Consider the following 130102-nt stretch of genomic DNA (forward strand, 5'->3'; position numbering starts at 1 on the left):
TTCAGTGCAGAGAAAGACTAAAGTTGGCTTCAACTATGGCTGGATGGCACTGGAAATCAGGGTGGATGCTGTCCACAGATGGTGGCAGAGCCACGGGTGCCCTGCCATCCTCCCCTTTCTGCTCCCCGCTGGTCCCCACCTCTCTGTGCTGCCAAGGGACTGACTGTCCCCTGCCCTGAAGGTTCTGTGGTGACACCAGCCTCAGCAAGAGCTGCTGCAATGCCAAGTGGCAGACCAACGTCCTTGCTAGGCACATACAAACTTAAAAATGTTCCTTCTAGCATTGGCAAATAGGGAATCCATGCATCGTCAGCTTAATCATGTAGCTATTCTCAAAATGACCTTAAAAGTAGTGATGTCTTACACTTCTGGCTGGAAGAACCAGCACCCACCATGGGAACAAACAAGCTCTAGCCTGCAGCAGCAGAGCAGAGGGAAGCAGGGGTCTCCTGCTGAGCAGCCCTTTACCACACACACCAGAACATTGCCATACACACCACCACTGCAAATGTGTCATTAAACCCTGTAGTTGAACCCCTGATGTGGAAGAGGTTTGAATGCAATGTAGCCAGGGGTGGTGGAAGGGGCTGGAATCAGGCACTTGTTTCATCCCTTAACCCGCTGAGCTGTTGCTTCACTTCCATCTTACCTGCTGTTCTGGACCAAAGAGTGTCCAGTGCAACCTCCATGGCACACAACAACCAGTTGTGACTCAGGGACCCCCCGTTCCAGGCAAAGCTGTGCCGATGGGGGCTGCAGCCCCGGGGAGCACCCAGCCTGGCACCCAACAGGGCAGAGCAGGGTGGGAGAGAGCCCAATGACCACCGGTCTTGGCTGATGGATCTGATGGGTCCATCTGATGCCTCCTAGAGGAGGCAACGGATGCAGTGGTTCCTGTTCAGAAACTGCTCAGCTTCAGGGGCTGCGCTTTGGGGTTTTTAGTTGGCAGCTCAAGCATAACAAATGAAACAAGGTTATATTTAGAGCTATGAATAATTCTGCATTATGAATGAAAGAACATGTCATGCGAGACCAACACAGAAAGGCACTCTCTATGTGAAAGAACTTTTCTCCACTTGGGTGTTGGATTTCCTTTGGGAAGCAGGACTGTTATTCATTTTTGCATGATTCATCCGTATGCAAAAAAAAACCTCTATAAAGGTAAAACCCTCTTATTCTCATACATAGATAATGAGGAAAAAAGTTATAAATACCTAATGATATTTAGATATTTCATATGTTCATGGCTTAGAAGTTCTTGGTTCTAATTTTCTCCTTCCAGCCCTATCTCAGTCTGTTTTCCCTGGAGTATAGGGACTGTACTTGGAAAGCATGAATGTACTTAATAAGATGTCAGCTAAAAAATATTGCTCAGGATTACTAGGTAAGGTTGCTTAATTGGTGTATCAAAACCGAAGAATTGAAAAGAGAGGTATGATGAATTAATTTACTCAAAAATGTTTTATGTAGTAAAATTAAGTTATGGCCCATCAGGAGAAAGATGTAAGGAAAGATTACAAAATGCTTGGCTATGTAAATTCTAAGTTGTCTGTAATCGCTTCCCATGCTAGAAGATGTATTTCAGGATTTCTCCTAGCTATAGAAATGTAGGAATGGCATCAAGCCACAAATTCCAGCATCTGACTTGCAGTGCTCAGCTCCCAGAGGGATAATACGTTCTAGAAAACACCGAATGTAAATGATGTTCCCATGCTGCCTGTGCAGATCTTGTACCCAGCCTTGCCCAAGTCACTGGTGCAGCTCTGACCTTTCAGCCTTAAAAGATGGTGTCTGATTTCCCTTAGTGAAAACACAAAGCTTTGAAGAATATCTCACCATGCCCCATTTTTCTAGTTTTCATTTTTCATGCTCATGGTATTCTCATGCATAGCATAGACAGGGTGGCATCATCCCTGTCCAGACCTCAGGGACCACCACGGCTGCATCTGTCAGCATCTTGGGCTGGAGCTGCAGGGCTCTGATCATCTGCCACTGCTGCAGGATGCTTGCAGTCACTGAACCTGGGTCTGGCCCTGCCACACCAGCTCACCAACTAGCAAACACTTTGAAACATCTCTTTTCACCTTTTATTTCAGACCTGCTCAATCCATTTTCCATCTGTTTGGATGGAACATACACGTGTCAGGCCCCCCACACGCCTATCCTTGGAGTTAAAATAGTGCATCCCCACTATTTTGGATACAGAAGGAAAAGAGCAGGATGAAAAAGCATGGCCGGAGTGTGTTAAAACTGTCTGTGGAGGCCATGTCAGAGCTGTAGTGTTAACCCTTGCAGACATAAGACAAAGCCTGCAGCAAGAGCAGACAACCAAGTGCTAGCTGCTTCTTGCAAATTACTGGGAGGCCACAAATGGGTTACCGCTCATCAGCTAATTAGCTGAAATGCTAATTAGGAGCACATGTCCCCATTTAAAATCAGGCCATGGTGTAGGCTGGATCAGCTGGGCTTTATTTGGGCACAGTTCTTGGTGTTGGCATGGGGTACAAGTAGGTGTGTGGTGTCTGTGGGGAGGTGGAAATGGGCTTTGGGAAGGGGCTTGTGTGGCTGGAGGTGGTGTCAGTTCTGCTTGGTGTGGTCTTGGACCTGGTGAGTGGTGACCAATGCAAGTCTCTGCAGCTAGCCTGGTCCCGTGGGACTTGTCTGTCTTGAGCAGGGCTCCCTGGCCCTGTGGCAGCTGCTTTCTATATAGTGAAGGGATGGTGTTTTACATAAAGCTGAATGGAAGTGCGTCTGGCTGAGGGTTTGTGTTTGCTTGGGTGATAATGAAAGTGCTGTGAGCCTTAGATCCATGTGAGGAGGTGACCCCATAGTAGCAGGGTGCTGTGCATATGCAGTTCACTTCTGCATTTGAAGATCTACTTTTGTGGCTCTTCCAGCTTGCCTAATGTTTGAGATAAAACCCTTCCAATGGTTTTCTGTTATTAAAAGAATGCTGTGTGCCTCACTAGTACTTGGAAGTGCTCAGGAAACTGAACCAACCTCATGTGAGAAGTTGTGATAGAGCTAAGAGAGGCTTATGGTGTAGCTTTATGTATGACTTATTTTTGGCACTGAGTTTGCAGACCTGCTTCACAACTCCATTAATTGTATATATATATATTTTTTTTAGTGATTTGTATTGTCTTGAGCATAATTGGAGCTCTGCTGCAAACTGAGTTAACTCAGCTAATAATGCTCTACCTTTGCAGAGGGCTTGGCAGGTTGGATGGGAGATGAGGTCTGAGCAATGCTGTTGTCTGAGGGTGCTGGTGGAGGTGCAAGGTGAGAGCAAATAACTTCTTGAGCTATGGTGAAATCCCTTGTCTCTTGTCCTCTGGAGGCAGGGCTGGGAATGGATTTCTAGCATGTGCTGCCTACTGGAGTGTTTGTGCTGCCTTTGCTACAAGTCTGAGAAAAGCTACAGGAGACATAAAACTGAACTGAACTTCTCAGCTTTGTGAGGGTGTAAGTTTTGGGGGTGATTTTGTTTTGGGTTTGTTTTTTGTTTTGTTTTTGGAGGGGTTATTATTATTTAAAAATAGAAGGAGAGATTGTAAATGTTTTTTCTTAATGTGTTCAAGTACCTGGGCATGAAATACCTGTATATCTCAAGTTGCACCAGTCTTACAAGAGCTTAAATGTATTTAGCCTTCTTTCCTTCCAAACCATGTTCAAGGCTTTGTTCTCCCTAGAAACTCTTAATCAAAGCAGGCTTAAAAGCAAGAGCAGCATGACTATGGGTGCAGTTCTGCTTCTGCAGCTTGAGGAGCTGCCAGTAGTGTGCTGGGTCCCTTGTCATTTTACAAACAGCTGAATTACCACTGAGATGCTTGAGCAGGATGACAAGAAGCCCTGCTTTCTTAAAAAGTCTCTGCAGCATTAAGGAAATCTGTGTAACTGCTTCTGATAGAAATTCAGGTTTGAACCCCAAGCCTGCAAACAGGCAGGCTTGGGAGTGACTTGATTGAGGGTGTGCCCCAGTTCTGGGAGGCGCAGATGGAGACCTGTGACATAGAGCAGCTGCTGGAGGGGAGGTTATCCTGGTGCCCTTCCTGCCCCATGGGCCCTTTGGCTGCAGGATTTGCTACTTGTTTAGTTTTCTCAGATCCTGATTGGAGTTAAATTATTCACATAGATGTGCCTGTGGAACCCTATGGCAGCCTGGATGGCTTTTCCTCTGTTCTCTGGACCAGAAGTGTGCCTGTGAACGGTCTGTTTCCAAAACCTTGAGTAGTTCCAACCTGTGGTACCAGATAAATCCATCTGTTCATATAAATTCCCAAACCTGTATTGAAGAATTGCTTAATCTTCACACATATAGCTCTTTAAAAAAAAAAAAAAAAAAAAAAAACCACCACAAAAAAACCCCCCACCTTATTATTTTGTAGCATATGGAATCATTCCAGTCAAAAATAGCTTGTCTAGAATATTTGCTGAAATTTCCAGGTATAAGTGGAAAACATAATTACCAGCTTCATGTAAAAATGAAAACACTGTTTAGGCTAGAGGAGATTCAATCTGTTGAAGTACATTTCAATCTCCATCTGATGCTAAATAGCTATCTGCATTGCAGATAAAGCTGTATTTGCATGCAGACCTGGATGTTGTCATCTCTTTCTGCAATTGTTTTGATTTGAGGCCCTTTGTATAAACTCATTAGCTGTTTAGAATATCTTAGTCTGTAAGTATCTCTCTGGAGACAATATTCAAGATATCTTGAGGACCTCTGATTATTTCATACAAGTGTTTTTCCTGCTTTGAGGGCACTTACAGTCTTGGTCACCTTGATTTAACCTAAAATGAATACAGTCAGTGTAACTTAGTTGGGAGGGGGAAGAAGGAGATTGATTGTAACTTTAATTTCCCAGCAATGCAAATATAGTTGAATATTCCTTAGGACTTTGAATAAAAGTGCTTTGAATAGTTTACAGGCTTTAAAAACAAATAGAACGCCCTTCCTTCATCTCTAAGTAAAATCCTAAGCTTTCCATCCTGTGTGCTCCATCATTTATTATATCTAAGAGTCCAGAATCTAATTGGATTGTAATTACTCTAGCCCAGAAGTACTTTAACCCTTTACTGTTAAGGCAGGCTACTTCTGAGATAGCAATATATATGTATGATATCAAGGATTTTTCTGAATACTAACATGGGCGTTATCCTGTGATTTCTCTAATTCTCTAGCAGTATTTGGCCCCTTGATCTTAAGATGTACTTACAAGAACAGAGATTTAGGTTTTGGATAAACCTCCATTTCTAAAATGAATGACTAAAGTGTATTCTGTGTAATTTAATTCATGGCTGATTTACACCACTTTCCCTACTATTTGGATTTACATGCTAATAGGACTTTTAAAAAAATAGTCATGCATGTAGACCAGAGGCCTAAATACTAAAGGAATCTTCTGGGTTTTTGGGTTTGGTTAATGTGGCTGTTGAGAAAATAATTTAAATACATAAAGTATTTTAAATAGTTAAGTAATAGTTAAAATAACTATATCAGTGTTAAGTGATCCACATCCTTTCTTGTTTAGCAATTTAACTTATTTCTGTGATTTAGGTTACTTAGAGTAACAAAATGGGCAGATCATTAATTTAGCCAGTATTGAGGTTTGATAACAACACTGGGTAAACTATTCTTGTACATGTCTTGGGTCTTAAAATGGTCTGTAAACTACTTAATGTCTATTTTTAAATGCGTACCTGCATATATTCACCCTCTTTTCAGGTTCAGTGCTCTTCACACCAGTTACAGAAATAAATATAAGCTGGATTGCATGTTTTCATGTTGAAGTTATTTTTTAGTAATTTGGTGTGAATATCCTGGGATCTTGCCATGGATTCTTTCTGACTTGTCTGAGCTGCTGCTTCAGACGGAGAGCTTCTCTGTTGGTGACCAAGAGAGGAGCTGTTTTGCCTCACTTGGCATCTTCTCCAGGTGTCAATGTTGTTAGGAGACAAAAGGAATAAGGTTATCCTCTTCATGTTCAAATTCCCTGTAAGCAGCTTCTATAATGAGATTTTTCTTTACCTTGTCTTTCCTAGTTATTAACTAGGAAATTAACTAGTGATTAACTCTGGACGATGAATCTTGCTTACAAATACTTGCAGCGCTAGGTTGGCTCCTGGATTTTGTACTATACTATGGCATATTACAAACAACAAAGGCATGGAGCATGTAAACAACTGTTGCTGCGGAGTGTTAGTAATTAGATTAGTCTGGGAAATGCAGGAAGGGCCTGCATTCATAAGCAAGTAGTTCTTCAGCAGAGTATTTAGGAGTCTATTTGTTAGAACAGCCCTTTGATTCAGAGGATGATGATTCCTGGTGAATATCTTCTGTACAAATGGGAGCAGTGCTGGAGCAAACATGATAGCTTGTTAGTACCAGAAGGGATTAAAGCAAGTGTGGGGTTAATTGCAGTGAAACCCTCTTGTAGTGAGCTCCACCAGTAGTGAGAGCACAGGGGGATGGAGGAATCTGAGTGAGCTCTGGGACTGATTTTGTGGGAGCTGCCTCTAACCTAAGCCTGAAATTAGCCATGCATGTTAAGTCTCCCTTTTCGGTACTTGGGATGATACATGGATTGCCGTCTAGTCACTTAAACGACGATGAAATGCCTTTTCTACTAATGGATTTTCTTCTTTGTTATGTATGTATTAATGTGAAAAATGTTGCTTTGTGATGTTTTGACATGCATGGGTCTGAGCGGGAACTGCAGATCTTAGGAACTTATTTTAGTCCTGTGCAGGCGGCTGATTTTTTGGCAATAAAAATCAGCTCATTGACTGTTTCAATAACAACAAAAGCAACCAAGCAAAACCCCTTAGGATCACCCATCTTGGGCAGGACCCCTGGGGTAGTTGATTTGACCTCTGTCAAGGCCAGGCCAGCAGGACAAGGCTGCTCAGTGCCTTCTCCCTTTTCCAAATGATGGACCTTCTGTCCTGGCTTTTGGCCTCTTCCTTCACAAAGTTGTTTTTCCCTAATACCTAACCAGTCTCACATGCCCAGGTTTTTCTGCTTCCCCTTGCCATGCACCTCAGGAGGGGTCTGGCCCTGTCTTCCCCTCTAGCAGCAGAGGGCATGGCGAAGCACTTATGGCTGCTCTCTGACCATGAAACCATCATGGTGGGGTTGGACTGCTGAAGAAATGCAGCTGAACGTTGTATTAACTTCTTTAATACAATCTGTAAATGTACATTGATCCCTCCATTTTCATGTCTTTGGAAAATTTTTGCCTGTGCTCCCTTTAATCAAAAAAATCATCAACGAACATGAAATAATTGTTCAAAAGTTAGTACAGTTCAACTGTTGGAAAATCTGCATTAATGCAAAGTGGTTTATTTCTTTATTTTTAAACTTGGTGAAAAACCTTCCTGTGATCTGTGCTAAGCCATGAGGTGTTTTTTTTTGTTAGCTGCTTTTAATTTAGATTTGGTTTCACTTCCAGCTGAATTATTCTGTACTTTTGAAAATGCTTTCCTGAAAGCTATCACCAGCATCTTTTCCCCTGTGGTAGGTCTCTCTTCTTCTACAGGTGCGGGTCCTTATCTGGAAGGTGAGATGAGAGGATGCAGTGTTGCCTTGTATGTGTGTCCCTGGATTTCAGCTGCAGCTAGTGTGCAGCACTGGGGCTTCTTCCAGCTCCAGAGCTGGGCTTCCTGCTGCAGTTACATGCCCACAATGTTTTCAGTTTCACATTTCTTCCACTTCTGCTCCTATCTTGATGCTATATTTTTCCATGCATGGCAAAAGGTAGTATCTGAGCTCTGCACCACTTCCATTTTACACTGAGCATATAAAGCTGGGTAAAAAAGCAGCGAGCATGGGAAGCTCAAAACAGCTTGGCATCTCTCTTCAGAAGGACTTGGTTAAAATACCAAGAAACTTGATGTAGTCTGCTATTATTTGCCCCATTTATAGTCAGTTTGCCATTTAAAAAATGAAAGTAATAGACTAGTAGTTATTGGCTGAAGCTAATAGACCTTATAAAGGAAATTGTAATTTTTGCAGGATGTAAAGGGCTGTTATTCTTTAGCTTAAGACCAGCTAGTTGCAACTAATGAACTATATCCCACATAATGTGCAAGATGAACTCTTAGTACCCCTATATAGAGAGCTTTGGTTAATCTTCTAATCTTCTCATTATTAAAGGAATAAAATTATTCCTAATAGCATGTAATTTTGTGGTCAAGCAGATAATTATCTTTCTTGCATAAAACAGTGACAATCTTCTTTCGTGTAAATCAGCATGTGCAGTTATTGACTTCAAGTCCAGATTGCAACTCACTCCCTTAACGCTAAACCAAAGCTCCATGAACTGGGCTTCTCCAGTTCTGACTGCTGGTGCTCTTGGTTAAGCTTGTCTGACCAGCCTCAGTTCTAGCTTTATTTAGGCTATTCCTGATGGTCCCAACCCTTCTTCCTCTGTTTATTCTTTTCTAAGTAGTCATCTCCTCCTAGACACAAAATCTTTAAGAAATATATGATTAAGGTCTTTAATATAAATGGTTGTAATAGCTTTTTCCTGACAAAATCCACAGAAATTGCTCATAATCAGAGCTCTGACACTTAGTCCACTGAATCGTGTTTAGATGCCTAAAGCCTCAAGTGTTATGGAAAATCTTAGAAGTACATGAATATACTACTGAAATACAGAATAAATATTGGCTCTTTCTAAGCAAAGAGGAGGAGGTGGAGCAAGGAAGTGACTGATCAAACAAATACCACCAGCAGCAAGCTTTTTAGACTGAGAACCAAACAAGTGCCAGATGGGAGGAGACAGACATGGTACACCAACGTGCTGTGGGACATGGACTTCTGGAAAAATTCTGCAGCTTCCCAGTAACTTTGTATGGGCTAGACACAAAGCACTTGCTTTAGAAAACTGGTGATGGGCTAGATTTATGTAAAACGGCTTGAATTTCAGCCTGAAATAGCTGAAAATCAGGTCCTGAAGTACTTTGCTGCTTGCTGCATACAGACTGCAAAGGTAGTTAATGATAGCTAAGTATGTGCCATGTGTGGTATGTGTTTGTTCTTCACACCTACGTATGAGCTGGGGGGCAAGGGTGGAGGCACCAGTTGGGCCTTGGTTTAGGGAATATAGTAAAAGGCTGCTAGTTTGGGGAGTGGGCATGGAACAGAAGCTGCTAGATTAATTCAACCTAGTTGCAGTTGCAGAGCAAAAGGTCATACCTGCTGCCGTGAGGGTGGGAGATGTTCCCAGACCTGCATTTCATTTCATCGCGTACAACTTGGGACTCCCTTCTCCAGGATTTTAGCTGCAGTGCACCTTTGCTGTGGTGGATCAGGACCTGAAAAGTCAGACTGCCCTTCCCAAGAGCAACCCCTATGTGTCACAAAAAGCCAGGTTCTCTTCCTATGTTCTGTGCTAATTCAGTATACAGGGAAAAAAGGCAAATAGCTGATTTGTAGTGCTCCTTCCAGCTGAAAGCAGCTTTCTGTGGGTGCAGACATTGTGCTTGTTGAGGACCTGTGCAGCCTCCAGCTGATGCCTATTCCCTGCTGCTGAGTAAGGGCTGGGGAAAGAAAGGCTAGCCCTCCTTTGCAGGAGCTGCCTAGAGCAGGAAAGGATGTGGGAAGGAAACACTTCATCTCAAAATTCAGCCATCTCCTGAATAAACAGTGATCTCAAAGGTGGTATATCTGAAATCAGCAGTAGAATAGACCCCAACACTTACTGGGATGGGCATGCCACCGCTTCTGCGTGTCTCTGCAGTTTTGCCTTTTCCTGATTTCAAACTGGCTTTAAAAGCTCATGGTACTCATAAGATGCTGAAGATGTACTTCTCCTTCCTTGTACTGTGTGGTTTGGTCGCATTTGACCTAATTGGCTCAGTTTTAGTTAGGCAACTGCTGACTTTATCCTTATTGAATTCTTATGCTGCATATAAATAAGAAATGAGTTGCTAATAATAGCCACTTTCTTTGCTTAATTAAGGTATTTCATTTAATGACTGCTGAGTGTTTTTCTCCTTCCTGGTTTGTTTTTTAACACCTTGTCTTAATGATTATATAGTTTGAGGGATTACACTTAGGAGAAGAAAGAACTTTCTTGTACCAATTAAAGAGTGTCTCTGGAGACCATGCCATGAGTGGCAACATACTAGGTGGCAACATACTAGGCAACATACGGGGACTCTTCCTATTAATGAGTTGCATATGCATCCAATGAGTTATTCAGGAAACATACTGGAAAACATGGGCAATAAAATGAATGCAGTTGATTACAGTAAATATGACTTCCTAGGGCAGCTCCCCCTTCCTCAGAAAACAGTCTAGCAAAGGACAGAGATGCTGCTTTTATGAATAAATCGAATGGAGGACCACAGAAGGAAAACTAGCACCTTAAATTAAGGAATTTTGTCAGTGAAACAGTGTAGAGTATTGCCTAACATCTTTAAACAGCCTTTCTCATGAACAACGGGTACACCGTTGCATAGGTCTGCTGTTTTTTTTAATTCCCTTTAAAAACTTGTTTAAAAAAAATACAGCTGCTTTAGAAATAGGGAGCTTTAAGGTAACAATTTTATAAATCTTAGAACATAAAGGAATAAAGGCATGATTTGGGGGGTGGGGGGAAGTATTTGCAATAAAACTTGCAAGTGAAGCAGTTATTGTCCCATGGCTAGAAGAGGTGCAGCTACTTCCCATGGCTTCTGCCATGCAGCTTCAACCTCCTGGTAACATCCATTATCATCTTTAATTATACTATTTCCACAAGCAATGCGTTCTCACAGCAGAAACATTGAGAAGACTTTCAATAATACTGTCTAGTCTTCATATTTCAAAATATCTAATTATGGTTTAATTTGACCTCTGATAATCTCTGGTTAGTTTGTTAGGTGTGCACTGGGAAAACTGTTATAAAATGTATAATGAGAGAGGTTATTTGCTTGCTTCTCTCTCTCTCTCCCTGAATTAATAAAATCATGAATTGATTTTATGAAGATGCTGCCAGGGTTCAACACAGGTGATCTGGAAAAGGCTCAGAGGGAACATATTCAACCTCTCCTGTCTGCTTATAGTAACACAGCCTGCTTTCCTCCCCTTTATTGGAAAATGCTGTCTAGCTCTGGTAATGTATGAACACAGAAAAAGTTGAAGTTACAATGAACTATAGCACGTTGAGATTTTTTGGAATAAATGTGAAGTCTACTTCTAGGTGGTTTTCAGTGCACTTTTTATAAAAAATTCAGTCTCCCACCAGAACCTTTTTATGGACTGCTATCTGTATATGCACTTGCATGTGCAAACTTAAATACATGTACAGCCCTAGGTTTGGGTGTAGGTTTCTGCAAAGAGGCATTTCAGTCATTGCAAGGAAGAATGGAGGTTTCTCTAACTGCCTTTTCCTGCTTTCCTCCCTCTTCAGGAGACTTTTTTTATTACTTTTAATAGCAAAATAAAACCCAAGAAAAGCTACTTCAAAAATCTCAGTCAATCTTCAGTTTTGAAGTAGGAGTTGTTATAGGCATTGTTGCTGCTCTCAGGATGTTTTTCATAAAATCTGTTGCACCTTGTATTCCCTCTGTGCCACTGCGGTACTAGTTTGGCAAACTCCTGAGCTAAGATTTAAGGCTGATTTTTACTAACTACACTGTTTCCTCGGGGTGTTGGCAGCCAAGTTTGTGAGTGGCAACCTCCAGAACTGCTCTTTAAAGAGTAGCAGATATGAACTTATTTTCTCTGCCTACAGGATTAAAGTCTTTTGTCTAAAAATAAAAACAATAATAAACAGAATTTTGGACAAACATTAACTGAGAAATAACCACAGCAAATTACCAGCTTGCAAATTCCATAGCAGTTCCCCCTTAGCAGAATAACTCCTGCAGTTTGAAGTGGCAAAACTTCACCAGTGCTTGCTGTTGTGCTGCCTTTTGAATAAGGTAATACTTGGTTATATTAGAGTAATATAGTTGTCGTGGTTTAAGCCCAGCCGGTAACTCAGAACCACACAGCTGCTTGCTCATTCCCCTCCTTCTTCCTCCCCCCAGTCCCAGAGGGATGGGGTGGAGAATCAGAAGAACGTAACTCCCATGGGTTGAGATAAGAGCAGTCCAGTAACTAAGGTATAATACAAAACTACTACTGCTACCACCAATAACAATAATGATAAGGGGAATAACAAAGGGAGAGGATGCAATTACTCACCACCCACTGACCAGTACTCAGCCCGACCCAAGCAGCGATCTGGGCCTTCTGGGTAACTCCCCTCAGTTTATATACTGGGCATGACGTGCTGTGGTATGGAATACCCCTTTGGCTAGTTTGGGTCAGATGTCCTGTCTCTGCTTCCTCCCAGCTTCCCCTCCTCCCTGGCAGACCATGAGACTGAGAAAGTCCTTGATCGGAGTAAACATTACTTAGCATTAAAAAACATTAAAAACATCCGTGTGTTATCAGCGTTGTTCCCAGGCTGAAAGTCAAAAACAGAGCACTGCACCAGCTACTAAGAAGGGGAAAAGTGACTGCTCTAGCTGAACCCAGGACAATAGTGTACAACGTGTAATTACATCCAGCATTGTAGGTTCGAGGTGGAGGGAGAAATATTTGCCACAATACCATTTTCCATAAAATTTCAAGGCTTCTTGTGGTTTGAAAGAAATATTCAGTGCCAGGCTTTTCTGCATTTCTAATGCAAAAACATTGGTTAAATTCCAACCTAATTCCACCCACAACAATGCTCAGAAGGCTTTAACCCATGGGCAGGTCATGAATTCTGCCCCCCTCCGTCTCTGCACATCTCTAATACTGGCAGTGTTTCAGTTGTGTGGGTTTTGGGTTTGGGTATTTTTGTTGGGGGGTTTTTTGGTTGGTTTTTTTTTTTTGGGAGGGTGGGGGGGATGATGTTCATAAATGAGGTTTTTTTAATTATCCATTAGAGTGCCATCTGTCCAAAGCCAGTCTAGGTGGGATGTCTGCCCATTTGTCACTTCTCCCCCATGGATTTGAGCTGGAATAAAGTACAACCTGATTTGATGGTACTTAGTGCTGAGAAACAACCATTTCCAAGCGTGGTGAATTTGAAGGAAAAAAATTGTTCAGGGATCAGGGATGCCCTGCAGGTCCATGGCCACAGGGTGTGGCTGCCTTTGTGGGGCTGCAGCCTCTGTGCCTGCTGAGCTGCTTGCTAATGTGAAGTTTTCGCCTCTGATATTTCTCCTGTGGTGAAAAGAGCTATTCCTATCTCCCAACAGTCCTAATGCCAAACTTTACATTTTGCCTGACAAAGCCTGGTGATTAGGGGACTTGTTTGGGAGAGTTGGTCCCTTTCGGTTATCTCTAATTGCAGCAGGGAAGCAATCGCGATGACCAAAATATCTCTTTCCCAGTCTGATAATACTGCTGGGCAGTCACTCTCTGAAGAAGTGACTCATCTCTGTGTTGGAAGAATAGGTCTATAATGATTTCCTGTATCAAATTGCCAACATTAACTTTTATAGAAATGTGTTATTAAGAATAACCGAATATAAGGATTTTTTCCTAGATAATACGAATACCTGAATCCTTCCTGTAGGGAAGAATATCTACTAAGAAGTCTTCCCTTGGTCTTTGAACTGCCTGGAGAGAGTACTTAAGCTTGTGTGTGTTCCCCTCTTAAATTTATTTCTGAGTCTTAAGTTCACCAATTACTTGCTTTATATTACTATTTTCTATAGAACCATAGACTCGTTTATGTTGGAAAAGGCCTTGAAGGTGGGTGTGAGTGGAGCCTAGCCCAGTATAACATGTGATGCTGTAGCACACTCACTTTGATCTTGGCAGGCACATCCCTATGTGATGCACAAGGAGCCTGGGGACCACTGAGTGCAAACACCTTCTGGCCCTGCACCCGGAAATACCTGCATAAGCAGGCAGACTCCTGGCAGCCAGAGCCCTGCAGGTGGACAGCCCTTTTCTTGCCTTTCTTTTTTTTCCAACCTGCTTCACAGTGTGCAACTTCACTAACAAAAGGCTATTAATTAAACGTTGCTGTGTCAGATGGAGCAGAGCAGCTCTGGGCTGGTGTGGCTGGGGAGCCTCTGCGCAGCCACAGACTGGCTCTTGGCTGGCCAGGTGGTGACTAGACCACAGGGGGTGAAAGCAAAGCCACCCACACGTTTTAAAGACACGTTTGCAGATGAGGGAATAATATGGAATATAGAGCAAGCGTGCAGTATTCCTGTCTGATAGCACTGCTATGTTCAGATGGATGTTACTGGAAGCTATACCAGCATAATTTTGAAGGGCAATGGTGTTTTGACATTCTTGGGCTTATTCTAATGTTGTGTTCCTGAACTGGTTTGAATGCATTAATTTTTGTTTGGTCCCTGCTCTTCAGGATTTGCATCTGACTCTAGCTGCAGAAAGCCCCAGGGGGCCAAAGAGTCCCCAGAACTGCACCCGTGAGCTTGTTGTGGTACAGCTGTATGTGCTCCTGGGACTAGCTGGAAAGCTGAGGCTGGCCCCAGAGAAAATCTGGCCCAGCTTTGAATTTATTTCTTTCTTTCCTGTGGGATTGTACTTAGCGTTTCAGACTTGTCCTATAGATCTGAGCGAGTTATTTGTTTTTCAGCGTAAGAATAAAATGCTTTTTTAAGAGAACATATCATCAGCAACTTTATTTTCTTATTACAGAAGTTTCATCAAATCAGAATCATTTAGATTTGAAAACACCTCTTAAGAGTCCAATCCTTAACCCAGCGCTGCCAAGTCCACCAATGATAATTTGCCACTTTGCTACATTCATATTTCACCTCTTTTCACCTTCTGAGCATTTGCTTCTTTGGGATTATGTTCTCACAAAAGGGAATTTGACCACCTGTTGCTGATCCTGAATTTGATACAGAAATACTCTTATGGAAAACAAAGCCCCCAGGAAAATAAAGCAGCAATTTTTAGCCTCCTTCAAATTGGTGTAATTTAGCATCTGGATCAGGGGCAGAGCTTCTAGTGGCAAACAAATATTGTAATTAAAGCATAAAGATTAGACACTTTAGTTTTGAAAATATAATTATTACAATAATTATGTAAATAATAAAATGAATTAAGAAATTGCTCCCAATCCTAAAGTCCTCAGAAAGTGAGCTATAAAACATGGCACTGCAGCAGGTAACTACAGCTAAGCCTAGCAAAGCTTGCTTTCCACCTATCTTGATTTATTTTTCAAGACAAAGCATGTAGCCATCTTGTCTGTGCCCATGCCTTCCTGGGACCTAGCAATGCAACACCCCAAGAATCATGGCAAAAAGGAGAAGCATCCCAGTGCAGATAGCCCCAGCATGCTATTTCCAATGGGACAGGAAGGGCCATAGTTAATTTTTTTGAAACTTATTTATCTTAAGAAATGAAAGGGCTGCAGTGACATTTCAAGGGCATCTGCATAACAAGGGCATTGCATCTCCCTTTACTGAATGGAAGGGAATGGGCAGTGGGGAAGTGACATGGTATCACTACAGCCTTTTTATTTCTTAAATAAGTTAAAAAAACCCTAAACATGGCCCTGCCTGTCCCATTGGAAATGGCATGCTGGGGCTGTCTGCACTGGGAGGCGAGGGTCCTGTGAAGCCCTTGGAAGCTCTGTGCTGGAGAGGGGCAGGACAGTAAGTCAAAAGAACAGTAGAGTGTTTCTTGTTCTTTCTCTTCCTAGTAGGTAAATTGAAGGTGTATCTGTATTTTAAGTGTTATTCTGACACCCTTTTCCCTCATCCAGGGCCTAAACGACTGTAGAAGTTATAATTGCTGTCATTTTTCTCTCATTTGTTAGAGGATGGAGTGACTTCTACAGGTAGACTATGCTTCTTCAGTTGAGAAAATGACAGAAAAGGCACCTGAAATGAGCATGCACAATATAAAAAATAGCCAGTGTCACAAAGAAGACAATAGTATGAGAAATAAGAGACATAAAATTCATATGAAGCAAAAGGAAGAATAGGTTCTTTCATCCTCTGTAATGAGGTTGTGAAAATCATTGCCCCAGCAAATCTGTTTGAAAGCCAAATTTTTTAAAATTATTTCAACTAAATAAAAAGCAGACAAACTGAGGCTGCAGCCTCAGTATTCAAGCTTCTAGTAAAGCTCTTGGGACAATGGTAGGAAAACAAGAAGGTTAATATTTGGGAAGGGCAGGTGGAAAGTAAACCTTTAGTTGACTTTGTATACAGATGGGAGCAAAAACTGTGGCATTTGACTTGATCCTAACTTTTCATATATTTTCTCAAAGGCAAAACTAGGGTGGAAATATGTTCCACAGTGTTTTAACAGCTTTCAGCAAAGGCAAATAACTAACCTCTAAATAAAGCATAGATAAACTCGTTGGGATGGCACAGTGTGGTTGGTGTCACTTGAACTGATACTGGAGGCCTAGAGGATCCCTTTGGGGAGCCCTCCACAATGGCGGCAGATGGCATGGCAGGGAAGAAACAGGTAAGTACTGAGATCCCCTTAAAGGACCTATGTAAGGAGCTAGTAAAGTTTTACTTTACTAGCACACCTGTGTAATTTCAATACATGGCCTGCATCTTGAATAAGAGGTATGATTACTGATAACTCCAGTGTTTTTAGAGCTGTTCATTCTCCTGCCCCAGTGCATTGTGTTTTCACACACAAGGTCTCATCCTGCCTGTCACCCAAAGGTGATGGTGGTGATTCCCAGACCCAGAGGCTGTCCTCAGGGCTCGCCACAGGGATGGCCTGGGAGCTGTTGCATGGCTGCTGAAGGCTGAGGATCACTTAGCTTTTGCTAAATGTTTTGACTATGCAAACTTGACCATTGATTTTTGTAATACTGCCCCAGCCCTGCCATGTTTTAATCCATAGTGCTCAGGCCTGCTGCAGTGACAAGCCAGAGGAAGCAGAAATCCCTGCCATATAAATGTCATTGCAGTCAGGGTCCCTAGACGTCATTTGGACTAGGTGTTTCAAGAACAGCTTTCCAAGCAATAAACTGGAATCTAGTGAAGTGCACAGATACAGGAATTGAATCCCATGCAAAATATACCCCTGCATAAACAAGCACAATTCAGCACAGTGCTCCATATTAATGGAACATTAAACCTTATCCTTATTATGTAAGGTGGTTTCTATGGCAACAGGCCAGGATTGCTAGGACCAGGTGTGTCCCTGCTGTGTGCACCGATGGCAGGAATCCTGGTCCATTCCTTTCCACATTTAAACAGGCAGCAAGTTGCAGTTGGTGCAAGGGGTGCTGATAAACTTGAAGCTTCTCTTACATGCTCTGCCCCTGAACTAATTAGTGAGTGCTATATGCATGATGGGCAGTAAGTACAAAACTATTATTTTATTGTCTGTTACAGAAATAGTATTTAATGAGGGGTTGGGGGTGTAACACCACCACAATGACGCTGCCTGCTGTTCTAAGTGCATTGTGCCTCTTTTTTTTAACAATAATAATATGGAATATGTATACAACAACTTTTCCTTTTTAAAACTTGGCAACAGAAAAAAACTTCCCTACTTTCTGTAGCTTTTGAAATACGCTTTAATTATGATTGCTGAAGTACTACATATAAAATACAGCACATCTGTAACAAGAAATTATAGATGTGGAGTCATGCTTAGATAAATCACTGTTCCCCTTTCTCAAAGGCCTGAAGAACATGCATGGTGTATAACTATAACGGCTTTTCCCTGTGGTGGATTCTTTATGGTCTTGAGATGGAATGTGAATTATCTGCAAATATCTAATGAGCCTCAGCCTGTGACCTGAAAAAAACCCAGGGCAAATAAATCTTTCCAAAATAGCATGATTTAAGTGCCTTCTGGAGTTAGGGAGTTTTCACACAGCTGGCAAATTTTAAAGTGTGTCCATATACACCTGAGCTTCCGTGCCAGTTTTTAGCTCAAATTATTCATGCTATCTGAAATGTGGCTTGAGTACTGAAGCTGGAGCTTGGTGGTGGGTTTTTTTGGGTAAAGGTATTTCTGTTAGTGATCATGGTCAGTGCTACTCTCCGGTGCAGTTAAACCTATTCCAGTCCCTTGGCTGTAGTAATGGTGAAGCTGATCCTCAACTGTGGGGGCAGCTGTCTCCCATCCTGTGGGACACAAGGAGCAGCAGAAGGGTGGATGTGGAACATGGTGCCCTGCTCTGCCTGAAGAGGCAGGATTCCAATGGCAAAGCCACTAGGTTATGCAACCTCTTTACAAACAACTATTCACTAATTACTTATCTTTAAGCTCAGTGGATTACAATTACCCAGTGTATTTAATGCTGCACATTGTCCTGATGCCTTGACCCCCTTTCCTCTTGTTACAAACCCTTCAGTGAATCAAGACAGACTTGTCTCTATAGAAACAGACTCTGGGGTTTTCTGCAGTCATTTAAGTGTTTCATTTAATAAATGTTCTGAAGTTCAAAGGCAGGGGAAAATGTAATGAGGAGTAGAGAATGATCAGTTATGAAGATCTCAAATCTATGAATTATGGGAATGTTTTACCCTAATGGAGGGGGGGAAAGGGGAAGAAAAATGACAGCAAGTTATATATATTTCATCAACATTTTAATATACATGAAAGAATGCAAGTATTTAAATGACTCCTCAACCAACAGTGGCCATCTGAAATAACCAGAGTTTAATGGAAAATAAATACAAATTTAAGAGTATCAGTCTGATAGATTTATCTCCCTGCTGTCAGTGTTTTACCCTCTCTGAAGACAGTAATTCAATGTTTCTTTGGTTAAATCTTCTACTCTGTATAATACCTTATGTGGTTTGGAGTACTACAAGTACTACATTTCAGTTTAGAATAATCTTTTTCTAATGCATACTTTTTAACAAGTCATAGAAATTCTAATAAATGCTTGTACAGTCTATACTTGCAAAATACCCTGAAAAAAAGAATTTAAGGCACTGTTCTAGCTATGACATTAGCAAGTGCTGTGTGGGCAGTTGTTTTACAGAAACAGTACCACTTTCTTTCATAGCATGATGAAAAGTGAAATAAAAAAATGTGACGTTTTCACTCCTGCAAATTACTAATTTTAAAAAGTCTTTGCATGCTACATTGTCTTCTGCAGGAAGCAAGGTCTTCTCATCAAAAGACTTTGTTAATGACGATAATGTCTAAAATAAACCAGGTGATAAATATTTAAAGCATTCATTTAAAGTTCACTCTAGAACGTAATCTCGCCTTACAGGTTTGCTGTATGGTCTGTTTTATTTGGAGTTATATAAATGCCTTGCTGTCACTGCATCTTCAGTAAGAGGCAGGTCCCATCCAAAATACCTTGTGGTAGCAGAAACCCTTCATATTTCTTGGGGTAGGAAATAAAGCAGATGTTTCTCTTTCATTTTGGCTCTACCGGTCTCTGTGAGGAGCTGGTGCTGCCTTTCACTGTTCAGTGACCATGCCAGCCTCTGTGCCTGCTGACTATCTTGTCCTGATGTCCCTCTTTCTCAAAATGCTTCTGGGGAGGTGAAATAAAATTAACAACAACAAAATCCCTGTATTGATAAGAGTAAACTGGGAAAGTAAACATTCCAATTAGAAATGTGGGGGGAAAAAAACCCCTCAACCTATTGCTTCTGAGTTGGTTTGGTTTTTGTGTTTTGTTTAGTTTTTTTTTTTTCCCTTTTCTCCCTACAGATTTCTATAAAAGTCTAAAGACAATTCAGAAAATACTAAACCAAAAAACTCCAAAGCCTTCCTGACCTTGTAGGGCTCTGAGCAGCATGTACGCAGCAGTCTGAAAGTACTTGGACTGAGCTATTTCTGAAATTACTATTATTACTCCGGGGCTGTGAGCTGATGATGTGACCATCAAAGCCTGTCTGGGGAGTCTTAAGGGCCCCTTTCGCACCAATCTGCCTCCCCTGCCAGCGCCAGCCCATGGGAGCTGCAGACTGTTGTGGTCTAGCCAGCACCTTTGACTGGCTTTGGCCACCTCACTCCCTCCTGAAAGTCATAATTTCTCTCTGAAAAATGAGCTCATAGAGAATGCACTCTAAGTCATGACATGAAATTTCTTCTAGAAAATGCATGTGTCCGTCAGAACAATTTACCAAAAGAAAACTACCTTTGCTATCAAACGTTTATCTGTAGTTTAGTCCTGAAATTATCTAGCTTGTAGCCATTGCATTGCCTTGTTCTTGTCTGCAAAACTGAAGAGCCTTTCTGCTCTTTGCCTTCCCTTGGATGAAATCTAGGAGGCTTTCACAACAAAGATGGTTTTTCTAAGCTTAGAAATCATTCTGGTAGCTTCCTTCTGACACCCTTTTAGATACATCATCTTTTGCTATAAGCCAAAAATCTTGCAAACTATTCCACTTAAAAAAATCTGATCTCACTCTCTATAAATGGGTGCTATAATCCTGTTTTACTTTGTAACCTCTTTGAGACTTGCTTAGACTTTGTGATGCAAACCTGCTGAGGCATAGCCCATAACTGCTTCTATCTGGTGTTGAATGTGCCGGGGTTCTGTAATTTTACATACATTAGCTTTATATTTTACCACAAAAGTAGTTGCTAATTGTTAATACTGCCAGTTTTTCTCTCTGATCACTGCCAAACTCCAGTGGATTAGACTTTCCACCAATACCACACTGAGATTTCTACAGTGCTGGTCTAATTTCCATGACAGCTCTAGCTCAGCAACAAGTCCTCACTATAAAATCTTCTTTCCTCTCAGCTGGCACTCAATTTCTGTTTGACACTTACAGGCTCTGTTAAAATTTGCAAATTGCCTTCCCTGAGAGAAATGAGTTTTGTTTGTATGCTTCTAATAGAGCTTGAAATGATAAGTAAATAGGCTTTGGCCGCATACATTATCACCTTTTAATATTCCAGGCATTCACATATAATAGCTTCTTAAAATTATTTCAATTAGATATAATTTGTGCAACTGTAGCAGACAAAGTAGATGCAAATGACCAATAAACCAGAAGATTTAAGTTCATCCTTTGAAGTGAAGGATCTCATGGAGCTGAGTTCTTCAATGATCCATTACTTGTAGAAGGAAAAAGATGAGTGGTTAATGTCAGCTTTACTCCTCATGGCTCCTTAGGGAAAGGAAATAGGTAAAGAAAAAAAAGATAAAATCTTCTAATAGGCTTGTTTAGTAATTATTATTTCTACCAAAATGTATAGACTCTTCCTGAAAATTTGGATTCTCCTGTATCTTGTAAATAAAAATAGGGAATAATATATATTAATGTGCCCTATAAATGAGGGGAAATAAAAGTCACAACAGAGATCTTTGCACTTGGTAGTGAGAAGTCCAAAATGTACATTGAGGTTTAAATATTTGTTGCAGATGTAAGTCAGGACACTTGAGTTCCCAAAGGAGGCTATAACAGGCCACATGCAGGAAACTCCAGCTCATGAAGTATCTATGACAAAATCTTAATTAACTCTTGAACTTTCTAGGTAAAAAACCTGCTTTTAGCAATAAACCTCTTAAAACTTGTTTTTACTGAGGAATTGTGCTGAAGTTCCCTTGTGACATTTGGCCACACTGGGGACAGTGACAAGCTTGATGCCAGTTCTACCCTGAGAACTGAAGTAATTAAGACCATCCTGAGGAAATGGTAGAAAGAAACCTTTCAACTCAAAAAAGTTCCTATGTTTTGGGGTTTTTTTAACAAACGTATTCTATTCTAGCCAACAAGTTCAATTCCCAGTTATACCTTCACACTCCAGATATGACTCACATAAACCCCACGATTAACTCCTCACTCTGCTCAAGCCCTGCATTCCTGCCCCAGGTCAAAAGCTGTTAAAGAGAGAAATCTCTAAAGGAAATGCCTGGTGGAAGCACACAGAAAAGTGGTGAAAGTGAGCCAGGTTTCTAATGGCTCCCTTGAGGTCAAGCCTGTTTCTGGTGGGTAAGAAACAAATCCTTGAGAAGCTTTGTTAAACTAAAATTTTGGAGCATAAGCTGTTTGGCTCTCTGTCCACTGCATATCAGTTCTGCTGGCTGTCTGCTGTACTTGAAGTCTGACTGCTCAAACATGGGTGGAAAGAAGGAAGAGGCTGGGGAGATAGTGGGGAAATCAGAGATGCTGAGCACCTGAGACCACAGACCAAAGGTCACTGCTGAGGAGCCTTTCTCAACATTTGCCACCATGACTAAACCAGAAGGTATTGAAGTACTGATGTGATGATGGTGCAACAACCATAGGTGAATCTGACTGACGCTGTTCCTGTCCCGTCACCTAAATCATTAACTAAGCTTGCTCTGATGGCTTTCTGGTAATACTAAAAATATTTTGCTTTCTCAAAGAAATTCCAGTGCTGTGTTTGCTGAAGCTTTACTGAAAACTAATGAGCACACCAGCGGGGAGCTGCTGTTTTGTCAGTTGGATGTATCATTCTTCTGCAAAGCCCAGTGCTGGTGTGGCAAGCTGGAGTGGCACAATGTAAAATAGCAGTTTAGGCTTATTTCGGGCATGGTTTTGTCATACTTTATCTGCCAAAACAGCTTGGATGGGTTTGCAGGGGGCTGGTGTTGGAGGTTTGTCAAGGGCTAAGTGCAGCTGCTGCCTTGTAAGCAAGGTTGTATATCGTGAAGTGAAGGAAAAACAGCTCCAGAGATGGGAACATAAAGCTACCAGGGCTGCTTTCTCAGGCACACATCATTAAAGCTATTATGCAGTGACGGTGCTGAATGTTTACTCCAGGCGTGAAGTTCCCCCCTGCAACCCCACTGGTGCAGCCCAGGGCCTCCTCTCCCACTGGTATCCACCTAGGAAAACATTTTCAGGGTTCATTCAGGAGTTTTATTTTCCCTAATCCACAAATAAAGGCTTTCTAGACTCTTCTAAAGATTATGCTCAAATTTCAGCATGAAACTTGCTGCAAGGAATATCATCTTGTACCTGTACAGGTTTCCATGTAGGAACTTTATACTAATTTTTCCTCCGTTAAAATAAGAAGTTTAAGCTGTGAGAAGAATAGAAGGAATTAGGCACAATTATTTTAACTTTTCAGCCCTAAGTGGTCATGTTTCAGGATACTCATCAGTGTTGCATGGTTGTATTTTGACACAGTGAAGTGGAATTTTATACTTTTAAATGCACCACCACTGGTTACCTCACTATGTTTTTTTTCTTCAGTTATAACTTTTAAAGGGCACCTTATTTTCCTGGAAGTAACTCATGCTCTGACCACAGTGAAAGTTTTTATGTGACACTGATTGTGAAATGCTTTCGTTGCTTGTAAATCGCAACAATATTGAAAGCATTAAAGCATGTAAGAAAAGAGGAAATTTAAACACGTAACAAAAAGGGGGAAGGGGAATGTCTCAGAGGGGTCTCCTCCTGCTTGAAAGCACCTAATTCCTTTGGATTCACTATTAGAGTAAAACTAATGCCCTTGTGCAAAGTTAAAATCTGCATCTATGTGAACTTTCACTTCCCTAGGTTGGCAGCTGTGTGTGGATTTGAGATTTAGGGCTTGCTTCCACCTGATGTCTGCAGTCATACCTCAACTTCTCCAATGAAAAATGCAGAAGGGCCAAACTGCAAAGGGAGCTTTTCAGTGGTTTTCAGAGGGAAAGGTGGTAAAGGCAGTAAGGTCATTTCTTATGCTGAATGGATATGCAAAAGCAGATTCCTGAACTGCATATCTAATGGTAATGGAAAGAAAGTCTTTTCAGCAGAAATATGGCTTCTTCCTTCCTGTGGTAATCATTGGGTGCAATTAGTATCTATTCTGATCAATACTGGATATGCCTAGGGATATTCAGAGATTTAAGTTAAACAGCTTGTACTATAGCTGAACCATATACTCCATTTCATTAGCACACTGCTGCGTCCTTACCAGGAAATACTTTGTCCCCGTATGTTTGAATGTAAAACTATATAAATGTTTCCTTGTAACATAGGACTGCATGCCAGCCTGACTGCCAAGGATGGACTTTACCTCCTTCTGAGCCTTGTAGAGTAAAATGTCAAAACCAAGTTTTCATTATTTAACTGATATACAAAATGAAGTCATGATCTTGTTACAGTCAGTGGCCAGTGTGTTCCCTGGCAACAAGTCTGAAGCTCTTCCTTACTGATGTTTCTTGCAGTGATTTTTGAGGAGTAGAGTTGCTGCTGGCACACAATGGGCTGCTGGGGAAGGTGCCCCGCTCTGAGGCCAGCTCCACTGCCTTCCAGTAAACCTGTTCCATGGCTTCAGACCTGTCTCTGTCTCTAGCATGAGATATAATCCATTTAAGTAATGCCAGGTATTTATCTCTCAGCCTAATCATGTGAATCTGCAGATAACCCATTTAAAATCTGGGGAGGAATTAAACAGACCTTTTCTGGTCGAGCACCTGTCTCTCTTGCAGAAGCAGCGCCTTGGGCTCACACTGAGCTAGTTGCAGTGTCTGGCTGTGCCACCACACCTGGTAGTCTCCCTGGGTGTGCCATCTTCCCAGCAAGAGCAAGGGGCTGGCCACAATCTGGGATGGTGTTTTGGTGGGAATGTGAAGGAGAATGATGAAAAGGCAGTTCAAAGCTAGGAACAGTATTAAGGTGTAATAGTGTAACAATGTCCTCTGCTCATAAGCTGTGTTGTACGGAGCTGACCTCTCAGTCAGGAGTACAGTAGTCTGCATTTTGCAGTAATTCATTTCAAAAGCTGTTAACCAAACCTGAAATAAAGCCTGTCTCTCTTGATGCCTGCATGAAGCGTTAAAATCTTGCTCAACTCCCAGTTACTGCCCTCCTTGCTCTCAGCAGTTTTGGCAGCTGCATCTGTGCCCCTTGAGGATGTCTGCCTGTGTGGTTTCTGCACAACGGATGTATCCAGCCATAGTCTCCATATCAGACCATCTATTCATGCTCCTCCGAACCATCTATCCTCACCATCCAGCCTCCTTGGGAGAAGCCTGGCGCTAACCTCTCTGCACTTTCTACCGCTTTCATTCCTAATTAACCAGCATGAAATTTTAAAGAGAAAATTTCTGTCTCCCGCTGCCTGAGCAGCATCTGCACTGGCACAGACGGTTCCACCCACTTGGCCCCGTTCGGCTCCTTTCAAGTTGTGGCAAAGTTTCTAAGGGGTTTATAGTAACAAACTCTGTGATGAGTTTTGGAAGGTCAGACAGAGGGGAGAAAACAAGGAAAGGGGCTGCACAGGCTTTTCCTCCTAGCCCACTGGCCATGGGCAAATCCCACTGCGGGTCCCTTTGCCTGCTCCTGCCTGCTACCTTCTCCTTCTTCTCCACTGCATTTTGGGGACCAGGAAAGAAAATTTTGAACTTCATCATTTCGCTTGCATGCTTCCAGAATTTGAATCCTCATTAAAACATGTATATACTTAGAGGGAAAGCAGTCATCAGACTTTCCATTTATACCATAGGAATGACTATAAATAAATAACATAACTCAGCTGTTTTGGGGAGATCTGGGGATTGTCTTTGATTTTTATTGGAAGGTCTAAAAAAGAAAAAAGTGCAAATGCAAATTAAAGTTTTGAAAGATTTTCTATGCAAAATGGAATAATTTTTACCTTTCCTTAAAATTGTCTGAATGTTGGCCACCTTCAATAACAGGGGAAATGGATGCACTGTTTCTGGTAGTTTTGGCTCTGCTGGCTGGGAGCTGGCTGATGTTGGGGTGGTTTCTCCAAGAACACAGCCCTGCTGCTTCACTGCTGCAAGAACTTTTGTGTTTGAAACCTTTGTGATTCCCAGCAGTATATTTCGTAGTAGAATTAATTTGAAAAGAAAAGGAGTGTCCATGTAGTCTTTAACTGTCAACATGAAGAATAGAATAATTTGTGTTGGAAAAGACCTTTTAGAACACCGAGTCCAACTGTTAATGCAGCACAGCCGAGTCCACCACTAAACCATGTCCCTAAAATACTTCTTTACATGGAGACATTCAACATAGAGTTGGTGCAGACTGAGCAAAGGCTGGCTGTAGGGCTAGTGGGGTCTTCTGTGTCCCCCTGAACTCAGGGGAGCTTTAGGTTTGCGGACAGCATGAGCATCTGCAGTGTGAGTTGGCATTTGCATTGAGGGACAGTCCCGTCAGCCACTTCTGTCCCTGTGAGTCAAGATTTTATTGTAAATAAATGTAAATTAGGCCAGTGCAATGTTAGCCCTGAGCTATGCTTGTAAAACAGTTCTAGTCTCTTTTTTTTATTCCCTATGAAATAATAATGGTATAAAAGAACTCTGTAAAACATGCTTTAGACTTCTCAAAAAATCAAATGTGACCAGTGCAGTAAATGGGCTGTACTTTTATGTGGCCTCTAGTTTGTTATCTGCTCCCTGCAGTAACCAGGAAGCCATGGCTCTTAGTATTCTGGTTTGCTAATGAATTTTACTGAGAGGACATGGTTGATGAGTCCATCTCCCTGTGTCTTACCATGTCCTAATGCAGTCCTCTAAAGCCACTTTAACAGGAATATTTTTGTGCAAGAGAGATATTGAACCAAAAAGGAGAAAACTCCAAAGTAAATTTTATATAAATATATTCAGGAGCGGCTTCATTATTTTGTTATTTTGTGTCAGTAAATTTTGAGGGCAGAAAACAAATAATAAAGTTCTCGATGTTTTGAATTCTTGATTACGCTCTTTCAGGAGGAAGGGCTTTTTATGGGAGCAGACTGTTGGAAATGGCATAATCAAAAAAAGGAAAAATAATGTGAGAGAAAGCTATCATAACTAACTTAAAATAAGAGGTAGGGTGTAAGAGCTGCAGTGTGCTCTGGGGAAATTTGAAGGTGTGCATTGAATGGAAATCAGAAGATTCTTTGAAAATTTAAAGTCCTTTGCTGTTGCTTATTTGGAGAATATGAATAATGCAATCTTCAGAGTCCTTTTTGCAAATGACAAAATACGTTGAGTGAAGGAAAGGGAGAAACCATGTACATACCCTTGCATAAACACCAGCAAGAAGGCACCAGTAGATTGCAGCATAAACACGAGGGACAGCCTGAGGACCCTCCTTGGCTATGGAGCCACCTCCCATTCAGGTCATCCCTCTGGTGCCCTGAGCACACTCAGCTCAGCAGCACCGGGTGTTTAAGGCTTTCTTAGAGGGGGAAAAAAAAAAAAGCATTTTGTGTATACATGCAATACTTGAATTGCAAATACATTTCCACTCCTGCTTTCTTGCAGGTCCCTGTACGGTGATGTCTTCTCTCACCAGCTCACCTCTCCTTTTCGTGGGCAGTGGCTGGTGTTCACTGCCCCATGCTGCAACACTGTGCCCTGGGGTTTCCTCATTCCACGGAAGTCTCAAAGTCATTTTTTGGGTTGGTGCTTTGGGGTAGGCAGCCCTGGGACCTGATTTGCCGCTCCAGCACTGGGTCCCAAGTGGTGTTTGGGGTGCAGCCAGCACCCCGTTTATCCATCCGTCATCCTAATTGTAACCTCGAAGCGCAAGAGATGTTTGGCACAACTCATCCCTGATGCGATCCCTTTTTAATTTTCCCTTTATTCCATACCTTTTCTCCCTTCTTCAGTTCATCAGTTGAATCCTTTTTCCATTTGTTTTGCCCCCATCTCGTTCATGCAGTTCTTTACCCTGATCACAGCACTACAATAGCAACAGTCCACTTTCCTGGGATTTAATGTGAAATAATGCAGAGACCAGACTCTCACTTTAATCTTAAACTCTTTGATCTGGGTTAGATGTAGTGCTACAATTTAATGAGTTTCAGTATATGCCATGTCCCTTTTTGTTTCAGTAAATAATGTATTTCAGAGTATATATAACAGGAATTGTTACCAGCAGATATAAGACCCATTGTGTGGCCTTCACTCACACAAGTTTCTTTAAAGTAAAGTGAATTTTTGTTCAAGTGAGGACTTCAGATTTCATCTACAAAACATCAGGCTTGAATTTTATCTCTTTTCCAAATGAGTACATACTTCAGGAAGAACAGGAGCCATCTGCTCCTGTTGTGAGGATTTCCATGTGATAAGCTAACAAAGCAATGTGTGATTTAAAAAATATTACTAACTTTTCTTACTGTCTGGTGGCATCGCCTGTGCTGTGCACTACCAGGAAACCAGCAATAGCTCCCTTTTAGTCCTGATCTCTCTCAGTGCCAGGTAAGCTTGGCTTGATCATGACACACTCCAAGGAAGTAGATTATATACATTTTTATCTGTAAATGCAATTGAGGATGCTCAGGGTTAGGGCAGCAATACTGCTAGGGAGAAAAAGGAAAGAAAAGAAAGAAAACCTGACCCCAGAGCTGATCCACTCTGGGCAGCATAGGGGAGGGCTCTCGCAATGAGGTGGGAATATAATTTTTAAAGGAATGATTGTCTATGTTCCTGCATTTTTATGTGACGAGGTGCTTGCAGATGCTGTGTGGTATGGCTGTCTTCAACACAACACTTATATGTTCAGCAAACACAATAAAGGTTTATTTAAAATACAGCAATGCCACTTTTGTCCAAACAGATCAATTTAATGGTTATTTAGTGGAAATAAATTCAATCTGGCACAACGGAAACAGCAGCAGGAGAATCTAAATATAGCAGCAGCAGCAGGCCCTGGTGTATCATTTTTTTCCAACTGCCATATTGTTTTTTAATAGGGCAAGAGATGCTGTCAGTGCTTAAAGAAGCTGGATTGCTCTCAGAGCCTCCCACCAGCACCAGCTGCTACACTATGCTTGGCATGTCCAGAGAGTTGAGGTTGAACAGGCCTGGTAAGAAAACAGTAACTTAATGGCTGTATTACACGGACATTATGTCCCAGGGGAATATATCATCCTAAATGCATTTAGGGTTGTAGGAAGCAACCTAGATGATATAGAGGATAAAGGAAACCTGCATAAAGTGAAATGATCAAGTAGTTGAATAAAGGAAGGACATTCTTCAATGCTAGATTTTATTTTATTTATAGTTCACTTGCTATAAATACATTAATAATTTAGGGATGCTTTGGGTAAGCAAAGCAAATAAGAGGGGGCTGTCTGAGAAGCACATGCCTATGGCTGGTGGATACTAGCGGCTGGTGGAGCTGCACATCCCTGGACTTCCCCAGCTCTGCTGTCCTCTGACAGTCATGTGGCAGCATCCTCAGCTCAGCTTACGCCTCCCAGGTGATAGATGGCTTTTCCTGTGGTATACGTCATGGAACAGATGTTTTCCTGCTTTTTTCCCTTGCAAGGGATGTTCTGCACACAGAGAACCAGGCAGCAGGATGGTGCTGGGGGAACTAGGCCATCTCCTGCATTGGGTCCTTGCTTTTTGGAGTCAGAGTTCTTTCTATAAAATGCTTAAACTGTGTCTAATGCTCCAAACTGCTGCAGAAGCATTTGCCAGGAGCAAACTGCCTGTGGTGTTGCTGCTGGTAGCTCTGTCTCAGTGATGCTCAGGGACAAGAAGCACCAGTGGTTTTCTAAGTAGTTCAGGCAATTGTGTTGATCAAATTTGTTCCTGTCTGAGGGCACAAACTCCTCCTTGTTCCCTGCCTCTGCCCCAGACCTGCTTGGAGCCCAAGTCCATAAGGGAAAGAGAGCTGCAAAATAAAAAACACAATTTCTTCCCTTCTGAGCACCCCAGCCTGCCCAGAAGCACTTGGTCTGTAGGTGCAGCAGAGCCCCTAAAAGGCAGCAGTTCCAGACCATAAAGCTAAATTATTTTTGTATTATCATAACAGTTACCTGTTGGAAGAAGAATTCTCCCTTCTTTGTGAAGGACAGATTTTATTTCTGCCAAAACATTTGCAGCTCAATGAACAGAATTAATCTATAATTTGGCAGTTAATGTGTCCACAAGCTCTCATGAAAGAAAAAAAGAAGCTTATTAAACTTAATCGGGTTTTAGGTTTTCATTATTTCTGCCCTAATGAACACAGGAAACCATACTGCAGAAATACAAAGGCTCAGCATGCTTTTGAGGGGAGGGCTCTGCCACTCCGGAATGAGGTGTTAAAAATGTGTGACTTGGGTGGTTTCCCCTTAGTGACTTCTTGTTATTGAATTATTGGAGTCAGCTCAGTACAACCCCTTCACCATTTCTGCTATGCGCATACACATACACACCGAAACATGTATATATACGGTTTTATATATATAAAAAAATATGCTTGACATCAGTAAACCGAATATATTTTATATGTATTGTATATAATTATAATGTTAGTAATACATATATGTAAGCTGATGCTATTTACTAGCATTGCTCCTTTCCCAAGTAGCTGTTGATATTCAGGACTTTGCTAATTAGTTTCACAGTCAGAGCTGAAATTAATGACGCAGAGTCAGATATTTTAAATTCTCTCTCTTTTGCTGTTGTTGGTTTTTTCCCCCCTAGACATTGGATTTGTTGCTCTTAGGTGACATATTGGGCATGGTGCCAGAGCTCTGTTGCACGGCACATGAGCAGCTTTTCATGGGTGCTGGGCAGTCCTGGCAGCAGGCAGGGGTCACAGAGATACTGCTGGAGGAGTGCCTGCTCTGTGCCAGGGGGTATGTGATGGGCTGTTCTAATGGAGAAGAGCCCTTCCTGAAAAGAGTGGAAAAACTACTATTGTGCCCCTTTTTTTTTTTCTTTTTATGTTATTTGCAACCAATGAATACTTTTGAAAGCAATCTTTTCATCGCATCTCTCCTGAATGGACTCAGTGCTGGGTACCGATCACCCATTGCCACAGCAGTGCTCAGCATCTGGTCCAGGCCTAAGGTACTAGAGGACCTGCTGTGTCTCCATGTGCAGCTGTGACCCATGGCTCCCTGCACCAGCCCAGGAGCCCACACTCTGTCTTTCACATTTTAGAACATTTATTTTTTTTTCATTCTCTACTTCCTGTAGTATAAAATCTTACTGTGCCAATGTATACATTTGGAGTCACTTCTAAAACTGACCCCCTGAAGCATAGACAAACACTGTTGTCTTAGTGATAGCCATGATTTCTAGGTCTCAGTCACCCACACGGAGTCACAGAATAGGGATGCTCGGGGTCTCAGGTTCTGCAGATCTTTTCTCTCCCTCCTGCACTGATGTACCTTCCCATCTGGGGTCTTTGCTTGCTGAGTAAATTGCTAGTGAACACCTTGTTCCAGATTGTTCCTCTCTTAGTGTAGCTCATATCCCTTTGAAATACAATGATACAACAATAAAAGACCACTTTTGTCTCATGCATGAAATCATCATTTAAATGCCAAAAGGTTTTCGTAAAGAATTTGGCTCATACATGTGAAGTACTGGTGGAAAATGCATGTAATTAAAAAGTTTTAGAAATTCATATGGAAATTTGAAGGTACAGTCTGTAGCAAGTACATAAAATTCTTTCAGTGGAAGGATGTGGGAAATGTGTGATGCTCCTGTTTGCTGGGTGGGCCGGGCTCTTACAGCCAAGGTTAGATCAAGGGATAGCTGGTTTCAACACTTGCGGCTTTTTAGGTATCTTGGGTACCAAATTTAACAGCGTATTTACCAGCTGTTGTAATTTCTACACTTGTGCCTCATTAAATCACTTTTCTGCTAACAAAAAGCAAGGGGAATATGTGTTAGCCCCATGCTTTTTGGAGACAATTTACTGAGGGATGTTAGGTAGCTGCCAATGGTATTAATAATGGCTTCCTCTGACAGAGAAATGAAATTAATCATGTACAGTAATAGCAAAGGATTGCAGGAATTGTAATGGGTTTGTGAGATTCCTGCAATTTTCTTGAAACATTTCTTTATCATACACTGCTCTGAAATTACTGTGCATTTGAAACAATATTATCAAACATCTTTTTTTGCTCAGTCATGCATTAACAGCTAAAATATACCTTTCAGATGAAGGGTAGCAAAATCAGCCTTGCAGAACTTGAAATACCCTTTCTGTGGCACCTTTGCTGGTATGTTCTACTTAGCAACTGGGAAAAGTTCATTTTATTTCTGTAAGTAGTCACCCTATGGGGAAAGAAAGCAAACAAACTGCATCCATCTCTGGAGCCCCAACATAAGGATGTGGACCTGATGAAGCCAGTACAAAGGAGGCCACAAAGATGCTCTGGGGGTTGGAGCACCTCTCCTATAGAGACAGGCTGAGAGAGCTGGGCTTGTTCAGCCTGGAGAAGAGGAGGCTCTGGGGAGACCTTATAGTAGCCTTTTGGTGCCTAAAGGAGCCAACAAGAAAGCTGGAGAGGAACTTTTGATAAGGGCAGGTAGGGATAGGACAAGGGGGAATGGCTTTAAACTGGCAGAAGGGAGATTTACATTAGAAGTGAGGAAGAAGTTCTTCCCTGTGAGGGTGGTGAGTAGGTGTGAGGGTAGTGGAAGGTGTCCCTGCCCATGGCAGGGGATTGGATGATCTTTAAGGTCCTGTCCAACGCAAGTTGTTCTATGAAGCCTGGGGGAATGCCAAGCTTCAAAGTGCCCCAAGAGGGTGCAGAGCACACTGCCTCCCTCCCCTGCCATCCCCATGCCTCTCTGGTTATTGCATGGTGCTGAGTCCTGGGTGCTCCCAGCACCCTCAGCTGCTGTGCAGGTATACATTATTCTGAATGTCCTTGTGTGCATGACCAAACTGCTGTACCCATCCACAGCAGAGGCCATCCTCAGCAGCTTTATTTAAGCAATAATCAAGGAATACCACAAGGTTTCTTTAAATTGGAAAATGGAAACCATTTTTTTTACTAATGTTTGTAAATACCTCTGTTCTGCACACTGCTCCTGCGTCCCAGAGATTCTGCCTTGTTCTCCTTTTCCTGTCTCAGTGGGCATTTTGTATATGCAAGGCAAGTCAATGCAGCAACTAGGAACTCCTTTATTGAAAATATATTTTGGTGAATGTTTTTAACTGAAAGGAAAAGAAATAGGTTGAATTAATATTATCCCTTTTTTTTTTTTTTTTTTAGGAAGAACCTTTATAATGCAAGTACTAAGCCTGAGGCTTTTGCCAACATTAAAAATTATTTGTTCTTCCAGGAGTTTTAATCAGGTAAAACATATACAGAAATGGTGAAATATGGTTCTGAGGAAAAGCCTTTTGTGTAGAGTAGTTCGATAGCTGCATTTCATACCATGTGCCTGAAGCCTATAAGATACCCTCCAAGTTTCTCTCTAGAAATCCAGCAGAACTATCTGCCCATGGGAGGCACAGCGTTCAAACTTAAATCAAAACCTTCAGAAAAGAAGACTTGAAAATTGTTTCAAAAAGCACAGCTTTTTTTTTCTCCACATTCTTTGTGTACATACACATTTCAGACAGTTGCACACCTCTTCCATTGTGGTGACAGGGTATAAAATCCCTCTGCAGTTATGGCAAGATCTACCCAAATGCTGCAAATGCATCACACTGAACTCTTCTGAGGTGCAACATGTCCCCCAGCATCCTCAAAATGCCAGGGGATGCTGCAGGTTATGTCTGCTGCCTCTCTGCAGTTCAGACATTTGCCATGGCCATTTTATTTTATTTATTGTTTTGTCATATTTATGGCACTTGCATATAAGATTTACCCAGAAAAATTATCATCTATGTCAGCTCAAGGTTTATACATGTACATAGCATAGCTTTGGTGTGTATTACAGAGGAAGTTTATCTAATGGTTCCCTGCAGGCACACTTTGGCTAGATTTTGTTTTGCTTTCTGTTCTTCCCGGTGAAGCGTGGCAATTGCTTGGTGCCTGGCCATTGCCATGCTTCTCCAAACAGCAGAGTGGGTTAGTTGGCAGGGAGAAACCACTTAGTCCTGGATGCTTACCCAGCCCACTAACAGGGCAGGGCTGCGTTATTTCACTACAAGGACAGGCAGATAACCTATTAGTCTTTGAACGTAATGGAATATTCTATAATTAATTATGTTAATGCGTGTTTGTGAAGGCTAAATGCAGTGCTGAGAGACTAGTCTGCCTTGGTTCACTACTCAACAGAGAGCGAGAAACTACTCCAGCTGGCAACTGAGACAGAAATCTAACTTATGAGCCCTGAGCCTGTGCCTGCTACACTCTTGCCTCCCCATCTCCCATGGCCGCAGAGGGAGTCTGGGGAAATTAAACTCTTTTCCTTTTTTTTAAATTTTTTTTTCTCTTTTTTCCCCCTTAAATCTCCCTCTCTATTTGTTCAGATATTCTGTTCTTTTAGTTTATTCTGTCTGCCAAGTGTGACAAATTGGTCATATTTTACAAACTCAAATGAGAATTTTATGGGTGAAATGTACTCAGGAATACCACTACACTTTGTTTTGTATTTGAGTTTAATTTTCAGAATACTCTTTTTTTTTTTTTTTTAATAAATACCTGAAAAACTAATGCAAGCAGGAGGAAGCAGGAAGTGCCTGTGTCCTTGCCAGTGCTTACAGAAACAGCTGGAATTCTGAGTGCTGCTATGCCAGGATCTTCTTTAGGCCTCTCAAAGCTGAGGGAGGGAAGAGAAAAATCACCAGTGGGCAAAAGCCCATGGGGGCAGCAATGGCTTCTCTCCTTCTTGAAAGAGGTGTGAAGGTTTTTTGCTATTTATAACCCTAATTAATGCCTGGCAATGGAGACACTTGTTTCTGCCTCTTCTCTCTTCCTCCCCTCCATCACCTCCTGCAGTTTGCGTCTCTACCCACAATGGAGTTAATTACAAGGGGCTGGAGGGATGAAGCATTGCCAGGGAACTGCTGAGAAATCGGACCTGTCCGCCTTGTACCTGTGACGCTTTGCTCTCCTAGCTAATTATAAAAAGGTGTTCTCATTTTGACAGTGGCATATGGGTGGATGTGGCACATAGAACTTCATAACTCATGTGTTTCTTCTTTATTTTGCTGAGCAACTGTAGTATGACCTTTCAGAAAAGCAAAGATTTTCCCCTGAAAGTCAATAATTGGCGAGATTTCATTTTCATTTGTCTAGTAAGTTATTTAGTATCTTCCCTTGGATAATCTGTATCTCCTGGCAGTGCCTCGATGGGGTTTTCTTCTCTCCAGGACTAGACTAGGGATTGAATCCCCACCCAGACTGGAGTGATCCTCGTCTCCCACCTTCTATTTCTTCTTTCCTGAAATTATCCTCATTTTTCCCATACTGCTTGGCTGTGTGCTAACCCCCCAATGCAGCCAGACTCAGGGAAGTAGTCCACAGCAGGACTGGTGTTTTATGTTTTCTGTAGCTTAGGAGCTACATTGGGCCCCCAAATAATTGCACTGATATACTTTTCCAGTAGAATCAGCCATTTCAGGCTGAAATCCTCTATGTTTATGCAGATGGCCTCCTGGATTTACACTGGCAGATTCTTTCTGATCACAGTGTTATATTGTGCATATATATATGTATGAATAAAGTGTGTATATATATGTAAGTATATAGATGTATTTTTTATATATGTAAAACTATATATAAGGGCTTGCTAATCTCCATGTGCCTCCCAGCATTTTATTTCTTTGTGCTGGTGGTTTTATTTACATTTTTATATCTTGACCTGTGATATACTGAACTCACTAACACTATTTCAGCAGGGCCTAATGAAAAGATCGTTAAGTGTAAGGTTGTTGCCATTACAGGATTTCAGCTGCTATCAGCATTGTGGTGATAATTCAAATCATGGACAAATCCCTTTATGTAAGCTTATTATTACTCCAATTAATACTACTTTGCGGGAGAGTTTGTTTCCAATAAATTAAAGAGTGATTAAAAATACTACATTGGGAGGATGTAGCAAGATGGTTTAGTGAAAAATTCATTTCTCCAGGTGGCTTTTCCTTGGCACGAAGCTGTGAGCTTACTGAATATGTCTGCCTGCCGAAGGGCTGGACCCAGCTGCTCAGCAAAGGGGGTTGGCACAATACTGGGCTCAGCCCTCAGGTCCCATGAGCCTTCGGTGCTGCTTGGCATCACCCCTCCAGCCTCACTCAGTACTGCTGAGACGTGTTGGGTGACTCTAAACCCTCTTGAGTTTTGTTTTCTGGTGTATGGTCAGTGCTGTGGTTCAGTCCAAAGCGAAAAGTGAGCACTCAATGTGCGGATCACACAGAGAAGAGGAGCCCTGACATCTCCCTACTTCTGGTGCATCCTGTTTGGACTCGACATTGTGTGTGACATAGCATGGGCCTCTGAAGTGGCTCCAGTGAGTAAAATGAGATGGCTGGGAGTTTTGTGGGAGGTGTTTAGAGCTGCGACATGAGCACAGAGTCCCCGAAAACTGTGCCACTCGACAGTGACAACAGAGCAATAACTATCTAGGTGTGCATGCAATATGCAGGTAGAAGGGTATTAATGACTCATTAATTAAGCCTGGAAAGGTTATTCCATCTGCGCAAATTTCTCTCAAATGAGACATTTCATTTTTACTGCAATGTAGAGAATAAAAGCTTGCATTCTTCTACTTCTGTTTATTTGAAAGGTATAAAAAATTGTGATCAAGGCTAAGAGGTTGCCTGGAAAACAACCAAATTTTGTTGGTAAGTACATGGTTCAATGAGCTGTCCTCCAGGCGTACAGTCAAAGCAAAAGGGATATAATCTACACATTTACATCCTGTGGATGCTCAGACTGAAACCTGCTCCTGCTTAACATTGTTTAGCTATTGCAGTGGTTTCACTGCAGACAGTCAAGGCCTAAGATATTTTAATGTAAGTACCTGAAATCTCTTTGCTATTAATTCTGAAATGAGTAGGATTTCTGTAGCTTACCACCTGTGAAGTTTGGATTCATGGTGCTTGCATCTCTCTGAGAGATGCCGAAGATCCCCTGGGGCTCTGCCACTCTATAGGAAAGCCACAGAAGAGAGAGCCCTGCTGCGGCCAGCTCAGGTCACCCTGGCTTACTGGGGCTGTGCCTGTGAGTGCTGGCTATGAGCTGCTGCTTGGAGAACTGGGTGAAATACAGATGCTGCAGACTGTGGGCTTGGCTGCATGTGCGCTCTGCCACGGAGCAGGGCTGGAAATGCAGCCGCAGCACGGAGGAGTTTAGCCACAGCTCCCTGCAAAGAGGCTAATACAACACCAAACAGCAGAGCTAGTTCAGAATGAAAAAGGAAGGGTGTTGAAGGGAGATGTGGCACATAACATCAATAGTGACTAGAAATCCCATTTTAGATTATTGCCTTTCTCAGCCTGAATTGGCAGTGACATACCTGCAACAGATACCTAGCTCTTGGCGAAATTTTAGAATTTAAAACTGGAGGTGCTGCTTCTTCATAAAATCTCATAGGAATTATTGTGGTTCATAAAAATCCATTTTGTTTGCTGTTCTTGATCACATACATAGTTTTTCTGGAATATAACATTTGCGTGTTCTAAATATACTGACTTCTAAACTGGTGACAAAAAGAGAATTTCATAGATTATGGTCTTGATTGGTGGTTGACCCTGGTGAGCTTCGGACAGAATTCTTTTGTCTTCTTTCTTTTTTTTTCTTTTTAATTGCTCAATGTCTGATTTCTTCTATGGCTGAAGTGAACTGAATATCACCCAAAGCAAATGCATGCATATGCCACATCTCTCGCTGCTGAAGCTGGATGAATCTAGCACCAAAACCTTGGCTTCTGCAGCCAACTGAAGTCCATTATCTTTTTTTTTTTTTTTTTACAATTTTTAGCTATTCCATTATTAACCCTGAATCCTCAAAGACAGGCCAGGAGGCTGTGGCCTGGGCTGTACTGGGTTGGGGGTCCTGGCCATGTTCTGTCACTGCATGCACATCTGTAGGATGGAGCAGTGACACAGTGAGGGCAGTGGCACAACACTCAAATACAGTCCAGTCCCAGTGAAACTAGGGATGTTGCTCCTCCAATTAACATTTAAAATTCAGAATAATGAATAAAGCTTTAGAAACTTCATTTATAACCTTAAACTTTACATTTTCTAAACTTTATAAAGCTTTAGAAGCCTCTTTTTCAGTGCTCCTATCTCATCCATCCTCCAGAGCAATGGTCCCTCAGCAGGACCAGGGACCACTAGCCAGCTCATGGCATGACTGCTGCCTGGACTGAAAAGCTGTGGCAGCTTTACTCTTTCCTAAAGGATTCCTTGTTGTTTCTTTAAGGTGAATAGTACTGCAAAATCTACCAGAAAGAGGTTTTTCTTAAATATAATTGTAGACATATGGAAAATATGTTTTTTAATATAGCAATATTAATAGGGTTTTGCTCTCTTTCTATGCATAACCCATAACTATAGACTGATGCCTGCACAGATGCCCAGTTGGTATGTGCAGACAAAATATAAATATATTTCAAAACTTCTGGGGGTCTTCCTAAGGAAATGTAACTGACCTTTAAGATGTAGGACTTTGTGGTCTTTACATTCGTATAGTTGCTTTTTAAAATTTTAATTAACAGATTAGAAAGTAATGTGATTAATAATGCCAAAATAAAATAGTCTTAGATGAACACAGGGTATTTGAAGCGTGCTATTTTTAGATCTTTAAAAAATGCATCTTACAAAACAATTAACATTGTTTTCATGTATGCGTTACAATTAAGCAACTTTTTCCTAATTGTATAATACATGTTTCTTGGTAGGGTTCACAGCCTGGTATGTAAAAGCAAGGTTCCCTAAAATATCCAGTGTGTCATTTATGAATATACAAGAACATCCTTGCTCCTAGGGTGAGTTTGCACGGTAGTAAATCAGATTAATCTTCATCCAACCAGTCTTGGGGTATTTTTGTTTTCTTTTGAATCAGCAAAGTTTTGTTCTCCTCATTTCTGGTCTGATATGCAATAAGGTGTAATAATACACGTTAGGATCGGCATTAACTGCCTGCATGCCAAGGCCAACCATGAGCTGGGCGTTAGAGGATGATATGCATGGTGGGACAGACAGAGCAACCAGTGGATTTCCACTGAGTGTTGTCCCAGCCCTGGGCCAGTTGGGTTACAACAGGGTGACATTCTTTGGGGTCTGCGAGCACCAGGCTTGGTCCTGCTGGAAGTCTTCTGAGAGCACTGGGGGATGGAGAGCTGCAGAAAGTTGTGCTGCTGCATCCCCAGACTGGTCCTCTCCCCACTCAGGGCAAAAGCAGAGAACTGCAGCACAGCAGCTTTACCTGTTGCATTCCAGAGTAGGGAAAAAGTTCTAGGCCACAAAGATGATAGCCTCAAAACCAGCTCCCTTACACTAGCTAAGAGCAAAGTTTTCAATTTAGCCAGTACTGGTTTATGCAACTAATTATAAAACTAACCTACAAAATAGCTAGCACATTATTCACCCATGGAAAACCTAAGTCTTCTTGGCTTAAGTGTTTTCCCAGTGCCATCAGGATATTTTCCTTTGGCTCTGCTTCTCCACAGGGTTTTCCTGTGCAGTTCTGCAGTGCCCTGATTTTCAGGACCCTTCCAAAAGCTGCTCATGGGGCCAAATATTGCGAGCCAGGTTATTACGATTTCTGTTTCTTTCAGTCCTCCTCTGTAAGTCTATTGAGGACTGCATGCACAGTATATAGATATAGTATATAGTATAGGTACAGTATACACCATATATAGTGTATCTTGTACGGCCCAAATCATTTTGGTAAATAAATTTGAAGTGTCTTTCATGTTGCCATCCCCTAAAACGTTGTTAAAAAGGCTGACCTGCCATTTTCAAGGATGGGGTTAAGGAATGGAAAAATAAAAGACTAAAGAAAAGCCAGCAAACCTCCTCACCCCAAGCCTCCCACCAAACCAGTGCTTAATGCTGACTGCACGTCAGACAGGAAGGCCGGTGCTCTGCCAGCTGGGCAGGCTCGACAGTGACATCAAGGATTTCTAATGACAACAATGCAAAAAACCAAAATCCCCAGCGAGATAGTGAGGTGGGAGTCAGAACGATTGTGCTGCAGTGACACTGCTCTTGCTGCAGCAGGATCCTTACAGACACTCGTGGGACCTGGAAATCCAACCCCCAAATGAACCTGGCCATAATTCAGAGATGCTTGGGTGTGCTGAGAAAACAAAAACAGTTTGATGATTTTTTACAGCTGTAGCAAATCCTTAATAAAAGGATTTCATTATAAAAATATCTCGATTCACAGGAAAATGGGGATGATTAGCATGCTCAGAGTGCACCCCCAACTGCTGTTTTGGAGGAATGGTTACAGAAAAATCATTCCTTAATCCTCATCTCCCCTGGAAACCCCAGGAAGCTCTTTCTTCCTGGATACCTGTGGGACCAGGGCGGGTAATCTCCTTTTTATTTCCACTCGAGGGTGAATAATTAATTTCAAAACACAAAATGAAAAACTCCAGGGATAAAAAGGGGAGCTGTTACCATGGCACCACAGGATGGGCTGGCTCCATCCATTCCCACGCTGGGGCAGCTTGTCTTAGCAGCGATTCAAGGCCAGGAGGCAGCTCAGGGTTCCAGGTGGCAAAGAACAAGCCCTGCCTGCCCACTGCAGGGGGTTCCCTGAGACCGGCGTGCCCACCAAGTGCTGCAGGACACGGGCCTGAAGGCTGCTCACCTTGTGGCTGGGTGATGATGTCCCTGAACCCAGTGTGGTACCTGGCATGGCTGGGTTGGTGCTGGGGGGAATGCAGCTCTGGCCAGTGTCTTACAGCACACATGAGCTGCAATGCAGTCAGCAGCCCTCTCCCAGTTACACAGCTCAAAAAAAATCTAAAATTAAGCCCTAAATGCCACTGCAAGGTCTGACATTTGAATTTCTCTCCTTTCCCTTCAGCTTTGCACCAGTCGAAGGCTGGTGCCTAATTGCTGTGCTCCATGCTGTAGCATGTGATATGTCAAGGGCAGGGTGCCAGTACTGTGAGAGGATAAATTCACACCCATAAATAAGGGATGTGTGCTAAAATTCTGTACTATTAATAAAGTACATTATAGCAGTCTCTTAAATGCTGTAGTGTGTAGGTTGCACATACATAGCTAACAAATCATGTTCCTATTTTTCCATAAGCACATGTACTGTGCTTATTGCTCCTCCACTATGCCTTTTAAATAATCCATCTGGTCTATTAGCATTTCTACTAATTAATGTCAACTCTAATCACAGCCACCTACATAAAACCACAAAATACTGGGAAAAGCACTTTTACAAGCAGCGACAACATTTCAAATTGGCTGGGCTGTGCATAGCAATACACCTGACAGAAGTTTTTATTGAGAGCAGAAAAAAAACTGGAAAATACACATAGTGTTTCATCAAATATGATGACATTAGATTTGATAAGATATGAGGAAGGAGTTCTTCACTGTGAGGGTGGTGAGGCACTGACACAGGTTGCCCAGAGAAGCTGTGGCTGCCCCATCCCTGGCAGTGTTCAAGGCCAGGTTGGACCGGGCTTTGAGCAACCTGGTCTAGTGGAAGGCGTCCCTGCATGTGGCGGGGGTGGGTAGAACTAAAAGATCTTTAAGGTCCCTTCCAACCTGAACTATGCTGAGATTCTAAATGAAATACTTGCTACCACTTTCCTCAGATGACGGGAGAGGATGAAAGTAAGAAAACTGGACAAGGGTTTTTAGGGAGTCTAACAAGGATTCATGAGTATTTGTTTATTAAACATTGTCATTTTCCCAGATATAGCCTATATTCCTGCCCTGAATATTTAATTTATACATGATAATGTTAACTTACTTAGAAGATCTTGGCAAAATATTTGTGAGAAATACCTATAAAGGGATGAAAAATGTCACCTATGGATTTGAAGCCTGGAAAGGATCTCGGTGAGCATGTGCCAAAAATGCTGCCAACATCTCTGCACTGAGCCCAGATCTGCTGCTGTTAAGAATAGATAGATAGTCTTAATTTTAATACTTGCTGCTAATTTACAATTGTTATTAACACCTAAACTTTCCAAAATAAAATGCTTCATTAGACAGTTAAACTTTAAACATTAAATTTCACCTTTTAAAGCCTGGCTAGATGTTACACATCCCAAGAAACCTATACCTCATGTTTGCTGTATGTGCGATCTTCAGCAAGTATAACTTTGATGAGAAATACCATATCTGAAGTGGAGAAATTCCTCCAGCATGCTGCCTTTGTTTGCTGCTTTGCTTTGGCTTTTGGCTTTAACTGATAGAGTTCATCTTTGTACCTAACTCCAGGTAAGCACAAACACTTCACACCAAAGTAGTGAGCTCTTATGCTCTGTAAAATCATAGTTTTCCAGTCAGTCCATGACTTTAGTGCTTCAGGGACTGAGTAGTCACACAGTGCACTGTTCAATTATTTATTTCTTATTTCTACAAGTGAGACAAGCAGTAAGCTAGCATTTGGAAGTGTAACACATTTAAATATTTCAATTCTACCTCAATCCAAAGGGCAATTCTCCTGAGTGCTGTGCTGAGGTTTCTCCTATCAGGGAAGAGGTATCTAAATATGCATTTGAAATATTAAAGATTTAGGAGAGGCATGATGATACCCGCTGTGGTTGCCAGTTGTGATGTGAATCATAAGAGGATAGGAGAATAATCATTCTGGTTTTATTCCAGCAAAACTTGCATTCCAGGATTTTAGATAACGTTAAGAACAACTTCAGTTCCTAGTGGTGTTTACAGGTGTATAAGGATTTTATTAGTGTTTCCATTTTAAAATCTAATGACTCCACATACAGTGTAGAAAACTCCTGGTGAGTGCGGGGCTCCCACCAGCAGTTCTGGCCTTTACCTATTGATTGTGGGAGCCAAATTTGGAAATGGCAGATTTCAGATAAGGATAAAAGGGGAATACTTTAGAAAACACATCTCTTTTTTTTATTAATTCCCCTCCCTCCCCTCCTCCCCCCCAACATTACAGCTTTTAAAACTTATGTCTGCATCAGACCCCTTTTTTATTACTGAGTAGGGTATCTGGATTTTCCAGTTTCTGGTCTGCCCATGGCAATAGGATGTTTCTGGCTCTAAAAGACCAAAATTCAAAACCATCTTTTTCCTTTTTCCTTTTTTTTTTTTTTTTTTTCCCTCTTATAGTAATTCCTGGCATCAGGAAGGTGATTATTATTAACTGTGCTGGTATTATTAACTTTCATATGCAGTTTTAGCACAGTGATTTTTCATGGCCTCAGCCTGTGATAGTGTCCATAAGTCTCAGTTGATATCTAAGGAGAATTAGATGCTGTATTTTTACTGTTGATATTGGAGACCTTGCAGAAAACAGGCAGCTGAAGGCAGCCAGGACCACAACACATTTGCTCCAATCTATCTCCATAGAAACGGATAATCCACAAATGGTCCATTTCCACAAAACCGGTTTACAAGATGGAGCAGGAAGCAGGCTGCCTTATTAAACAGCACTTTACACTCTATATCAAACGCACCTGAGGGGAAAAAGTCTGGAAAAAGGTGTTGACATCTATAAGTCACCCTGACACTTTTGCGTGGGTGATGCAGCCAGCCATGTGCCAGACCAGGTGGATTTTACTTGCATTAATCTTCCACTGGTGACAATAGGGACAAAGAAAATCCCCACAATGTCCCTATATATGAATTATATGTACACAACCCAAGGAACTCATGGAGGAGGGTGGTCATAGCAGCCCGGGGCCAGTTCGGGTCCTGATCTAGGAGCGCTCTGCTTTTCTCCTCCTCAGAGCTGGGGCTGTCACTGAAAGCTTTACTCACGTTCTACCCAGATGTTGCAAAACTATAAAGCCTGATACAAGGTATCCTTCAGGAGGAATGTTCATTGGATAGGGAAGAAGGGTCCTTTGCAGTGTCTTGTTTAAGCTCTAATATAGCCACTTGCAGCCTTATTAAAAAGATGAAAAAAGAAAAAAAAAGCCAAGTCTAGAGCAGGAAGAGGGGTCATAAATTCAGTTGCAGATCTTTCCCTCTACTTTAGAGGAATATTTTGCAGAGAATAATAAATGTGATGAAAGAATGGATGCTCAGGGGTTTGCAGAGCTGCAGCCAGCCTGCAGAAACCACCCCCCTCGGCAGCCCTCGGCAGGGTGGCGTGGGCTAATGGGATTTCAGAATGACTACTTGTAATGTGCTTGTTCCACACCAAACCAGCTGTGGAAACCTCATGGCTCAAATGGAAAGCTCCTGGCCTGTTAGTCATGGTGTGCAGGGTTAGGCTGGATAGGGTGAGCAGCCTGCCCTGAGGCAGAGCCTGGGGTAATGCCGGCTGTCTCCCTCTCCAGCCTGAAGAACAGTGATTTATCCAATTATTTGTGATATGCTAGCTCCTAAAAATTTGGTAAGGAAGCTCAGCTTTCATTAAAAATATCCTATCTGTGTTACTTCTATTTCTTGGCACTCTTTAGAAGCTATATGCTCCAAACTAGTTTAAAGGCACTGAAGCAGAGGGCTAGACATGTAATTCAAGTTTTCATCTCTTAAATCCCTTCCATTTTAATGCAAAGATTAGCTATTTATGGAAGCGGCAGCAACATGACTCCTATGGCAGTTGGCTTAACCAGACTAACTGAACTCTTTACCACAACAATAATTACATTAATATTTGCTTATTAATATAAAAGTAAGGAGCTTCACCGGAGATGCCAGTGCCGGCATGTCCTGCCAGAGCAGAAGGCCCAACTGCTGCTTGCCTCCTTCCGTTCTGTGGACCCAGTGCGAGTATTTTTCCTTTCATTTTCAACAAAAGTCTTAATGAAATAGAATATATTTTGTGCTCAGTGTCCTGCCTGTGGTTGATCAACTTCAATACAATGACAAACAAGACAGAAAACTGAACCCCACTATTAGGACACAGTAATCTGGTATGTCTGCATGCCCAACTCCCCATTCATGAGGGAGGTAACAAGGAAAATGTAAAAATATCTCTTTTATTTTTCTTAAAATAGATATATTTTTTTAAAAATATCTGTTTTTCTTAAGAAACATGAGAATCATTACTTCCCAGAGCAAAGACTTATATGTAAAAAAAAATCCAAACAAAACAAAACAAAACCAAGGAGATATATCAAGGAGCAGATTTCACAGTATTTAAAACTGTCATTTCTAAACCAGAAGGGTATTTTCAGTTTAAGCTGCAGGAGAAAGCTGCAGCCAGCAGCAGGCAGCATGCTGATGCAGGGCAGCAGCAGCTCCCTTCCCCCGGGGTTGGTCCTTGACATTTACTCATTTACTCTCCTTTCTCTTTTTTTTTTCTTTTTTTTTTTAATAAGAAAAATTTCAAATGTATCTGTTTGTCTACATGTTCATTTCCAGGCTCATTTAAATAGCTTTTGCTTTTTAACCACTCAATACCTAAATCTCTCAGAGCCTTAAGTCACTGGCCTTCCCAACGAGCCTCTGCAGAAGGAAGCAAATGGCTCATAATCTTATTACTATGCAGAGTTTTAAGCCCAAGGCAGAATGATGTGCAATGCTCAGAAAGCACCCGAGCACTTCCAGCTCCCTTACTGCTGGAAAGAAAAGGCAGCCAGAGTAAAGAGGACAGGGACTGGCAGCTAAGCTAAATCAGCTTTTTATTATTTTTTTTTTTGTGCACATCCAATTGTTTATAGGTTAAGATTTTGATGTCTGGATTTAAGAAGACAATAAATTGTCTTCACAACACCTAGACCTACAAGCACTTAAAAACATTCTTTCACTATTGTCTTTCTGCTCCATTAACTTTTGTACTGAAGAATCAGAGCAGCATCCGACATTTCTTAGAGTGTGTGCCATTTCCTCAGCATAGATATCCTGAGGGCTAAGCAAACTAAGTTTGTATGCACAAGGAAAAATATAATATAAAATACATAAATTATGCAGTAGTATTAAGGTATCTGTATGGAGGTCTTGTGGTCTAGTCAAGTATTGTGTGTGTGTGTGTGCAGAATTGTAAATGATTATAAAACATTTGCACTGTGCAGCACCTGCGGTAGACCTGGTATGACACCCTAATTTTATAACAGATACTTTAAGAATACTATATAAAAATTAAGAATAGGTCTTGTTAAAGAAACTATTGGTTCAGGCTTAATAAATTCTAAATTATGCAATAGGAAGGGGACATTGAGTTTTTTGAATGTTTATCATTAATGCTTTGTGCACATTTTAAATTGTGTTTCATGTTCCCTATGCAGTGGTAACCTTTCCCTGAGCCCTGCAGAGCAAAGCTGGGGGCTGCCAGCTCTACCAGGTGAGATCCCTGTTCCTCTGCAGGAAGGAGGAGAAGGGACCTATTCCGGGAGAATCCATTCATGTTTGTAGCCCTGCAGCAGCACTAAATAGTGCTGCTATTCAGTGCTGCTAATAATGCTGCTAAGTCACAGAATCATCATAGAATCCTAGAATGGTTTGGGTTGGAAGGGACCTCAAAGACCAAGTCCTGGTTTTGGCTGCGGTAGAGTTAATTTTCTTCCTAGCAGCTGGTGCAGTGCTGTGTTTTGGCTTCAGTCTGAGAACAATGCTGATAACACTCCAATGTTTTAGTTGTTGCTAAGTAGCGCTTACCCTGACCAAGGACTTTTCAGTCTCATATTCTGCCAGCAAGGAAGGGCATCGGAAGCTGAGAGGAAGCAGAGGCAGGACACCTGACCCAAACTAGCTAAAGGGGTATTTCATACCACAGCACGTCATGCCCAGTATATAAACTGGAGGGAGTTACCCGGAAGGCCCGGATTGCTGCTGGGGTCGGGCTGGATATCAGTCAGTGGGTGGCGAGCAATTGTGTTGCTCATCACTTGTGTTTGTTGGGGTTTTTTTTCCTTACCCCTTTAGTTTTGTATCTCTCTCTCTTCTTATTATTCCCTTTAGTAGTAGTAGTAGTATATTGTACATCATTTTACTTCATAAACTGTTCTTATGTCAAACCCTGAGGTTTACATTTTTTCATTCTCCTCTCCGTCCCGCCGTTGAAGGGGAGGAAGATGGGTGGGTGACCAAGCAGCTGCGTGGTACTTAGTTGCTGGCTGGGTCTAGACCACAAACGATCATCTCATCCCACTCCTCTGCCACAGGCAGGGACACCTTCCACTAGAGCAGGTTACTCAAAGCCCCATCCAACCTGGCCTTGAACACTGCCAGGGATGGGGCAGCCACAGCTTCTCAGGCAACTTGTGCCAGTGCCTCAGCACCCTCACAGGGAAGAATTTCTTCCTAACATCTAATCTCAGTCTCCCCTCTGTCAGTTTAAAGCCATTTGCCCTTGTCCTATCCTTACCTGCCCTTGTAAAAAGCCCATTTCCAACTTTCTTGCTGGCCCCCTTTAGGCACCAAAAGGCTGCTCTAAGGTGTCCCCAAAGTCTTCTCTTCTAAATTAAATTAATTTTGCTATAAAGTGTGGATTTATCAATAATTTCAATTAGTATAAAATATTTTGCATAGTTCTTTCTTGTAGAGGGTGTAATGTCATGTTTATACAAGGGGTATTGGGTTCAAACTTAAACAGGGGAAGTTTAGATTGGATATAAGGAAGAAGTTCTTTACTGTGAGTGTGGTGAGGTGCTGGAATGGGTTGCCCAAGGAAGCTGTGAATGCTCCATCCCTGGCGGTGTTCAAAGCTGGGTTGGATGGAGTCTCGGGTGACATGGCTTAGTGTGAGGTGTCCCTGCCCATGGCAGGGGGGTTGGAACTAGATGATCTTAGGGTCCTTTCCAACCCTAACTATTCTATGATTCTGTAATCCCAAGCAACATCCCAGCGTAGGACTTACTTACTTACTTAATTTTCTCCCTATGTTGAGACATGTGTTAATTTGGCTTTTCTGACTGATAAAGGCTCCAAGAACACTTAAGGAAATGATGCCTGGAGCCTTCCCAGGGAATGTCTGGAGGATGACAAGAGAAAAGTCTCCTGAGGTTATTCTGACAGCGAGTGACACTGCCATGACCATGCTCTCCCTCGCTTTCTGTCTTTTGCACACTTGTCCATCTGTCATGAGCTTTCCATCTCACGCAGTTAGTGTGGAAGGAGTCCAAAGACCTGATTCCCAAGGCAGTGCCCAAAAAGCTTGTCTAGACCCACAAACATTTTACACAGAAATAAATGTAAAAGTTTGGAGATGGGAAATGGGGAATAAATCTGAGGTAGCAGGCAGCTATTTTGACTGCTGTTACCTACAGTATTATGAATACACAGCCATCAATGGTTATATATTTTCTTAAGAATTTGTATGTAATTATTATGTGCACACTGTGTATTTTCTTACCTGTATATTGTCTTACCTCCTGTATCTGGATATATGATGCTCTGCTAAGCCCACGACATTTGCTGTCACCAGCACATCTCATCCTCATGTTTTACTCAGGCTGTTCCTCAATCCTCCACCAGCTTGGCAAAGCCCATTACTGGGGTGATGAGCAATGGGCTCTGAAATGCCAGCTGCTGGGTGGGGATGCGCTGGCTATGGTGAGAGCCAGTGAACCTCCTTGCATGGGCTGGCAAACAGTTGCAAAGACAAATTGTGTAACTAGTTGTCATGTGTGGTGTGCTGCTCATGCCTCATTATCATCCCCCATCTGACAGGAGGAAAGTGATGGTAGCCTCAGTGGTTTCACTGAGTTGTCCAATTGTCATGACCATAAGACAGGCTTAATAGTGAGAAAATGCTCATGGACCTATTGGCTTGGTGGACAACTCTACATAGTGACAAGACTTGGGTCAAAAGAGCCTTTCTGCCGCATTTGTATTTTCCTGATAGGGGTCTGTAATGGATGAAACAGTCAGAAGTCTCATCCAGGGGATGTATAGCTAGTTAACATCTATAGCCAAAACGTATATAGCTGTGAAATAGAAGAACCCTGTTTCCCTGTCTTGCTCATAAAGAAGGGCAGCCAGGTGGGAGTGACAAACGCGTGACCATCCGCAAGTGATGGTCCGTTGCTCACAGGTCCAAGCCCATTGCTCTCCCTCAGATGCAGTTGATTGGGTGGGCTGTGGCAGATGTGATGCTCACCGACCACATCACTTGTCATGTCTCAGACCACATCCCCAGTGGCAAAACTGGTGGGTACCCCAACTGCAGAGGTGGTTGGGATAGCCCACTCCTTCTGTTCCTGCAGCTCTGTGGCCAATTCTGTCCACAAACCTGCTGGATCCCCCAGAAGCAGCTCACCTGGGCTCCAGAGGACATGAGCCTCAGAAGCATCTTGGTACTGTGCCCAGGCATCACCCAGTGAGCTGCAGTGGTGGTGATGGGGATCATACACAGCCGAGCATGGCGGCGAGGGCTGTCCGGCATCTGACGGATGAGCCACAGATGTTTGTCTTGGGAATAATAATTCAAGTGCATTTTTGCAGCAATCAGAGTACTTGGAAGTAGTGTAAACAGATTAACAGAACCAGTATTGCACTCAGGCTAAATAGTACTTATAACCATACACAAGAATTAGGCTGCCATAAAAGGATGTGTTCACTCTCACACTGCCCCTCTCTTTCTTTTCCTCTCTCCCTTTTTTTTTTTTTTTTTTTTTCCTTTTTGTAAAGTGGAAATGGGAGAAGCGTAACTGTAAATCACCTTGAATCTGTGTGAGTGGTAATTCTATTTATCACACATAAATACTGCCCTTCCTGCTCCCGCTCCATCGACAGGGCGGCTGATGTGAATTGCAGCATGTTCAGGAGCCACCTGTAGCTGCCATCTAGTATTTTTAAAAGATGTGTGGATGCAGCTGCCTTCACCAGTGACCTGATCCATAAATCCTGCCCGTGCTGGGGTTCACAGCTCAAAAGGCTGGCAAAGCCAGAGCTGCGGCGGAGCTGCCTGGGCACAGAGCTCCCCCTCCTCCCTGGCAGTGCCCCCCACTTCGCCATGGGCAGAATAAAGCCCTCAAGCCTTCTTTAAACGTGTTCTTCTTGTTCGTCCCCGCACTGGATGGGAATATATTTCTTTTTCAGCTCTTATGCTAGGGATGCTTCTCTTTCTGTCTCGCCCTTCCTCCCTGTTTCCTATGTAGGTATTTAAAACCTACCCTCAATGTCATTTTTGTATCTCCAAGTAAGCCCAGCAAGTTCGCTTTGTTTCAGCCATAGGTGACGAAATAAATCCAAATGTATTCTGCACCCAGTGCTGCGGGATAATGGATACAGCCTCGTGCTGTCATACCTCTGTTTTGCCACACGCCGTAATTCAATCACACCAAGCGCAGCGCCGACACCCCGGGTGGCAGCATTTTTAACACAGGCAACGGCAGGATGGCTCCTCAATTCCCCACGGATGTGCCTTGCAAGCTGGGATATCCACTGGCTGATACGGGTATGCCCAAGGTGACTCCACCTATGGAGGACTCATCAAGGATGTGGAAATAATATTGAGAATAAAACTCTGAATGGAAACCAGATGTGTGACAAAAGAAACCTCCAACTTTTACTATTTCATCACTTCTAATAGTATGGATAACATATATTAGCATATAGTGGCAAGTGTGGACCAGCTATATAGGGTTGGGACCCAGAGCAAGGCAAGCATTTAACAGAGAAAAACGAAAAACAGTTATACTGTAGTAACCTTCATTCAGCAGCCTCCTGAGGTGAAGGAGTTAAAAAGTCAGCTATCACCACACTTCTTTTACCATTTGCTTATTATTTTTATTTTGTTAGCAGAGAATATATTTTGCTCACCCTGAGTGGTGATGCCCAGCTACCAATGGGGCAATTTATAGTGAAAAACAAAGAGGAAGGTGTGGTCTGCTAATGGGGAGAGATCTCAGAGCCTCTATTGATTTCTGGAGCTTTAGTTCCCGGGGTGAGTGGGTGAGATAACGATAAAAATACCTACTTCTCTAGGCAAAGGGAAAGCGAGCTCCCCAGTCTCTGCTACAGAGGAAACAGCATTTCATAAATTAATAAAGCTCAGCAGGACACAGGCATATCAGGGCTGCCTGAATCATAGAGTCCATCACCTCTTTCCAGCACGTACCTTGGGCTCTGCTCTTTGCTCCCCTTCAGGAAGGAGCATGTGGCCTCAGAACTGCTGGGGCTAGGCTTAGCCAGACCACCTCCAAAGACCCCGGAAACACAGCTCAACTAAACATGGGTTTTATTTTCCTGCTTTTAAGAGTAATCAAGAGACTGGCCTTTTGTAGACACTAAATGTGAAATCAGAAGCCCTTAAGATAGCTTGGATACATGGTCATTTATTAAAGTGATAAAAAGTGGACAGGGAAAAAGAGACAAACACATTTAAACTGAACAATTTTTCAAAGTTTAATATAGCTTTAGATAAAACTGAGCTTGCAGTATTAATGAATACAAGAGTTTGTTATTGTGTATAATTCAAATAAACTTGTACATTTATACAGTTATAGACTGCATGCCAGAAAATGCATTTAGTTTGTTCTAATTTGAATATGTACAATTTACAATATAATTCAAGCATAAATTCAGCAGTAGAGAACACAGACCGGCTGTGCAATCAGTTACTTTTTCTTATCATAAATGTTAGGGCTGGCTAAAATATTAATTGGCGGGGGGGGGGGGGGGGGGGAATGTAGCTACACGAATAAAAATGAAATATTAACCAGAAGTAACTTCCTAAAATAAATAACTAAAGTTATTATCCATGTTTGTACTTTCACTCGCATTAATGAAAGATGTACATGTTGTCACCTTAACACATGTAACACATTGCAATACAAGCCACAAGCCTCAGAAATCTTGCATCCAGCAAGGACAAGTGCATATTTTGATTTAAAAAAATCAAACTTTTCAGCTAATCATAACTTAATATTTTCTATGGCATTAATTTAATAAAAGGGAGGCTACTTCTCCAGTGTTTCACATACTTTCAGATATATTCATACAGGCTACTGAGTAAGCTACATCCACTCAGACTGCCAGTATTTTTTACAGCTACAGCATTTCTCCCTGTCACCTACTTTATGTTCAATTTGTAGAATACATTCACACCGATCCTATGTAATTCAACCTTGTACAAAGATTAAACCCAAAGTTTCCCAAAGAAAAATGCCACTTGGCTCTCCTGAAGGCTGAGCAGCTGCCCTCCCTGCTGAAGGCGCAGGAAGCCAGGTCCCTTCCTCGTTCCCCATGGTTTTCAGGAGGGAGGATGCTGGTGGCACCAGGGCAGGACTGGTGAAACACCATTGCTCTTAGTCTGGGGACATGTCACATTTACTTTTCTATAAAGAAAAGTCAACTGGACCATGAGCTATCCCCCAAGCTGATGGCAGGAGAACTCAGCAAAGATGGGCAACCTCCAGGGAACCCTACCTTGCACCTGCACTTCCGAACCAGAGGCACAAAACTGCGGGCAGCACAGAGGAAGAGAACAAGGCAGGGTAGGGTAGAGTAGGGTAGGGTAGGGTAGGACAGGACAGGACAGGACGGCACAGGACAGGACAGAACAGAACATTTTCCGTTCGAAGGGACCTGCACTGATCTAGTCCAACTGCCATGTCACAGAAGGGCAGTGGGTTGGTTGGGTCACACTTTGGCAGCATCCTGGGAAGGTCGGCAATGGTCTCCCATCCGCCCCAAATAAACCAAAGTAGTTTTTGAAAGAGGCCAAGGAGACACTTCTTTCAAAACCAGACTGATCTGCTCAAGCTTGCCGGCAGGACTCAGCACTCAGCTGAGCATTTACCATGCTGATTAATGTTCTTGGCTCTCTGGTTTGGACTTGGTGGTGTTTTTACTGTTGACACCTGGCAATTATACATGGCTATCTTTGCTGTCAGTCAAGGACTGGTAGAAGAGTTACATGTGGTACAAAAATCAGCGGTATTTTACAAGACAACCTGAGGAAATGTTAGTAAACGGGGGAAAACAAGTCCAGATTTTACCTCACCACATCAACAATCTGCTCACCACACATGTAGAGCACAGGATCAGCACACAAGGAGCAACTCACGCCCCTCCCTTCAGCAAGAACGTGCAGAGAATAAGTATAGCCAAAGGTGTAAAAAGCATGCAGTGCCACTCAAAAATCATGACAAATTATAAGAAACTTTGGAAGTTAGTATAAAGTCCTTGGGTGTACAGCTGACAAGTCATACACTGCAACTTCCAGGGAAAGCACTGAGTCACCGTGGTGTCTGAGTCAACCCTCCAGCAGTGCTGAGTTTCCGAGTTCTTATTCCATGCCAACATTTATAACAAAAACAATTTTTTCCTCAAAGATCATCAGATCTGTTGTTACCAGTTATGTAGCAAGTGTCAGCATTCATACAGGATGGTCCAGAGCCTGTGAGTCAGAAGTGCCCACTCATGACTGTGCATACACCTCCTGACCCACACGTGTCCGTGTCCAGGACCACCTGGCTATCAAGGCTTTTACATATAGATGATGTCATGCAGAGCCCTTCCTGGCTGCTGCTTGTGGCGGCTCTCAGACCCAGCTCTCTGACGGTGCCACCCATCACTCCATCTCACTCAGACCTTCTCCTCCAGAAAGGAGCCCCCAGGAAACCACTGCAACCCGACCCTCCAACACAGACCACAGACCATGGGTGACCCTGGACACCACAACAGTCTACCTCTGGCATTTTGGGGAGGGTCCAGGGGGTGTGGGGTGCTCCAGCCAAGATGACGGGAGCACCTGTATGACACTAATCCTGACTCAACCCCGCCGAAGCAGAACGAGATGGATAAAGGAAACCCAAACACAAGCACAGAAGGATATCAAACCAAACATTTATACAAAGTATTACTCATTTTGAAACCCACAGGGTCAACTTCAGTTAAGAACGTGTTTAAACATTATTTTCACCATAGCGAAAGCAGTAATGAACGATGCCACTGGCTTGGGACTTGCCGCGACTCCACACAGCTATGGCTGCTAGACCGCAGCTCAGCGACCACCACCTGCATCGCTGCTGGCCCAGCTGGGCCATCAAAGCAAGAATGAGCAAAATCTGGGCACTGTGGAAGTAGGGGGAATTGTGACTCTACCTTTGGGGTTCATCCAGAATAAATGCCTGCTTGGCTTTGTGGAGACATTCAGCTAATTTCATGTTCAGCTATTCTATCAACATGAGAAATCAAGCACATCCTGTTTATTTAAATGGTTTTCTTGCACAAATATTACAAATCACAAAGATCTTTAAAAAATTTTACTAATTGTATCTAAACTGCAAATTTTATTCATTTATTTATTGTTTTGCCTAGGCTTATTAATACGACTTTCCTCCCTAAACAATGCCTTATGAAATACATTTTTTTTTTCTGGTAGCCTAGATGCAGAAAAAGAAATCCCAAGAAAATGTTAAAGCAAAATAGAAACCAGCAGTTAATTTAAGGCTAGCAGATTTGGTGTTAGGAATTAACCAATACACCTTCTTTTAAGAAAAAGACATGCACTATAACTACTTTGCTGAACAAAACATCACAATCCATATCAGGAAAAAAAATAAGCATTTTCAAATCAAATTATAACTCACCCTGAAAGTTACTCACTTGCATGTTTTACCTACTACTTACTCTTAAGAAATACAAGGGAAAGGAACACCCCTTTCCACATTTTTCAGAATATACAGTATAAATATAGTAGGAGTCATGCCATAAAACTATATGCAAAAATTGCACACTATTATTGCATGCGTGTTGTGATACTACATGCCAATGAACATCAGCTCGCCGATCATCCTGTTGTTTGTACTTACAGCACAGCCACCACTACCGAGGGGACGCTGCTGCCTCCCGGTGCACTGGGACCAGAGAGTTTAGCACACATACGGCTGGTGGAGGACCTGCTCTCCTGCCCACACTGCCAGTTCAAGCTCTAAATGATAGCTGGAAGTCCCGCCAGGTTATGTAAACCGGTCCGAATTCATTTTTCGCAGTTTGGGTGGAAGGTTCCCTTCCATCCTGCCGCCGCCTGAGAGCTTCTGCAGCTTCGGTGGCAGGTCGGCCACTGACTGGCTGATGGGATCTGACATCATCTTTGTGGTTTTAGACACCAGTTTCTCCTCCGAATTCCCAGGGACCGAGCTGATCCGCTGAAGTTTCATGGGTAAATCCCCCATGCTGTAGGCCTTCTCAGAGGTGGTGGAACTCATCCTGAGGAGTTTTTTGGGAAAGTCTTCCCTCCCAGTTATTTTCTGCAGTTTTGAAGGTAGCTTTGTGCCAACTTCATCAAGACCATCCAGGCACTCCACCGAGTTATTCCTTTCCTTGCTGTTGCTCACAGCGGGTGCTATCAAGGGAGAGGACATGAGCAGCATTTCCTCTTGCTCCTTTACGCTGTACGGTGGGGTGGGTACCTCAAACGTTGCATGGAACTGGGAGTAATCGACTTTAAAGAATCCTTCTTCCAAGGAGATAACAGGAAAGAAACGATGACCCCAGAGCACCTCATCCTCAGTATAGGAAGTCCTGGCTTGGCATGTCATCCCTGAAACAAGCAAGGGAGAAAAACTTTCACCAGTTAGGGACAATTATGGATGCGCATAAATCTCAGGGGCTTTTTAACATTTCAATATTCAATATAAAACATATTTTATGTTTTTAAATGTATAAAAGAAAAAGGCATTGACATGCCTACCATTAACATACAGTAGCTATTGTCATCCTCAAGGTGAAAGGAGCCAACAATAGTGGAAGGAGTGTAACTGAATAATTCATATCTACTATTATGGACACTTTTGAAGGTGCTGCTGAAAAAGGGGAAATACAGGGCTAACTGATAACCCTGGTATTAAATTAGCAAGAGCTGCTAATAGTAGTGTAAATTCGGACTTACCAGGATCTTAAAGTATCACTAAGTTATTCCGTATTTTCATCATATTGATGAATGCATACAAAACCAGACCCTGTATGTCACGCATTCATATGCACAAACCAAGCTGATGTCAACACATTCCGACCCACCAGCAAGCAGTAGGTATGTCCTATGAAATACATTTATTCCTCTTTAAGGGCTTCACCAGCAATCTGCTCAGATCCATCACTGCCAGGCTGAGATTCAAGCTTCAAAAAATTAGCAGGGAAGAAGACCTATGATTAAAAGGCACAACACTGCCCTTTCTCTTCCTCCACTGCCTCCCACCATGGAGAAGAGTCCTCCTCCCAAGCACCTGGACTTGGCCATCCCAGTGACCCATCTGACCTCAGACACCTGAGGGTAATGATGACCAAGGACTGCTGGAGGTTTCTAGAAGAAATCCTGCTGCTGCTTTTTTTTTTTTTTTTAATTATATTTGTAGCAATCTATAAATAGAATCACCCTGCCATTTTATCCTAGTGTAGCAAACTAGAAATATGACATTTGGTTTTCAGGAAGCTAAATCTACCTCTGCAAACACATCCTCTGCTTAGCTGGCAAGAATGCCTTCAAGTCAAGATAAAATTAAAGGAAACTTTGAAAAGCACAAGAAAAATGATAGAAGGGCTGTAGCAAGGGGGAGCAGAGGATGGATATGTGCCTGGTGACATACAGCCAGAAAAATACATTCTTATGACGCTTTACATTACTGCTTATGAAAGTTTTAGTTTTGCATAGCAGTTTCTACTGCTAATACATCTGAGTATTCACAAGACTTAAACCTCAGTTTTCTGTTTTACCTCTTAGGATTAGAATATGAACCCAGGAGTTTTTTGCCTGAACACCACTCCCACCCCCTCTGAGGGCTCCTCACTTGAGCTCACGTGCCTGCAGGGGCATACCCTGAGACCCAGCAATCCCACCTCCTGCCCACTGCCTCTGACAGGACAGTAGTTTATACTTTATGTATGTAGGTATGTATGTATATGTATGTATTTTCACCACGTGTTTCAGTTTACTAAGTGAAGAAGTGGAAGCAATCACATACCTAATGGGCTTAGGAAAAAAAAAAAAACCAAAAAACAAAAAACCTGCAATTTTTAGAAAAATGGTAATTAGAGTGAGTACTTCTTCCTTCTGTGTCCTTTACTCTGCAGCTGTTCATTAGTTGTACCTTCGCCACGAAAGCCCAGACCTTTCCCCCTCTGCTTCTTCAGACCCGACCTCTGAGGGAGACCTCATTAGCCAACAAATGCATCTAATAACGTATGCAAATGGTGGGAGCTGTGTTTGGAATTGGGTCTACAGTGCCTGTGAAGCAGATGGCTGGTTAACTCCAGTGGCCTATGCTTTAGATAATAAATTGCTTAAAATGCAGATCACTCTGGATAGAAAAGTTGATAATGGTCAACCTCGCAGTGCTGCTGGCTTTCCAGGGGTGAGGTGAGCTGCACCTCCGGCATGACCAAAGGGCTCGCATGGGAACACCACTGGGGTGGCCAGCCATAGCAACACTGCTCTGCGAAGAGCTGATTGTTGGGTGGAAATCCCTTGCATGGCTTTTGCTTTGCACTGGCAACACTAAAAAAAAAAAAAAAAAAAATATAATAATTATGCTTTATTGAATCCCAGGTTAGAAGGGACCTCAAGGATCATTTGGCCCAACCTTTCTAGGCAAAGCATGACCCAGACTAGATGGCCCAGCACCCAGCCCAGCTAAATCTTATGAGTGTCCAACACTGGGGAGTCCACCACTTCCCTTGGGGAAAATTATTTCAATGGCTGACTGTTCTTGGAATAATCTCCCCAGGGAAGTGGTGGATTCCTCACCATTATTTTTACAATTGTAAGAGATGTGCTATCAAAATGCCATGTGAGGGGCACAACGAGGGAGGTGAGGGGGAACACACTGTCAGGGCTCGGGGAAGCAGATGGGTGCACAGAACTGGCTGGCACCTGCACGCACATACCCATTCCCATCTGCTTCCACAAGAGGTCCCGCAGGTGATGCTGCACATCCAGGGCAATACTGGGGCACAGGACCTGCCTGGTTAGCTTCTTCCATCCCCACCAGCTGCTGTGCTGCAGGGCTATTTCTACCTCCTGATCTATCATCCTGCCACCTCCCAAGCCTGTTGTTGCCAGCAGGCTTTCAAAGGGAGAATGTTATACCTGCTTCCTATTGAAAAATTTATTAGCTGAATCTCAGAAAAATCAGCTTCACATTTTGTTCCATTGATGGAACCCTTTGTAAGCGCAATGGAGAGATAAATATTTGCAGGTATGTAATTTCTTCAAAATCAATTTATCTTACCCACTAACAAAACCAAGTGTGCAAATTATTTAACAGCCTCTCATGATAAACAGCAGCAACTAATATGTTTGTCATTAAAGGGAATACCTGTCACACCAAGCAGACGATGCTTAGAGGTGCTAACGTGCTCTGGTAAGACCTTGGACAAGAAATCAATTTTCAGGTTTTCTGCCACCTCTGCTGCATTTCCTGGCTCGCCCTTCCCTTTCTGTTTTCTCAGCAAAGCCTCAGAATCCCAGCTATACGTTCTGCAATGCCTTTCTGCTATTACACGCTTCAAACAGCCAGCTGACAACAGCCCTGACTGTAACCATCTCCTTTGTATTATTATAGCAGAAACAATGGAGTTGCATAAGGCGCTTGATGGCAGGAGCCATTATCCACATCCTTGTGCAGAACCAGCTCTTTGCAAGTGTCCTCATGCTTGGCCTGTGCTCCTTCCTTGGGAGAACTAAAGCTGGCAACAGTGCTCGGGAGAGGCACAGTCCTCAGGGCTGCTGGCCAGAACAGAAACATGGTGTACACAGAATCATAGAATAGTTGAGACTGGAAGGCACCTTAAAGACCATCTAGTTCCAACCCCCGGCCATGGGCAGGGACACCTTCCACTAGACCAGATTGCTCAAAGCCCCATCCAACCTGGCCTTGAACACTGCCAGGGATGGGGCAGCCACAGCTTCTTGGGGCAACCTGTGCCAGTGCCTCACCACTCTCACAGGGAAGAACTTCTTCCTCACTTCTAATGTAAATCTCCCCCCTGTCAGTTTAAAGCCATTCGCCTTTGTCCTACCCCTACAGGCCATTGTCAAAAGTCCCTCTCCAGCTTTCTCATCGGCCCCTTCAGGCACTGGAAGGCTGCTCCTTAGAGTCTTCCCGGAGCCTTCTCTTCTCCAGGCTGAACAAGCCCAGCTCTCTCAGCCTGTTTCCACAGGAGAGGTGCTCCAGCCCTTGGAGCATCTTCATGGCCTCCTCTGGACTCGCTTCAGCAGGTCCATGTCCTTCTGTTGGAGCCTGCATACATCCCGCACCAGGAGCATCTCATCTCGCTCAGAACATCCAAAAGCCATTCTGCTGCTTCTCACAGCAAGGGTAAAACTAACCGCAGCAGAGGCAGGTTCATGCATTTCACACAGCATCAGTGTGGCGGGGAAAACACATTGCCCACAGCTTGGCTCTTCCCTTACTTGCACCATGAGCTGTGTCTTAATAGTCTGCCTGGACAGGAAAGCATCAAACCAAAAATCAGTGGATATTTCCATGTTTTCCCATAGAAAAAGCAGGAGAACTTGGGTGCAACTCACCAGTGACAGCTCTTCTTGATAACTACCTCAGAATTACTTTCCATTAATTTATGCTCAGATAAATATAGGCCTTTCATTTACGGCAGATGTAATTTCTTTCTGATCTTTCAAAAATAAGATGCACAAACCAGCAGGAGGCTAGTAGCCGTGCCAGCCCACTTCAAGGATGGACATCTATGGTGGGACTGCACGCTGCGGTGGGCACGGGCTTGGATCCAACAGCCTCTAATAGATCAGGCCTTTAATGTCAGCAAGTAAGTTTTCCTCTCCTTCCGTCAGTATGAAAGGCTTTTTGGTTTTTTGGTTTTGGCTTGTTTGTCTGGGTTTTTTTTTTGTGGGGGGGAGTTGTGGGGTCTTTTTGTTTGTTTCCACTAAGAAGCTATTCATAGTCAGGGTACACAGCCTGCTGCCTTCATCATGTTAACAGGCCCATTAAAATTTTACCAAGTTGTCTATATTATTAATATTAATTTGTGGTATAAATTTTCAACTCTCATTTGGAAGCAAACACACTGTATGCACTACATATAATTAAAAAAACATGCATTTGTCAAAGTAAAAGGTTTCGATGCATTTCGTTCATCGCTCCTAACACAAGCTTCCACCACAAAGTGCTCTCCAGAGCTGTTAATGGCTGGTAATTGCAATGCACATTAGCAAAGCTCTGCCTGCATGCCAATCGCAACAACATACCTGAAAATGAGGTACACTTCTGCATATATTCCAGCATAAGACCTGAACCAAATGGCTGATGAAAACCCTCTCTATTATTCAGAAACAGAGGCTGCAAAACCATTGTTCACTATGTCCAAGGAAAGAGACTGCCACCAAGAAGCACTGCTCCTAAGGAGGCAAGCAATGCTGTTTTGTCTGAATACCCCATACTTTCACAACACTCACTGTTGCATATTTGGGACCACCCCTACTCAGATCATGTCTTGCTGCTTTCAGGAATTATATTCCTTCTGCAAAAACCAGGAGCTGTTTGTTTTCAACATAATGAGCTTAAAGGAAGGAAAAGGCAAAGTTTTGGGACTATCTCCTCACAGGCAGAGCCTGAAACAGAGTTAGAGAGAGCTTTAGTACTGGATATTATTTGAAATCTTGCTACTGATAAAATTAAATCATTTAGACACACCCATAGTGACCTCGTATCCCTCTGTAGAGTCTAGCACATAATGCCACAGCCCATAACACCAGAAAATTCCAGCCATGAATATTTAGGAAAATTTTCCATTAACTTCCTTAAATAACATACAGCAGAGCAGGTCTGGAGGATAAGCACAGGTTAAACTGATGGATTTCTCTCCTCAAGTTTGATATGAAAATATCTTTTTAGTATCTTTTTTTTTTTTTTTTAAATAATCATGCCTTCTCCTTTCACCATTTGCTCTGTCTGAAGCAAATGCTATCACTGGAGAAAAATGCATCTATCTGTCATATCATAAGTTATTAATTACAAGTTGTTATTTCTAATGAGGTAGAACTCTTGGTTTTAGAGCCCTAGCTGAGCTGAAAAAGTTGATGCAATTATTCCACCCTTGGCCAAGCAGCAGGCTGTTTAAGCTTTTATTTTTCTCTCTCTATCTCTGTACTCAGTACCTCATTTCCAGGAAACACTAATGAGAAACAGGGTTGTGCAAACACTCAGACACAGCTGACAGGGACCAGAGCTCTCAGCACACTCGCTTGATAAACATGTAACACAAGACGAGGTTTGGTGCCATTGGGATGATGCTGGGGGCAGAATTGCCAAGCATCTGAAATCCTAATAATTCCATTAATTATCTTGATAGCTTCTAGCTTTGCTAGGGTAAGGCCAGTTCCTCATAAAGGCAAAGGCATCCCAAGGGACAAGAGTTGTCTCCCCGAATTAATAAAGGGGCAGATGGAGGACAAAAGAATCTGTAAATAAGTGCTTTGACTAATTCTACCCTATAATAACCCTCAAATTATTTCTAAATTTCTAAAGTACCCAACTGAAGCTGGCTGTATTAAAGCAATTTCTAGAACTTGTGATACACAGTAGTGAAAAAAACCACAGGCATGATGTTATTTATATGGCCCCCTTACATTTTATTATAGAAGTTGCTGATAGTTGACAAATCATAGATCACCACTAAGCTTTTAACAGCCCCCGCCCCCATCCCCAAAGTCTTCAGAAGCAATTTAGGCATACAAACGTTATATGGTTCTCTTCTCTCTTCAAGATAATTCCAGAAATTTCACCTTAGATCTTTTTTGTGTTTCTGGGCTGCATGCAATTTGCTGGCCAAGTGACATAGTGGTCATAGTGACACCAGGAGGTGTCTTCTTAACATGGAAACATGGAAAAGTTAATCTAAAGCAGTCGGGGAAGAGCTAATTACTTTGGCATTACAGCAATTATCCCAGTGGCCCCCAAAAGGGCATCTTGGCATCCCACCTGCCAGGACTGGAGCGAAGGGAAAACCTTCAGCAGAAGTTAGTGGCAAAAATGCACAAATATGCTTACATTTTGTCAGATTTCAGGGGGTATTTACCTCCCTTAAACCTGCCACTTATCTGTAAAGCCTCAAATATATGTGTTAAAAATTTATCAGCCAGCAATGTTAAACCAATTACTAAAAATTCAGCTAATTTACAACTGCAGTCTAAGGCCGATGAAGGCAAGGGTAAAGCTTGATGTGAGACTTGATATAAAAATATACCACACTCATGCTCTACTCCTGCAAAACTAAGGGGAGATTTACTGCTGTACAAAAAAGGAGTTGCATGATTTCCACAGCAAATTCTCCTCTTCCAGGAGGTGGTTTTATCCCGTTAAGCTAAGTAACAGTGTGATATCCTGATGTTAACATCTGGCCCCTGCACCACCCTGTATCTGAAATGCCAACAGAAATCTGAGCTCTGTGACAAGCCAGAAAATGGGAGGTCAGAAACCAAACTCAGAGCGAAGGATGCTCTCAAGTATCTCCTCTCAAGTATCTCCTCTTCACTGCCACGTTATTTTTTAATGTAAGTTAAAATGACAGGCTGTACTATGCATGGCTGAGAAATGCGCAGCCTGACGGAAGGGTTTCTAAGCAGGCAGAAAGTGTGGTGTCTAAACTGCAACACTTCCTGTCTATTTGGAAAGAACAGCTATTCTTAGCATTAACATTTTCCCATCATAATTTCAAGGGGTATTTTTTTATTAAACTGATGATAGTTTGAACTGCAATAAAACTTTCTGTCAGTTTGCGGTTGCCAGCCCTTGCCGCTGTCTGCTGCCAATGTCTGCTTTGATGCACCGGCACTTTTGCAGCTTGATTTTGTTTAGGAAAAGGGAGATGGGCATCCACCTTGCCATCTATGCCTTTAATGCTGCTGATCACTGTTAAAGCAATGTTTCAACTAAAAAAAGCTTCTGTTAAAGAGAAAAAAAAAAAAAAAAAGGCATTTCCTGAAATACAAGAGACAAAAAGAGTCTTAAAGGTGCCAACTGTAAAAAGATGCTCTATGAATTCATCAAAACAGAAGTGTGTGAATTCCAAGCCTTGCCTGAAGCTACGGGGGATATTTCAGGTGGCAGGATGTAGGCAGTGACAGAGCAGCCATTTAGCAGAGGCATGGGATCAGGGAAAGGCATGAAACACAACCTGCCCACCTTGCCCTCGCCAGGACCTTCTGGAATGGGTGAACATCCCCACGCTGCCCATTTTGTTCTTTACAGTGATCTCTGGTTTCTTAGACCATGACACAAACAGGTATTGGGATGAGACCCACAGCAAAGCAGCAGCCCTATGGAACAGCTCCTCAAGAGCAGCGCTCTTTTTGCATAACACAAAGAAAAAGGGGGAAAGGACGTGGAGAGCCTGCTGTTGCCCACGAGCCTGCGATACCATCAGAGAAGACACTGGCATGGAGGTTCATCCATGTCCTCAGGCACCCCCTCAATACACATACAGCAGGACAGACTGAGGGTGATGAGTAATTCAGGATGTCTGACATACCACAGGGCAGAGCAAAGCAGCCAACTGATCAAGTGAGAGCATCGTTTCTCTTGAAATGTCAATCTGCAGCAGGCCTTTCTAGAACATTTAATGCTTACTCACCATTTATTACTGAGACCTAGAAACTGCTCCAACAGACATGGGTCAGAGACTGAACAAATTAAGCATGTATGCTAAAGGAAACCAAGGGAGCAGAGTGGCTTCAAGGAACGCAATGCACACATTCATGCAAGAGTCAGACATCAGTCTTATGCTAAACATTTTAATTTCTTATCACAGTGAACAGCAAACCCAGGCTTCTGCTCTGCTACCCGATTTAGACATGTTGTTTATGCTCCAGCACTATAAATACCTCCTGGTTTATTCAGACTGTGCTGTTCTCCCAGGAGCTATCTCAACACTTAAAAAATAGCAGTGACAGCAAAGGTATTTTTCTTATCACGTGGTGCTCTTCTCAGGGCAATTTTTAATCGCTAATACACACATAGTTTTCTGACATCTTGCAGACAGGTCATCTTGATGCTCCACCAGGACCACAGCTACCCATCATTAGCACAAGTTATGGCAGGTTTTGAAAATGTTATAAAACCAGTATGTAAAACAACTGCAGACACTAATACTGTTCCCTTGTAGAGGAATGCAACAGGCTACTCAGGTGAACTAACCTCCCCTCTTCTGTATTAGTCACTTACCAAAAAGCAGGGGGGGGAAATAAGAGCATGGAAACCCTCAGCATTGCCCTTCTGTGCTCAGCCTGTGGACGTCTGCAGCATCTTCCATTCTTTTAAAAAAAACCAAAACAGAGCCAAAAGTGCAGTTATCCAAACAAAACTGTCTAATGTACATTTCTTGCAGTGACAAAATTTATACTATCTGAGAATCTGGACCAGTATTATCTCTGGTTTTTTTCCTAAACCCAGAACCTCCATATTATTCTGAAAATACTCTGATCCGTTCCTGTCTACCTACGTGCAGGAGTGCGTCAGGGCTGACTTCAGCCCCTTCAGCGTCTTTCTTTGAGCAGATTTTTTTTGCAGAGCCATCTGCCACACTACTGCTTTTGCATCATTTCCCTCCTACCGGGATGTTATTGAATAAGAAGTCGCAGCACCAAAATGTAAGTATTTAATATCCATGCAGCTCTCTGCTAGGCAGGAGGAAGGGGTAGGAGGAAGGGGCAGGAAGAAAGGGACAGAGGGAGGAAAGGAGGATTGAAACGGGAAGAGGTGATGCACCCATTCTCCCTGGATGGGGATATTTAAAGGATGCTCATACGTAGAGGTGGTGATACTTATGAAGTGGTAGTCTGGCATAAAAGAGAGTTAACCATCCATGCCCTGACAAAGTGCAGCAGATGCTCTCCAGAGCTCCCCTCCAGCCTCAAGTATTCTGTAATTTTTACTGATAACACAGTCCTATGATAACTTTCCTCACTCTACTAGCTGACAACATTTTCAATGCCCTCGCCCTCCCCAGCCCCAGCCCAGGCACCACATGTTGCATAACTGTCAAAATTCTGCATGGCTGTGGACACACTGCAACTGACAAGGGGACATCTTCAGTAACCCTGTAACTCTTTCCAGCTCTGTGCCCTGCAAATTATGGTAAAGTAAAAGTGTTTTGTTTAACATTAATGTGTGTATAGCTCCTATCACCGGAGAAATCACTTCTAAAAATAAAAATGACACTTACCATAAAATGCACATTTCAGTGTCCTGTGATGCAGGAACTTCTCCACTGTGATGACCATGTTCCCTGGCTGTAAGAAAGGGCAGTGCTCCCCGGGACTCCACCAGACCCCAGTGCCTGCTGCAGCAGCATCATGCTGGGTCCCACCTGGCACAGTCTCGCTGTCACCAGGCTCAGGGCTGCAGCATCAGCCTGTGCAGGGCCATATTAAAGGGGTTTGCTGAAGAGGGGAATGGCCGTGGAACCTCGACCTGCTCCTCCAAGTGTGCATTGAGATCCACCACCCGCGTGGCAGCTAGGGAAGCCTCGCGGCAAGCACCAGCAGCTGCAACCGCAACCGCAGGCATTCCGGATGGTTTCACAGGGATGAAACCACCGCTCCTGTTATTTCATGCCTGCCCCATCAGCAGCAAGCTTTAATTTTAAAAGCAAGAAGTTCTCAATTATCCTGAATTAATATCAGAGTAACTTTCTTCCCTTGTTAGTATAAGAAGTGACTTCCCCTAGCCCCAAAGCTACCTCAATCACCTCCTCAACAGCTTACAGAAAAGACTGGGGTAGCTGCCTCTGGGCTGGATTTCTCTTCAAATTACAAGTCCAGTTTTTCGATAATAATTAAAAAGCTGGGTTCTGCAATTAATGGAGTTTTGGCTCCAAAACACAGCCAAAAATGCATTTTATTTTATAGCGCAATGTAACTGTCCATTGGGGATGTGTGGGCAGAGACACAGGAAGAAAGGATTGTTTCGTCAAATCAGAAGAAAATAGTTTGTGGCCAGAGGATGCCTCAGGAACACACAGCTAGAGTGATACCTGAGAGGTCTGCCCATCAGTCTGTTAGAAAAGGGGGAAAAAAACCCCACATTTAAAATAAATTATCCTCTTCAAATGAGAACACTGTAATTATGAGGCAAGAAACACAAACCCAACTCTTCGCTTTGAATACATGATTTCGTCAGCAGCCCTATGCTTCTCCAAACACCCACCAAGCCATATGCCGCTCAGCACCAAAATAGAGCACTTTTAATCTTCAGAGTTTTGGCATACCTAAAAAAAATCTGAATTTAGAGACTGCCTTCCTAGGATGAAAAAACTATTTCTCTTTGTATGGAAAAGTCCCATTTGCTGGTGCTCACAATATGGCCACATAGTTGGTACAGTTTTGGGCTCCATATTACATGGATGTCTCCTAACTGCTGCCTGCAAGAGAAGAGGGAGCTTGGCAGTGATGCTGGCAGCATATATGGACCCACTGCAGCACCAGCTCCTCCTTCCCAGCCTCCCTGCCTGCATCCATGGTATGGAAAAAGGCTCTCAGGCGATGGCTGAGAGATTTATTTAAATATATCATAAACCTGGCTGCCAATTCCTAAGCTGAAAATAATGTGCCATTCAGTAGGAAGTTCAGAGGAACTCAGGTTAGATATAAGGAAGAAAGTTTAGAGGAAGTTCAGGTTAGACTTTAGAAAGAAGTTCTTTACTGTGAGGGTGGTGAGGCACTGGAACAGGTTGCCCAGAGAAGTGGTAAATGCTCTATCCCTGGCAGTGTGCAAGGACAGGCTGAAAAGGGCCTTGGGCAACAAGATCTAGTGTGAGGCAACCCTGTCCATGGCAGGGGGTTGGAACTAGATGATCTTAAGGTCCTTTCCAACCCTAACCATTCTATGATTCTACGATTCTATGAACTGTATCAATACAAAGATGAAATGCAACAAGGAGCTAAGTTTGGAAATAAACTCTTCTTATTTAGTGTTGTTTGTCTAACATATGTATTAATTTGTTGACTATCTTTGCAACACTAAACATTTCAAGGCAATCAATTCATCCCCAGAACTGCTTCAAACAATCCTGCTCCTGTCTTGGTGTGATTTCTGCTCCTGACCTGCAGCCCCAGCTGGCTGTGGCTGCTTCAAACAGAAAATTCAATGTGAGATACTCTCGTACAGACCATGAGCCACCCAGAAAAGAGGGAAAAAACCTCACGTACCATCCTCTCTTGATGTACTAGTATTTAAAAATTATGGTGATCACTGACTGTCCTAGCACTCACATGTACCCCATAGGTATGCCAGGGCTAGATCCAGGGATGACAGGGGTACTCAGCTACTGGAAACCAGGGGGTGGTGCCCAAACAGAAGGAGAGATGGGGGCAAATGACCTCCTGCTTTGGGGCAGGGGCTGCCTACTGCAAACCCAGAGCAAATACCTGGAGAAGCGGGCAGCCTAACTGGCACTCTTGACAACCCATAAACCACTGCCTTCAGTCTGGAGGGACTATTCTGTTCCTTTCTGCTACAGACAACTTCTAATGCGGTGTTTAACCCAGCTCTTCTAGCTACAGCTCTTGTCCTGCAACCAAGAGTGCATGTCTTCCATTTGAAACATTCATAGCTCCCAGCTCCATCACCAGCATCTCCCAGCCTGGTATAGCTTCTGTCACATATTTAAAATTAATGCACAGTGCTTAACACATGATCCCCTGAACTAAACATAGCATTTGCTGCACAGTCTTTGGTTTTAGCTGACAAACATTTCGTGCAAACACGTCCGGCACACAGAATTTCCTAGGGATGAAATGCATCAATTTTGTCAGTGCTGGGGGAAATGACTCTCAGGCTGGAATTTGGGCTGTAAAAAGTCTTTTCACGAAATCAGAAACACCTTGATGCACTATATATATACACACATATATATGCGCCAATATATATTTAGAAAACAAGTTATCCTCTTCAGCATACTGCTGAATGCCCCTTGGGCAGGGCCATGGCCTCACAGGTTGCTACAAGGACCCAAGCACCAGCATCAATTATCTGTACTGTTCTATAATGTCAAGAATTAGACTTAAATTACATAAAAGCCGCGAGAGCAATAGTATTCGCACAGCTTTTCAGAAGTGATCTGCGAGAAGAGCATCTGTGCAAAGGCTGGGAGAAATGGGATGCTTCTGTGGGAGAAGCCAATGCCCAGCCAGGTGCCCACCCAAAATATGCAGTTTTAAATAGTGCTCTTAGTCCCGGCAGCTCCCACGGAAAATAAACACAGCTGCATGAAGACGAGTGGAAAACCAGGCAGTATATCCTTGCAAATACACAGTTTTTCACTAGGCTTCGTTTCCTGGCAGCAATTTCAGGTTTTCACAACAACCATATTTCTATATAGGTCCAGAAATGCCTCTGAGGTTTCAAAATAACCACAAATTTAGAAAGGAGAACACCTTGAAAATCAGGATTTTCTTGCCCTTATGAAGTAATTTGTTGATGGTGTTGATATGCAGGTAGTTCCAGGAATATGCATGAGCATATCCATCTATTTATTTACATATTTATTTATGCCTACTTATTTAAATTTTAATAGGCAATGAACATTCATTCCAGGTTCCTCTCCCTCCTGCCCCCAGCATGTTGGACACGCTTCACCACAGGCTCTGTACAAACCTTAAACAAATCTGCTGTGCTCGCTTTGATCAGGACATTTCACTTTTTGGTTTCAGTCAGGTGTTACATCTCTTCGCTGTTAGCAAGAAGGGAAAATGATGTTCTTGCTTGTACTTCCAGTGCAAAAACCCCTTCCTAAACATGAGCCCAAAATACCCGTGCACACCACTTCTTGCCTTTGCTAGAAGGCAAAACAGTGCAGGCTCTGCTCAGTTTGACCAGCTGGGAACGCTGCTAAAATATAAAGTTGAAATGGCAGTAATTTTTAAGGACATTCTTTAGCATTAATTACCCAGAATGCAATTGCTTTAATTTTCCTAAGAGCCATGACTGAGTCCCAGGCACCCAGTGGGACATGGCTGGGTTTTGTTCTTCCCATCTGAGCAGTCCCTGGCCACAAAGAGCAGGTTTTCAGCCTCTGAAGACGGGTCTTGCTCAGCAGAACACCACCACACTTGTCCCTGTCCAGCAAGAATCTCTAAGCCCTGGCCTGATGACTGATTTTGATTTTTACGGGAGAGAAGATGGAAGACAAAAGATGTTTTTCTTGGAAAAAACATGGAACTACTTCACTTCCCCCTTACTCCTCAGAGAAAGGCATGCAGAGCTTTGTAGCTACAATCACATAGATGCTGGCCACATGAAGCCAGACACCATGCTTTCTTAATAACAAAACCCACTTTTAAATGGTTTGAGTGCAGAAAGATTCACACTGTCTTGCCTCTGATTGGGTCTTTTCAGAGATTTGAGATGTGAAAATCAGCCTGCCCAAATCTAAGGTTTCCCCTTCCTCTGCAGTGAGCATAGCATCTTAGCATTACCTCCCCAACCTACTGAGCTCTTGTTCTGCTAAACTTGGACTTCCCTTCAGACAAACTTCTGAAAAAGCATCTTCATATGTTCAGTAATTTTGTGTTGGTTTTTTTTTTTTCCCCCTTGGTAATATACTTGACTGATCTCCACAGATTATACAGGTATATTTATATCGCCAGGTGCACAACATTTCAGAGCTATTCCTTCATCTGCAGTGTCACCAAACCTCTCCTGTATTAAAATAAAAATCCCAAAATAAAACAGGACCAACATTTCCTGATGCAAAGGGAGGAAAGGCAGATAAGACTCAGAGTTATTGAATGCTGTTTTCTTCATATGGCCCCATCTTGCGTTATGGTTTATATACAAAGTATGAAGAAGATAATAGAAAATAATTTCCTGCGGCGTGCACAGGAGTGAGACTATTACAGCAGTCAGCAAAGGTTAATTAGTGACTATATACACTGCGATGTGATGTCATGCAGTGTACTTGCTACCTCCATGTGCACCCCAAGAGAATAAACAGGCTGCAACTCAAAACTGTACTGTACAAATAACCATATGCCTATAAGGAGTTTCTAATTTTATATGCAACCCCCTTTCCTTACATTCACATTGCACTGATAATAACTCTCACGAGGCTAGTGTAAAATTCTGTAAGTCTGGGCCCTTTTTGACATTTTGGAGAAAACCATCACTTTTCCTCCTGAAAATTTCAAAAGCAAGTCAGTATTTTTGACATTTCCTTGTGAATTTCGTATGATATTCTGTTTCGCTTCCAAACCTAAATGTCAGTGTACTGCTTTTCTTCCAGGAAGAGACCCAAGAACCTGTGGCTGCACCATCCCTGACAGTGCTCAAAGCCAGGTTGGACAGGGCTTTGAGCAACCTGGTCTAGTGGAAGGCGTCCTTGCCTGTGGCAGGGGGGGTGGTACTAGATGGTCTTCAAGGACCCTTCCAATCCAAACCATTCTGTGGTTCTATATTCTAAAAGCAAGCCCAATTTCATCACCTGAAACCAAGGCAATGGCATGACACGCTGAAGGCACATGCACTGCTAACACAGCTCCTCTCCACAGCTCAGAGAGGGAAAACCCTGCTCTGCAAGTGCAAAGTTAGAGAAAAGTTAGTTAGTCCGAGGCCAACCTGCAGACTGGTCTAGTGGAAAAGCTGAAGCAGAGTTTTAGCTGCTACTCCTCAGCTGAGGAAGAAGGGCTTGGTTTAACAGCTACACTGGAGCGTAGCTGTTTGCACTCCCCTGGGTTGAGTGTTTAGTGCTGGAGCAGGGACCCACACTGCGGGAGGCAGGGCAGCAGGCTGGGGATGGGGGTGGGTCAAGCAGCCCCTGGGGGAAAAAAACCTTCCATTTTCCACTCAACGTCAACAAAAGTGCCTCCTTCTCTTGGAAGGGACTCAAGGATGCCTCTTCCTGGCTGCCAGTGCTCATTACTAGGATATGCAGCTCTTTTTCTCTCTCCCCTAGAAGGTCATTCATCTCTAATGTCAGGCTTTCCATGTACATTTCAAAAAAACAGTTAAATCTGCACAAATGCAAAGCGAAGTTGTTAACTTCAATCACTTTCTAAGACAAGTCCAGCCACATTTCAAAAATTGTGGCTTCTATCAGGAACCATGGTCTGATGTGACCAGATATTCTCCAGAGTGGTGTATTTCTTCTCGTCTCCATTCGCAAAAAAAAAAAAAAAAAAAAAAAAAAAAAAGTCCTTTTCTTCCCCCTTTTTTTTTTTTGGTCTCTATTACCGACTTCTCTGTGCACTGAGGTATGAAAAGCCATTTTGTGCATTTTCAAGCTATTGCCCTTCTCTGTCTGCAAGATGTAATGTTCACAAGACCAACAAGATTGATGGGGTCTTCTGCTGGTGGGTTGCTGCTGCTTTTCTGCTGCAGCCCCTCACATAAACTGCAACAAGGACATGTACTTCATGGACCACAGAATCCTTGAATGGTTTGGGTTGGAAGGGACCTTAAAGATCATCTCGTTCTAACCCCCCTGCCCTGGAGGCATACACAGCACTAACCACAAGCATAAGCATCATTTCACATCAAACTGGAAAACCCCAAAGGTCTGCTTCAACCCCACGGTACTGGGTTCTTCACCTCAGTCTCCTACCCCTCCCTTCATTACCAACAGATAACTATCTCATATTTTCATTTTTTTTTTTACATATATATAATATACTGAAAAAAAAAAGAAAAATCTGTATAGCAGCCATTGCTGCTCGTTTTATAATTATTTTTTTTCCTAAAACTCATATGCCTATTATTTCCATGTACCTAGTTGGAGTTTAACATGGAGGAAGCTGCCAGTGCAGGGCTGCAGACACTCAAGCAGGAGGAGAAGGCCATCTTACCCTATCTGTTCATCAACACAGCACAACTCAAGTCCCCAGAATCCATCTTTTCCAAACCGCACCTGCACCCTAACCCACCTCTGTATTCACAAGGAGCAATTCCAGCCCTATTGCACTACCTGAAAGTCACTAATTATTTTGTTTGTGTTTACTGATGTTCTCAGGTTGATCTGTTCAACGCTAATGAGCCATTTACTCTCAATTAGAAGCCTCTCTCAGAACAGAGCTCTAATTCCAGAGTTTCACTGATGAATTAATTACAACGTGAGCTCAGCCCTCTGCAGGAGCTTCTCCTCCCCTCTGAGCAGGTCCCCTGACCCACAGCACCCAGAGAATATAATTTACCTTAACACTACTGTTAGTAACACATTCCCATTGGTAATATATACACACAATCACAGAACGCAAAGATGGGCATCATGGATCAAACAACATCTCAAGGCATGTTCGTTGGGCATGTTTGAAAGTCTTAAACTCTCCCAGGTTAAAAAAAAAATAAATTAAAAAAATAAAAATAAAAATCCAATTTTTTTATTATGCATGTGGTACTTAGTCTAAAGCATTATATGAATTTCCCACAGCTTTAAAAACCTGCCCAGGTCTGGCTGCTGAGCAGTACTGAGAGAAACAGCCATGAGCAGAGAAATCTTGCACTGCGATGCCTGCTTGAAAAGAAATATTAAATATAAATCTGTGCTATTTCATCACGCAACATTAAGTCAGCAATGTTCCACTGTGGGAAATATCATCCCCATTACTGTGTACCGTGTGAATTTAATGCATCTGCAGCATAATGAGGAAGAGGAAAGGAGCTCCAGCGAAACACTGTGAATATGCTTAGCACCACAGTTTGTGCCCCATTAGATGATTGCGTCTAATGTATGTGAAGTGTCATGCTACAAAATAAAAAGGCAAAAAAGAATGAATAATTAATATGGCCCTGAAGGGTCGTTTGTAAGATAGCTATAGTCAGAGGGAGGCTCTAGGGTCTGCTTTCTATCTGGTACTCAGACTGCAGACCCTGATGGCTGTAACGTGATGGCCAGCTCACAGGCATCCCAGGGCGAGAAGACGCCCAGGTAGACCCAAAGGATGCAGATAACCCCAATACATTTCCAGTAAAGTTTCTATATTCTAGCATCTCCAAGAGCTGAAATTGCCATTCTGAGACACAAAATACTTGGGAGCAAATTCTGTCTTACATGGAAGGTGACAAACTGGAGACAAGGAACTAAGAAGAAAAAAACCCCTAATTCTGAGAACCTGTCTGAGAAGCAAAAGCTGTGAGATACACTTGGCTTGGTCATGGCAAGACAGAATGTTCAGCAACATTGAGATTAAAGGAAAGGCAGATGAAATCTGTTACAGGAAACTACCAGCCCAGCCAAGGGTCATCCAGTGGCATGGTACCTATACCCACCCCTCAGGCATGGTGTAGCATCACCCTATCACCCCTTGCTGAGCTACAGCCATGGTATTGCCATGAGTACTGAAGTGAGGGCAGGAAACCCAAAACCTCAAAGCATGCTCACAGTGGCTCTTCTGGTTTACTGCCATCATAGCTTAGTGCGCTCAAGCTGTCTCCAGAAACTCTCAACAGACTGTTGAGAAGATACATGCCTGCACCAATGCCAGTCTGGCTCTTTGCCTGTTACATAAAATAAGGGAAGCAACCAATTCTGCCCAGCTTGCCACCACGTTTTTTTCATGAATGGAACTCACATAAATTAATATTTCAAAGAGCAACTTGTGGGTGAACATGGATTGCTGAAGAATAGTTTCTATGCAATGCATTAGGCAGTTTGTTGGAAAAGATCTGGCAATAATGCACACCAACGGATGGACATACAAGCTTCTAGCTATAGTTAGACATAGAAAGCTCATTTTAAGTATTTACCCCTGTGGGCAACATCTATTTAAATGGGAAATCCTGGGGGCAATGACTGCAACATGCATGCCACCACAAAGTAAACGCCATCAGAGACTCTCCTTCCTATACCTGCCCCACATCTTTCGGGAGATGCTAATAAGTCTCACATGCCTACACTTTCAGCTTCCAAACTGTGTCCTGTGCACATACAGGCAGCAAATCAACCCTTGTCCCCTGCTGCCCGCTCTACCCTGGCCTGACACCCAGGTCCCACAGGACCAGCCCAAACTGACCCACAAGCTGAAAACATCAGCAGACATGAAAATCCTCCTGGAAGATTTCAGCTTTAAAATTTAAGACATAGATAATCATTCTTAGAAAACATTACTGTCTCAGATTCCAAAAGGCTATTTCTATGTTGCCTAGATAAAGTCCTGGTATGAAGCAACAGAGGGGCTTCAGCTTTTCTTTGGCAAAGAATCTCCACTTCGTTCTCCTGAAAAGATAGGAGGTGTAGAAAAAAAAGTACTGTTTTCACAGGTGAGCTAGAGGAAAGGCAGGCTATCATGAGAAAACAGAAAATTCATATCCAAATGACAACATCAATAGCACCACTTTGAAACAATTTCACATTAGGAGTAATGGTAATAATATGATTTGAACAATAAATCCTACTGTCAGAGCAAGCCACTTCAGAAGCACAGCAATTTGCATGCTCTTTGAGCACCAAAATTGGGCTCATTTATGTTAAGAAAAATATTTTTGCAATTCAGTTGTGTATTATTTCCCCCACCCCTCCTTTTCGTTTTAAATATTCTTCTAATTCATTTCTCTCTTTTTCTTATGCCATTTCCTCCCTTCACCAGCAAAATACTTACTGGCACGTTCAAGCTTCAATCTGGCAGCAAAACTCTGAGAGGAATTCAGAGGATGACACCAGCTACCTGCTAACAATTAAGTACTCCATGGCCCCAGGGTACCCTCAAACAAACAGCTGCTTTGGATATTCTTTGCCTAAATCAGTAACTGGGGAGAATTCAGTGGGACACCCAACCCTCTGCTGCTGGTCAGTCACCTCTAAAAAAATGGAGTATTTGAAATTAAAGCCTTCCTTCTCATATCATTAGCCATAGAATAACAAAATACAGAACAAAAATCAGTTTATTTCTCACAAACCTCTTCTAATGTAACTTGTGATTTTTCAGTAATTACGCTGTGTGTTTCTGTGTTCCATTGATTATTCACAAATACTTCTCTGCAAAGCACGTTAAGAATGATGAAGGGGTGTGGAGCCAGAGCCTCTCAGGCTCGCCATGGCTGCAGACGCACCCTGCAGCTGGATTACCACTGGACCTCTTTACTGCCTCTTATCTAGGGTAATGATTCCTAAATTAGAGATCTTGCACTTCCGGTGCTGCTACAGCATTTATCACTGCAGCTGTGAACTTGGTCCAGACATGGTTTTCAATGAGGGAACTAAAATTTACAGCTCCAGGAGCGAAGGTGAAAGGGCGATGATCAGAAGAAAGAGCCCAGGCAGTTGATGGGCTGAGAACATCGATCTGCAACTCTCCATATGGAAAGGAAACCAAATTCAGTGCCAAAAGCAGCACATTGCTGGTTCACAGCTCCATTCAGGCATCATCTTTATTAGCCTTGTACCTTCCTATACCCTGAGGTTGTAATTTTAACTTTAAAATTGTTCCAACTCTTACTCACTCTCATCCCAAAAGCACTCCAGAAGCCAAAACCAGCCTGAAACCCACATCCTCCCTAGACTAAAAACATTGCAGAAGGGAGGGAAAGCATCATGGGCTTGCTGGAGAAACCACTTCACAATGAAAAACTATGAAATGGATAACAGCAACCAATAGAAGAAAGATTGAAAGACCTTAACACAGCACAGCCTCGTCGGACATGGTGGTGTACACATGTCCTTAATCACAAACAATTAGTCATGCTGTGTCCTCAGTTATTTATGCAGGAGATGGGAGTGCTCAGCCTTGTCCTGAATCATCCCACTGCAGACACAGATCCATGTCTTAATGAGGAGCAGAGAAAATCTTGTCAGAAAAATTGATGCCCCAAGAGGCCGCCTCATTTTTACTATGTTTATTTCTGTATTTATGTTTTATCTTTCCTTAGACGTGACTGAACTAAACACATGGTGATTCCCAACAGGACTGGGGTACCTGACTCACATCAGAGCAGACACGGACCCCACAGCATCTCCAAGTCCTCACTCCCACAAATATTCCGTAAAATCCATTCTCAGCCTGTGGAAAGGATGCAGACACTAACTCCCAGCGCAGCAATGACAAGTGCAGCTAAAGCATCTCTTCCCCAGAGGTTTACTCAAAAAGTGAGCCTCCTCCCCCACCAGCTCCAGGCACAAGCTAAAAGCAGCCAGGCAGGGCAGCACTCGTCCTTCCTGGACATTCTGACCATTTTTCAGGTATCTTTATGGCCCTGATTGCTATATACTTGGCCACCAACCCAGTGCCCTCTCTGCAGTTCACAGTACCACCTCTCCGACAAAAATAGCTCCTTCTCTGCCTGTGCTGGGGGAACCCATTAGGGTGAATGACTTCAAGGGGTGATTACTTTTTTAAATCTTTGCCTTTTTAATAGGTAAGTAGGCTTTTCACGTCATTTGCTTAGCTCAACCATAGGACATTAATTTAATTTTTACTTTAAGCTGGCAGAAGCACGCTGGCTCTGCAGGGGCAGAGCTGACTACAGACGATGTATATTAAAAAGTAAAGGTTGCTAATCACCCTCCCCTAGTAGCCCTCAGTATATTTAGGCGTATTTCCCCCCACTGCTGAGCAGGACACAGCGTCACTGGGCTCCCTGTACAGCATGCAGGAACCCCATGGTGGTGCTGGAGGGGAACACAGCAAATCTGCACACCCCTGTGGATGTTCCCTGTGATTTCACTGGGCTGCAAAAACCTCAGTACACGTCACACCTCCTGATGAACGTCCTGTCATCAACATATGCATCCTTCTGATTGCTAGTGGTATTTAATGCATACCATATTCAGTTTGGTTTGGGTTTGTTGGTGGTTTTTTTTGTCTTAACTATGTCAGGTAGTTGACTTTCTGTTTTTGCAGAATATTTCTTGCAAAATACAAATTTTTCAAGCACATCTGGAGCTGGCAGAACAAAAAACCCAAAAGAAACAGGCAATTCTGCCACCAGACAGTAAACCGGTTTATGAAGTCTATTTATCCAGAGATTTATTGTTTGTGGGATTAAAATTGGTTCAGCGTGTTATCAGTGTGAGACTGTGGCAGACACGATGCAGTCCTGGGCTGGAAATCATTTGCTGTTCATTCAGCTTCTGGATTTGCTTTATACATGTGCCCTACCCATTACGTTAAAATTCTTTCTGTTGTTAGAGATTTATTTAATTTCTTTCCTAGAAACACTCTTCATACCCATGTTTTGTCACTAATGATAAAAATTCAAGGAACAATTGTATGACAAAGATGTGTCCTTACTTGACCGTAGCGCTCCCTGATACACAAAATACCAATACCATGTCTGGTTATCCTATGTCCAAGCACATATACTGATAGTTTAAGCGTTCAGGCACCCCTTGCAAAGAAAAGCTCAGTAGCATCAATCCTGAGGCTTCACAGCACAGACCTGGCTAAGGAGCTCTGGACAATGACATTTGTAAGGGCCAATAAAAAGAAATAAATGCAAATAATACATAGAATCATAGAACCACAGAAAGGTTTGGGTTGGAAGGGACCTTAAAGATCATCTAGTTCCAACTTCCCTGCCATGGGCAGGGACACCTTCCACTAGACCAGGCTGCTCAAAGCCCCAAAATGCTGACTTTTTAATCTGTTTTTCAATATTTCAGTGTCAAATCAGCGTGTTGGAGACATATCCATTCCAGGGGACAGCCAGGCTGTGTAACCAGACTGGCTCCCCACTGCTACAAGGCAGAAAATAACCCCCACTGTTCACATTCTGGGGCTCAAGGAAGACCATAGCCTCCAGGAGAACACACACCTAACATCCAACCAGGCACCTAACCTGACTACTGTATTTATCGCTGTTTGTAAACGCAACAACAGTTAGAGTACAATGATCAAATACTGCTCTGAAGACCCTACAGTCATGCATCACCTCAGCAATGGCTAGGCACATTGTATATTTATTTCTTAAAAACCAATATATTGCATAAAGCCCCTTAATAAATCACTTGCCAGCAACAATGTGCACCAAGCAGGGCACACAAACATCCCACATTATATTTTCTTCACATAAGTAATCCAAAACAGTAATTCCTGTCAAATTATTGACATAGTGACACTGTGGACACTGAATATCAAACAACAAGCAAAGCTCTTCCCAACTTTCACTAAGAAATAAATTGTTAGATATCAGACAATTTCTTTTTTAAAAAAATGAAACTTTCTGGAACTTCTGAGGTAAATTCCATGAGCTCCTAAACATCTTGCCACAGAAATACATCAGAAATTGTGCTTCATGATATGAAATGCTTCTCAGTATTTAGAGATCCTCAGGCAATTAAGAAACTTTTTAGCAAGTCATATGTGACAGGAGACTGAAATCAGGTCAGATTAAGGAAAAAAAAAAAAATCTTTTAGCAATCTTAATTCTGCCTCTTCTGCTGCATTTCTACTTCCCACCTACCAAGAGAGCTCTATGCACGGGCCAGGGAAAGTGCAGCTGTGCACCATGAATGCATAATCCACAAAATGCAAATATTTTTCTGTCTACCAACTTGTGAAAATATATTTTCCTCCAAGCAAAGATCAAGCATGAAGAAAATCCAGTCCTACAAGTTAATTGACTGGGAAGTTATAAATAACTGGAAGCAGAGCATTACGGCTGAAGCACACTCATGACCTTATCAAGGAGGAAGGCAGCCAGTGAGTACACAGATCTCCCAATAGGAATAAAAGTTCCTAACCTTGATTCAGAAAATGAGAATTTACTGAAATAAGAAGGTAAATGTGCTTTTTGGTGCTAGGTTTTACCATTCTCTCAAAAGTCCGGGTTGGCAGCCCAGTGTGCAGAGCTCCCCTCCCCACAGCAGAGCCTTACCTGGGCGCTGCAGGTCCACAGTGGGTGGTGGGGAGGTCTGTGGGTGGGGAGTTTTATGATTTATTAATCTACAGCACAAGTGATACATTGAAGACCCACAGAGAGCTAATAAATATGGGTAAAAAAAGATGATTATAATAAATAATCCAAATGGAGAAGGAAGCTGTTCTCAGGATCCCCAACAGCTACTACCAACACTGCGACGACACACACAGATAAAAAAATTCTTTGCACCCCTACGAATCCAGCCAATCCCAAACTCTTCTGCTCACTTCAATGTGATATGCCAGAAGCAGGTCAGATCAAAAGTGCTGCCATTGTAGATAACCATACAGGCAAGTTTTCTCAGGACCTCTTTTATTTCTAGTGTAGCCAGAAAGTAATGTGGAATGGTTCCTGCATGTGGAGAGCCAGCAGGTGCTGGTGCTGGGAGCAGGCAGGGGCCACATCCCACCAGCCCCAGAAGCACCATGCCACAAGGATGCAGCATATGGTCCAGGAGTAGCATGCCTCATCCAAGGGCAGGGCACACAGGCTGTCCTCCTCACCTCTGGCTTCCCCAGCTGCTCCCTCCAAACCCCACATAGCCAACCCAGCAGGGCAGGGAAGGGAGGCTGGAGGAACAGCCCCTAAAGGGAGGGTGCCAGAGCCCACTGTGAGCTGGCCCCATAAGGACAGTGCCTGCAAGCTGCTCCTGTCGCCCCAACCCCAGCCCGCAGGGCTCTCCCCAGAGTCCACAGCACTTGAAGAGCCTCTGGGCTGTTTTCAGGCCAAGCACAGTTTTCCACTCCGTAAAATTCAGGAGTTCCTAATTAGGGATTTTGGATGGACATTTTGGATGACTTTCTCTGGAAACATCACAGCATTTTACCCACGACAGGCTTTTTCCCCTTCTTCCTGCCAAACAATTTCATCATTGAGTTAGTTAAAAGTAGCACCTAGTGAAGGTTTGATTTTGTTAACATATACAGCTAAAACAGCTGTCCTCTTTCGCTTAAATCTCACCTTGGCTTGACAAATGAAACCAAAGCAGACATGTAACAAGGTTTTAAGCAGAAACTACAACTTTTTTATGTCAACTATAAAACCACATAAGCCCTGCAGCCAGTAGGAAGCAGCAGCAGCAGGCTGCAAATTGTCTTTCTGCCTGCGGATGAAAGAACGAACCCTTCCTGAGGTTCTTCCTCTGTAGATGACCTCCCACATTTTGTAACTTAGTTACACTTTGCCGGGAGCAATCTGAGGCTGCCGTTATTTGTTTGAGTAAGGCTGCTTTGCTCGATTTGCTTTGGGATATCATTGATAGTTGGATGCTCTCTGCCAGTACACAGCCTGCTCCCCGCACGCTCCCCATAGAGTCCCTTAGGTTTTAAAACTTCCAAAAGGCGAAAGAAACAAAGTTAGTCACGAGGCAGAAATCAAGATGATGTGCCAATGAAGTCTTTTGCAAAAACTAAGCGTTGGTGCTTGGTGATAACAATGATTGCACCGTTAAAGCCATTTAAGCCATTTGGAAATGCAATACTATGGTTAAACCAGTTTTCCACCTCCGGGAACAGGTGCTGCCTTCAGAGAGCTGTCTGTGCCGCTCACCACACAAACCTTCAGAGAGGTTTTGGGGAAGCAGCTTCAAACTATGGTCTCTCAGAAAAACTACATTTAGTGGACCAGTAATAGATACTGAGGGCACTGCATCCCTCTGCATCCCGATGCAGAACGGGGGCACTGCTACTTCTAGTGCGACTAAGATTTCATCTAAACACTTCTTTTGCGTGGTGATTACAAGCTTTGGCTTGACAAGCAATCTCTTCACCAACAACAAATCTAGCAGGCAGGTTGCTGATGGGGAAAGCTTTGCCATAAACACTATCTGTAGTTGTCAGCAGAAGAAGCCGTTTGCCCTCCACGCCTGCCATCCTTGCACACATCCCAGCAGCACCTCAGCCCATATGAAATTTACCTCAGCCCAGTAAATAACGTTACTTCAGAGCAAACAAACCCCAGATAAGCTCCTTAGAAAAAAATAAGTGTCCTTTAGCACTCTGAACACAGAAATTATATAAGAAGCACCTCTTCTAGGGCTTGCAGAATGCAGATGGGAGAGGTTTCAGGGGTATTTAATATGTTTTTTTTCTTTGATTGCAACTCATGATCCCTTAGATGAGGAAACACCTGGGAGGGAGCTGAAATGTTTAGTAACCCTGCCCTCATTGTGTAGTGTTCTAAATAAAGAGCAGTGAGCATTAAGGTATCCAGGACAAGTAACAGGTATCCATGGAGAAGCCAGCTGGGCATTTTTTCCACGTTTTGAGCAGACAGAACATCTGCCAGAGGCAGGTACCCTGCTGAATATTATTTAAACTATAAATAAATAATACTTAGGAGGTATCAATTGGCTGCTGACAAGAAATACTGACAATATCATTAATAATTTATTGAGGGTAACAATCCAGGGGAAGTCTGCATGGCCAGTTGATCTGACATGTTAATTAACAAGAGGAAATAATTTGCTACATAAAAATAATGTCTAAGACTTCAGTACAATAGACAAAACACTCTCTTTAATGCCAAGCAGCCCCACCCCCTCTGCCACTCCACAGCACCCTGGGGACCAGAGAACCCATCTTTGCCTGAGAAACATCAGCCACTGCCACAAAAGTGTTTTCTCAGCACAGCTTGAACACCTTCTGAGGAAAACCTGCTCCCTCCCGATTACAGGAATGTGATGGAGTGCAGGACAAAAAACATTTCTGCGCCCCACCCAGCTGTGCAAAAATCAAGAATACCGTATATGAAACTGTAGAACAAAGAGGAAAAGAAAAAAAAGAAAAAAAGAAAAAAAGAAAGAAAATATAAAAAAAAAAAGAAACAAAAGAGAAAAGAAAAAGTTACAAAAATAAAAAAAAGAAGGAAAAAAAATGAAGAAAAAATGAGGGGGATAAGGAAAAACAAAACAACAACAAACTAGGAAAAAACCCAACATAAAAAAAGAAGAAAAACCGGAACTTAAAAAAAAAAAAAAAAAACCCAAAAAAAAACCAACCACAAAAAAACCCCACCCAAACACCAAAACATTCCTGCCCCCCACTCAGCTATGTAAAACCCAAGACCAACACATATTAAACTGTAAAAGGAAAGCCCATGTGAGTCTTTATAAATGTAAAGAACTTCAGTAAGGATTACTAAACTCTCAGTATTACCAAGGGGTTCTGCATTCAGTCAAACACAGATTCTCCATGTCGGCAGGACTGCCAATACACTTACTTGCCACAGAATGTGGCAGCTTTGCAGCATTGCCTCCTTCAGTTCACCGCTTCTTCCAGGTCTGAAGCAGAAAACACATTTAAGGATGCTTCAAGCCCTGACCCAAACCCTGAGCATCCCCGAGGCCGAGATGACCCACAAGCCATCTCACTGGCACTGGCCTCAGGGATTTCCCTTTCAAAATACTCACTGAGCTGCATATCACAGAATCACAGAATGGTTTTGGTTGGAAAGGACCTTAAAGATCATCCAGTTCCAACCCACCTGCCATGGGCAGAGACACCTTCCACTAGACCAGGTTGCTCAAAGCCCCATCCAACCTGGCCTTGAACACTGCCAGGGATGGGGCAGCCACAGCTTCTCTGGGCAACCTGTGCCAGTGCCTCACCACTCTGACAGTAAAGAATGCCCCAAAACTGAAGATATTTTCTCCACCAAGGTTTGGAGAGAAAAAGAGAAAAATGTGCACCTCTTGCTGTGATGAAGACACCAACAGTCCAGTCTTGCTGTCAAAGCCAATGGCTTAAAAAAAAAGGAAGCAGATACAGCATCTTTTATGTATGGCAAAGCCAAGAGGACAGAGAAGGTTCAGGCTCATTTCCACAGGATGTTGCTTTAGGAAAGGAGTCTTTGCACGGGTCCTGGTGCAGAACCATGGGTGGGACACCAGGAGCAGCACCCAACACCCTCTGCCTGGCGCAAGATGTTCAGTAGAGTCAAGCAACCCCATCACCACCTTGTAAGCCCCAGCAAACCATCAGAAACCCTCAGGCATGGGAGGTTGTGCCCAAGCCTCATACAGGGCAGGCAGAGAGAACTGCAATGTTGCCACTGAAGGCTGTAACAGACCCTGCCTTCCAGGGGAGGTGGCATAGCGGTGCAGAAACCGGGCATGGGGTTTTGGAGAGCTGTTCTCCATACAGAAAACACACCAGGAGATCTAGTTCTGGACGGGTTTTTTGGTGGTTGATTTTTCTTTTTTTTTTTTTTTTTTTTTATATACACGAAACAAGCAAACAAACAAAAAATGGAATAATAAATAGATCATAACTCCAGGTAAGTGCAACCATTATGCATCAAATGACATGTATGTGATGTGGGACACAAAACTCTAGGTTTAATAATGAAGTTCACCACACACAGTACTTTTAAGGAATATCTAAAACTATGAGTAAATAATTCATAATTACACTAAAATATTCAGCAGCATGAAGAAAGCAACCTCAGCCCTAGTCTCAAACATCCACTTTATTATATTCTCCTAATTCCACTGAATTACATTATCCTCTTGTTAATAAATTCACTCTTGTAAATATGAACCCGCTACCAATGGTACTATGCCTCCACTTGACCATGCATCCTAAACCTTGATGTGTGTTGGGTATCACCCTGAGTCACCGTCCTGCCATCGAGCAGCAGCAGCAATAAATTGCCCGAAGTGCCAGCAGCCGCAAATCGCCCTGCCTATGGAGTGAGGAACGAAACAACTACCACTCCCACACTACAGCTGGGCTAAACAAAGCATATCAGAACAGACTGCTTTGTGACAGGCTTGCAGTCAAAAACTCCAGAATAATCCCTGGGAAGCAACGCAAAATGTCACCCCAGTCCAGTGTACCGACTGGGCAGACAAATTGCAAATTATTTCAAACCAGTTGCCTAAAGGTGCATTATTAAAACAGGAAACTATACATGCTATTTCAATGAACAATGATTTAGTAATTTTGTTAAAAAACTTCATTCTTAGTATTCATTTCTTTATCATTTCTATTCCATGTAAAGGTAGAAAAATGAATATTTTATAGTTTGAGTGACAGGTATTTATCTTTCAACTACTAGATTTATGTTGATTTTTTGAGTGCAGCCTAAATTTGCTGTTGCTCCCCAGCCTTCTGCAGATTTTACAGAATGAAAAACCCCAGCAAATTGTGATGCAGCTTGTGCCTGTCACACCAGGAACATTTATGATTGTTTTAAAAAGGGCAAAATGCACATGGAACATCTCCCCCCACTGTGGTGAGCAGCGCCTGAATGTCATTCTGCTCAAGGAAGCTCGTCACTGCAAGAAACATAGGGCAGCAGCTGCAGCAGGAGCTGTGAACGTGCAGGAGGAGCCAAGCCTGCTGCACATCCCTTGCCTCAGTGGGTGCACATCTGGGGAGAAGAACTCAAACACTGCTTTGCAGCCTGGGAAGACGTCCACATGTGCAAGTAGAGGATACATACACCCTGCCCTGCACACAGCACAAGCAGATTCAAGCCGGCATCTCTCAGCATCTGTATTTCCATGCTGTAAGCATATTTTCAGAATAGGAACTGAATAGGAACAAAAATTTGCTGGGTTTCCTCTCCTGTGGGACTCATTAGCTTACGTGTAAACAGAGCACACAGGTGCTCATGTTCACAGGGTGCAGAAAACAAATTTATTAACATCAGGTTTTTAAAACAAGGACATTTGCCTGACAGAGTAAAACATTTCCTTTGCTTGACTTGCTGTGTGAGCTGGTATCTCAGACAACAGACAACTTGGGGGAAAGTTACTATTGAATGAGCAGTATTATGCTAAGTTAAAAAGACAATATTTGGTGTTGAAAACCATGCTTAGCAGAAGGTGGATGCTCTGGGACAGATCTTAGAGGGTATCAAACCAGTAGGTATATAAACACCAAACACGAACCTTCCCTTTGTCACAAACACAAGCAAAGCTCTCTTTTCAGAGAAGGAAATTAATGGTGAAAAACAACATTGTGCATTAAAACAGAAAAAACACACACTGCATTCAGTACCACACTCACAACTAGCCTGCTCACTCCAAACCTTCTCCAAGAGGTTTGGCTTTTGTGGGTCCTGGGGACTAGAGGGAAACCTTCCTCCTTGTGCAACTGGGCTTTGGAAATTTTACAACTAACTCAGCAAGACTGTTAAATATAAAAAAAATAATTGCAATCTCAACCTAAAAGACGGAATTTTGGGGCAAACAGAAAGTACTCGTTTCCTGAGACAGCAAAGTAAATCTCTCCTTATTTCCCAGCAGTGATCAGGAAACACTCACTGGATCATTATTTTTCTTTCCCAGTTAAGTATCTCAAAGACATATTTTTAATTCTGTGAGCCCCATGACCGGCGCTCATTACTTCCAACACTGAAAGAGTTTCCAAATTGAATTCCAGACACTAATACAGGATGTGTAGAATGCAGATTTTACTTCCCACTTGCAGGTCTTGCCTTCCCTCCCAAAGAGAAGCATGTTCTTTTTTGAACAGGGCAGCTCTAGGGACTCATTTGAGCTCAGATCATAGAGAGAAATGGGCAGTGGGCCATCCATTTGGTCTCACCCAGGGGATGCCCCAGCCTCCTCGCCAGGGCTGTCCCTGCAAAGGCACTGCAAGATGCAGGATGACCCAACCACACGATCCTCCTGGAGAGCTTCAGCTCAAGAGAAAGGCCGGGCTATCCAGAGTGGGTTCTCAAGAGCAACGATGACAAGTCCATGATTAATAAAATGCAGCCCAACAAGAAATAGAGTCAGCAGAAAATTCTTCACGTTAACTAAGCTTAATGGGTTTAATTTCATTCTTTCTGCCTCCTCAAACAGTCCTGCCTGCTTTTCATCCCCTTCTCCCTCATTCCAGAGGACTCTTCTCTCCATCCTTCCCACAGGGAAGCGACAGCCCTGCAGGGCAAGACCCACATCCCCTTTTTAATAATTTCACTTAAGAGCCTAGGTTGGAAGCAGCGTAGGCTGAGTTCAAAAAGGGTGAAATGCAGCTACTTACTTCTTATTTTCCCCCAGAAAAAAACAAACTCTAGACACTGGCCATGTATTTTCCCACCAAATAACCTATCTCTATCTAAAGCAAAAATTAAGATACATACAAGAAAGCTGGAAAGGGACTTTTGGCAAGGGTCTGTAGGGATAAGAAAAGGGTGAATGGCTTTAAACTGACAGAGCAGAGATTTAGATTAGGGATTAGGAACAAGTTCTTTACTGTGAGGGTGCTGAGGCGCTGGCACAGGGTGCCCAGAGAAGCTGTGGCTGCCCCATCCCTGGCAGTGTTCAAGGCCAGGTTGGACGGGGCTTTGAGCAACCTGGTCTAGTGGAAGGTGTCCCTGCCCATGGCAGGGGTGTTAGGCCTAGATGATCTTCAAAGTCCCTTCCAAATCAAACCATTCTATGATTCTATATACAGAATATATAATAGAGTACTTTATGCATGGTGCATTATCGATATGTTTGGAGACATGTCTTTATTAACAATATGCTACGCAATTATCTTTTACTGGTACCACAAATCTTTTTCCTGCTTAGTCCTGGAAGCTGAATTCTCACTGGTACTCAAATGAGTTATTTTAAAGCACTTGCTGATGTCTTGGGACTTTATTTGATGCCTTCCCAACTATACCAAGTCATGCCAACTGCCCTAAAAATATGGGCAGGTGGGTGGTCCTTCAGAAGAACATAGTAACTTCAGGTATCTCAGGGCATTCCTTTCCTGCCTCGAAGGCACAGCCTGATTTTGACTGTCAGAGCAGTTATGAGAGATGCCAGGTTTGCTTGGGTGCAAACAGCATGCAGATAGACAGGCAGTCCCTGTCCTAGCAAACAGAAACATCACCCACCTGTGCCGCAGTGCACATGCAGACAGGACTGGCATGTCTGAAACATCTGAAACGGTGGTGGTGGTAAATCTATTTTTTTCTCTTTCCTGGCACTTCTGTGAGTATAGTTTCAATATTAAGGTTTCACTATGAGAAAAAAATTAGAATGAGCTTTCAGGGACTTGGCTGGAAATCAAGAAAGAAAATGCATTTCTGCACCTAATGAAAGAAAAGATCTTCACAAGAGCCTTCTACCTTGGAGGTTAACCAGATCTGTAACAGCACAGGTTTCCTATGCACTCCACCTTTCAACTCACGTCACTAACATAAATAAAAAAAGCATCTTTTAGGTGAGAGGCCATACAGGCCTACTCCTCCACCTCCACATGCTCTTTGGTTCCATGGCACAGGCATGCACATGCACTCACACACCAGCAGCTAAAAGGCTGCCATTAGGACATGGCATCCCTTTGCACCTTGCCAACACCAAATGCACTAAATACACTACGCATTGCGGACCACAGCTTTGTGTATCAGCCAGAGGTATCCACCTCATTTACTCCTCTACAGTACTGAATTTACTATGCTTACATACTTATTCATATGTCACTTACTTATATATACTTATATACTATATTTATTATATTACATTATCACCCTATTATCCGGCCCAGTATCAGCCAACAAAATGCCCTGATAAGCATAAAAAAACAGCAAGAGACTTTTAGTCTACAGTTGAAACTTGTCACTTCAGTAATTTCAATGTAGAATAAAATACCTATAAAATTTTTACTGAGTTAAAAAGTCCACATAAGTGATTAGGTAAAAGTTAGAGAATTGAAAGTCTTTGTTAATAACCAGAGCACATGGAGAATAACCACTCACTTTTGTCTTAGGCATGTATGGAAATCTTTGACAGTTCAGATGCATCCTGGAAACACCTTAAGAGTATTTCTGAAGTTTCTCATTAATATTAAAATGGAATTGGCACTATCACTCTTTCTGGTAGCAAGTGAACCCCATGAGAAATCACACAACAAATGTAGGATGCGTTAGAAGGTCCTTCTTCCTCCTTTCCACCATCACATCCTTCTAACACCCTTAGAAGAAAACTGCTACCTGACTGATAGAAGTGCTCGTTGACTGAGAAAATCCTAAGCAAACTCCACACAGTGCAGACACAAGCCCTCCTACAATATCTGTGGGCAGATCACTCCTCGTCATTGTACGAATGCAGAATTTAGGAAAATCCTACTAATACTATGGTAGTACAGCTGTATGCCAAGGGGCTGCGGGACTAACACAGACTATGGCCTCACCTGCACATGCCCTTCTGAATTAGGACAGTTTACTTGAAATTTGTGTACATATACTATGACAAACAGAATGATGTAAACTGTAAGCTACAGCAGCTATGCTTGCAAAGATAACAGCGAATTACAAACCTTGATCTATAAGGACCAAATGCATTTGAAGAGAAAATGTAAGAAATGGTTCATCTGATTGCTGTCACTTTACAGACCTTCCTAGGGCAGCCTCTTGCTCCTAAGGATGTTCAAACAGCTAATTGTGTGGAAAGATAAGAAGAGGTTTGTGCTTATTTATGTGAATGTGTTAGGATTTGAATACTAGGTCTAGCTAGGGAGCACTCAGTAATGAGCACTTTGTGTCTTCACAGCTGACTTCTCAAGCAAAAAGTAAAGATCTTTGGTTTTATAAGAGATAAGATTTAATAGCAAAAAAAGCCATCTGAAGACTGAAGGATGCTGATGCTCAGCAGTGTCTGTCCAGAATTAGCAAGCAATGAAAAGGTAGGAATTTTTTAATTTGGAAAATATGAACATTTCTGGTTATGTGAAAGAAAGGAAGACTGCAAAGTACAAATTGCTCTAACCCCTTGGTTTGCAGCAATGCAATACTAATTAATCCTGGTTTACAAACTGAAGTCAAGCTAGAAGGGCTTGACCAAGCTGGCTACCATCTGCAAGCCTTTCCCAGGAACTATCAGTACTTCCAGCTTTGCTTTTCACCCCTTGATATTATGAAATCCTTTTGCTGATTTGCCACCCTACTGTTCCTCCATTGCCTCAGAAGCTGAACAAAGGGTGAAGGCAGAGCCCATGCTGCCAGAGAAGGGGAAGGCAGGGGACAGGGAGTTACACCCCACCAGGCCAACTTCAAATCACGGAAAAACACTGGACAAAGTAATCAAACAATTTTCATCAGCTAGAAGACAAGGTTGCAAGCAAGGGCCAAAATAGATTTGTCAGAGCAAATCAGGTCAAATGGACTCAATTTCCTTCTGAGGCTAAAGAACAGAGCTGCTGAGTAGGAGAGAACTGGACTGCCTGCAAGAATACTATTTTTAAAATTTATTTTACAATAATATTAACAAACTAGAGGAAAAATAATGAAGAGGCAATATATGAGTAAATGGCTAAAAAGTGCAGCTCTTGGCAGCAGGAATGTATTTGCTGCACCAATAGAAAATGGAAGATTTTCCATTTATTTCCCATTAAATACCATGTAAGGTGACAGCCTTGCTGGAAACCCCAGAATGGTCTCCAGGGTGGGCCCCGCTGCAGCAGTGTCACTCAGAAATTAATGCCTCCAGTCTTTACACCAACCTCACCTGGGATTTTGGGGGCATTCAGGACCAAAGGGGTTGAGTCCCCCTCCAAGTCCCACTCGGGAGTCAACACCCCAGACTCCTGGGCACTGGGATTTCCAGCTCCTGACACATGCTTGTTCTGCACAAATACAGCAACAGGAACAGGCTGGAATTAAATTAGAATAAATTTATCACTCAGCCCAGGAGCAGCTGCTCTTCCCAAGGCAAAACTGCTTGGTACTAAATGGAGATCTGGGGACAACCCCCCACTGAACTACCGTGGAAGGAGCTATTATAGAAAATACTGACATGGCAAATCCAGTCACCCAAATTATGCTCACACTAGACCATGTTGCCCAAGGCTCTGTACAACCTGGCTTTCAACACTGCCAGGGATGGAGCATTTACCACTTCTTTGGGCAACCTGTTCTAGTGCCTCACCAATTAAAATGCTTCCTGAATTAAAATAAAATTAGCCATTCTCAGATTAGTATTCTTATTCGTTGTTCAAATTATTTTGCAGGAACATTCTTATTTAAGATACGCCATGCTCCACTTCCAGATTTGGGCAAATAAAATGTCCCTCAGATTCATGGTGGCTCAAATTCAGATCCTGGCACAACCCATACGGGTACATGAGTTGAACAGGTCTTTAAGCCAATCTTCTCACAGATCCACAACAGCATCCTTGTGACTCCAACACCGGGGCTACTGCCAAAGCTTTTTTCTGTCCAGAAATACAAAAAAGTCACTAAATCATTTATAAAACTCATTTGGAGAGGCAGTGATGGTAAGAGGACAAGAATAAAATTAAGACCTCCAATTTATGCTTATTAACTAGAAAAACAATAGATGAGAAACAGCACAATTTGAGCACTGTACAGTTTTCTTAATCGCTCATGAATTTCTCAGAGAGGAGCACTTTGGTCTATATTTAGCAAGCAGTGTCTCCACATCCTTGCCCACTGGTGAGTTTACAGGAGTGAAGCATTCCCTGCCCAGCACTGCAGCATGAGAAAGCAACACCCCTCACAACCACATTGCTTTTCCGTGAGAAACTCAAGTGCTTCACCTTCCACACATTTCCAACCAGCGCCCACACAACATCTCCAACCTGCCAGGACTCGGGGTGTGCGGACACCATTCCCCAGCCCCACCAGGGAGATCCTGCCCCCCAGCACCCCATAACCCAACTCACACAGCTCCAGCTGCAGAAAGGACAGAGTTCCCATGCTTGCAGGGAATCTGGTATTTGTATTTTCCTCTTTACATACATTTGATTTCCTGGAGCCATGGTGCAGATTTGTATCAGAGATCAAGTTTTAGTGCTCCTGAGTTTTCTCGATCATTGCACATGTCACTCTCCCAGAGATTACTAGCTCTTGCTTAGCCCTCCAATACTTATTCATGGAAAATATTGAACTACATGTGTAGACTGATGCTACAAGGCCCATCTGTGCCAGCACACACAGCACAAGATCAGCACAAGAAGTGTTTAAGGAGAATGTATTCTGTTTGATTAAGCATGAACAAGCTTTTTTTGCAAAGACATGACTTCTGATGAATCACCAGTTATTCAGATTATACATGGTGAAAGGAAAGCTCCTGCCGAGCTCCAGCTTAAAACTGCTATAGTTTTTCTCTCCTGTATCTCCAAAGAGATCTAAGGGGGGAAAAGGAGAAAAAGCCACAAAAGCTTTCTGCAGTGAAGCTCAGTACTGTGGGAAATTGCTGCCTTATGCAGGAGGAAGGATGTGTTATCCAAAATTCAACGGCTGCAAGTTATATAAGGGATGTAGCTACCAAAACTGTTCACTCCCAGTTGTGCCTCCTTAGAACCAGCACACAAACCGTTACACATTTGCTATATTTTCATTAGCATTTAAATTTTTTTCCCCCCCCACTTCTGGTCCAGCCGGGCCCTTTGGCTGTGCTGCACCTGAGTAGCAGCTGCAGGAGGGGCAACAGAAACCTGAGCCATGAAGGTCCCAACTTCAGCACATCCTCACTTCGACAGCGACAAACATGTTTGCCTGCATGAACAACAAATATTGGTTTTTTTCCACTAACAGATATTTTATATAATGGCAGCACTGGAAAAAGATTTGCTGAACTGCTAAGACCACAAGATTTTTAAATCACTGTTGTATCATGCTTAGCTTACGCTAAAAAAAAAAAAAAAAAAAAAGAGAGAGAAAGAAAGAAAAAATGTCACTTCCATGATGTAGAGCTGCTGAATTGTTTTTTCCGTGTCACTTGCCACCTAACACACCTTATTGATGTCTCAGCACATATTCAAAAGCTGTCTAGACATGGTCCTCAGTAAACAGGTCTAGGTGGCCCTGCTTGAGTTGTGGAGTTGGACTAGATGACCTCCAGAGGTCCCTTCCAACCTCAACCATGAGTGAATCTGTGATATTTTGCAGAGAAGTGGTTTAGAGAGATGGTTTCTAAGCAAATTTAGTCACTGAGTTATCCCTGGTGAAAGCTGGCTTGGGTTTCCCAAGACCCTGGTCTCCTCTCACCAAGGCATAAGGCCAGGACTCCCTCAATCTTTGCCAGAGAACGTAACAAAGAGGTCCACACCACACGTGCAGGTCCACACTCCACCAAACCCAAGCTAGAGGTGGCTTTCCGCCATTCTTATGCAGACAGGCAAACCCAGAGTGAGCCAGGACCCATCCCTGGTGGAGCAACGCCAGCATGCACAATGCTGCAAGAGTCTGTGCTGGACCTTTGCGGTCCTCACTCTAGCGCTCTAGCCAAATTTCTGCCCTGTCAATACAATGAGATTGTCTGAACACCAAGGCCTGGTCACAAAAGCTAGTAAGAAAGTGGAGAAGGAGAGGAAGAGGATGAACAAGATATAATTCATGAAGTGTACCAACCATTGATTGATGCAGTATTTTGATTCTGGTTAGCTCCTCCACTAACTACAGAGTATTTTCCCTCTGTTCTGTCCTCTGCCCACAACACTTTGCCAACATTTGCACACACCCCACACCCTCCCCAAAATACAGATGGTAAGATAAAAATAGAACAACTATATTTTATGTTCCACCTTTAAAGTTGCTAAATTTGTACTGGGTTTTCTTCAAAGCTAAGCGACCATAAGAATAGCATATAGGAAAAACATCTTCGAATGGGTATAGAAATTATCTATATCACAGTAGTCTTCAGATTTGTATTACAGTTCTTTGTTCACTCAAGTTGTTTCAGTTCTGAAATCATTCCCCTGTATCTGTTTCTGAGAGAAATCTTTCTGTGGAGACCCACAGTTACATAATTCAAGCTATTCATGTTTTTAAAAGTAAAACCAGTGAAATATGCCTTTGATTTCATCGCTATTTATTTAATTAAAAAGCCTGGCAGGCTGTTTGATTTCTTTAATCAGAAAATGATGTTAAAAGGTTTCCAAAACATCATTTAATGAGTTTTGAAAATGGATGCATATACCATTCCTGCCAGGTTTCTGTACATTTCAGGTTCTTATTAACTGTTCGGTTTCTTAGCTATTTCAGCAGCTTATCAGTAAGTCGCAGGATAATACAGCAATTGTAAAAGGCTACGTACTCCTAAATGCATGCAGAGGCAAAGCCCCAGAAGGGGAATCCAGCATAAGAGTCAAAACCCGTTCTCCCCATGAACACCATTGGGAAGGTTTGCTGACAACTGAGCTTAAAATTCTCGATCACAATAATGTGAAATCAGGACAATAGGTTTTGAAAATAAACGCTTTGAGTGTTCTTCAAAATTATATGTTATCATAATAATGGAGGGGTTGAATATATATCAAAAATAATCCTAAATGGTTAGCAATTACCCTTATGAATCATAACCATCTTTGGATTCTGAAAAGCCATTTGAACATCCCAGCTGTGAAACTCAGCCCTTGCTGACTGACACTCCAAAAAATGGAAACAGTGCAAACCCCAGAGCCAGAGCTGAGCATTCTTGGGCGTTCCCAGGGAAAGCTCTGGGGTCTGGTGCCAGGGCAACCTCAGAGGACTCCCTGGGCAAAAGGTTTCGTCTGTCGGTCATACAAATGAAGAGAGCCAGGAGTCACCCATGGTTACCTCAAGCATCTGCGGCCCCCTAAAACAAAATCTGTCTGTGGAGATATTTTGCTTGAAAGGACTGGCTGAAAAGGGACACCTCTGCTGAGGGAAGGCAAGGGAACAGGAGACAGGCTCTGCTGAGCTCAGCTCTGCTGCTCCCCCTAGGGAGGTTCAGGAGGGCTCAGCAGACCCTGGCTTCCTTTCCTCTAGGGATGCGCTGGGTCCACTTTCCACATGGTATTATCCCAACAACCTAAAAGCTGTAATTAAGGAGGGTAATGAAAACATTAAGAAAAGTCTTCTATTTCCAGAAATTAACATTTCAGTGATGAAGCAGTAAATTAACTTAATCAAGTTGGGAGGCATCTATGAGAAATCATTTTTATATGATTTAATGAGAGAAGGCATCGGAAACGGTGATTTTAATCAGTCAAGTGGGATTTATAAGCAAGATGATCCTGCTTAAACAACTCGTTAGACTCTTCAAAAAAATCTTTACCGTCTCTGCAGACAGTCAAAACAAAATTTATTGTATATATTTACTAATTCTCTAAACCCCTTGGTAACACTGCATAGCAAAAGTCAACTGATTAGAGCAGAAAACAAAGTTAAAGAAAAAAAATCTTCATAAGCACTTGCTAGAGAAAAACAAGAGGCTAGAGAAAAACAAGTCCCTATCAAAAGACAGGGTTGACTCAAACCAAATGCTATTAGGACTTCTAAATCCCTATTTATTATAAATACAAGGGCTATATTAGAGTGAGAAATACTCAATACCTTCTAATTATTTTTCTAATTTGTAAGGCACTTGCACCCTGGTCCATATCACACAGAGACAGCAGAGGACTGGAACAAGAATAACATGGGAAATGGCAAATTAAACAGGATCCTTCAAAGGGCTTAGCCTCAAATTGTACTGTCCTGGCTTAATCTAACCAGAATGACATGCCTCCCAAATGCTACATCCCATGGCACCATACAATTCCATGTCAAAGCAGAATGCAACAGTACTGCTACATCTATTTTGAAATCACGGTTTATAGAGTAGTTCAAGGTTAAGACATTTCAAAACATGTCAAGAACCCTGAATCCACCCCACTGATCCTTCCAGCGACGTTAATTCTCTTTTTCATTTGTTGAACCAGAAGACTGCATTTATTTTTTTACAGATATTTCTACCTCCTTCAGTTCCAGACTAACAGCTGTCTTGTCATGTCAGTACAGAGAGAAGAAAAGAAGTGCTAAGAGTATAACATGAAATAAGTATCTTTTGTTACTTATTGTTAGCCCCTTGCCATCCGATTTTGACGTTGGGGCCAGCAGATCTCCATAGGACAGAGGAGACACGCATGAGTAACTCGGTTCTTAACAAAGGATGTTGCAGATCTGAGCGCAATTCGGACACAGAAAATAATTTACTTGAAGAAACAAACCAGGAGTGTAGGCTGAAAGCACCTAGCTCCCTCTTAAAACTCTAGAAGTTGAAGAACCTGGATGAATATCAAAGCCTTTTCCACTAAATATGCTACAAATTCCCATTCGCGAAGACTCAGGGTAGGATCTCAGGCAGCCCAGGCAGCAGCTGCTCCCTGCTGTAGGAACAAGGCAGTGGGGAGCAAACAGGGCAATTCTTCTGTGCTGTGTTTCTGGGGTGGGTAAGAAACCAATTTATCTCCATGGTATTGATGCTCTTCATGGCAATTTTACAGAAAGATAAAATAAGACAGCAGCGTTAGAAAATTGGCTGTATTCTAAGGATGCTTAATGACTATGTGCAGAAGCCATGTTATTTTATGAGATCCCCTGAACTGGCTGTCAAGTCAGGAGACGCGGCGCAGGAGCCAAACAGCACACCTGGCACTGGGTAAAATTGCTGCTCTGCTCAATACACAGTTCCCCACTTGGGACTGAAGTCATCTGAGTAAAATCAACTGTTTTCATAGGGAAACCTTAGAGCTGGAGTCTGATTTTAAAGTCAAAAAATAGTTCAGAGGCAGGGTTTCCCAGCAGATGCCCTAACAGAGAAGGCTGCCTTGATCTGCAGCAGCACAAGAGCACAGCCATTCTGACATCAGCACAGGAAAGGGCACATATCGCTACCAGACTTCACTTTGGCTTTTGCACCTCATCTCTGGAAAGAAACCAAATGTCGAAACTGCATCATTGTATAAATTCATCAATTTTTATCATGTTCTAGCACTGAAATACTTCTGAGTTTCAAAATCCAATTCCATTTCAATTCAATTTAATGATACAAAATGATGATGATTTTTTCATTGATAGGAGGGTAACAGATAACCACTGCAAAGGCAGCTTTATAGGCGGAAAGTTAGAAAGTTACACACACTGCATTAAAGGTCTCTTTTACTTCTGGGATGTGAGAGAAGCCCATTATAAGAACAGGGTTGTAGAAAAGAATTGCTCCCTGGAGGCTGCTGTCCCATCTGCATAGGTTTCACTCATAATTAAATTAAATACCGCTCCCAGTAGGATTAACAGAACATTGTGATTGTACTTCAGAACACAAAATATAAGGAAGCTTATCCCACACCAAGTGGGAAGCTGGAAGGCAGGCAGGGTACCTGAACTACCAGCTAGGCTGATGCCAGCAGCACAAGTGATCTTGTACACAACTCATCCTTTCTCTCTGCTCAGCCTTGGCTCTGACCTCTGTCTGGTCCTTCTGGGCTCACATGAACCAGACACAAAAAGAAATCCTAAAAACCCTCTTCCATTTGGTTCAGATCGAACACTTGTGGCTGTAACTTCAGCTAATGTGCAAATCAACCACCGTTTATTTAATCTTCCTCCAATCTACTTCCCGCAGACTACATATTCATCAACCCCAGGACTCTCCTGACCTACACGCAGATCCATCAGACTCACCCCTAGTACCATCACTGCTCTCTCTCCAGCCAAACACAACTGAAATTAATTGGAAAAACCTTTTCAAATGTATAATCTACTCACTGACTTCCTGAGACAAAAAAAAACAACAAACCCCAAACATTGTTTTTACACCTAACCAAAAATAGCTCCCTGGTTTCCCAACAACCGCAAGTTATTTCTGTTCTTTCCATGCCAGCAGACATTTCAGACTCAGGTACTGCACTCCTGGCATCACATAAACACAACAGCGAGGGCAGGTAACTGTCCTATGCTGAGAAGGAAGAAAGCACAGACTGAGTCTCCTATCAGCTTTATCTACAAAACATCCAACAGAGCAAGCTACAAATAATTTTATAATATTTCTAACAATACCCTTCAAATTATTGCTTCTATTTTGCAGTAGCGGTGGGTTGTTAGATGCAACCTATAGGCTAAGACAGCTTAGATGGAAGATTTTTGCAACATATTATTTCCACAAAGAGGAGAAACCTGTCTTGCATAGCACACACGATCAATACTGAGGCTGTTGTCTCCTGATCTTCAGCCCAGCTCCAGCGGCCAAACTTCACAGCACCAGGCTGAACTTCTCAGAAAACTACCTCTGAATCAAACCCATTTTTTACATTAGCAGAGGTATTCAGGTACATACCCATATGAAACGTTTCCCATTTTTCTTTATCTATTATGTACATTCCTAAACACAAGTTGCCCACATTTGCGTAGGTATGTTACTGCATGGCCCCAGAGCTGTCTTGCCATACGCATTTTGGCTTTCAGCTGAATGACAGGGGAGATTCCTAAAGAATCTGCTGAGAGAGCACCAAGATAGAGAGCTGGGTCCTGACTTTCTGTGAGTTTTAACCTACTAAGCATCCAGCCCTCCTCTCTTCAAAAAAAGAACATGCTGCAGAGAAGACTGCACCTTCCCTCACATGTGTTGCTGTCTTCCCTCCCTGAGCCAGGCTCACAAAAGCTACCTAGTGGAAACCAACAGTGAGAATTGCTGCAGCTTATACAGACCCCCTGTGCTTGTGCCAAAGGCAGTGCCATGAAGGAAGACTTTTTGTCTCCTCGCCACCTCCATCTTCGTATTTACTTGCTCTTGTCATCACTGATACTGATTCTCCTCCAGTCCAGCTGCCCTCCAGCTCCAAACTCTCCTCCTCACTCATTTATTCACATTTTTAATGATTTTTTAACTTAAAAACCCTTTCATCCCTCCATGTTTTATCAAGGTAGCGCACATTTTGTTCTATTTTACCAAATATTCATCTCATCTTATAAAACTAGGTCACAAAATGTGCACGTTTATATGAGTTAGGCTTTACAGATCCAGAAAATACCTTTTTTTTGTTGTTTTGCATGTAATTTCTAAGCCAGAAATATTTGCAAAAATATATTCAGAAGCATACAAACACACTCCTTGGTTTTGAAATTCTAAGGAGTTGTTTACAAAATACCTTTTCTTCAATTGTTTGTGTTTTAAAACAGTTCTGCTAGGAAAGCGAGAAAACAAACACCTGGAGTCCTCTTGTCTGCATGTCAGCCCTGAAATCCTTATATGAGCCAAAAAACAGTGTTTTTCTTGAATTATCAGGGAGTGTTTCTTGAAATATCAGCAGTGTTTCTGGAACAATGCAGACAAACCACCTCTGCTGCCCCCAGTCCCTCTGGGTACCAGGCTGAGTTACTAAAATGCTGCAGCCAGAAGCTCTCAGAAGTGGCCTCCTGAACTAGAAAAGCAGCACAGCACAGAAACGCTGGGAGACCAGTATATGGACTGAAAATCTAAGATATTCTGAATATTCTCCTCTGAACATTCTGAATAGCTGGCAGCCCATGCTGGTGCTGCAGCATCACTGCCAGGCAATGCCAAAGGGTGCACAGCACACCCAACCTCACTGCAGCATCCCCACACCACCGAACCACAGTGGAAGTTTTTCCACCTTGCCAGTAGCGCTGAAGTGCATCACCTTGGTAACAGACACATTGCCAAAAATCCCTCGAACATTTTCAATTTGTAGGAAAAAACAAGTCAGGCCATCTCAAAGCATTTGCAAAATTTGACCGTGTCACTGAATTAAAGGGCAACTCGAAGTACCCAACTTTTCAAACGTGGATGGTAAGATCTGCAGGGTGACATCTGCTTCACAGAGCATTTGCTTTCCCTACTCACCCGTCGTTTCCACGATGCCCTCCAGGATGACGACAATCTCAAACTGCTCCGTTTGCATGCTGCGCTGGGAGAGGTCGTAGAAGGGGCTCTTGGCATCAATCACATGGCAGATGGTGAGCGGGGACACAAGGAAAAGCTGGTCAGCCCCTGTGCTGAAGCCCACGTCGAGCTCCAGCTGATCGAGTGGGAGGAACTCGCCCTCTGGGGTCTGGCGGGACTGGGTGGGCAGCAAGGGGAGAGACACAGAAAGAGAGATATCACCACTAGAGCAGCCATCACCAAGGCACCCCAACAGCATCCTGCATTCCTGCCAGAGCTCTGCACTACCCATCACATGAGGCAAAACCCGGTCCAGCCATTAGGCCATGAAATGGGTGGAAACCTAGTGCTGGACATGCAGAGCAGGGACGAATTATTTCTAATATATATCTTACTGCAATTGCAGCTCACCAGCATAGGAGCCCTAGATCTTTAAGGTCCCTTCCAACCCAAGCCATTCTATGATTCTATGAAAACCACTGGCCACTGACTCAAGTCATGGCTCTGCCACTGACCCGCAGCACCATCCACCAGCAGGAGAAGATGAACATCCAGCCCACTCTTCATCCAGCTTTGCACACCATCCATTGTACAATGGGTGCCCAGAGTGGTGTACCCATAAAGGGTCCCCTGCCCAGGAGCTCAGACAAGGTATCTCCCCTTGAGACACCCAAAACCTCACCAAATCCACACCACAACACAGTGGTCACAGGACACGGCTCACAGCCACCTCCAAGGTCCCTCCCATTTCTCCTTGCAGAAAGTGGCAGCAATTAGATTCATTACCAGCTTTTCCCATAAGAGAGAGTTCCCAAACACTAAGAACAAGTGCTGTGAGCCCCATAGCAGCTGGGCAAGGTCCTCCAGGGAAGTTTTTAGATTGCTGTCCTTTTGGTAAAAGAAGACTGGAGAAGAGGATGCTGTTACTGTGTTAGTTAGAGCTGCCTCATAAGAGCGGCTGTAAACCACAATTTAACAGCTATGTAACAAGTCCATAAAATCATGTCTGAAGCTGAAACCTCAGATTCAGCACTCTGGCTTGTGCACCTCACTGTAAGCTTCACATCCCCAGTCCGTAAGGAGCACTGTAACCAGCACAGCTCTGCCCAAATGCTCTCACTCTGGCTTTTATTGCTTCTCCCTGTGATATGAATAGGCAGGAACAGAACATTACAGCCCTTTCCAGTCATTACTTTTATTACAGAATTTTCCATTATTTGCTATTCAGATTAAAAAAAAAAAAAAAAGAAAAGTTTTGCAAACTGCTGTGCATCAAACACAGCCAAAACTCAGTGTTAAATCACTACTTGGTTGTGGCTGGCCCATCCCTGGAAGCGTTCAAGGCCAGGTCGGAAGGGGTTTTGAGCAACCTGGTCTAGTGGAAGGTGTCCCTGCCTGTGGCAGGGGGTTGGAATTGCATGGTCTTTAAGGTCCCTTCTAACCCAAACCATTTTGTGATTTTATGACTCTATGATATTTGAGAGGCATATCCATCATTCCTTACATTTTGAGCTGATGTGAAACTTCCAATATTGAGCAATACTACTCACTTGAAATAGGTTGGTTTTTTCTTTTAACAGCAGCATGATTATGCTTGCAGGAAGAAGCATAATCACTCCTCTAACTTTTCTGCTGTTTCCATTATCCTTGTTATTCAGATGCATTAAGTATGAAGAGGGGGAGAGATGCCTCGTTGGACAGGGACCAGCACAGCCATCACCTCCAGATTATCAACCCTCCTACAAGTGACACCTAGAGAAGTGAGCATCTCCTAGAGAAATCCAGTCCCATGACTTCTGTAAAACATCCCTGACTGGCTGCTGCAAAAGGGAGGATGCCACATGTCCCCGGGGCAGCCCCCAGTGAGGGGTGCAGCCACGGCCAAGCACTCCCAGGGTCAGAAGCTGTAGGGAACCTAAAAGCAAAAGGGATGCTAAAAGCAAAAGGTGGCAGACAGAGCAAAACCGGATTACGCGTCTCACTTAGGACTTGGTTTCTATTTTTAACATTTTCCCTGAATGGTGGCTGGATTTGAAGGAGATCTAATCCCAAACAAACAATTGTGTGCTTCACTGCCCTGAAGTTTCAGCTAAGAAACGTGCTTTAATTTTTGTGTGTGAAAATTCAGATTTATCACACCTGTCTTTGCCACCCCATCCTAGCATATGCCATACAGTTTTAGAAAAGACATCAGAGCCAAGAAACATCTAGAGCACATCTGCATAAATATCCTGCCTGTGGAGTTTTGTTTGTTCTTTTGTTAGAGAGAAGCCTATTTTCCAATAAAAAGGCAAAAATACAAGCAAAGCACCAAATAATACCCGTTAAGCAGAGCAATGAGCAGCTCTAGGGAGTGAACTACTTCCACCAGCCATCCTGCACCCCTAAAATACCATTCTAGCCCCATGGGAGGTGAGGGATGGCCCATTTCTGGGTGACATGGTCACACTGGGGACACCAAGACCCATGCACCTGGCTTGGCGTTGAGACAGAGGAAACCAGTGGCCCTGGGTCAGACCCAACAAAACACAATTAGGAATTGCATGCACCCAGCTTTAGTATGAACGCTAGTGGTTTGGGAAAGTCCTTTAAAGATCTGGTTGTAAAATTGGTGCTTGTTCTGCCTTCTGGCTCTTCTGTTTAGTTTTTCATCTACCACCGCTACTGTCCAAAGTGTCTTGGATTTCATGTCACGTCTCACAGAATCATGGAATACCAGGCTGGAAGGGACCGCAAGGATCATCTGGTCCAACCTCCTCCATGAATGCTTTCCAAGGAACACCCAGCGGTACCTGCCCCAAAATCTTAGTGTGAACCAAACAGCCAAAAAACCCCTACCAACACACAGGAGAGGATGAAGAAGCAGAATGAACTATTATTTTGCAAAAAACTTCCCATATAATGGACATCTTAACAGATGAAATAGTGATGAAAAAGGAGACTTAAAGACAACGTGGTACTTGAGGCATGTGGCAAAGTCCAGAGAAACAGGCAGGAGCTATAGATGGAAGGAAGAAAATGATGGGGAAGAAAGGTTAAAAACAGGTGGGCTGCTATAGGAACCCTAAGATTTTATAGCTGCAGTAAAATCAGGTGTTATGTTATCTAGCTGTGAAGTTATTTACACAAAGTATGATTGCTTCTGTTCTGAGGGAACTGAGATAAAGCTTGAGAGCTAAAATGTTATAGACAAACCAAATATTATTTTATAACTACCCCTGAGTTACAGGCAGTATACTACCCAAGGCAGGACTCGTACCATTGACTATTTTGCTATTCAAGACAACACAAAAGAAATTACCTTGGGTGACTCTTTTGACTCAATGTAATGTAGGGAGGAAAGTACAGAGCTTCTAAGTGTCATTCAAGTTCTTTACAATCCTGGAGATTCATTAAAGAAAGTGAATATTAAAGCGAGTGAGTCTTTGCACTAACTTGCCACTTCTAAGGCTAAATATTTGCTTTTTCTCCAGTATGATCTAAGTTTACCGGGGAAAAAAAAATTAAAAAGAGTATATTGGGATTTCTGATTTTACATAGGTTTTACAAGCAGAATAACCTTTTAATAAAAAAAATAAAGGAGCACTTGAGACGAAAATCTGTGAGCAGCCCTACAGTTAACTCTGCCCTCCCAGTTTTGCAACAAATCTGCAATAAAGGTTATGTGCAAATCAAAGCAGAAACACTGAAGCAGCAACACACCCCTGCCAGCCAGAAGGACTGCCCGTGTGTGGCAGCACCCTCCGGGAGAGGGATCGCTCTTCCTGCCACAATCCTTCTCTTTTTCCCCATATTGGTTTTTTTTTGGCCAGGAGGCCCAGCCAAGCACTGCTTCCCCAGACCAGTAGAAGGATGCACCATGCAGAGATATTTGGTAGGGGCTGTGCAGAGCCAGCCATAACTGCATCCACAGAAAAGCCACATTTTAGACCTTTATTATCCTCCACCTTTCTGATTCCAGCACTGCCTGCACAAAATCAGAGGAGATGATGACTATGAAGCTGCTTTTTCACATATTTAAAGATCAGGAATTTTTTTTCGAGCCACAGTAAGTTTTAAGCACCAACTTTAAAAATTCCCCCCTTAAAGCTATTAAAGAGCTGCGTGAAACATGATGTCCCAAACTTTCCCTAGTCAGGATAGCCTCCTCGCACAGGTCAGTCAGAGGGGTCACCACGGTACCCTCTAAAGACGGAATGATTACTTACCAGGCTAATTGCACATCATTCAATTTACCCATCTAAACTTCTGACACGAGGAAACAACCAGGGATGCTCATGCCAAGGAAAAGTGTAACTGAGATCCCAACTGATTATTCAAAAAGGAAAAAACAGGAATAGGTCAGCAGCAGCAAGCCCATCCTCACCAATGTCAGTCCCCAGCTACCGCGATCATCCAGGCACAGCAGGAAGGGGACAAGCGAAATTATGGGGATCCTTTACACTCTTCTTCTCACCTCAGCTTGCCGAGCGCAAGCACTGCCCCTCCTTCAGACCACTGACTCCCTCATGGTTTAGGGTGCAGTGGGGGTTCTGCAACCCTCAACTAATGCAACAATGATCCCACCTGAAAGCCTCCAACCAGAAACACGTCTTTAGACCAAGACATGACAAGCCTCCCAGCAAAACTGCTCGGATACGGGTACAGAAGACAGGGGATGAGCATCCCTCCTCACTGTGCGGCCAGAGAAGCAGGGACGAAGGTAGGGCAGCACTCCAAGTGGGGTCCTTCCCTGGCAGGGGGACACCACCTGCCCCTGCAGAGCACCCACTCCCAGCGCAGGGCACCCACAAACCCCGCCAGCCACATAAACACACTGGGGTGCTCTGCATGCACCAAATATCACCCCCGAGCCATCCCCTTCCACCCACGCCACCCTTATTTCATATGCCCTATGGATACACAGCTGTTGTAACAAGCCTCAAATAAACACTTGATTTTCCCTAGACATACAGGGCCATTAGCAGAATTTGTAAATGTCTAACCCTGACATTCTGCTTTCCATGAAGTTCATGGCCCGTATCAAGAAAGTTCTGCCTGACTGGACTCAGCACTGCCTGAGAGCACAGGAACATGGCAGAAAGGGAAACAGCTTTCTTTTAAAATGCACACCAAGGAATTGAAACTGCAAAGTACTTATTTGGCAGAGAAATCTAGCATTTTATAGAAATATATAAATATGCATGTAAATCCAGGGCTGACTATAACCATTATCCTACACGGCTGCTGGTAACTCACAGTTGAGAGTAAATCTGGCGCCCAAGGAGCATCACAGGATGTGAGGGCAGGAGTGCAGGATAGCAAACCTGATGGCTCCAGGCCAGTGCAGAGGTGGGGACATCCCTAGGGGACCGACAGTGGCAGTGGGGTGAGCATGGCCAGACCGCACTTACTTTGAGCAGCTTGCAGCGGATCTGTGCAGAGACCATGTGGCTGTTGCGAAGGTTGCCCACCCTGAACATGAGCGTGAGCTTGCCATCCCGCATGGAGATGGCAGCGTGCTCACTGAACATCAGGGTCTCAGCCCTCTTCTTGGGCTGAGACATCTTGATGAACATGCAGCCAATGAGGAAGGCGTCCACAATGGAGCCCAGGATGGACTGGAAGAGGAAGAGAATGATGCCCTCAGGGCATTTGTCCGTGATGTAGCGGTACCCATAGCCGATGGTGGCTTCAGTCTCTATAAAGAAGAGGAAGGCAGAGGGGAAGTTGTAGACGTTGGCCACGCAGGGGGTGTAGCTGTCATCGTGCGCCTTGTTGAGGTCGCCCCGCATGTAGGCAATCACCCACCACATGGAGGCCATGAAGAGCCAGGCCACGGTGTAGGTGAGGATGAAGATGAAGAGGTTCCAGCGCCACTTGAGGTCCACCAGCGTGGTGAAGAGGTCCGAGAGGTACCGGCTAGTCTCGCCGCCCAGGTTCCCGTGCTGCACGTTGCACCGCCCGTTCTTGTCCACGAAGCGCTGCCGCTTCCCTCGCGGGGCCGCCCGGGGCGGGGGCAGCCCCCCGCCGCTGGCCGAGGTGCTCACCACCTGGTACTCATCCCCCAGCTTCCGCCGCAGCGCCGACATGCTCCGCACCGCACTGCTCCGCGCTGCGCCGCCCCGCGCAGCGCAGCGCCGCCGCTCCCGCCCCGCCCGGCCCCCGTGCAGCTCAGCCCGACACAGCCCAGCACGGAACGGAACGGAACGGAACGGAATGGAATGGAATGGAATGGAATGGAATGGAATGGAATGGAATGGAATGGAATGGAACAGCCCTGCCCGGCCCGCCGCCGCTCTGCGGGCGCAGAGCCACCGCTCTGCGCGGCCGCCACCCACGCGGAGCCGGCGGCAGCGGCGGCGCGGCCCGGGCAGGGCGACACCCGCCCCGCGCTCCGCCCCCCGCGCAACGCCCCTCGCTTCGCCCCGCGCTCCGCCTCCCGCTCCGCCCCCCGTGCAGCTCTGCCCGCGCACCGTCCAGCGACCCGTCTCGCCTGGTGCCTTCAGCAGCGCCGGAGCGTCCCTCAGCTTCCTCCCCCGTATCGTCCTCCCCGCCGCCGCTCGCACCCGGGTCTCCCTCCGTACCTCCTCGTCCTCCCCCCTGCGGTGCTCCCTCTCTGCCGGGAGAGGAGAGGCCCTGGGATGGGAGGGGGGTGCGCCACCGGGCTCCTTTGTGTTCCGTTTCATTCTTATTTTTGGCTGTCGCAAAAGCTGGACGAGGCCGGCAGCATGCGGCGGGGCAGGGTAGCCTTTGCCACCTGTCTTGCTTTCACCTCGCTCCATCGGGAGAAGGAAATGGTGAAGAGATACAAAAAGGTCGAGGAAGGCATTGTCAGCAGAGGCAATGACAGGGGTTCAAAATGTGTGTGCTAGAGCAAAAAATTCTGCCAGCAGAACTGCCAAAAATAATAGAGAGAAGGCTAAAAATTGTTGTCCGTGTGTCTGTGGAAGGGCTGGGCGATGCAGCCGTACTACCACACCTGGGCACGTTTTCCCACATATATTTTTTTCCCATTTCTGGGTCACACAGTCACGGTAACAAGCATAGGGGGCTTTAAAAAATAGGTGGATTTGGGTATTTCTCTGTGGTTAATAGCCATTTTTAATCACTCTGCAAATAGTGGATGTGTTCCCGCATCACAGATGGGGCCTCAGGTGATGAGCAGAAGCAAAATAACTGGGGAGCCAATCGTAACTATTTGTGAGGCCTCAGTGGAGGCAACCACAACTTCCATCAGCTCAGGTCTATGGAAAATACATGTTTTAAAATTAACCTGCCCTGCATTTTGGTTCAAGGAGCAGAGCAGGGGGACACAGCTGGGCAGGATAAAGGCATGCCGAACTCAGCGCTCACAGGCCTGGGTCTGAGAAAGATGTGGGCACAAGTATGTGAAAATTACATTGAAGTGGGAAAGTCTCATCTGATGGATGTTTGCAGACAAAAGCAAAGCAGAAGCATTGTCTATGCCTCGCCATTACACGAGTGCTCACAAATGAGATATTGTGTCCAGTGCTCACATTCAGTGTTCAAAAAAGACAGGCATGGGAGGTTCTGGGGAGCAGGGAACAAAGGTGAGAGAAGGGGAAAACAGCAGCAGGATCCTTTTCATGCTGCAGAGCCACAAAGCACAGCCCCTGCCTGGGACTGGGTGGGCAACTAAAAACTCAGTCCAAAAATTCAGACAAGTAAACATTCTCAAACTGAGAGAGAAAAAAAAAACCCAAAACCCTAACCTGGAAATTGTAGCTGGGATATAGTGGATGTTTGGCCACTGGGGATTTTTAAATGTTTAAAAAAAAAAAAAAATAGAAGGGGAATAATGTAATTTAAATGTTTGTTTTCAAAGGGGGTTGTAAAATTATCCTGCTGAAATACCGAACAAGAACTCATGTTGCATAAGCAATACCTAGATTTTGGTGTGGTTTAGCTCGCCTGGTTATCTGAGCTGCCAGCTAGCCAGCCCACATGGACCTAGCTGTTCCCTGCTTACGAGCAGTCACAGGAAAAGATTTAAAAAATTTAATTAATTCAATTAATTTAATGAAGCTAAGTGAAAAAAAGCCCATAACCTCATGGCGTGGGCAGCGACCCTGGGAAAGGCAAAGGCACCGCACCAGCACCTAATGCTGACCAAGTGCCTGTCCCTACAGCACATTTTCAGCGCTGCCCTGTAAACCTTAGTCACCCAATAAGATGGGTTTTACCACAGGGGGAGAGAGGGGGTGTCCCACACCCTCATCACTGCTAGGTTGTTTGTAACACACTAATTCTTCTGGCTCATCCCACATTTCTGTAATAGCTTCAATAAAGTTTTATAATAGCTGGTGCAAACCTAACAGTTTTACCAGCTGGTATTTTTCTTTAGCTGTCTGTGCAGCTGTTGTGTTTCCCTGATAACCCTTCCTTTTTCCCACTGAGAAGCCATAGGTGTTTCCTCCTGTCAGTGTGTCCTGGCAATTCTCTGAAGGTCCTTTCCTCCTCACCTACTCCTCCTCCTGGTGCTCGGGGGCAGGTGCCCACCAGCACTTGGCATCTGCTCCCAGTGGTCCAGCAGGAGGCTACCCAGAGACAATTTGCATCGTTAGCCCTGTTGTAAAGCACAATCATACCTAATTTTCTAACTATTATCGCCTCAGCATTATTTTCCTCAGGTTTTCCCTTCCACTGCATTTATGTTTCAGAATATTTTTTGTTGTTGCTTTTGCAAAATGAATGTACTTTTACCAAAATGACTCTACTTTGCTATTTTCTGTTCACATTTGATCCCTCGGGTCCCCTACCTTACTTTCCCATCCTGCAGTGTATGAAGTCTGTTAACCACACCACCCCCCACACCCAGGTTAATACAAATGTTGGGTAGAGTTCATCCCAAGCTATGGCTAAGCAGCACAACACTAGTGGAGTCCTCCTGTGACAGAGTGGCTGTGCTTTCCAGCCTCCCCTCTCTTGTACTCAGTATTACTTTTTTCTTCCTCCAGCCCTCCCTGGTTTCTCAGGCTGGCCTCTCTCACCTCTTCTTTCCTGTCTATAGATAGGCTAGAAGTAGGCAAAGATTTTCTGTTATTAATCACAATGTTATGGTTACAGAACTACAACAGACTAAGGGGAGCTATTTCGTTCTAATTACTGAAATTAAAATCGAAATTATTATTGCTTTTGGGGAGACAAGCAGAGTGACAATGTGCTTGTTCTGTCATCCATGATGAGGTAAGGAAATAATGTGAGTGGAAAAGAAAATGATAGACGTTAAAAAAATGTCCTCCACCATACGAATGATCTTGGTGACAAGAACACTCTGCTCACAGGAAAGCCCTGGGAAGAATTATTTCCTCCCAGCCATGAGCCCCAAAGTGATGTGAGTCCCTGATAATTTCATTACACTGTAGCTGCAGGATGAAGTGAAAACACCCAGAAGCTGTGTCTTAACCTCTAATTCCTCCTGATGTCCATGACGCTCTTCACTTCATGCCTGCATCTGAATTCAGCCCGGACCTCAGCAGCTACAGAGTTAGGAAGGAAAAGCCAAGAAACACTCCTTTCCCCCATCATACCACAAACTAATTGTTTTTCTTCTCAGCCATCAACACAAGCAGCCCTGCCACTGGGATGGAAAGAAGCAGTGATGCCTGGCAGTGCAATGAAACGTTTTTTGGATGCAAAGCCACTCAGGAAACCCATGTGGGGAGTTCCAATTCAAATTCAAATTGACATTCTGAATATTCTTGAGTTGCAGAACAGAAAATTCCACCGTGAATCATCAAATTCGTTCATAAGCAAATTCACACCAAAATCAGAAACACCAGTAATGAGTGCACAGTTGGCTGAATTCCTGAGTCCAGAGTCACAACCTCGCTACGCCTCAGAGTGATTGCAGATGGGCTGTGTCAACATCCATATCCTATGGCACTAGCTATGGATGAGTTCAGCATTAGTTATGTTAGAGGGCAACATTAGTCATACAATCCTAGAATGGTTTGGGTTGGATGGAACCTTGAAGACCATCTAGTTCCATCCCCCTTCCATGGGCAGTGACACCTTCCACTAGAGCGGGCTGCTCAAGGTTGTTGGAGCCTTTATGTTTCCATGAATAACTACAACCACAGCAAGTACCCTCTGTCTCCCAATGTGCTCCCTGCCAGTGTAAACATCCTTTAGCTCTGCCTCTTACCTGAAAATCAAATTCACAAATAGGAAAGCACTGCTAGCCACCGTGGGATGCCACCTGCAAACACACACAGGACACAATCCCAGGCATCCTGCTGCAGGGCGGCATCTAGTGTCAGTGTGCCAAAGTAATGAATTTGTTTCTATTTTTTCAGGAAGTACTGGGTAAATCCAAAGAAAAATTTGTGTGGTGAAAGAGGATGTCAAATATAAGTACAAGTATCATGAAATATGGTGGCATAATATCCAGAAGACCCTTCTGGACTGTGACATTCAACTGAACCATACAATCATGGTCATACCATCCTGGTCACATTTGTATGTTTGAATATTTTGTGTATCAGAAGGCTGAGAAGGAAAATTGGAAGTGAAGCTCTGACCCTTGTGAAGTCTGAGGCCACCAACTGCAGCCAGGAAAGTTCACCCAAAGCAGGAAAATGCAGATGCGTGTTGCTGGTTCCTAAAGAGTTTTGGGAAGGGGTAGAATATCCCCCTGCCACTGGCATCTCCAGCTGTTGCCCAAGGATACATTTCTGAGCCTTCTCCTCAGGACAGACACTACACTTTAGGTCTCACTTCTTCCCCATGAGGCAGAAAACCAATGCAAAACAGCAACATGACAGTAATTGAAACCGTGTTGCTTACCATGCCATGTGACAGCAAAAATACAGCACGTGAAGTTGTTGGCAGTCGGGCTCACAAACCAGAAACTGCAGTCATGGAACAGCAAGTTCAATCAGAATCTCCTTATCTTCTAAACCACAAGTCACAACTAACATTTGTTCATTTATCTGCTACACAGTTCATTTTGGAGAGGCAGGGCATATTCTAAGGGGGCCCGTCAGCATGTAGAGCCCTCTCCTCCCAGCCGCCGGGCAGCTTTCAGGCACTTGTCATTCCACTGACTTCAGAGGAGCTACTTCTGATTTATGACCAGCTAATTTGTAGCAACATCAGTGTCCTGGTTTCAGCTGTAAGAGTTGTTTTTTCCTCCTTCCTAGCAGCTGGTGCAGGGCTGTGTTTTGGCTTTAGTCTGAGAACAATGCTGATAACACACCAATGTTTTAGTTGCTACTAAGTAGCACTTACCCTGATCAAGGACTTCTCAGTCTCTCATGCTCTGCCAGTGAGGAGGGGCACGGGAAGCCAGGAGGAAGCAGAGACAGGACACCTGACCCAAACTAGCCAAAGGGGTATTCCACACCACAGCATGTCATGTCCAGTATATAAACTGGGGGTAGTTAACCAGAAGGCCTAGATCACTGCCCAGGTCGGGCTGGGTATCAGCCAGTGGGTGGTGAGCAATTGTATTGTGCATCACTTGTGCTTATTGGTTTTTTTGCCCTTCCTTTTTTAGTTTTGTATTCTCTCCCCTTGTTATTTACCTTACCATTATTATTAGTAGTATTATTATTAGTTTTATATTGGACTGTTCTTATCTCAACCCGTGGGGTTTACATTCTTCCAATTCTCCTCCCCATCCTGCCTGGTGTGGTGGGGGATGAGCGAGCAGCTGCATGGTTCTGAGTTACAGGCTGGCTTAAACCATGACAATCAGGCTTCAAGACTTTGAGCTGTCAAATGCAAATGAACACAAACATAATTTCCCCTCCTGCTATTCTGAACCTAATTTCACTTTTACAGTTACTGGTAAAACCTGGCAAATTGGGAATTCTTGGTATTCACTTGCCAAATTTAGAATATTTTTAATCCAGTTTCCACTGGATTGAGAAGCCAAATTTTCCTGAAAAACACAGGTACCTTGACACAATGATCACTGCCTTCTTTGCTTCTCACTCAGGTCTGGTTTACTCCTTGAATTTTCCTTTTGGAAGCTAATGGCTGGCAAAAGGACCAGGCAGGGAGCCTGGCAGCAGCAGTGGAGGTGTAGAGCCAAGGCAGCCTTTGCTGCGGGCTCTGGAGAGGACTGAAGGTGTCCCACAGCTCTCACCACTGCTCACAGCAAACATTCTCTCACTAATATTTTCTCCTATCTCATGAAAAAAACCTAAAACCCTGTCTTGACAAATATGGTAAAAATATTAGTCAAAATATAATCTTGACGAAAAGAGTACTTTTTCCAGTGTGGGTTTTTTTTCCCCATTCATACTGCTTTCATGCTCTTTTTGCAGTTTTAAATGAGCTGCTGGCCATGACAAGGCTCCCCTCAGATTTCCTCCATTAAAAGGGCCGCGTTGCTTGGCTGGAGGAGGCATTAGGTTGCCCTGAATAGATGGTCAGAGCTATTGATTTGATTGCAGCATGTACGTTTGCGTTGGCACTGAAGAATCTTTGCTTTAATAATCAATGGCCATTTGCTGCTTTGTTCTTGTGAGATCACATAGACCAACATCCAAAGCAGGGAAAATAAAATAGAAAGAAAAAAAAAAGCAGTGTTTCTTCACATGGTGCATATAACAATCCTTTCTGCCCTGTGGGACTTCTCACAGGATATCGGGGAAGATAAAAATATACATGGGTGCAATAAGCAACAGGGGAAATGCAGTAAAGATCTGTCCCGGAGAAGTGGGCACACAGGTGCCATCTCGGGGCACTAGGGCTGAATGCCTTGTCAGCGTTTGCGAGAATTGTCACCAAATCCCATGTCTCCTGCTCCTTCCTGCATATGAGTGTTCACCCCAGCAGACCACACTGCTGGGAACCGCTGTGTCCTGCCCTGACATACACAGATATCACATGGATGGTCTTCTTGCACATTTTGAACTCAAAATAGTTTCAGAGTAGAAGTGGTGCCAGAGCAACGCTCACTGAGGGCTAGGATAGAATTGGTTTGTAAGGATGCTGCACTGGATGTACGTATGTGATTATCAGGAAGCATCACCAGGTCTGTATTTCTCCAGGGCACTGTGCTCAACATCCCTCTACAGCATCACAAATTGAATTTTGACAGCTGTCATGGTTTCTGAAATATTTTCTTTCCTCTAAAAAGTGCAGTGTATTTTGTGTAAGTTCTTGAAAAGCTGCAGCCAGTGTATCTGCCAAGATTTAAAGGCTCAGGGCTGGACTGGAGAGATCAATAACCGACTATCTGCAGCAGGTCCTCTTGGTTCCAGGTCAAGCCATGGATGAAGAAGGTGTAAGCAGGGCTGTTATATTTACAGATAATGCCAAACATAGAGGCAGTGCAAGAAGAGTGAAGACAAAGCTAGAATTTAAAATGTTTTGATAAACTGAAATAATAATTTGGAATTAAAAAGAAAAAAATGTACAATTCAGTAAGAAAAAATTCAAAGTACTAGAATTGGGGAGGAATAATCACCTTCGAACCAACACAGTGAAATGGAAGAATGACTACAGTAGTCCCATAAAAGAAAGACAGCATGGCATATACATGTAACTAACTTAAGTTTAGAGCAATAATTCACCAAAATGCACAGGTAAAGCTGGTAAGTTATAGAAAATTCTGTTGATTAAATCAATCTTCATTTCAGACAAACAGTTAAAGCTGAAATGCAGCAAATATTTTTTTGTCTCCAGAGAATAAATGGCTATTAGCTGGAGATAGGCACTCAAGTAGTCTCTACATTTCCTATCTGTGCTATTAGCAAACTAGTGTTTTCCCCACTTTTCCTACAAAACAAGTGTAAATGATGACAATAAAATATTGTCATTATCAAAAGTTGGTACTGAGGCTGGAAGACTTTTCCCCCCACTGCTGGGGCAGTGGCTGGTTCATCCCTCAGAGATGGCTGGAAATATCCCTGCTTTCAGCTCGCTCTTCTCCCTGTGGAGAAAATAAGTCCTGGCAGGAGCAGAAAAATAAAAATCCCAACCAATCAACAACAAAAGAAAAAAAACCCAAAACAAAACAACAACAAAAAAGCTATTCTAGTATTTTGACCTGAATTGGTCAGGCAGTTGGACTAGATGATCATTGTAGGTCCCTTCCAATTATTCTGTTCTGTTCTTATGTTTTTTCATTATTTCAGTTTCCGCGTGAAGACAAGCAACCTTGAGGAGACCCCAAGATGCAGGAGAGCACACAGTGAGAAGACGATTATGGGACTCCTGAATACAAGAAATGGTGTAAAAAGGCAGTGACTGGATTTCTGTTCCTGGTGGCAAAGGGGAGCCCCAAGCAGTGTGGCAGTGGTCACTGCACTGTGTGTCTTTCTTCCAGTAAATTAGTCTCAATTAAAGAAACCAGTATGTCCTGCTCTTTGTTTTGTATTGTACTCATCCCTGGAGTGAATGAAAGAGGTCTGCTCCATCGCAGCATTTCAGCTTGTCTTGTCTCTTTCTACCATCGAATCTTGAAAAAAACACTGTAATTAAATCAACATACTGCAGTGAAAACAAGAGTGGAAAAAACATTCTAGTATTAGAGCAAAAGCTGTTGCAGTGAACCGAACAAAAGGGGAAAAGCTAAGACAAACCGTGCAGCATTAATACAAATTGGCAACTGCAGGTATTGATTATTTTAATTTTTTTAAATGTGATCCACTTTTGAACAATTTCTAACAGCAACATCAGCACCAGCTTTCCCTTGCACTACTTCCTTCTGTTCAGGCTCTGTAAGGTTAATTTTTATTCTGCTATTCACTGAACATCAGGAGACCAGGAAGTACATGCCCTATTGTAAGGCTTTTGTTTTTAATGCTAGGTCGAGCTGTCTCAGGCCTGGCAGTTAAAGAAGCAATTTCAGTCTAATACAGAGAGGGCTGTGCATTCCTCCAGAACATTAAATCAGTTGTACAGCACACAGCACCACTGGGTAATGAGTTAGAGAACCCCAGAACTGTATCTGATTTTCTCCTGTGTAATAGCACAGCTCTAAGCGCCAAGGTCAGTAACTGCCTTGAATTTTCCCTGGGGCTTGACCCAAGTGCAGGAGCAGGGATTGCTGGGGGAGGCAGATAGGTGCCTGAATAGTAATTTGCTATTATAACCCCTCCGCTAAATTAGATCATACAATGAAGAGCTGCTCACAAGGAAAAGAAGGGGTATGTAGTCTTAATTTGCATGAGATTAAATATTATTGGAATATTTAAAAGCCACACTAAGAAGAGTGTATTACAAGAGCTTGTATTCCATTAAAGAATGGAGGACTGCAGGTGGCCTCCACAAATATCACCCGTTTCTGTTATGATACCCGTAAAATCCTTCTGCAGTTTCCAATTCACTGCCCACTGATGCCGAGGCACCTGATGACTGTTATTTTCCATCGATCTGTCCTGTCTCCTGTTCCTGCTGTGGCAGTTGGACTCCTGCACTTCCTTTCAACCCTTCCACTGCTCGTACTGAAGTTTGCGAGACAGAGCAGTGACATTTGACAGAACAAAAAGACTCACACAGGCTACAAAGAGAGAAAAAAGTCTGTGTGTTTCCAGCTCTCTGGCTTCCCTTACAAATACTTTTTCAAAGTTTCAGTGCCAGACAGGTGATCCCAGGTCATTTGTAGGCTTTTATGAACTTCTTATTTTAAGTCTCAAATCATTAATTCTTTCCCTAATAAACTCACACCTTGTGAAAAATGTGCAGTTTGTTCCGTTTCTGTTGGAATGTAGACCCAATTATTTCTGCTTGAAATGTCAGCACAGGCAGGTCTGGAAATTATTCCCATCCCATCACATCTTAAATAAACCAGCCTAGGTCTCCTTTCTGGAAGAAAGTTTTATTTGCTTCTGAAACCTGGGAGAGAAGTGGATGTGAATCCAGGTACTGTGCAGGTTTCTTTGAAAAGTTTGCAGGAAGGAAGGGGGAAAAAAGCCTAAGCTTTGTGGAGGAAGTTAGGCTCTGTCCTAAGTTGGATTTTGTGAATTTGTGGATCGAAGGAGCTATTTGGGCTGCAGCACTCCCATGGATTGCAAGAATGGGTGCCAGCAAGAAAGGATGGGCCCCTTGCTAGGTCAGCAACAGGGCACTCACACACTGTTCCTCACAGCCAGAGCAAAAATCACACACACACTAAACCCACCAAAACATTAAAATATATATATATTCTTCATAGAGAGAGCATGTGTGCTCTTTCATGGGACCAAAGCTGCTGAGGGGTGGGGTGGGAAGAGGAGGGTAATCTTTTTTTGCAGGAAAATCTCTATCCTGTTTCTCTATATCTGTAACCTGCCTGCTCTGCCACCACCTCATCTCTGGTCGCCTGTGTTCTGGTCTTAAGTCAGGATCAGAAACAGAATCCAGATATCTATAAAAATCAGTCAGGCTAAATGCAGTTGAAAACCTGATCTTAGAGGAGCTTGAGAAAGAGCACAGGCCGGCGCTGGTTAGCAGATATCTGTACTAATCTTCGCCACTTAATTCAAGATGGGGAAGCTGCCCATTTACATTTTATCTGATCCAAGCCATGGCTTTCCTCCGGATCATGCTCAGTTTAACATAAGAGCAATGCTTCAACTTAAGCCTCCCATGTTTAATTTATATCTAATAGGCATTTTTCAGCATTTCTCAGCCTGGCAGAGTCCCAGTGTAACACATCTTAGGGATGCAACTTCTAAAGCCTACAGAAGGCAGGGAATCTTACACGTCATGCCTCAGTTTACCAGCTGAAAAGTAGTGGGTGTTAATCTGCTGGCAGTCAAGCCCACTGGCCGTGGAAAAATTGTATTGAGACTGCTGCTCCCTTAAGCCATTGCTGCAGGGATTCATTATTAATCTTAGCAAGCACGTCCTTGTGACTGTGCAAGTCTTTCTCCTACAGCGTCAATTTAGGCTGCTCAAGATATTCCTGCAGACATTTCTCCTATAGCATCCTTCAGCTCCCTTTTTGTCCTCAATAACTTCTGTTAGCATTCCTGAGGAAGTAATGTCACACCAATAACTAATATCACATTTTATGGAAGATTTAAGGGTAAGTTTGTAGTAAATCAGAGCCAAGAAAACAACTGCTGTACCAGCAATAAAAGACTGGATCCCAGCTTTACCAAACCACTTGCCCCATGGGTTGTCAGGGCAGGGCACACACCCTACAGGTTATCCTGGTACCCGAGTTCCTGACTTCCAGCTGCCCAGCAAAGCCCAGTGCTGATCGCTGCATTTACCAGCTCCATGCTCAGTTCCAAGCTTCATTATTCAACCTGCCAGCACGTCCTGTCAACAGTTTTCACCTGCGTCACCAGTCAAACAATTTCAACCAATAGGATTAAAGACTGGTGATGCTGAGTGTCCACTGGAGGTGAGCCATCTAAAAAGGAAAAAAAAAAAAAAAGCCAAAGTTGAATATTTTCTGGGGAAAAAAAAGAAAAAAATAAAATATATAATTTTGTGGAATACATTCCAGGGAAGCTCATTTATTTATTTACTTGCTTAAATCCTTCCTGCTGTTCATAGGCAAGGTTCAGCACAGGAACATGAAGACTGTGGCTGTTTCCAGCATTCAAACTTCATCAAGCACTGGAAAAGAAAACAACCACAAAGAACAATTTGTGTCTGTTCCTCAGATACTTACCGAGTGTTAACCAGGGAGAGTTTGAAGGTGCTTGTGTGTTAGAAGCTTAGTGCCCTGCAGCCGCTGGTGCCAAGCAGCTCTCCAGCATCCCCTCAGCTGAGGATGCCGGTTGCCAAATATTTCCTGAAAAACTCTTTCCAGCTCCTTGTCCGTGATGGGACATGGGCTATGCTGATAAAAGCCAGTAAAACACATGGGAAGTCACTTATCTGGAGTCCCAGCAGGATATGTGGGGTGAGGAGGGCAGGGTGGTGCAGGTCCCCACATCTGCCCTCACTGGGGTGATGGGAACTATGTCCCCAGAGAGATGGTATCTGGCACATGGCCCTTATGCCATCGTGAAATTAAGCATTTTATTAGAGAATGCCAGAACTGAACTTGCTTGCACAGCCTGAGTTTGCTTCACCTCCTCTTTCTACAGGACTGCAATGTAATTTTTAATTATAAGATCCTATGACAGGTGTTTCCCCCATTTCTGGGTTTCTGTGCAGTGTTTTGTTCAATGCTTTAGTTCCTTCCTGTTCAACGTCTTGCCCGGAGCTTTAGTTATTGCACATAACTTGAAATTTATTCCAGACAGAAAACTATAGATTTCCCCCCATGTTCCTCTGTCACGCCTGTCATTATGTTATCAGAGTACTTCATAAAACCTAATTGGTTTTTACCAAATTCCTGGGAGGCAAACAGATTTTATCTTCCCCTAATTTTACAGGCTGGAGCTTAAGACTGAGGAATTGAGGTCAAAAGTATTTTGAGAGCGCCATTTAAAAGACCCAGCAATGTGATCTTTTGTAGTTCTTCACACTATATTGCATTTCATGTGTTCAAACAAGGGCTTTACTGACCCCAGTCACAGAACTTCTGCAAATGACACTGCAGTGCACCAACCAGAGCCAGAAAAAGAGTCAGTTTGACTAGAATATTAAAAAGCCTGCAAGGAAGATATCAAACTTCTAAAGCATCAAAGTGGTGATACTTCTGGAAAAAAAATCTCAGGGTGTCCAAACCCCCACTGGCACAGTGGGACAGAGCATGCTCAGGCAGCCAGCAGCAGCGGGATCCTGCAGAAAAGTCCCAGTCTTCAGCTGTCATCTTGCCACTGAATTTAATTCGTCCCATGTACGAAATCACAGACTCACAGAATACCAGGTTGGAAGGGACCTCAAGGATCATCTGGTCCAATGTTTCCAGGCAAAGCATGACCTAGGCTAGATGCCCCAGCACTCTGTCCAGCCAGGTCTTATGTCCAACACCGGGGAGTCCACCACTTCCCTGGGGAGATTATACCAATGGCTGCTTATTCTCAGTGTGAAAAATTTTCCTCTTGTGCTCAGTCTGAATCTCCCCAGGAGTAACCTATGCCCATTACCCCTTGTCTTTTCCATGTGATTCCCTGTGAAAACGGAGTTGCCGTTTTCTTTGTAGCCACCCTTTAAATACTGGAACATGGTGATTAGGTTTCCCCTGAGCCTTCTTTTTCTAGGCTGAACAAACCCAGCTCTCTCAGCCTTTTCTTACACAGCTTGCCAGCCCTTATATTATTTTTGTGGCTCTTCTCTGGACCCTCTCCAGCCTGTCCACATCTTTTTTTTTTTTTTTTATAGGGGACCAAAACTGAACACAGTATCCAGGTGTGATCTGACAAGTGCTGAGCAGAAAAAAACCAACAAAGAAGCAGAAAGGACTGGTGTCGCATCCCCTGGTGGACTGTCTTGTGTGGCTCTGATTTGCTCACAGAAAAAAAGGTGAGATCTGGGCAGTGCCTTTTTGTGGGTTCATCAGGATCCACTCCCGTGAGGCTACACCCTGAGAAATGGGTGGCTGAAGTCCCATGGGGCAGCAGTGCACTGAAGCCGGTTGCCCAGTTGCCTTTGCAGACAGCCCAGGGGATGCCAAGCTCCCTGGGATGCCGTGGCACACTCCCAAGGGACCATGAGAAACTGCTGGAGGGAAATACAGCCAGGCAATAGCAAACAAAGAAAGGACCCCAAAGCACTTGGGGGAAACCTAGCATTGCGATGTCAAAACATACAGGGACTTGCAGCCTGCCTTGAAGAGAGCAGTTGGTGCCCACTTCAGACCCTTCAAGACAGTGCGACTAATTATTGTTGCTGCTGTCTCTGGCAGAAGGGAGAAACTCAGCATTCTCAGTTGCTTGAACTCTTTTTTTAAAAAAAATTACTTACCCCATCAAGGAAGGGCTGGGCAAGCCACTTGGGACAGTAAAGGGGAACGCCATGTACCATGGGCTGCTCCTCACTGCTCCCAATTCCTGTCTGAGCACTAGACACCATGAATCATGCTGCTGCATGCGTATTTTATAACCACCACCATCAATGCAAAAGAACAGCCCCATAAAGCCAAGAAGAACTTGCAGAGCATCCCCTCCTCCTCCGTGGGTGGACCGAGAAGGGCTGGGCTCAACAGGGAGATGGATAACCCAAGCTGGTGACTACCTCCGCTCTGACCTGGGACTGGGACTGCCTAACTGGACTTTAAACCCATGTAATTGAGTCTCAGCATTTCTTTGATGAAAGAATGAACTTTTCCCTATCTTGTGATAACAGCCAACCATGTGAAGATTTTTAAGCTCTCAGAAGCAACTAAAGTGAGCAGGACATCGGAACTCAGGAGTCAGAGACTTGGACTGACTCAAAATCACTTGCAAAAACAATGGGGGGGTAGGGGGGAACCCTTCTTTGCCCAGACTCCACAGAAATGAGGGTAATATAATTTAAAATGTACTGATCTGTTGCAAGAATAGGTTTGGAGTATTAGATGCTGGGACAGCACTTTTCCTAAAAAGTATTTAGAAGAATGCTACTGCAGTGAATAGGCTCACCTGCAGAACCCAGGGCAATTTATTACTGAAACAGTCTTCCAACTGAAGTACTAGTTCTCCAAATCAAGAGCTGATTCCTTTTTAAAATGTATTTTACTCAAACACAGGAAAAATGGGCTGATGCCCTCCAGCCTACACTGTATTAGCTAGCCTGACCTTTACTATAATGATCCCTTCTTGCCTAAAAACCCACGAGTGTCTACAGGAAAGCAGCACTAGTGTTTGCCTTTAGCAGCTGGGTAAATGGCCAGAGACACCCAAGGTGCTGCTCAGACTCAAGTCGGATCTGTACTCAAAGCCTGGCATCCACCCAGTGCCCACTGCACTAATGCAAATCACTCAAGTACCAAGAGCAATATTTAATGAGAATTTGAGAGTTGGTGCCAAACCTAATGCATAATTTATTTTTCTTCATTAATACTGCACTACAGGGCTAAATAGAAAGTAAACAGCTCCAAGTCAAATGTTGAAAAATGATAGCATACAATCGGCACGGCTGTGGTGCTGCAGTACCACTGCTCTTCACAACCTGAGTTATGCAGACTCAATATGAATCTTCGCTTATTAACAGCTCTTTCCAGGAAGGGAAAGCCTTGATAGAGCATCAAATCGTTATCTGCTGAGTGTGGATAGCAAAGCCCCAGTGGTGAGTGGCTTGTCCCACAGGAGGGATGCTCTGTGGTACCCCCTACATCTGGGCGTGGCCCGGCTTCAGCTGCAGGAGCAGCACAACTGAGGGCTCTGCGCTGCTGAGCTGCCTTCCTATGGAAATAAGACTGCTTGTCTCCTAAACTGCTGTTTTTCAAAATTAAATCATTTAAAAGCCATTACTAGAGGTGTTTTCATGCAATATTCATGAGACCACTTATCTCTGAATTCACTGAAAGCAAAGCAAATCACCTGCAACAGTTACATTAGCAGATTCCTTCAGCTTTAGTTTGACCTTCAAAATAAATTCCAGTGAACAATGCCAGTTAATTTACTTAAATTATTGTGCACATCTCCTTTCTTTCTTTAAGGACATAAGAAAGCCCACTGTCGGTAAACAAAGGCAATACCACAAAGTGAGTATGACTGTGTTCACAGTCATTTCTGATCATCAGAGTCAGAGGCTCTAACTTTCTGACTGCCCTCAGCAATATCCATCCCAAAGTCACTACTTCTCCAGGAGACCCTGAGAGAGAAAAGTAAATGAAAAACGGGTATTGTGTTGTATGGAAATACACCATAAATCAAGGAAGCCCTCAGTGAATCAATGCCTGGGCTTGTTCCATATTGCTCAGGGTTTGAACCAGAATGATGGGACTCCATCCTTTGCGGATGAACCTGGAATTTGATTTATTTGCTCTCCAGAGACATATAAATTCTCTTTTTAATATTTAGGCTGTCTTTGCAAAGAAATAACACCTTTTTTAAATAAAATAAATGGCCACTAGATATTACGGCAAGGCAGGAATGCATAAACAGATTATATTAGAGGATAACACTGATGTGAAACCCAAACACTGCATTCAAGGCTGTCTGGTATTTCTGCCCATAGAGCAGCACAGGTGCATTGTGAAGAAGCAGGTTTCTTTGTTTGCGCAGCTCACCTACCAGCCAGCGCTTTAGTCCGGAAACTTCAAATTCATGTATGCAACCAGCTCTACCCATTTTCTCATAACAGATTCATCCCTTTTCCTTTCAAAGTTATAGAGAAGTTGGGTTTAGGAGGGGTTTTTTTGTTGTTGTTTGGTTGGTTGGTTTTGTTTAGTTGGTTTTTTGTGGGTTTTTTGTTTGTTTTGGGGTTTTTTTTAACATATTTTTTCTTAACATGACTTGCTTCGATTTATGCTTATTCACACGCACTGAAAACCTGAACTACTGATTCCAGGGTGAAACACCAGTTCAAATGCTTTCAGTCTTCCTGGGAAAAGGAAAAAGACATTTTCAAACTATAAACATGAAATATCACCCACCACTTATCTTTCATAATTAAATCCTCTAAGTCTGACTGGTGCCAGCACTATTGCAATATATGGTTATTTAGGGAAATGCTTGCCCTTTGGAATTGATCTTTTCCAAGCCATTGCTGCAGCGTCCAATTTCCCCCATACCACGCTGGTAACAGTGCTTCCTCCCGTCACATTTAGTACGCCAGGGTTGTTCTGGACACCATGGGCCAAAATTAACCCTGTAATTACTGCAGAATTATAGTGACAGCCTGTATGTTTAGATATCCTTTCTTTATAAGTCCACTTGATGTCATATAGTGAGCGGGTTCATATTGGTCCATAGGGAGAGGCTCATTTTGCACAAGGCAGTATCTCACCACAACAGGCAGCAGATTTGCTGCACTTGCAGGCAGTGGACAAGATCAAGGCAATTTAGAGATGGCCAAGAAGGTGATAAATATGGGCTTACCTTACATGAAGCCATACAAGAACGAAAGCAGATTCTGATCCCCAGTTTTTCAGCCAAGTTAGAGGAGTCTCTACTTCTCCATGGAGCATGAATGAAGCTGAGCTGAGGCAGGGGCTGGCTGAGGAAGGGAAGTAGGAGGTGGGGAGGGGGGCAAAGCCCAGGTAGCATGGGTGGGAACAACAAGGAAGCCTCACTTTCTCAGAAAAACAGGCTGTAAAGAAATTAATAAATACTCATATTAAACTTTGAACAATATTTACCCCCCTCGTGTTGACGGCTTACTTCCCACACAGCAAATAATCTTCATGACATAACAGAAAGAAGCTTTTGGTATATCATCACATCTTCACAAAAATCATCTTATGCTCAACTGGACCTATAAAAGACTACTTTCATCTACTGCAGGCTATACAGGTTATACAGGATCACAAACACAGAGAACTGTCCCAGTGCCCTGACCCCTGCACTCTCTCTTTCCAAATCTCAGCCTTCAAGCCTCACCTTCCTGCCACACTTCCATCATCTCTCGTTCTTTCGCTGCACAGCTGCCACAGCTCCATCCTGGTCAGATGTGGCCATCATCCCAGATGGCATGGTTTGAATGTCGTCCTAAATCTTAACCGTATGCAAATTGTATATCCAGCTTATTAACAGATTGAAAGGGTGATTTTGTCTCAGATGCTTTACCATGCTGAAAGGCAGTTCTCACTAAATGCAATGATAAAATGATGAATCAACAGAACCTCATTAAACAGAAAACAAAAAGCAAAACTTACATTTTTCTTTTTAACTAGAACTAGAGCTTTACATCCAGAATTACACGTAAATTGAAAGTAAATATATTAATTTGATCTTCTTCTTGGGAACTGCATAAGGAAAACAGCACTTCAACAGGCACATGATCAGTGAGAGGAATACTGCTCTGCATTCTGCAAATCATGAGTTAGGCAGTAAGTTATTAAGCAATTTTATCTCACGTTAATGCTCAGCCCAGGGAGGCATATTTCCTTTTGCATGCCTGGATCCATCAGAATTGCTCTCATACAGGTGGAAGCCACAGCTGGAGCAGTAGCGAGGGTAGTGACAGCAGCGTCTCTAGCAACCCCACCATGGGCAGGGGACAGAGACACTGCTGCGTTGGTACAGGCTGAAAGCAGCCTGTGTGTGCCTTGTACAGCAGCACACCAGAAGAATTTTCTCTCTTTCCAAAGAACTGGGAGTGTGCATGGCTGTGTCTGCAGAAACACATATTTTGCTTCTGAAGAGAGCTGGTCCCTATATTTTATTATATCCCCAGAGCAATTTGAGAGCCCTGTGGTGATTTACTGAGGAAATACTGATGTAAAATAATGACAGACATAAGGGACCGACACAGATGGGCCAGACAGAAAACCAAACCAATGGCATTAAACATGCATCAGCCTCCTCAAAGGGAGCTCAGCTGCTCAGACATAGAAGGGCACCACGCAGAGGAGGCTCCCTTTGTGGCAAGGCAAATCCATGATAATGACAGAAAGGGCATTTTGCTTCCACAGCAAAGCCAAATCTGTGCAAAGCACACATGGCTCTTTGCTTGTATGCGCTTGTAGTCCTCATTTTTATTCAGAAAGTTCCCTTTGAGGCAGCAGCAAGAGATTAGGACCCACTTCTATTTTTAGGAAAGACAATAATAATGACATTATTAATACACATATAAGATCCTAATCTACCTAAGGCATGCCTCTTCATTTCCTTGCCATATCATAATCATGCTAGACTCATGAAGCATTATCAGGGGCCGAGGCAGTACATCATATTAGAAAATAAAGTAGTCATGCAAAAAAGAAAAAACCACATTAAAAATTACTTTTAGGGCTAGGAATTCAGGGGCGTAGGGAGAAGAAGGAAAAATAAAACCATAATCAAATCCTATCCACATTACAAAACCATGACCCTATTAGTCCACGCCAATGAGGCAGAACTGTAACTGCCCCACACAATAGCTCCCGGGAGGGCGAATGCAGGGTGTGCACGTATGCACACATACATGAATAAAAACATGTCAGGAGAAAGTAAGTAAATGAAGATCTATTAGCATGCTGGGAGCTGGCAGGTGAGTTAAAGCTGGCTTTGGAGAAAGTTTCTATCATATTTGTCATATAAAGGATCAAAAGAGAAAAATCACCTCCCAGCTTCTGCTACAGGTTTTCTCCATGTCACCAAGCGCAGGTCTCCATCACTCGCACTCACACATTTAGCACATTTTCCTGAAACTAATCCTGCCAAGTACCAAGGCAGCCCCTGGGAACATGTCTCCTTATAAATATTTTAGTTGCTTCTGCATCTCTTACTCTCTAATTTATCAGATTTCATTGTATTTTCTTGCTGCCTGTGTAAGCAGGGGTAGCCTGAGGTTTGGTGAGTGCTTAGCCAGTGCACGGGGAGCCCCTCACCTTGGCCTTGGGCAGCCCACAGTACTGCAAGCAAGAAATAATGGCCATACGGATGAAAATACTGGTTGCATAGAAGTCTCTTTAGGAGCAGATTAACTGCAAGGAAAGCCTGCAAGGTGCTGATCTTGCTGATTGAGAGAATCAATGGAAGCCTGGAGGATTTCTGACAGGTAATGACTTTTAATGTCGATGATAGCTGCAGGAGGGAGCGGAGCAGGGAAGAGGTACCAGGAAAATCACGCCATGAGAGCATCAATGTTCCTCACTGTGCCACACTAGGGAGGTTTCTTGTGGCACTGCCTGGAGCAGAGACAACCACCCTGGCGCTGCCCAGCACTCACCACACGCCAGCTCGCAGCCAGTGCAATAGAATGGCTCTCTGTACCGAGCTCAGCTCCCTGAAATCATCAGGCAGGATCACAATAGAAACCCTGGCTCTGCAGCAGAAATGCTGTATAAACTGCAGTCCCACGCTGCTGTACCTGAGGACAGGTCTGAAGGTACATGGCAATTCAGACACAGCAGCAAAGTGGGGCACCTGCAGCCAGGGAGATGCTTAGGAGCCAAGGGTATTCTCCCAAAATGGGTAAAAATCAGCTAGATGGCTGGCTTCAATTAATACTCTATCAATGATCCCAAGAGGACCTGGGATCATGGGCTCACTGGCTGGTTGGGCTTTCTGCTATTTTACTATTTCATACATTGGTCAACACCCAGCTGAGTTTCTGCTCCCCAGATCCCTGTGGTAGCTCTCCTACTATCACCCTTACCTTGTGCCTTATCCTACTCTGGTCCAAATTTCTTTTCAAGACCAGAATGGCTGCAAAATGGGCAAATGGCTTGGAGAAGAGTAGATGTGTGAGTGCAGGCTAGGCATTTGCTTTAGCACCAGCATGTTTTGCCACAGGACATGGGCTGCAGCATATAAACCTGGAGAACATATTTCCATGTAGCCGTGCCTGCAGGACCACAGCAGCAAGCTGCAAGAGTGGCGAGTCCTATCTCTAAATCCTGAAGGCCAAGTTGGATGGGGCTTTGTGCAACCTGGTCTGGTGGAAGGTGTCCCTGCCTGTGGCAGGGATTTGGAAATAGGTGATCTTTAAGGTTCCTTCCAACCCAAACCATTCCATCATTCTATGAAGCCGTGCTGGTTTTTCACTCACTCATAAGCTTTTATAGAGGTGGCTGAGATTCAAAGAGAGTTAGAAGTGGCCATCAAACTGGAAAACAGTCTGTTTCTGATCTTACTCATATGCAAAGTTTATTGGCATAATTATATACCCTTTAAGTGTTTCCATATCATTCCTTGCTTACTTTCGCATGTTATCACTGAGAGCACCTTAAGACTGGGATAAAGCACCTGGATTGTCCAAGTCTTGTGTGGGAAACTACCGTGAAACCCCAGGAAAAAGAGACTACAAAATAGAAGGGGATGGAAAGACCCGAACCAAATCCACAACCTCTGAGAAGCTGAAAGGGACACAGAAAGCATAATTACCACCATCTATGATGTTAGAAGCAGGTGCATAATGATTCCAGTGAAGGCTATTAGCACTTTCCACAATATAAGAAGTTGTATTCCATATTCCCTGACTCAGGACAGAATGAAGAGCACAATCAGTCAAACAGAATTCATTAAGGTGAAAAAAAAACCTTAATTTATGAGGACGATCAATAGTTATATGAATATCAAGAATATATAGCATTAGATATGCAATAACAATGCTATATTTTAAAAGAAATAGTTTGTGCGCTGAGATCTATGCCATGTGAAAGGTGGCTTTTCTCACCTCTAGCTAATGCAGGATTTTGGAAATGTTGGTGGGGCAATTTCTTACCCCATGATAAGAAAGAAGAGCTCAAGTAGCATGGTTTTCTCTTTTTCCTTTCAGTTTAAACTGAAGACTAAGCACTGAGGTGCAAAAGCACAAGGAAAGAAATATATGCCTTGTTAGCTCCTCTTGGTACATGTAAGTTCAGGGCTTTCAAAACCATTTGTTAGGTTGTTTGTTTTAAATGCACAGGATATAAATTCTTCCTTTCTTTCTGCTGCTGCATCTATGAAATACCAAAAAAAAAAAAGAAAAAAAATTACTATAATTCAAAGGAGAATGATTTAAAATACATTTTTGTCACATTTCAAACATGTACTGGAAATGCGCAGTTCACATTACAGCTCCTGAGATTTTGTAATCGTAATAAATTTTCACTCCTGCATCTACAGGTTTGATTAAAAGCATGTCAGTCAGGACCTGCTAGCTCCTACGCTGGTGAGCCAGCTGACGGTAAGAAGAAAAAACGTTCCAGAAGTAGTAACAAACAACTGTCAAGGCCAGCTTTTTGCATGTTAAAGAATGAAAAGGAAAAAAAAAACCAATGTCATTAACAATCTTCTTTCTAGCTGCTTCTTGTAACAGCCTCTATGAAGGGCTGAAGAACTGTGACAGTTCATGAAGCTTGTTTTGTTATGGTTGTTTTTAAAGCAGCCTCCAGAGACAGAACTGAGTGGAGATGCAGGTTCAGTTCTTGCATTTCCCTTTTGAACATGAGTTCATCTGAAGTGGGAACTACTTCACTGTCCCTGCTCACAGGCTCAGTCTCTGCAACCCGCCCCCCAGGACCCTGTAGGTGAAACACTGAGGAGTGTTTCTGCCCCATTAGTAGCATTGGGTCCTGATTGTTTTCCCCCTGGGAACCCCAGCATCACATGGAGAGAAGCAGGGCAGTGCTGGCGCAGGGGTTCTGCTGCCCCCACAGACACACCACCCACCCTCTTCATCCAAACCCACCTGTGCCCTGGGGCACAAGGCTGTGCCAGGGAAGGCTTGTTTAACAGAGTAACAAAACCATGCATTTAAAGCCAGGTGAAATAAAAAAAAAAGGACATTTGTGGACAAATAGTCTCAGACATTCGATAAGTCATTTACTTTCTCACCTGGGAGGCTTTCCTGCTTGCTAGTCCAGGATTTTGTGCTTTTCTCCCCAGGAGCTGGCTCTAATGTGGCTGAGGATGCACTTCTAATGTTAATGGCACTTTAGTAGGCAGTTGCATGCTGTAACCGCTGATGTTCTGGGAACAACACAGAGCTGTTGAGGAACAACTGGCATCATCATAAAAGCTAACAAAAAATATATTGCTTTGTCAATATATACGCTTACCTATGCAGGGCAAGCTGCACTTGACCTGTTAGAGAGAGATGTTTCATATTCATATGGATTTCTTGTCCTGTGAGATTTTTTCCTTTCAATACAGAAAAGATCCTTCAAGTGGAGAGGGGCTCTGTCCAGCCTTGATGGGTGGGTTACAACCCACACGCTGCTTTGCAAGTCCACTGTTTTGCAACCAAATCCTGTCAAAGTCCCACTTTGTGGAGCAAAGCCCTGTATCAGTTCTTATGTAGGGAGATGGAGAGTTAGAGCAGCAAAGTACCTCACCAAGCACGATGTGCATTTACTTGCAAAAGAGTGGCAAGGACTCAGCAAGAGGTCCCTGCTTCTCACATTCCAGCCCTGAGCAGATGGGTTTAAAATATGCTTATGAAAAACTCTGCTATTTGCTTGTCTGAAATCTGTCTTCTCTTACATCGTGAAGAAATGCCAGGGTATTGCAAAAAAAACCAAAAACAAAACCAAAAACCTAAACAACCCAGATTTTGTAAGATTAAGTATACGATCCCTTTAAGAACAGGATTTCCCACTGAATATTTCTTTACAACACATTTCACATTGTAAGGAACTGCAATTTACTGGGATATAAATCTGATAATAGTCTTCATTAAGCAATATTGTAAGGATTAAAAGAGGTTAATGAGTATGTTACTAAACCTTCTAAGTAGCTGGCCATTATAATCTCTTCTTTATACATCACGAATAAAGAAGAGATTTCAAAAATCTCAAATCAAATTCTCTAATCTTAATAATGTGGCAATACCTTGTGCTTTCTCCCTTTTGCTAATAAAAGTTTAAAAGGTGACTAGTTGTAACTGTGAAGAGCAGCCTGTTCTTTCCTGGTCTGAAAATATCTCAAGTCAAGCTTTAGCTTAGTAATAATAATCATAATTATGATAAGGGAAATAACAAGGGGAGAGAATATAAAACTAAAAGGGGAAAGTAAAAAACAATAAACAGCAGTGATGCACACAAAATTGCTCACCACCCACTGACTGGTACCCGGCCTGACACGAGCAGCAATCGGTCCCTTCCAGGTAACTCCCCCCATTTACATACTGGGCATGACATGCTGTGGTATGGAATACCCCTTTGGCTAGTTTGGGTCAGGTGTCCTGTCTCTGCTTCCTCCCAGCTTCTTGTGCCCCTCGTCACTGGCAGAGCATGAGAGTCCTTGATCAGGGTAAGTGCTACTTAGCAACAACTAAAACATTGGTGCGTTATCAGCATTGTTCTCAAACTGAAGCCAAAACACAGCACTGCACCAGATACTAGGAAGAAAATTAACTCTATCCCAGCTGAAACCAGGACACTTTTCAATAATATTGTCCCATCAAAGAGACTTTAACAGTCTGGTTAGCTGGTAAGCTTGAGTCTGTTGAAGCCCACAGAGCTGCGACGCTGCTGGACTGCGTGTGTGAGAGAAAGCAATAGGGTTTTGAATAAATCCAATTAAATATCAATACAATACAGAAGAAACTTGCTAGCAAACTTAGATGCATATTCAGAAACTAACTAATATTGTGCTGTGAAGTCCTCTCATTTGCATTTTACTGCGGATGAGAGTAAAATGCAAATCTTTACACAGGAGGGCATGGATATGGGCATGGAGAGGGGAAAGAGAGTGAGACAGGGTTTGTGTGTTCAAACGAGCTGAAATCCCCACCCAGGGTCACTGTGCCCCTGCCTGTCTGCAGGTACATCGCCTAAAGGCACCAGGGATTATTATCTCCACCTCATCAGCAGAAATAGGTGAAACACATGGTGGCAACTGTGCCATAAACACTTTTGCAGGTCCTCACATGTGCCAGCTCTAAATCTATAGACAGATCATAAAGGTAGCATCTGCCCCTTAATTGTGAGGGCTCTTACCAAAATTAGGATCTTAATATGCACAGGGCAGAACAAGTTACTTCACTTTGGTTTATAACTGAAGCCAACAAATGTAAATCTTATTTGAAATGCAATGTTTCCTGGTCTGGAAGCTGAATTCTACTTTTCCTGCCAGCACTTCCTGAGACTTAAACACATAAATACTTGTTGTGGCAAGAGAGAAAAGGTTGGAAATAGTAAGAAATTCTTATTGACCCAGAAGTGGCTCTCTTGTCACTTATCACTGATCTGTCACAGATTTGTCACTGGTGATGTGCTGCTTAGAGGAGTTTGCAGGGGCTCCTGGCACATGCCGTGGCTCTCTTTGGATAAATGCATTTCAGACCAGCAGGAAAACCCACACAGGGCAGAAAACATGGAAAGCACGCTGGAAAGAGAGGCACAGCTGGCATTTTGCTGCCCGTCCAGCTGCTCTGTCACCATGGCTCTGCTTCCCACACTGTTGTAGCTCCCCACTGGAGGCATTACACTGAAACTCACATGTTTACTTTGCTGCAGGTGGAACACAATATTCTATTGAGAGCTACTTACACAATGAAAGGGTAATGGTTGAAGGAGGAACTCTGTATTAATGAAAGTTGACTTACAGAGCACCCATTTAATCCCTTCCAAGTACGACTCAAGCCTTGTGGCAGACACAACCTCCAGACTACGAGGGTGATGCTATCAGGATAACAGAACTAAATTGTCGCTGTTCAATGCCTAGGACTTTCAAGCAGATGAAATATGTTACGTATGCAGGACCAAACCTATCACTCACACATTCCTAGCCCATGAAACACTCAATGTTACCTGCACTGGTGGGCACAAAGGGGCATACAGAATAGCTTCCTCCGCAGAACCTGAGTTCCCTTTCCCTGCCATGTCTGTGTGCCCTTTCTCATTCTACCCTTAGGAGAGCCTCAGTCATCACACGGGTGGTCAATGTAAGTTCTGTCCCAATGTACCCTTCTAACAACCTATCTTTGTGCCATCAACTTAATGCCAATGAGCTGTTAATTTAGTTCAGTTTTAACAACATCCTGCTAGTCAGGGTGGCTGCAGGGAGCCCTTTGCATTCCGTGGCACACAAACCCCCTGCCCTTTTTCAGCAACTCACCTGATTTCCCAGCAGAAGGAAGCCCCAGCTGCCAACAAGCACCTTGCAGCAGTGGCATTGGTGATACTGAGTGCCATTTGCCCTCCAAGAAAAGGATCTCATTTTCTCTGCTGGTTTCTTTGGAATTCAAAAAACAGCTAAAATTCATGTCATTTTTTCACTTTTAAATCGGCTCTGTTCCCGTTATTGGTGATGTCCTCCCAAACCTTGGGTACATCAGAAAGGACACCAAGTAACGCTTTCCTTCCGCTACCTCCTACAGGTCCAAGGTTGAGACAGGGAATCCCATGGGCTGCCCTGAATCAACTGGCAGCATTGGTTAGCTCTTCTGCAATTTATCAGCTGTCCCAAAGGTCCCAGGGTGAAGGCCACAGAGGTGCACGTTATGCAGGAATGATGACCTGTGACACAGCCAGATCACAGTAGAGGAGACATAAGCAGCAGAGGAGATAGAAGCCGGCAGATGCCCAGAGAGAAGTGGGGACATACTGCTGTGTGGCTGCAGGGACACCTCACCTCCTGCTCCCCCAGTTGCTGGGCAATACCAGCCCCTCCATGGGCATCCCCTCCCCACCAGCCCTGGGGCTGCCTGCGTTGCAGAGGGATTCGAGCTGATGAACATCAACATGGTGCAAGCCACATGCAGGAGAATATCAAGACGGGGCCCTTAAACATTTAATTCACAGGTTAACTTAAGAATAATTAACACTATTCTTCTGTATGTACTGCAAACATAATGACCTGGAAACAAATAAAGAAAATAATAAAGAAATAAATAACACAGCATAATACATTCTATATTT

At 43.3% G+C, this 130102-nt stretch overlaps 1 protein-coding gene across 3 annotated transcripts; it reads right to left on the minus strand.

Moving 5' to 3' along the window:
* Window positions 1-50861: 50861 nt before the first annotated feature.
* Window positions 50862-104225, minus strand: KCNJ3 (potassium inwardly rectifying channel subfamily J member 3). Of its 3 annotated transcripts, XM_030488372.1 has the most exons (3): window positions 103287-104225; window positions 97855-98071; window positions 50862-55030 (listed from the first exon to the last, which is right to left on the minus strand). In XM_030488372.1, exons 1-3 carry the CDS (start codon window positions 103962-103964, stop codon window positions 54447-54449), a joined length of 1479 nt encoding a protein of 492 aa, XP_030344232.1. In that variant the 5' UTR covers window positions 103965-104225; the 3' UTR covers window positions 50862-54446. The 3 variants fall into 3 exon arrangements, with proteins under 3 accessions (XP_030344232.1, XP_030344234.1, XP_030344233.1); XM_030488374.1 differs by lacking the exon at window positions 97855-98071 and having other exon boundaries at window positions 54965-55030; XM_030488373.1 differs by lacking the exons at window positions 50862-55030; window positions 97855-98071 and adding an exon at window positions 99913-102201.
* Window positions 104226-130102: the final 25877 nt, after the last annotated feature.

This window comes from Strigops habroptila, chromosome 5 (genome assembly GCF_004027225.2).
Source record: "Strigops habroptila isolate Jane chromosome 5, bStrHab1.2.pri, whole genome shotgun sequence".
Lineage (NCBI taxonomy): Eukaryota > Metazoa > Chordata > Aves > Psittaciformes > Psittacidae > Strigops > Strigops habroptila.

Excerpts from the sequence above, each read along its gene's own strand:
- KCNJ3 (XM_030488372.1), bottom strand. The coding sequence starts at position 103,964 with ATGTCGGCGCTGCGGCGGAAGCTGGGGGATGAGTACCAGGTGGTGAGC. Across the intron at positions 98,072-103,286 it reads TCCGCTGCAAGCTGCTCAAA|TCCCGCCAGACCCCAGAGGG; the intron begins GTAAGTGCGGTC and ends CTGCCCACCCAG. Across the intron at positions 55,031-97,854 it reads GGGCATCGTGGAAACGACGG|GGATGACATGCCAAGCCAGG; the intron begins GTGAGTAGGGAA and ends TGCTTGTTTCAG.